At 38.6% G+C, this 101,960-nt stretch overlaps 4 protein-coding genes across 8 annotated transcripts; all 4 read left to right on the top strand.

Annotated features, from left to right (window-relative positions):
• The first annotated feature begins 5,348 nt into the window (after window positions 1-5,348).
• Window positions 5,349-15,877, top strand: slc35e4 (solute carrier family 35 member E4). Of its 3 annotated transcripts, none has more exons than XM_053476184.1 (4): window positions 5,349-5,511; window positions 6,123-6,232; window positions 7,481-8,088; window positions 14,364-15,877. In XM_053476184.1, the coding sequence occupies exons 2-4, from the start codon at window positions 6,213-6,215 to the stop codon at window positions 15,836-15,838; spliced, it is 2,103 nt and encodes a 700-aa protein (XP_053332159.1). In that variant the 5' UTR covers window positions 5,349-5,511; window positions 6,123-6,212; the 3' UTR covers window positions 15,839-15,877. The 3 variants fall into 3 exon arrangements, with proteins under 3 accessions (XP_053332159.1, XP_053332160.1, XP_053332161.1); XM_053476186.1 differs by lacking the exon at window positions 5,349-5,511 and adding an exon at window positions 6,982-7,069 and having other exon boundaries at window positions 6,125-6,232; XM_053476185.1 differs by lacking the exon at window positions 6,123-6,232.
• Window positions 15,878-26,051: 10,174 nt separating this feature from the next.
• smtna (smoothelin a) lies at window positions 26,052-36,635 on the top strand. 2 transcript variants are annotated; one of them, XM_053515704.1, is made up of 10 exons: window positions 26,052-26,242; window positions 26,938-27,000; window positions 30,350-30,456; window positions 30,676-30,751; window positions 31,224-31,334; window positions 31,697-31,760; window positions 32,567-32,690; window positions 32,955-33,106; window positions 33,440-33,622; window positions 35,734-36,635. In XM_053515704.1, the coding sequence occupies exons 3-9, from the start codon at window positions 30,379-30,381 to the stop codon at window positions 33,588-33,590; spliced, it is 756 nt and encodes a 251-aa protein (XP_053371679.1). In that variant the 5' UTR covers window positions 26,052-26,242; window positions 26,938-27,000; window positions 30,350-30,378; the 3' UTR covers window positions 33,591-33,622; window positions 35,734-36,635. The 2 variants fall into 2 exon arrangements, with proteins under 2 accessions (XP_053371679.1, XP_053371680.1); XM_053515705.1 differs by lacking the exon at window positions 26,938-27,000.
• Window positions 36,636-38,713: 2,078 nt separating this feature from the next.
• LOC128545823 (inositol polyphosphate 5-phosphatase K) lies at window positions 38,714-68,907 on the top strand. 2 transcript variants are annotated; one of them, XM_053516494.1, is made up of 13 exons: window positions 38,714-38,827; window positions 47,165-47,835; window positions 51,406-51,513; window positions 51,786-51,894; window positions 52,946-53,062; window positions 57,168-57,343; window positions 57,839-57,950; window positions 59,771-59,880; window positions 59,965-60,175; window positions 60,257-60,394; window positions 66,005-66,070; window positions 66,213-66,317; window positions 67,219-68,907. In XM_053516494.1, the coding sequence occupies exons 2-13, from the start codon at window positions 47,207-47,209 to the stop codon at window positions 67,633-67,635; spliced, it is 2,298 nt and encodes a 765-aa protein (XP_053372469.1). In that variant the 5' UTR covers window positions 38,714-38,827; window positions 47,165-47,206; the 3' UTR covers window positions 67,636-68,907. The 2 variants fall into 2 exon arrangements, with proteins under 2 accessions (XP_053372469.1, XP_053372467.1); XM_053516492.1 differs by having other exon boundaries at window positions 38,728-38,864.
• A 14,499-nt stretch (window positions 68,908-83,406) lies between these two features.
• mat2aa (methionine adenosyltransferase II, alpha a) lies at window positions 83,407-90,573 on the top strand. The gene is made up of 9 exons (XM_053515581.1): window positions 83,407-83,609; window positions 86,149-86,226; window positions 86,448-86,570; window positions 86,952-87,064; window positions 87,212-87,355; window positions 87,714-87,932; window positions 88,018-88,200; window positions 88,292-88,425; window positions 88,787-90,573. Exons 1-9 carry the CDS (start codon window positions 83,534-83,536, stop codon window positions 88,887-88,889), a joined length of 1,173 nt encoding a protein of 390 aa, XP_053371556.1. The 5' UTR covers window positions 83,407-83,533; the 3' UTR covers window positions 88,890-90,573.
• The last annotated feature ends 11,387 nt before the right edge of the window (window positions 90,574-101,960 follow it).

Below are 101,960 nucleotides of genomic sequence, written 5' to 3'. Positions count from 1 at the left end.
TGAATCATGATCAAGTTTTACAGAAATAATTATTAACAAAAAGGTTGTTGTGCTTTAATCAATGTGAACCCTATGTTTTTCACTTTTTGCTCATGATTATCATTAGGTTGTAGTGGGTGGGAGGTGACTGTCAGTGTGTTTTGCATCTTTAAAGAATTCAGAAGCTTAAAAAAAAGTGCAATTTATCATGCAAATACACTGAATATTCACGCAGTGTATAGAGACAAAGTTTTAATTATGTAATAGACCTACACGTTTTACTGATTACTATACTGTGTAGTATTCGCTTACCTTAAATAGGCATGTAGACATGAATAAACTTAATGTTGTTTATTAAACACACTTATTACCAGTTTAAAATAGACAGATTTACAGTCCAAAACCTGCCTCCAGTCTTCATGGGTCAGTTGGTAAGGACGGCCAGGGAACCAGGGAAGGGTGGTACATGCTTTCTGTAAGATCACAATAAGTTATTCTGGCTCAGATCAAGCGGAGAAAAACTCATATTACACACGTATACACTGCCTGTGTTAAACAAAAAAAATCAGTGGTAGACATATGAACACCTTTAACTTTAATCATGGCGCACTATGTGGTAAACCCACTTTTTAGCATTGTAAAGGTACCCTATTAGATGACACTGATATGCTTATGTAAAACCTAAATTGTAATCAACTAAATATGGTCCCAATATGATGTCAAGTAAGCTATAATCACCAATATAAAATAAATGTTAAGTATTTACGGATTCAGTCGGCGGATTAAAAGTTGGAGGTGGAGCTGATACATGCAAATATACTTGTACTTTGTACTTATCCATACACATCTCGTTCCCATGGTGCAACTGGTTCACTTTTTATGTGCATATTGTAATGTTTTGCCCTGTTTATAATACACATTGTAGTTACTGTAAGCACAAACACTAACATACACACACGTGTTTATAAGAGTACCACACTTTCTAGAGTGCTTACCACCAACATCTAAACGAACCAAGACACAGCTCTAAGAAGACAGTCCCAAAAGTCAGCAGTATTTAAGTCAATTCATATTTTAAAAAATTATAAAATTTACAAACAGTTACAACACTTCAGCATTCTTGGTATCTTATTAAGACAATCAAGTGAGGAGAACAGTTTTAATTTCAATGTTTTTTTAAATTCATTATTTAATTGCAGTAGCATCTTACCTCCAGGGGTGAGGGTTCGATTCCCGCCTCGAGTCTGTGTGCATGGAGTTTGCATGCTTTCCTCATGCTCGTGGGTTTCCTCCGGGTATTCTGGTTTCCACCCACAGTCCAAAGACATGAAGATTAGGCTTACTGGTGTTCCCCAATGAACCATAGTGTGTGAATGTGTGTGTGCCCTGTGATGGATTGGTACTCTGTCCAGGATGTACCCATTGTCTGCTGGGATAGGCTTCAGGCCTCCTCCTGGAGAAGTGATATAGAATTAGATATAGAATATATATATTTCATTATAGCACCATGCAGGTTTTAAAGCACGTCCTTACAAAAAAAGCAAAGGATTTACATCGGAAAACTGCCGAGAGCTCTTGAGAGCACACTCCAGCCACATGAGAGAAGAAATCAAAGCTTTAAAAAGGAAATACAAGTATTAATGTAATGCACACACCTGCAGGAATATAAACAAAAACCTTGGTCAAGGCCAGACTTTGGTGCTACAAGTGTCCATGGTGAGACATGACATCCATTGCATTCATCACTAACTCCGAGATCTTAATAAATCCGCGTCTATTATTAAGTGAAGTGATGTTTATTCTTCCTGAAAGTGTAGTGTCTTGAATATTTCACCACCAACCCTCCAATGTGGGAGTATTCTCACAAATTAATACTCTTGCTATATACAAGATTATTCCAGCCAAGGCAGGTTTGTGATGTAATAAGCAGGTGAGAATTATTGTATAATCGCTTTTTTGATTGACCTACACCTCAGCTAAGCCATATAATGCAATCTGTAAGGTATTTTAATCTGTACTGCCTGATCCTCATTGGTATTCAGTATACAGAGTGTTCCCTAGACCTGAGTCCCAATGTGTATTGTCTATTTGTTTTGCAGATCCTGTCTATTATGTATACATATTCTGTTCCAAATTAAATATCATGTACTGTACATAAAAAAGTGAAGTGAGAATCTCTTCTAACAAGGTTGCTGCCTTTATTTTGGTGCCTTTATGTTATTAGGAATAAAGTGGCCAATTTGCAGGGTTTTTAAATCCGAAAAAGAGAGGCTGTTGCAAATTTGTAACTTTACTTCAATTCCTTAAATAATGATGCAGCAGCTACTAGCGATGAGCCTCAAGAGCAGTAAAAACAGCAACAATATAGTATAATATAAGTTAAAGCCTCCCATGCTTAATGGGTTTCCTCCGGGTACTCCGGTTTCTTCCTACAGTCCAAAGACATGCCGATTAGGTTAATTGGCGTTCCCAAATTGCCTGCAGCGTGTAAATGAGTGTGCGATGAGTGAGTGAGTGAGTTAAAGTCTGCTGGGAACGTTGTTAGATGGTGTTAAATGACGTCAAGAACTAGTTTGCATATTGATTATGTCATCATGCAGTATTTGCATAGCAACTCGCAGCAGACCAAGAAGGTGGTGTGCATGGAAACATAACAGCAGGAACTGACATCTTGCAATTTTTGCCTATATTCAGCTCAGGCCTGGTATTGGGCCTGGTGCCATATTGGTGTACACAAAGTAAAGAGCTGCTATTAGCTGTTCTTCAAGATCCAATGTGTGTAAACCTTGACAGAAAGCTGTTTAATCCAGCAGTAATGTTCCTGTAAACCTTTCATATAAAATGTACAGCACCAAAAGTCAAAAGTTTGGACACAAGTTTGGATTTATTTTCTACATTCTAGAATAAAACTGGAAATGTCAAAACTATGAAATAACTGTGATGTTTTATGTCTTGGCCAAGACTTAAGGCTTCCCTTCAGAGAGCGCGGTCTTCTCTTTGGAGAACGTGCAAAGTCCACCCACAAGGACTTGAAGTGGGACTCAAACCCTCGACCCTGGAGAGGCAGTATAGGACAAAAGGATTTGGCCAAACCTGCAATGACATTGTATCCAAATACATATATTAGAGTTGGTCCCACTTTTGCAGCTATAACAGCTTCCGCTCTTCTTGGAAGGCTGTCCACAAGATTTTTTGAGTGTTTCTGAATTTTGGAATTCGTGTCCAATAATTTTGTCGAGCATTTATGAGGTCAGGCACTGATGTTGGACGAGAAGGCCTGGCTCGCGATATCCGTTCCAGTTCATCCCAAAGGTGCTCAATGGGTTGAGGTCAGGGCTCTGTGCGGGCCAGTCAAGTTTTTCCACAGCAAACTCATCAAACCGTCTTTTTGTGCACTGAGCACAGTCATATTGGGAAAGAATAGGGGCTCCCCCTACCCATATAGTGGGCAAAAATTGCCCATATGTGTGGTGGAAAATTTACATTGACCATCACCCTGAACACACACCATCCTCACTGCGAAACATGGTGGTGGCAGCATTATGTTGTGGTGAAGCTTTTCTTCAGACGGGCAGGGAAGCTGGTCAGAGATGATGGTAAGTTGGATGGAGCGATCTTAGAAGAAAACCTCTTAAAGTCTGTGAAATAAAATAAAGGTTCACTTTCAAGCAGGACAATTACACAAAGGTGGACTCTGTTTACTAATCAAGTGTCTTCTGAAGGCAATTGATTCCACTGAGTTTTAGTTAGGAGTATCAGAGAAAAGGGGTCTGAATACAAATGCAAAGCACATTTTTCAGATTTTTATTTGTGACGAAAAATCTTTTTTTGAAACCATTTTTAATTCTCCTTTCACGTTACAATTATGTGCCAGTTTGTGTTGGCCTATCACATAAAATCTTAATAAAAAATTTACGTCTGTGGTTATAACGTGACGAAATAGGGAAAAGTTGACGGGGCATGAATACACCTGTATAATATTAGTAGTGTATTATGCTGTTGGAAGGCCATTTGATCTGTCGTTGTGAGTAACGCTTTCTCAAGTGTGGGTAAATCTATTGAGAAGGGCGCTGTTTTGTAGCGATGGGTCGTTCATAAACGATTTGTTCTTTTTGAATGAATCTTTAACATGACTCAGATCAACGAGTTGTCTCGGAGAGTGATTCGTTCGTTTTCTATTGGGCGCGCATGCGCAAATCATCACAAAACGACGGTGGCCCTGAAGTGCAAAACAAATTAACAAAACAGAAAACAAAATAACAAAACCAAATAACAAATTCAAAATCAAATTAACAAAACGGAAAACAAATTAACTAACATCTGACTAGCCGAGAAGTGCAATACAAATTTACAAAACGGAAAACAAATTAAAAAACAAATAACAAAACCCAAACTTTTTTTTTTTTTGAAGGGGGGGAGTTTTGTTGTTTTGTTTTTGGTTTTGTTATTTTGTTTTCGGATTTGTTAATTTGGTTTTGAATTTGTTAATTTGTTTTCCGTTTTGTTAATTTGTATTGCACTTCTCGGCCAGTCCGATACAAACCGGAAAAGGTAGGTATAGATTGTGAATGAAATGCTTACCGCTAATTGGACGAGACATCTGTCACTCAAGATATACAGGAAGTACTGTAGTAGCGGTAGATTTGTGTGTGTATGATTGTGCAAACATTATTGTGGTTTCAAATATGGCGTTCTTACGGTGGCCCTGAAGTTAGTTTTGTTAATTTTTTTGCACTTCACGGCCATCATAGTTTAAAGTGAAGCAGAACACACAAGAAACAAAGAGAAAGAAACAAGTTCCTTCTTCCTGTATATCTTGAGTGACAGACGTCTCGTCCAATCAGCGGTAAGCACTTCATTCGCTAACTATACCTACCTTTTCCGGTTTGTATCGGATGGCCGAGAAGTGCAATACAAATTAACAAAACGGAAAACAAATTAACAATTTCAAAACCAAATTAACAAATCCGAAAACAAAATAACAAAACTCCCCCCTCCAAAAAAAATAGTTTGGGTTTTGTTATTTGGTTTTTAATTTGTTTTCCGTTTTGTTAATTTGTATTGCACTTCTCGGCCAGTCAGATATTAGTTATTTTGTTTTCCGTTTTGTTAATTTGGTTTTGAATTTGTTATTTTGTTTTGGGTTTTGTTATTTTGTTTTCCGTTTTGTTAATTTGTTTGGCACTTCAGGGCCACCGTACAAAACCTCTGTATGTTATATACAGAAATGAGTAGTTACCTTTAAACCTTTTCGGTCCTGAGTCGTACGTTCCTTTGTCACGTGACTCCCAACAAACGACTCAGATAATATATTGCTAAAACTGCGCAGAAGTTAGAGTCAGCTGTTGTTTGGAACACACCAGAAGCAGCGGGCAGTTCCAGTCAGGATTAAAAGTGCGCAGGCTGGGCGTCAGCTGTAGCTTTGTAACACACCACGCAGCTGCTTTGACAATAACAGGCTCGGTGTCTCTCCATCACCGCGCCGGCAGGGACACCGGACACTCGTCCCGCTTCCACAGAGCCGCACACGGGGTAAGGTTATAGACAGACATCTCGCTCGGGTTCATCGGGTCAGAACGAGGTGATTATAAGCTCGTGTAAATGGAGGTTTTGCTGTTTTCTTAAAGCTGCGCAGCCTAAAAAGGGCTGAGTGTTGTAATGTAGATTATTAACGTTAACGCTCAAAGTCGCACTGTCATGTTCGTATGTAGGGTTTGTTGTTTATTAATAATGATACGAACGTGTTATTACACTACAGGGTTTGTATAATGAGATCTTCATTGTGATGAGGTGCTTTTCCCCTATCCGGGATCATAACACAGAGCGCCAAGCGTATATAATTACAATAACACATCATGATAATGGGTTTTAGCGTTTATTTTATTTAAAATCAATATACATTATACATTTATTTGTATAAACAGATTTATCTTGCTGATTTTAATCCCCGTTCTCTCTCCGCGGTGAGTGTGTGTATTAATATGGACCTGAGATGGTACAGTCCAGTGTAGGGGTGTGAGGAGAGTTTAATGTTTATTGTGTGTTTACTGGTCACAGGCCAGGCAAAATCTTTTATTTTCCTAGTGATAGTCTGGTATTGGTCGTTGTGTGAACGTTAGAACAGATTTATGTATTTAATTTAGGACGTTTGAAGTGTTTTATTGAGAGCTGACCCCCCCCCGCACGGAGGAAGTAGAGTGGTATGTTCTGCGGTCAGGCTGTAGGGGGCGTGAATGAGTCCTCCTGACTGCAGGTATATCCTAATGCTTTGTGTTAAAGCCTTCTTATTATCTATCTATGATCAGCCATAATATTATGACCACCTGCCTAATATTGAGTAGGTCACTTATTAACCTTTCCTAGCTATCCTCAGTCTGATCCACACTAGCACCTCTAATGGATCGGACTACGCGGGCCAGCCTTCGCTTCCCCCATGACACTGTCGCCAGTCCTTCCTTGGATCATTTTAATATGACCTGACCTCTGTAGCCTGAACACGTCCCACAAGACCTAGAGTTTTGGACTTGCTCTGACCTGAGTCCTCTAGCCATCACAGTTTGTCTGTTCTCACAGTAGCTACATTTTCATTATCTCGTTATAATGGTGGCTGGGATATATTAGGCAGGATTTTTCCCTGAAGTTGATGTGTTGGAAGCAGACAGAATGGACCAGAGTAAGGATTTGATTGACTTGACTGGCTAGAGGACTGGGTCTGAGCAAGTCCAAAACTGCAACTCTTGTGGCATGTTCCTGGACTGCAGAAAGATCAGGGTATATCAATTTTAATTGAGTGGCGACTGGGTCATTCATGAGTGGCCAAGGCTTACTGATGCACATGGGGAGCGAATGCTGGCCCGTGTAGTCCGATCCAATAGAGGCGCTGGCGAAGATCAGACTGAAGGAAAGGTTAATGTTGGTTCATTACTGTTACGGTGCCAAAAGCAGCCCTAGTTAATATTAAGTGGGTGGTCATATGGTTTGTGACTTTGTGTGTTTGTACAGGTAGCTCCATCACAGGAGTGTCACAGGTGCTCCTCATTCAATATAACAGTAGGCAGCATCATCAGCACCTCTTATTTCAAACTCTGAGGTAATAATATATCAGCAAAAACATTAGATCAGCGTGAGGTAATTGTAGCATGTAGGTGTCAGGATTTGCACTAAATGTACTGGTATGTCTAGACAGATGTTTCCTTTCACTTTGCAATATCAAGAAACACGGAGTTGATTGGTTGTAACTTGAGCTGGAGCTCAGTTTAAGAGAATTGAATTGGCTTACACATTGGTCCTACACATTTTAGTGTTTTTCATGTCTCTATAGACACCAGATTCAATTATCACCTAATTAACAGTCCACACTTGTTAAAAGATGCATGTCAGAGCTTGGGACACACTTAAGTCGTATGAGACAAAAGGTATTCCCAAGACCAGGGAACCTGTGCCTTAAAAAATGAACATTATGATTTTCCCTCACAAATTCAAGGTGTGTTTTCATCAACAGAGCCGAAGATGACGCGAACATGATCAGTGCCGATGATGGCCTTTCCAAAAACCAGGAGACCCGGGACACCGGGTGGAGGAAGATGCGTCCGTCCGAAACGCTGCACCTTCTGTCAGCCGTGGTGGTGTGGCTGGTCACGGGAACCACCATCTCCAGCCTGAACAAATGGATCTTTGTGGTGTACAACTTCAGATACCCGCTCCTCCTGTCGGCTCTGCACATGCTCACGGCTATAGTCGTAGGAGTCATAAAGTACTGGTTTGTCCAAAACCATGGCGTGGCAGAGCAGGACCTGACCCCCAGTGCCAAATGTAAAGTGTTCCTGCTGAGCCTGACCTTCTGCGCCAGCATCGCCTTTGGAAACATCGGTCTCAACTACGTACAGCTGTCCTTCGCGCAGATGATCTACACCACCACGCCGATCTTCACTCTGGCGATCTCGTCTCTGGTGCTTGGCGAGCAGCACCACGTCCTCAAATACACCGCCATGATGCCCATATGCCTCGGGGCTTCGTTCAGCATCATGGGCGAGGTTCAGTTTGATCAGAAGGGTTGTCTGTTCGTGCTTGCTGCCACAATGCTCCGGGGTGTCAAGAGCATCCAGCAGAGTGAGTATGAAAACCTTAATGAGTCAATGTTTGAGAATGTAACGAAATTACCTTCGCAACAAGAGGTTTAGAGTGTTTTAGGTTTGGCACATGTTCCATGCTCTATTGATCTGTATTCTTAGAAATTAGGCAAAATTCAGGAATACAGTATATTTAAGCAAATACTTTTTCACTGCAGCACTGTAGCTGAAAACATTACATCTTCAGGATTTGCATAAAGATGTCATAAGTGTTTATTTAGGATGTGGTTGTAGCAAAGATGTACACACAGACACACCCACCCACCTACACACACACACACACACACACACACAATATGCCGTCATTGCTCATGTGAGCGCCATATTTACTTCAGCGAGGCTTCCTGCCTGAAGCGCTGTTATTTTTTAAACCCAGCTCTCAGTGTAAAGTTTCTTACTGGACGTTCTTTTCTGGGACACGCCTTGTCCAGGAACGGAAGGTGACTCACACCAGGAGCTAATTTTTTCCCTTTCCAAAAGAATAAAACCACATTTTCGTGGTCGTGACGTCCCAGACATGTGTTTAAGGTGCTCGTGGAATCTTTTATCCAGAGACACAGGGCATAGCACATCTGGATTTAGACTAAGGGAGTCATAGAGTCGCGCCGTGTGACGGATAGATTCATTCATGGAAGACGTGTCTACGTTGTGGTCGAGTATGCAAACACACTGAGTCATCGATCTGATGACTAAAACAGATCCAGTGTGTGAAAAAGAAACACACATAGATAAATAACGTGGATCCAAACCAGAAACCAGGAAGAGTAGTGCTTACAGAAATATCCCAGTTCAAAAGGTAAACAAGAAGGAAAAAAACAACTGGTAAACTTGTAAACAAATAATCGAAGTTGCTTCCTTTTGCTAAGGAATTTTTATGTAGTGTTATAGCCACGCCCAATATTTTTAACAAACTCGTGTTTATGGACCATGCAAGTCAGTCAGTACTTAAGTGCTCACAAAACATGACATCACAGCACTTGTGGATTCTTGCTTCTGATTGGTCAGGAGGTGTTGGCTAAAAAATCAAACCAATTTTCCTAGCACGTGATTGTTTCGTAGACACTCCACAGAAACAGAATAAAAGTCCCTCTAAGGAATTGCCAAGGAGGAGACCAAGTTTAGATTTAGACCTTTCCCGGAACAACTTCTGTAACTTAAGCGATAAGAGGAACTAACATGCTTCATGGACATTCCATATCATTCCACATTGCTATAAATGGATGAAAGGTTGTTTGAGGCACATACAGTTCGAGAGAGTTACAGTATATACCAGAGACAGATTGCTTTCAGCTGAACTTCATGATGTTAAGTGGTCCTCAAGAATGTAATTAAACCAGTGTTTTACACACACACACACACACACACACACACACACACACACACACACATATATTTAAAAAGCCGAGGGCGACAGTGGCGAGGAAAAACTCCCTGAGATGGTAATGGTCAACAAACCTGAGTGATAAATGAGAGTAGGGAAGACAAAATTAAATTTACAAAATTGCTTGATTAAATAAATAGTTTTTTAGCCTGGACTTAAACACTGAGACACTGAGAGTCCCGAACACTATTTAGAAGGCTATTCCATTACTTTGGGATTTGTCAGAAAAAGCTCCGCCCCCTGCTGTAGTTTTCATAATAAGTGGTACTGACAAGCAGCCTGCATCCTTTCATCGAAGTAGGCGTGGCGGATCATAATACACTAGCAGTTTACTCAGATACTGCCGCGCAAGACCATTTAATGCTTTATACGTCAAAAGTAGTACTTTTAAATCGATGTGAAATTTCACAGGGAGTCAATGCAGCGTGGATAACATAGGGGTGATGTGCTCATATCTTCTGGTTCGAGTGAGGACTCTCGCTGCTGCATTCTGGACTAACTGAAGCTTGTTTATGCACCTAGTTGAACAACCAAACAGTAACGTTACAATAGTCCAACCTAGAGGTGATAAAAGCATGAACTAGTTTTTCTGCATCATTTAGTGACTATATATTTCTTATCTTGGCAATATTTCTGAGGTAAAAGAATGCTATCCTGGAAATATTATCTACATGAGCTTCAAATGAAAGACAGGGATCTATATTCACACCGAGGTCTTTCACTGTTGCACTTAATAGAACAGAAAGGCCATTTAAAGTTAGTGTGATCTAAAATCTTGCTTCTAGCTGCATGCGGTCCTATGACTAGAACTTCTGTCTTATCAGGATTAAGCAGAAGGAAGTTAATTAGCATCCAGTCTCTAATATCCTTTACACATTGTCCAACTTTAGCATGCACATCTGAAACACGTCTATTCACACACTGCATGTTACAGAAAAAGGCGAGCTTGAAAACATCATGTTTTAAAAGGAGGAGTAAAGACACATGGGATTTTTCTTTGCATTGATCTAATTAACCCAGAACCTCAGGCTTTAGAGTTGACTTTTAGGTTACAAGAAAGAAAGTAGAATTAGATCAGACCATGCTTTTGTTTATTTATTTTTTTAATGCAAAACTCTTAGAATTTTCCTTTGATCTTTAAGTATTGAAGTAGTGAGACGATCAGACTTAAATAAGCTATTTTTTAAATTTGCAGAATAATATTTAGGTGTTTATTAAGTTTAAATATCTTAAAGGCTGACAAAAGGGCTGTGTGTTTGTGGGTGTTTGGGAAACACCCAGTGACATCATCAGAGCGGGCGACGGCCAAAATGACTAACGTTAATGAATAAACATTAATTAATTGAATTAAAAAATTTAACTTGTTATGGACCGATGTTTGTTTTGAACCATATTTTTCTGTAGCTCTCATATCTGTTAACTTGCACACCACAAGAGGGCGCACTTACAGTTTAAGCAATGCACGATATTGGACGTTGTATTTTTTAGGAGCTGAGGATAGAGATCAAGCTGTATCTGATAGCCTTATTGCTTTTTAAAATATTTATGCTTTTTAAACTATTTTGCTTCCTGAATGTAGTCCTTATAACTCGCGTGTTGGGATTGTGCCACTAGAACTGTAAAAAAGAAAAGAATAGCAGTTTGTTACCATTACTCAATAATGATTAATTCATTATAAATTGACATGTTCAACTATTGGTTAAGAAAAATGTGTGAAATTTGCAACCCTAGTGTCTATATACGGATGTGCAGGGTTTCAGCAGAAATATCTTTTTTTTTTTTTTTTTTAAATATAAAAAAAATATCCCACACACCGACTGTTGTTTTTGCTGCAGGTGTTTTGATTGTGTTTACTGGTGTTTTAGCTACAGTATTGTGGTAATTAATATTTGTGAACCTTAATCAATATTAATAAGAGTAGTAATAGAGAAAAAGATCATTTTTGAATGTTATGTCAAGGTAAAAGTTTAATATGAACATTTCAAATTCAAATTCAAAATCTTTTTTTATTTGTCACATACACAACCAAACAAGTATGATATGCGGCAAAATGCTTATACAGTACTGTACGACTGTCCTGTGACCTCAGATGGAAAGATAGGATAGAACAGAAGGATTCCACTCCAATCCAAAATGCACTAGAAAATAGAATTAAACTAAAGATAAAATTTCTAAAATTTTAATAAAAAAAATTAATTAAAGGAAAAAAATACATTTTTAAAACATAATTTTGACAGAGTTCGTAAATTTTTTTTGTTCAAAGGCTATTTTTAACATTTAAACGTAAAAATGTGAGTGATGTAATCTAAAAGGGCAAATTTTTTGTTTACAAGTAACATTAAAGTTACACGGCCTGGTATGAGCGGGACATTCAGTCGGTTGGGTGGGGGAGTGTCAGGGCACTTTGACACCAAGATTTACCACACAGGTGCAGTCGCAGTAGCAGCTCAGTATGGTAAACCTTAGAGATACTGATCGGAAGGTCAGCAGTTTAAGCCCCAGCTCCACCTTTACCCGTTTAACCCTGTCTGCTTCGGGTGACCCTGAGCTCTGACTGTAGCCTCGTAACAAACCTGGGATATGTGAAGAACAATTTCAGTTCTAGTGACGCCACTTTATATATGATTCCATAATGATTTGCTAATGAGTAGCGAGTATGTGATGATTTTTTTTACAATTTAAACTGTAGTGCCAGAATAAACAAGCAAGGTACTAGCCGTAGCTTATTAAATGCTTTATAATAAAACTGACAAAGAGCTGATTATTAACAATGCTGTTTATCCAAACTCTGTACATTTCCTCATCTAGTGTAATAATATTTTCATAGACTGAGATATAAGGAAGATAACGGTCTGCTTTTTAACAAGCTTGGTTAAGCTGCAGGTCCAATCTCTTCCTGAAGCATGCGTTCAGCTGAGTAAACGTTAACACATTTCATCTGGGTCGACGTGGTAGTGTCACCTTTCAGTGGGTTATTTTTGCAGGCTTGTTGACGGTCTGTATGTTGTACCCTGAGGTCACTGTGGAGTTTCTGTTTATTTCCGATTTCCTTCACTAAATATATGTACCCACTGCACAGATGGTACTGTGTGGATTATAAGTCACACCAGAGCATTTTTTTTACCAAAACATGGCTGAATTCTCATGTTTAATTGGTCAGAAGATGTGTAATATTTTTATGTTTTAGGTGTAGGTTTGTATTAACGTGGTCTTTTTAATACATAGTAACATCTCATACACAGTATTTGTATTTACATTTATGGCATTTAGCAAACACTCTTATCTCTAGAGTAATTTACATTTCATCTCATTACTTTTTCAAGGGCCTAACAATGGCAGCCTTATGGTGCTGGAACCTTCTGATCTGTAGTCCAGTGCCTTAATCACTGAGCTACCCGTGCCCATGGTATGGCGGATGCTCTGCTCTTTTGATTCATGCACATTCTAATTACTCTTAAAGTAATAAATAATGAATTATAATAAACTAATAGGGCTGCACAGTGGCTTAATGGTTAGCACTGTCACATGGAGTTTTCATGTTCTCCTCGTGCTTGCTGGGTTTCCTCCCACAGTTCAAAGACATGCAGATTAGGCTAATTGGCGTTCCCAAATTGCTCCTAGTGTGTGATTGTTGATTGGAGTCCTACCACAGTCGTACAAAATGGGAATAAATACAATTGTCCCCATTGGACTCCTGTGATCACCATTGGTTTCCATGGTCCCTAGTTGAACTACAGAGGTTTTTAGATGGATGGATGGAATAAACTAATAGTATGTGAGTTCTTCATTAAGTCTTTAAAACAGAGGAGTTTATGCATGCAAGAGTATGCTGGTGAGGAAATGACTGTTATGACTAGCTACTATAACTTAAACACCAATCAGCCATAACCTTAACAGATTAACACTGATCAACAACTATACACTAGCAAATTGTTGACAGGATCAAAGAAACCCAAATCTCACCCATTCCTGCGGAAACCAAAGGCCAGACCGTTCAGTTCAATCCCACTATAAAGCCAGTGAAGCACAAATTGCTGGCGAAAGTAAATGCTGGCTATGACACCAGAACACCCAATTCACCGCAGCCCACTGTGCACAGGGAACAGTAGGCAAAGAGCCCAAAGCTGCTGCCCTAGCCTTTAAACTTCCCAGATCCCAATCTGATTAAGTACTCCTGGGATGCACTGGACAAACTAGTCCGATCAACAGAGGCCCTATTCTGCAAACCACAGCACCTAGAGTATCTGCTACCAACATCCTGGTGCCAGAGCTGCCATTGTGGCCCAAAGTGGTTATAATGCTAATGTTTTTACTGTCAGAGCTGATTGTTGTATGTTATATCAGGAAGTAACTTGGGTCACAGACCGAATTATATTCATTGATGGGGTTTCTGTAAATTGGTCAGCAATAATGTCTCTACTAGACCTGGTCTACTCATTGGCAAGGCAAAAATAAGCTGGTATCAGCAAGAGTATAACATAAACTAGATCTATGGCCAAATGTAGTGGATGTGGACACCTGCCCGTCACTGTGGTGGAAGAACTTGAGGGTCATGCACAAAGCCCTGCCCAAAATTCCATTGAACACCTTGAACTGGAAATGAAACAGGAGCCTCCTCAACATCAGTGCCTGGTCTCATTAGTACTCTTGTATGATTCTCAATTATTACAAATCCCCACAGCCACACACATGCTCCGAAGTCTAGCGGAAAACTTTCCCAGTAGAGTGGAGGTTATTATAACATGTAAAGGGGGACTAAATAAAGAACAGGAATGTTCAACAAGTAGATGAGCGTGACAGTCAAATGTCCACATAGTTTTGGCCATACATTGCATCTGTATCCTTGTTAACCAGTGTGTTCCTTATATTTTCAGGCATTCTGCTCCAGGAGGAGAAGATCAACTCTGTCTTCCTGCTCTACCTGATGGCCATCCCCAGTTTTTGCATCCTGGCTGTGGCAGCTCTGGTCCTGGAGAACCTGGCTGCTCTTCAGTCGCCCCACCACTACAACAGCCATCTTTGGGGCTTCATTGTGCTCAGCTGCCTGGGCTCTGTGCTCTATAACCTGGCGAGCAGCTCCGTGATCAGCCTGACATCTGCTGTCACACTGCACATCCTGGGCAACCTGAGCGTGGTGGGAAACCTGCTGCTCTCCCAACTGCTCTTCGGTAGCCAGCTTTCAGCACTCAGCTGTGTCGGGGCTGTGCTCACACTCTCTGGCATGATGATTTACCAGAACTCGGACTTCATTGTTGCATACATGGACTCACGACGTTCAAAAACCTCAAATGGTAAGATCTGCAACAGTGAGGCAGAACATTATTTAGGATGCACCTATGAAAGGTCTTCAAGCCTGGATCTGTCCCAGGAGCCATCTTCTTCCTCTGAAATTTGCCATTCTCCTGATCCATCTTTAGAACAGTATGATGATTTTGAACCATGGGAAGAACTCGATCCTGTTCTAGAATCATCCCCAGAACTGTGCCATGACCTAGAACCACCTTCAGAATTTAAAGGTCTAGAACCCCCCTTAGAACTAGACCATGGTTCAGAACCGTCCTTAAGACATGTGCAAGACCCAAAAACATCCACAAAACTAAACCCAGATTTAAAACTAACCCTAGAACTAGTCTATGACCAAGAACCATCTTCACAAGACTACAAGCTAGAACCAACCTCAGAACTAGTACATCTCCTAGACTTATTTTTAGAACCAGTTCATGACCTACAACCATCCATAGGACTAGTCTGTGATTTACAACCATCAGTAGATTTAGTCCATGACCTTCAACCATCTTCAGAACTAAGCCAGGACCTAGAACAATCTTCAGACTTAGTCCAGGACGTAGAACCATCTTCAGAACTACTCCATGACCTAGAACCTTTATCACAACAAGACCATGGTCTTGAACCATTTTCAGAACTAAACCATGAGCTAGAACCAACCTTGGAATTATTTCATCGCCCAGTCCTGAAGCTAGAACAATCCTCAGAACTAGCTCATAACCTAGAACCATTGCCAGAAATACTTCATGACCTAGAACCATCATCACGACAAGATTATGGTCTAGAATCCTTTTCAGAACTAGACCATGACCATTTAAACCAACCTCCAGCACTGAACAATGACAGAGAACCATCCTCACTACTCAACCATGATTTAGAACCACCTCTAGCACTAGACCATGCTCATGACTTTGTCCATGAACCGCATGAGTCACCATCTCGAGAACCCACTTTTGAAGGCCAAAGGGACACTGAACCAACAGCAAATGTAGAGCTGCCTTCAGAACTAGCTCTAAGACCTGACACGAGGACAGAGGCGAGGTTCCACCAAAAAATGGACTGAAGACAGAAGGACACACTGCTTACACAAGTGATTGTCCTTTCTCACATGGCGCTTCAATGAATCTTATCTGGACACATACAGTAGACACTCCTTTTTGCACAAACATGGTGCTGGTGTTTGTTCAGGAATTTTCCCAGGTTTGGAAACCTTTATGAGTGCGTGACATAGAAATAACCATTGTGGGTCATGTGCTGCTTTTGTTGTCGTCATGATGACAACATGACCTCCATATTCATGCTACTTAATGCAGCTTTTGGTTATATTCAGCCAGCTGGCGACTTGGTGAAAAGGAAAAAAGGAAGCACAGAACGGTTCCATTAGCACCAGCACAAGTTTGCTTGGATAAGTGCTACAGTACGTTTTGAACCACAGTACCGATACTTTCTCACTGTGCCAATACGTTTCAATTAACTCCAAGCTCTCAACGCTCTGAGAATTTTTGTATTACCTCAATTTCGGTTAAATACACACCGTTTGGCACAACACTCCTGCGGGAATGCTGATCTTTATCTCCTCCACTGTGAAGCCTCAACCCAGGTGTCTAAAGGATTCTGGGTGCCACCGCCATTCAGCAGGTTCAGCTGTGGACCGCTCATGCACTTTTTTTTTTTTGGTTTTTCTTTCTTGTCAAAACAAAACTTAGTTGATAAAAATGAAGAAACGATCACATTGGTGGTTTCGATGTAATGTTTGTTTCGCTCTGATCATCCGGAAGGCAGCTCTCGTATGTCAGGTGTTTGTTGCTGGGTATTTTTACCTTACGATTACGTTTACATAAAATGCACACTGGTGAAATCATCTCCATTTTTGTTTAGTTTACTGTAATGACATGGACATATAGGAAAACTGACAAGTCTCATTTGTGTGTGCAAAAGAAAAAAAAAACTTAGATAAAATTAATTGACTTAATGGAAGTCTATTTCAATTACTAAATTGTCTTACACTCACTTCAGATGATTTAGTACGTCCATAATTTTCCTAAAACAGCTTGTTTTTGTTTATATACCACAATTAATCATTTGTCAAGGGATAACAATTATTTATTAAACTTTTAGAGACAACTTTTGTTTTTATATATATATGTTTTTTTAGATTTCATGTTGTGGAACCTTCATGGGACAAGTCTGTTCCTGTTAACGCGTGATTGTAACATTATCCGTTACTGTATGATGTCCTGAAGACTCTCCTGTGACAGAAAACTTATAAAACTGACATTGGAGACTCCTTCTTTAAAAGGATAAATGAACATCTCCTTATAGAAAACTTAACTACGTTTACTATAGGAGTTCCTGCGATCAAGCGTAAAAATCATATTGGAAAAGCGCCCATTTATTTTAACTTGATCTGACCCTGATGCAAATCACTACTGTCTGAAATGCTGTTTTAGAGAAATTATCGACACGTCATGACCAATCAGATTCGAGAATTCAATAATGATGCTGTATGGGCTAAAATAGCAGACGCATTTAACAAAGTTAAATTGCAAATTGAAATGAAACCATACTATTAACAGCTTTGCACTCGTGGCAAGGGGCGGGGCTAAGAGGGGCGTGTCCTCAGCAATAAGTGGCATGATTTTATTTTTAAACGATGTTTTGAATTCTGTTTTGAAATTTTAAAAGTATCCAAACAAACAACAAACAACCGTCCTCTAAACCTAAAAAAGTGATTGTTAAAGACGGCTGTGTGACCTTCATGACTGCATCAGCAAGTCTGAGTGAGATCACTGAAGAACAGGAAGTGGTTAGAGACTGAAGTGAAATGTTCAGTGTAAGAAGAAAATACTTGGTGTGAAATAGACTTCCATTATGGCAAAGCTATAGAACTGACTGCTGATGTCGTTACTCGCTATAGAAGAGGTGGAGCATGTTATATAATCCTCATCATGAGGTTTTATTATTAGATCTGTCCTGGGTCTCGGAGGACACGCACATGTCTTTAGCACAGCCAGAATGGACACCAGAGTCACAGAAATGGCTCAGTGTCATCCCTCAAAAGTTGTTTTGTTTGTGATTTTTATTTTTTTTTTGTCATGCTTTACCTTGTTGTACATGTGTGTGTGTGTGTGTGTGTGTGTGTGTGTGTGTTACTCAGTATTACTGCTGATGTTTTCTGGGATTTTTCCTTCTGTATTTGATACTCAGAGAGCAACACCAGTAGAGGTCATATAATCGAATCAGAGTTCACTGTACAGTTACACACTCACTGCTGCACATATGTCGTCCTCTGCTGGACGGAAAGTAGAAGTTATTTTTATTTATTTTGGCATTTTATTTAATGTAAATTTAAATTTTCATTACAGGTTAAAACCACATCGAATTAGTTACATTATGTGATGTGCCAATCGTTTGTTATAACGTATGAAGAGTTTCATTCCAAAATAGTGTATTCATTTTTTTGGTGGTGATTATTAATTTTAAAATTAATCTACTGGAAAAGTATTCCATATCATGAGCATGTGTAAGGACGTGTATACATCTACGTTATGATATCTAAACAAATGGATTTTGCCAAACTGAAATATATCAGAAACAATAATGCAGTGTGCATGCAGGCTAGCCCTCAGGGTCTTTAAACCTCAAGTCTCTTTAAGGGGTTTCTGGCACATCTTCAATACAATTAGTTAAAGAAATTGGTCCTGAAGACGTCTGGGGTGTGAACTCCTTTAAGGCTTTATGGACGTCCCCGAGAGGTTGTTAGTCCTAAGGACGTTCTGCGTTCTGCGCCTGCTGGGAAGGAGTAAAGATATCTGCTGGACTTTTACAGAAAATAAATAATCAGTAATAATGAGAAATCTGGTATTTATTTTTAGATCATTATGTGCATTACGGTTTATACGGAATAGTCTGCAGTATCAGTGAGGTTGGGATAGGATCATGCGTTCCACTCGCTGAATGTTCACGGGAACACATGATCCTTGAAAATTGACAGATTTATGTTTTATCATATTGATTTATGTTTTTTTTTCATTCATTTAATTTTTTAAATATTTTCTTTTTAGAAAGATTTTGTTACAATTCTAAACAAACGTAGCAAATACTAACTTTGCTTGTACCACACAGGATGTTGTGCTGCCTGCCAATGTATGCATAGTTTAGAGGGCACCTGACATATACAGTCAAACCTTGGATTGCGAGCATAATTAATTGTTGTACATTAAAGCACTCATATATCAAAGCAGTCAAAGCGTACATATACTACAGTACTTGTATGGCAAGGCCGCACACGTTTAACATGTTAAATTTTATATTTTTATTTTCCTCATCTTGCAAAACTTGCAGACCAAGTAACTTGCAGTCCAAGGTTCCACTGTATACAATGAGTCCCTGACGTACAAACAATCGAGTTACGAACGGACTGCGGATCTACGAACATTCGTAGATGCAAATAAATTGCGGCAGTAGCTCACGTGTATTGTACAAAACAATACACACTGCAGTGCACCAGATTTAAATATTTACAATTATATACAATATTTTTAGTGTGTAAGTGAATGTACAAAATGTTTAAAATCCAGTATATTGTATGTGTGCGTGTGTTCGATTTCATAGAAAATGCCTGTCCTTTAAAGCTGTCCCGAGCTGTAAAGTGCTCGCCCTTTCTTCCGGAGATTGCAAGTTCGATTCCCGGATGATGCTGTAACCTCTCGCAGCCGGAGGTCAAGAGAGAGCTGATTGGCCGATCTCTTTCAGAGGTGATGAGAGGTAGTTAGTGCTCTTCAGGAGCATCTGTAAGCTCACGCAAGCGGAAGGTGCAGATAGCGCTGTCCTCTGAGCGTGCCTCCGAGTGTGCTACGTGTGCTACGCCCAATGCGTTAGAAAAGATGCAGTCGGCTGGCGTCACTTGGTTCGAAGGAAACACGTGATAGTCTTTCTGACTAAGTGGAAAATCCTTAACGAAACAGAATTCACAGTCTGTAACAGCTCTGAGACCAGCTCTGAGACTGTTCAAGCATGCAGTAAACTCGTTGTCCTTCTCCGGACATCTCTCTGGGCTCCATTTTAATGAGGTCAGCTAACAGGATTCCCCTCGTGATTTATAGGCGCAGTATCATAAGAGTATAATGAGTGTAATAATGCAAAACAAAACCCTAAACCTGTGCGTTTATTTTTCAATTTTCATGCTTTACATTGTATATTTGTGTCAAAGGTGTATAAGACTCACTTTGTTGGATGATGATTGAACGAATCCGACTTACGAACATGCTCCTGGAACAGAACTCGTTCATAAGTCGGGGACTTATTGTAAATGAAATATTAATTTTAAATAAAAGAACAGCTTTTGGAGACATTGTGGAGATAAATGAATCGGCACACAAAAGAATAAGAAATCCTTGAAAAACAGGAGCTTTGTGTCTAGTCACATTTTCTTAAAAAAACAAAAAAAACATAGTGGTGCCTGGCAACCGTCCGCTCATGTCTCTGACTCAGTGTTTACACCTCCTCAGCTAAACGTGACTTTATTGTGGATTTGCTGTGAGTGATTAGTTTAGAGAGAAATACCTCATTATTATTATTATTATTATTAATATTTTACATAATAAAGCATTCTCAGTCACACGGTCACAAATAAACAGCCTACCAATAAAAAAGCAATAGTACAAGCCGTCATGAGAATGAATGATAATTAGTTTCTTATTTTTTCATCAGTGGATTGTTGTCCTTTCTTTTTATCAGCCCTTGATTTTTTTCTTGTTCAATAGCACACTGTTGATCCTGCTTGTCTCTACAGCTTCATCTGTCTGTCACTTGTAACTCTTTTTCGTTAACAGATCATCGATTGTCTTTTTTTTTTGTTTTGTTGACTAAGTTTAGTGACACAGACTGCCTGTGTTTAGTGTGTAGAAAAAGAGCACGATGTGGATTAGAGTAGAGTTTCTCAATCCAGAATGTCCTCTTTCAGCTACACACACACACACACACACACACACACACACAAACTGCTACAAGGGTTGGCAGAAGTTTTTTTTTTTTTTTAATAGCCCCACTTCCACCAGGGTTCACATGTCCAGAACATGTCCTTTTAAGGAACCAGAAGGGTTCCACCAGTGGTTTTCAGGAAAGGAAGTTACAGAACACTTCTTAGGACTGAATGTCTCTTGAACTGTTTCGAACAGTTCTGGATCTTTTCCAAAAAACCTTTTAGTTCAGGAACCAAATATGTCTGAAACTTTGCAATACCTAAAAAATTTCTGAAGTTTTTTTTTTCAGGAATGGAAGTGTTCTTGAACATTTCATTTTTACAAACTGAAGACCTTCAGATCTTTCTTTTGAGAAATCTCAAAACATTTTGTTTAGGAACTGAAGAATATTGAAACTTTTTTCACCAATCTGGAACGCATTTCGGAAACAAACGCTCAATTTCTGCAATTATTTTGCAGAACATTGTTTCAGAAAAAGAGAGGAATTTAGGAAACCTTTTTAGGACCTGAAACGTTTTTGGAATGTAGGAGTTCTGCACTTTTGTTTTTCAGGAAATGAAAATTCAGAACCAGTAATCCTGAACCATTTTCTGTACCCAAAGAGTTTTGTAATCTTTTATTTCAGTTTTTCCAATGTAAGAGTACCAGAATATTTTTTAGGAGTTGAGTTCTGGAACCTTTTTCAGGAGCTGATGCATTACAGAAATCAGAATAACAAGACTTTTTTTTTTTTTTTTAGGAATGGAATAGTTCCATTTTTTTCAGACTCTGAAGTGTCCCAGAATGTATTTTAGAATGTATTTCTGAATCATTCTGACGTCATTTACAGAACATGTTACAGAAAAAAAATTATTTCAGAATTGTCCTGTTCAAGAACTCCCCAGTTCCTGAATTAGTTTCTTAATGAGGCTGTTTTTTTTTGTTTTTTTTGGCTGTTGTGTAAATATGATGTTAACACACTAACACTCCAGTCTCCCTTCAAACATTCTACATTCTTGCTCTTGTAGACTCTTTATTTGAGGAAAATTAAGTGACCATGTCCATTGATAAAAACTCTAGAGAAATAAAACAGAATTGAATTATGCTGATGGGCGAAGTTGTGAAATTGATCAGTCAGTGAATGTGAATATGATAAACTCCACGCACCAACATTTTGTTTTTTAAAAACACTGTTTTAACATCAGTCCTGTTTCCTCTCGTGGACATGCACCTGAAGCCCACGTGTTCCTAACGAGCGAATGTTAATGGAAATGTGGACATGTGGACACGTGGACTGGATTGAGAAACTCTCTGCACAATATTGCACCTAGTGACTTTAAGACAAGCTGTCTCCTCTGTGAGTGTACTACAGCTGCTGTGTGTACTACGTTTCTCCTGTCACTAAAATTGTAAAATGTAAATAATTTTTATGATATTTTATGTGTTTTACAATCCTGGAAAGGCTGACTAAATAAACATGGTTATTTAAGGATATCACAAGTCTCTTGTCATACTTTCTCATATCTTTGTTCTTCCATTTATGGTCTTTGGCACATGCCCTTATCCTTAGCCAGAGCTGCGTTTATCTCATTTACACAGCTGAGCAGTTGAGGGCCTTGCTCAGGGGTGCAGCACTTGTGCCATGGCAGTGCTGCGATTTGGGCTTACAACCTCCCTATCAGTCCAACATCGAAATTCTGAGCTACCACTTTTTTTTTTTAATATAAACTGACTGTTTTTTTTTCACACATAAGCACTAGTTATTATAGTTATAGTACAAATAGTTATTAGCTATTTTATTGGAATTACATCATGGTAAACACACAGACTTCTTTAAAAAGAGATGCTTCTTGCATAGATCCATGATGGATTTAATGTACATTTGTTTCCCTAATCAGCAGAGACTCTCTTTCATTCTTGTTTTTCTAGAGTAACATACAATTTACATCTCAATATCATTAAACGATTCAAAACTGTCAGTGAGTAAACTGCGATATTATTTAAAGCTGTTTGACTTTCTCTGCTTTAAAACAAGTGATTTATCCAATCAGATAATTAATAACCTTCACTGAACTTGACTGAATTAAGTGTGTTAGTGTAGGAAAACATGAGACAGTGGCAGAGCATCATTACTAGAGGTAAAATGTATTAAATGCTTTTTAAGAGCTTTGTAGGGCAGCATGCTGGTGTAGTGGTTCGCACTGCGACCTTGCACTTCCAGGTTCTGGGTTTGATTCCCGCTTTGGTTCTATGTTCTTTGAGTTTGCATGTTCTCCCCGTGTTTGGTGGGTTTCCTCTGGCTACTCCAGTTTTCTACTGCAAAGACATGCAGATCAGGCTAGTCTGCGTCCCCAAATTGCCCGACCCCCCCACCCCCCATAACCCTGTATACAGGAGTGCTACAGTATAGACAATAAATGAATAAAAGCTTGCTTATTTTGTTGTAATGACTGCATTTTAACAGAAGATGGCACTAAAGGCACCCTGATCCATAACCAGCACCTGAATGTGCTTTAAACTGGACATCGGGTCAAGTCAAATTTATTTATATAGCACTTAAAGCAACTTTATTTGACCAGAGGTGGCATAAAGAGATGAAGCCAATGCTTGAAACATTGTGAATATATGGGACATACTTGGCCATCATTTTGGGAGGACGGTGTGTGTGTGTGTTTTTTTTGTGTGTGTTTAAGACTTCTGTCTCCAGAAGTGAAAAGGATGTAGCCTGTGTAAACAGCAGCAACCAAGCCAGGCAACATTTTTCCCTGTTGTGCCTTAATAAGGCAGTGTTTTGCTCTGTGGAGTCACACAGCAGCCTCCTTACACAATCATTTACATCTATTCACTGGGCAGAAACTTTTATCCAAACCAACTTACTTAAGATTGACTGAATCCAGTCTGAGTACAGAGCTGAGAAGTACAGAGTCTCATGAGCTCATAATTTACAAGGCATAAAACCAATTGACACTTAAGTAACAACATCAGTAAAACATCTGAATTGTGCAAACATTTTAAAGAAGGCCGTACGTCCGCGAATGAATCCCGGCCGAGGTGGCTCGGAGCACACTGCAGTAGTTCCTGTGAACATTTAGCAAGTGGAACACCTGATCCTTAAAAATTGATGCATAACTTGTTGCCAATTTTCTTGAAGAGAAAAATCTGTCTGTAAGGACTGTACACACAATCATTCACCAAGACCACTTGTACATTACAGGAACTCAGCTGGGAGTTATTGCCACGTCCCCCGAACAGTCCTGACCTCACTCCAAGCTATTTCCACATGTTTGGTCCATTAAAGGAGTTCCTGGGAGGCCAGTGTTTCAGACGTGAGACAGTCTGATCATCAACTTTCTACCTTGATTTTTTTCAAGCACTAGTGAAATACTGGAATAAGTTTATAGTGTAGCAGAGGATTCTACAGAGAAATAAAGAGAGTTTTTACTCTCATAAATGTTTTCTGTTATTCCATACAATCAAAAGTCCCAGTTTGATTTGAGCACCTTTTGTACATTTATAAACGTGATGGCTCAAGTGGTTAAGGCTCTGGTTTAGTGATCAGAAGGTCAGAAGGTCAGGGATTTTAGTACTGTCCAACACTGTTAAGCGGTCACTGTTGGGCCCTTGAGCAATGCCCATAACCCTCAAGACCGAAGGCTAAGTTGGGTTTAAATATATTTTGAAATGACTATTTTTGTGTTTTGAAAAAAAAAAAAGAAACCCTTCATCATAACTAATCATAACTCATATTTTAAGTAGGACTAAAATAATTGAGCCCTGTGGGAAGTATAATACACTGCCCAGCCTTTTGCTTTGATTACAACCATGGCATCGTTTCAATAAGCTTACGTAATGTCACAACATTTACACAAGACACCAGAGTCGCATTCATTTCTCTCCAAGGTTTTCTATTGATGATGGTAGAGTCTGTGTAAATCGCTGTGTAAAGCATTCTTCACCACCAACCAAAGATTGTCAATCCCATGTGTGAAAATGATGTCTCATGCTCCCTAAACCACTATTTTACAATTTGAGCCTAAAGAATCCTGGCATCATCATCTTGGAGCATGTCATTCTTTTTCCAGTTAACCTCACTGATAAGTGGGTTTTCTTCACTACACAGCTGTTTAGTCCCAGTCCCTTGAGTTCTCTTCCCATTGTGTGTGTGGAAATGCTCTTACTTTCACAACTAAACATAGCCATGGATTCTACTGCTTTTGTTTTTTTTATGATTTGATTTCACCCAAACATTTAATTGATCTCCTATCACATTCATTCAAGATGTTTTTCCAACCACATTTTTTCCTTGAATTCTTTCCACCACGATCCTTCCAGATTTAAATAATGTGTTTTTCATTTCTTTACTCAATTTATTGTAGTTTCAGCAATGGGCCTAGTTGTTCTCAAATCAAATTCAAATTTTATTTGTCACATACACAGTCATACACAGTACGATATGCAGTGAAATGCTTGTACGACCGCCAGTGACCTTAAAAAGAAAATAAAAACTATAAATAAGGAATAAATATTAATAAAAAGAAATACGAAAGAAAATACATTTAACTAGTAAAATAAACTGTAAAATAAGGGCATAATAAAAATATTACAAAATATTGAAATATAGGAATATGGGCGGGGGGGGGGGGGGGATATATAAATTTTAACATTTTTCTCTTTGCTTGATGCAGGACAATAGCTTGACCCTTCTTTAACAGAGTAACATTTTTGCCAGGACTGCAGGATATGTCTTCTGACATGGTTATTTAAGTAATGAGAATCTACTGTCTGCACCACTTAGGGTTAAATACCTTGTTTCCAGCTGAACCATATTAATCACAGCAGTAATTATCCAGTGGAAGACTCTTAACTGTTTGCTTGGTTAAATCCAGGTGGTGACGTTTTTTATCTATGAGTAAGCAGTAGTGTGATCTGGGAATATGATATATTTTTAATGCTATGCTACACTAGTTTATACCATAGCACTATTAAAGGGTTAATTCTTATTGGTCTGAAGATGTCCTTTCTATAAGAGCAGCACTGGCAGCAGTGCCAACGACAAACTGTTTAAGTGAATTTGAGAAAAGAGTGAACCAGTTGAATCCTCTTTCAGCCTATTTTTAAACCATATTCCAGTACATTCAACAAATCACTGCTGTGTTAAATCAATTACTAATGTCATCATCTTTGGAAATGTCAAGCTTCAAGCTGCATTGAAAACCGAGCCGAGCCAATCCAAACCAGCTCCTCTTTTCTTGCGCTCATATATATCTTCCCCATCATCCTCATCATTCTCATTGCTTCTTCTCGGCTATTTCCTGGCCCTCGGCCCATGTTCAGCCTGGGAGGTGTCTCAGGAGAACTCAAACAGCCCGACTCAAAGTTCAGTTTGGCTGATCTGAGGGGGAGTGTGTACACAGTAGTTTCCACAGCTGGGCTTCGCAGACCTTCCCAACATCTTCAGCAGCCTCATCCTGCTGTCCCCAAAGAAGCCAGGGGAGAAGAATCAGGTGAGAGTCATTGCCTGTCATTGATTTGATCATGTTCTGAAGTAGTATGTAGTTATTCCGCTGATAAATGTTATTCAAGGCCAACATGCTATTTCGGATTTTAGTTTGTGGGAAAAAATTCAGTTTAACAAATTTCCTCTTATGGCAAATCAAGTGTAGTTGAATAGCCGAGACATGTTTGGTCCACTGGTAAGTAACTGGAGTCAATCCAACTCAAACATTTTCTATTGAAAAATATACATCAGAGTTTTCATATACTATGCACTCCTATTTTTTTTTATAAATAGTTTGGCAAAAAAAGAAAGAAATTCTTTCTTCACAGAGTTAAATTTAAAATGGAACTGCATGATCATCTGCTCCTGCTAAGCCTTCAGACTTTGACGATTCATGATCATCCCTAAACAACCTTCCTCAGTGAAACACAATGAAAAACTGTTTAGCGTGCTACAGATTAAACCTTTTTTTGTAACACTGTATTCTGTCTTGACCACTTGTCAGTGTTGTGGATTTAAATGCTTATCCAGACTGATAATAGGAGTAAAGAATGCACCAATGCACATTTTTCGATTACAGTAGGTCCCATTGTGTCCTTAACCACATCAGCGCGTCTGGGTGACATCACTGAAGAACTGCATGTGGTTTGAGGCAGAAATTAAAAGGTTTTGGGTGAGACAGCCTTCCATTACTCCTTTCAGGCAATTGTGAGAAAGAAGCAGACGTCAGACACCAAACATCTAGGCTTTTCGACTAACACTGGGGTAAGGGGAAATTAGTTTTTTTTCTTCTTTATAAACTATTTGGTTAAGCAATGCCATTATTTCTATTAGACGCAAGAGTGTGTGTATAATGTGATCTCAGTTATCCATAGTTTTGTATTATTTAGATGACACACACCCTGTCTGTTTACACTATAGAGTGACGTGACTCTCAGATCACCCACTTTTTCTCACAATGATTCAGACTGTGTATGCGTATGTCTGTATGTGTGTGTGTTTGTGAGTGTACACTGTATGTGTGGAATATGGCCAGTCGCCTTTACACAACACGTGAGGCGCAGACATGTATTCCTCAGCTGCCGTTTTATTTCAGCACAGACTAGCACACTCAGTGTTTATGCTGAGATCAGCCTGCTGATAACAGATGGCTTTGTCCATTTAAGTTCAATTTTAATTCTACTTTCCTTTGAATTAAAATATATAGAATGGCATGTTAAATCTTGCCATATACACTATATGGACAAAAGTATTTGGCCAAACCTGTTAATTATTGGATTCACGTGCTTCAATCAGGCCCCTTATCCCCAGTGAAAAGCAATCTTAATGCTTCAGCATACCAAGACATCTTGGACAATGCTATGCTTTCAACTTTGTGGCAACAGGTTGGGGGAGGACTTTTCTATTCCAACAAGATTGTGCAAGGTTTGAGACATGGTTTGATGAGTTCGTTGTGGAAGAACTTGACTGGGCCAAACACAGAGCCCTGACCTCAACCCCACTGAGTACCTTTGGGATAAACTGGAGCGGAGATTGTGAGCCAGGTCTTCTCTTCCAACACCAGTGTCTGAGCTCATTAATGCTCTACAGAATAAATGGGCACGAATTCCCATAGAAACACGCAAAAATCTTGTGGACAGCCTTCTAAGAAGAGTGGAAGCTGTTCTGATGCTATTATCAGAACAGCTGATGCTATGTTCAAGTATGATTGAATGTGTACTGTGTTTCTGTAATGCTTTACCATAAAACACTTCACGTGTGATATTTAAGAAAATGATCAAAAAAATCATTTCACATACAACAAATGTTATCTCTTAGAGATCAAGGAAGACGTGCATGTAGACTGTTTTCTGTTCTGGCACCTAGGTGATGGAATAAACTAACTCTAGATGTCCACACAGCTGAATCTCTGGCAAACTTCAAACGACGATTTAAGACTTATTTGTTCCTTCGATGTTTGGGTTAATCCCCCCAAACTTAAACAAGAAGAAAAAAAAACCCTTTGCACCAGTGTTTGACTGATGGTACATAGTTAGTAACCAAGTGTGTGAAGGATCTTCAACAGAAACTTCAAAATACTTTTGTAAGTTGTTCTTGATGAGATAAGAGCGTCTGCCAAATAAATGTAGAATAAAAATATATGTAGAATAAAAATAAATGTAAATATTTCTTAGTACGATCGGAACCTGTGTTGATGTATGTTGAGTGTTTTTTCAATCTTCTAAGAAAAATTTTAATTTTTCTGAAAGTTATGTCCTATTTTTACTGCCATTGTAGCCTTAAATGCTACGTGTTAAACTAGCAAGGTAAACCGTTAGATTCATTAATCCTTAGCGTTAATGCAATGTTGTCATTTCCAAAAGGCATCCAATGTTACTTTTTTCTCAGTCAATTTATCTAAGAAATCCAAAAAAAATTTGTTTTCAAATCCATCAGTGTAAATACTTTTAGTATTTTTAGTCATGTTAGTAATTTTAATCCTATCGAGTGTCTTCTAGTGGCCCCTGTGGCTTTACATAGCATGTTTTTTAAACTTTAACGTCAATGCTAAGTGTAATAACTGTGCTAATTTAGCTGTAGTCTTTCATTTATCAACTGAATTTATCAATGTATCTGAGGTAAATGTTGCTATTCCTGACAATTTTATCACTTACAGTCTCATATCTATCAATATTATCTATATATAATCTCAGCTGGCACTGCTAGTCTAATTACAGTAAATATTTCTCATATTTAGTGTTTTCTTAGTAATTTATCAACACATCTGAGGGAAATGTTGATATTCCTAAAAAGTTTGTCTTATTGTGGTCATTTTTTTTAGTCAGCATTATAGTCAGCTAGGTCTTTTAAAACTAGTTCATAACTACTATATTCTAAGAAATATGTTGGTGTACCACTGTAAATCATCTACAGTAACTGATATTAAGTGTAACAACTGGGTCAATTAAGTCCTATTAGTTCCTCCGAAGTAATTTGCCAATATACTTTCACCATCTATGAGGGTAAGTAAAAATTTTTAAGAAACTTTTTTAGAGTATCGGTCAGATTTTTTTTTTAAGATATCCAAACACTTCTGTTTATGCTGTTCTGTAAGTCCCTCATACCACAATAATCTAATCACTGCATGTGGGCTATGGATTTCTTGTGTGACTGGGGACAATAGTTGTTACTGGGGATAATACAAAGCACGTACAAGCTTATAAATGATCTTCTGTCATATGCCTGTTTATTCTCAGGGTCTGTATTACCTAATTTCTCCAGTCAGTTACTGTAGCTACAGTACAGTGGGGCATCAAATACAGTGGGGCAAAAAAGTATTCAATCAGCCACCAATTGTGCAAGTTCTCCCACTTTAAAAGATGAGAGAGGCCTGTTATTTTCATCATAGGTATACCTCAACTATGAGAGACAAAATAAAATCTAGAAAATCACATTGTAGGATTTTTTATGAATTAATTGGTAAATTCCTCTGTAAAATAAGTATTTGGTCAGCTACAAAGAAGCAAGATTTCTGGCTCTCACAGACCTGTAACTTCCTCTTTAAGAAGCTCCGCTGTCCTCCACTCGTTACCTTTATTAATGGCATCAGTATAAAAGACACCTGTCCACAACCTCAACTAGGGGGACCGAGTAAATGACCTGCAGAGAGCTGGGACCAAAGTAACAAAGGCTACCATCAGTAACACACTGCGCCGCCAGGGACTCAGATCCTGCAGTGCCAGACGTGTCCCCCTGCTTAAGCCAGTACGTGTCCAGGCCCGTCTGAAGTTTGCTAGAGATTTGGATGATCCAGAAGAGGATTGGGAGAATGTCATATGGTCAGATGAAACCAAAATAGAACTTTTTGGTAAAAACTTAACTTGTCGTGTTTGGAGGAGAAAGAATCCCGAGTTGCATCCACAGAACACCATACCTACTGTGAAGCATGGGGGTGGAAACATCATGCTTTGTGGTTGTTTTTCTGCAAAGGGACCAGGACGACTGATCCGTGTAAAGGAAAGAATGAATGGGGCCATGTATCGTGAGATTTTCTGTGAAAACCTCCTTCCATCAGCAAGGGCATTGAAGATGTCCCCTTATCTTTATTATCTTCTCTGTTCTCTCCTTTTTCCAGAAAAGTAGGGAAATCCAGAGAATAAAGCAATGGCTGAAGTCAGTGCAGGTCCAGTAACAGAGGAGCAGCTTGCAGCCATCCAGGATGAGCAAGTGCTGAACGACATGGTGAGATGAGCAGCTAGCAGACATACTGTACACATGGCTCTGGATTTCCTTATATTTAAACTGTTTAAATCTCTTTAACTGCAATGTTTGAGTTCTATAAATAATATGCAACTTTAAAAATCTGTGTGGTCAAATGAGCTCAGCGACTCGGATCCACCTCAAAGAACCCCTATATGGTTCAACATTTCTTCTTTTCTCCCTGTGTGTGTTATTCAATAGCTGGACAAGGCTACAGATTTCGAGGAAAGAAAAATGATCCGTGCCGCCATGAGAGAACTGCTGAAGAAAAAGCGGGGTGAGGTGCAGGTCACATCCCTACAGTGCCATAAACTCTGACCAAATGTGGCAAAGTTCTCAAGCCGTGTTTTTATAGCATCTTAACATCTCTTTGTAGGGTGCGAGTCGGGGCTGTTGGCATGATTACCGTCATTAAAGTCATACTTTGGCAGAAAATAGAATGTACACAATTTTATGTAATTGATCAACCAAACCATATTCAGTATCTAAGCTTTGTTTTGTAAAGTTGGCTAACAATAGAGTTAAAGTTATCACTATCTGTATGTAGCTTTTTTAAAAAAAGTTAAACTCGATTAACAAACTTGTCTTTGTGGATCAAGTACATTTCACGGACAATTAAGCATGGGATAAACAGAATTAAGCTTTGCGATCTGTGCAATTGATTTGTTTATTGAAAACGAATTACGAAATGGTGTGTTGTGACTCATTGTTTGTCTCTCTTCCTGTTGTTAATCCGGCTGCATCCTCAGAGCAGAGGGACAGAGAGCGTGCAGAGCGGCAGGAGAATCTGCGCCAGCAGGGTGTGTGCGCAGGGAAGAAACCACCCAATGGCCCCACTAATGTTCAACAACACACACACAGTAAGTTTGTCTCTTATAACACACACACATACATCCTACACCTTTATCATAGTGAAATGGGTATGGCTTCTGTGTGCATCAGTTACAGTATAGGGGTGCAGCTATTGTATTTGTCAGTCAAGTCAACAAGGGTATCGCCTCTATACTAATCAGTCACTGGGAAGAGGGTGTGGTCTTTCGATCCTTTTGTCAAAGGGAGGGACTTCTGATAGCCAGTAAGGTTTCATTATTGGACTTCAAATGCACTCGTTTTTCTTTTTTTTTTTTGTTGTAAAATGACAGTAAACTACATTAGTAGTTTTTGTGCTTTATTCTGTATTTTATAGCCCTCCTACATTGGTGATTTTGTTGTGGTTTTGCAGAAACACCTCAAATGAAGTCTTCAAGTCCAGCACCCGCAGGCCTACTTCCTAAAACTTCAGGGAGGTGAGAATATAATAAAAAAAAAATTTTAAAGATTTTTTTTATCAGGTTCAATACGAGTTTGCTGGAGTCTATTAGAGGGAGCTCAGGGCACAATCACGCACTCACTTACACACCCAATCAGCCTACAATGCTGAAGGCCAGAGAGGAATCCCACAAAGCTCAGGGAGAACTCAAGCTCCATGCGTACAGCTTCCGAGATCAGACAAGAACGAAGGTTCTCAGAATGGTATGGCAGTAAGACATTGAAACTTTATATTAAAACATTTTTACACCAATTATTTAGTTTATTCTAATATCAAAATGGATGCCAGATGCAGAACATTTGGCTCTGGAGATGTTAACAAAGTAAACATGAAAATAAAATATTGCGTTAAGCTTGCAACTTATTAATGTTTAGTAAACGTTAAACTTTTTGTCGCATTTTCACATACTTAAGTATTTGTATAGACAGAAGATTTTAAGTTTGGAGTGTAGGGATAATTCTAAGTGATAGTTGTTGAGTCTAAAAGAACATGAGTTGGGTTGAAGTATGTGAATAGCAAGCTAACAGCTTTTTTGCACACCAGCCAGGTAGTTTGTACCTGACACGAGAAATGAGGACACTTTAAACACATTATGGATAACGAGTTCACCTGGCACTTTATTTCATTACACGAAAATGCAATTTCTCTGTATTAAAATTTGACGTATGCTTGCAGTGCATTGTGGGTATTACTCCTAAAAATAAAGTACCCATTTTCTCACCATAGCTGACTTCATGAACTAGCCCGAGTGAAAGTCTGTTCTTGTCTTTTTCCTGGACACAGTGCGGTTTGTCCTCCAGCTGCTGGAGTCAGAGTACCCCGAGGCTCGGCACTCGGTGGCCCAAACACCAAAGACGTGAAACAGATGCTGCTGGACTGGTGCAGAGCCAAGACTGAACCATATGAGGTCAGCGCAGGGAGGAGGTTGGGAGTCTGACATTTTACATGGAAATGTGGAAGAGTTTAGCTTTTTTTCTTCTATTTTTTTGTTATATATATGTTAGCATTTTCTTTTTGAAAATATGTTTTCTAGTAATTTTAGCTACAACCTTACCTACCTGTACATACAACATGGGTTTAAATATAAAAAGCTACCTTCAAGGAGATGATCACAAAAATCCTTTTTCTAATGAACGTATGAGATCTGACCTATTTGTTTGTTTGTTTGTAGGGTGTAAATATACAAAACTTCTCGTCGAGTTGGGCAGATGGTCTTGCGTTCTGCGCTCTGGTGCACCGATTTTTCCCTGAAGGGTTTGAGTACTGCACCCTGGATCCGTACGATCGCAAAGCCAACTTTGAGAAAGCCTTCCGAACCGCAGAGTGAGTCGCAGATCTAATCATCTGTGTATGTTACCAGCTACTACTGGTTTTAGTAGCTATTGTATCTAATACAAACAGTATTTCTTAAAGAGGATGAAAATTTTGATTATAATATATAATAATGCAATGTTTTAGTGAAATGTCATGTTTAGGTGCATGTTAGGTCTTTTTGTTTAAGTTGATGCTTCACTATCACGCCAACTGCAGTGCATGATGACTCAGCATTTCCTGTTTGTGTTGGGGAGGTGAAGTGATTGGTTATTTTTTAACACAGGTGCTCGGTGTGCTACATTGTGTGTGTGTGTGTGTGTGTGTGCTTTTGTATGTATGCAGGACGTTGGGCGGCTGTCCTCGGCTGCTAGACGTCGATGACTTGCTGCGGATGCGGGAGCCAGACTGGAAGTGTGTGTACACGTATGTCCAGGAGTTTTATCGCTGTTTAGTGGAGAAAGGACTTGTCAAGACCAAAAAGAAGACCCCTTAACAACATACACGCATGCACAGACAGTGCCAAAGGTGAGTCACCCATAAAATATGTAAACTGTCACACACTCTTGATTCCTTACAGTCCTACAGCTGTGCTGTATTTCATGCATAGAAGTATGACATATTTTCTGGACTACAACCAGCATATATTTTTGGTTGTTCTTGCACAGTACATTTAAAAATGTAGAAGGTTTTTAGTAAAAAAAAAAAAATCACAAAGCAGAAAGACACTGCCTAAATTCTTTCTCAGTCTTTTAGTATTAATTAATAACTTTTTGTTCATTTTACCATATTGAAAAATGTGTTTTTATTAACCTGATGGAGCCATCTCCACCCCTTGGTTGAGGAACGCTATGGTGAAAGGAATCCACTGGATATCACTGCATCTTCAAAATGAAGTGATGTCTAATGCACACAAACATTTACAGTATGCTGTTGTGCCAAGACTCAAAACTTTTTGACTATTTGGCATTAGTTAATGCCATTTATTATGAAGTGACATCTCAAGAAGGAATTGGATACGACTAAATTAGAGGGAAAATCTGAAAAAATTCCTCCCCAAAAATTAATGTGATGAAATTAACCTGATGGACCCATCTCGACTGTTTGGTTGACATATACTGTACTATGGTAAAAAAAAGAAATACATTGTCTTTGCGATCTCACTTCTACTGCGTCTTTAAAAAGAAATAACATTTATTTAATGCACACCAACATACTCAAAATCTGGCACCACAACTCAAAATGTAGTATTTTGTATGATTTTTTTTGGCATTAGTAACTTTATTTATACTCTTACCATAAAGTGACCTCTCAACCATTTGGAAGAGGCCCTACTGTATATTGTCTGTATAAAAATAAACTTTGTTTTTGTATTTATTGCACCAAAGCATTCTGATTGAAGATATTAAATGGTTAAAGGACACAAACAGGATATTTATTGTTGTGAATGAAGAACTTCTAGTAAAAAAAAAAAAATGTGTTTATAAGAAAAATCGAAAAATATTCTGGTCAACTAAATGGTCAGAAAACAACCTTAGTGCTTCTTTTTTGTAAATCATATATTCACTTCACTAATTTATTCGCCTTCATCAGTAGTTTTTAGATTCCCTTGACACTACTTTACTAAAAAGAGGTGTCAAGGGAATCTTAGGGCTATGTTGCTATGCTAATGAAGGTGAATGTGAGTGGCTTCTTTATCACTACAGTAACAAACTAACACCACATTTCAGGTGTTTTATAATTTTTCTAAACAATTGGTTATAAAAAATACATAGACTAGACTTTAAAAAGTGCTGGGTTGTCTACAGTTCACGATAAGCTGCTCAGTTCATGATAAGCTGTGGCTCAAGTTTAGCTCCTGGCTACATAATTTTGCTTTGTAGTTGACAGCACTGTAAGAGTCTCATGTCTTCTGAACTGTAAAATACGATGTGCGTGTATGTGTGTGTGAGAGAGAAAGAAGGTTTTGCCTCACAATTGTACATTCCACAGAGGTTACATATCTATATTAATCTTATTCAGGGCAGGCACCATTATTGTGTGTGTGTACGTGTGTACGTGCCTGGATGACTTTTTATGGTGCTGTTGCTGTGTTATGGAGGCAAAAAGTCACACTGCTCATTAAGGACATTGGAGCGGAACCCAAAATTATATTTATCTGAAGTATTAAAATATCTCGAGCACACACTAGTTTTTATAAGAGCTGAAGAAATACATCATCTAAAGTGTCCTCTTATCCTGCTGAAGTGGGAGGATATTTTAGAGTTTATAGATTTTTCCATGAATAGGTGTAGTGATGCAGGACGAGGGATGTGTGCCTCTCCATCTGTGTCGAGATGGTGCACAGTGTCATATGAATAATAATCTGGAAAAAAATAAGGTTGGTTTCCAGGGGTTGGAAACTATTGGGACTGACATAGACCACACCCCCTTTACTGGGACTGACAGACCCATAGACCACACCCCTTTACTGTTACTCAGAGACACATAGGCCAAACCTCCTTCACTGGGACTGACAGACACATAGGCCACACCCACTTCACTTAACCTTAGACACACGGGTCACACCTGCTTTACTGGGACGGGCAGAAGCTGTCTTCATTCTCTTGTTCTTTCTGTTTTTCCTGTGTCCTATCCAGGTCAACATTTTTATGGAAGTGATGTGGCAGAGATCCAAATCAGATACAAAGGCCAACACACACACACACACACACACACACACACAAACAAACATGTGCTTACTCAGGAACAGAGACCCGCCTCTTTATGTCCTGCAGCAGAACTCCAGCACCAGATAAACCAGGCACCATCCTGCAGATGCTGTAAAAACTGCAACCTGCATATGACCACTAGGTGGCAAACCTTAATCTATGATTTTTTTTTATTATTATTTTTTTTCACCAAGTTGAATTAAAAAATGCACAGTCACAGGTCCTCAACTTTGGTCATGGGTTTTGGTCACATTTTAGTGTTTTCCTTGCTCTAACACACACACACACACACACACACACACTTTAGTGATTAGTTGGGTCAGGTGAGTTGGGAGCAAGAAACACTAAAATGTGCATGAAGGACATTTGTTTTTGGACCAGGACCAGGGTTGAGAAGCTGTGCACTATGTTGTATCTGTTGCTGCCTTTAAAGCTTCCTGTAAAGTTTGTGTGTACGAGTGGGGAGGTTGTGATTATAATTGGGTGTAAGTGTAGATAGTTTGGTCTAAAAAAATAGAAAAGGATGCATGATAATACAATTTTGTTCTTAAATAACTTTTGTTTTTTATTTCTTTTTGTATCATCAAGTCTATTTTGCCTTCCTAAAAGAAAATGAAGAGTTGAACAGTTTAATCGTACCATGTTCTGTAAGTTTATAGAATAATATAAATTCCTGGAGTGTAATTTACAGCACTGTGAAAGCATTCACATCTGCTCACCTCATACCATATTTCAGACAGGATTCAATAGCAGTAGAGTATACAGTATGTCACTATTGCAATGTTTCTGTTGTTGTTGCTATTTTAATAAAGTATTGCTGTTTGTCACAATGTGGTTGTCAGCTCTCTTGACTTCAGATTCAGTTCTTCCATGATAAAAAAAAATCCATCCAAAAATGAAAATTACACAGTGTTGTCTGTTTGTTTTTGCACTGGAGCGACAAGCTAGTGTAATTATTAATGAGTAATGGAAGCTTATAGCCACTTGTTTGGAATTGTACATAGCTGTCAGCTTCTCAAATACTATTTTTGGCTCAGTAATACTTTGTATACCTAAACAGAGTTTTACAATAATCAAATATACAAACCACACTGGAACCAGTCACAAACCCACAGTACCCGACTTACAATCCTTCAACTTTGGATTGTACAATGCCGTGAAAGGGACACGCATTTGTTAGAAACCCTACATCAAATTTTGTTTTAGGTCTTTTCTCAGGGTAAGGATGCGTGGTGTGATACTCTCTCATGATGATGGGCAAAGCCACATGGTCACGAGGGTAAATAACTGATGCTTTCCACTGTACTGTCTTGCCAGTGTTTTTCTTTTGATTCATTTATTTAGGAAGGCTTTAAAAGGCTTACATTAGACTAGGCTATGATATAATATTCAGCAAGTTAGGTGTACAGTAAGAAATGCATTTTCAACTTGTTATATTTTCAATGTATGCTGGGTTTAGCAGGACTTAATGCCACTGCGAGTCAGTCACAGTCTGTATTACCATCTGATTTACTTCTGATGCTCAATACCATGTTCAGCTGCCTGACTGAGTTCGATGCTGAGAAACAAATTGACTTACTTTCTTGATGGTGACTGTTTTGCACAATGTTATGTTTACAGCTATTAGCTTTAATTACTCGTCAATGCCAGTACTTATTAAAGATATATGCCAGTCTCTTTTTCTTTTTAGCTTTGTGTCATCTGTGTCAAATGTGACAGTGAGTCCTACACAAAAAAATCCAACTAAATAAATTTTGAATGAATTAATACAAAAACACATTGCTGTTTAGTTGACACAACTTTTGTTAGGTCAGCAAATTTCTCTAAAAAAATAAGTAAACTTAAAAAAGCTGTGCAACTTGTTACTAAGCTTTTTACGTTGAGGCAGTCTGAGGCAGATTTTTTTTTTTTTACAGATGACCAGAAACACTGCTTGTCAACAGGCAAGACATGCAACTGCTTGGGGCCCCAGGGCAAACCTATTTATTATTTATAAGATAATGATGATGATGGCTGGTTGAAGAAGCCCCCTGCAAACTGTCTCGCTTGGCACCAACAGACTGTAGCATCTGTAAGGACCCAAAAGTCAGCATCTCAGATATTTGAAGTTCGACATTGGAGACTTATAGAGTCGCACTGTAATTAGCTAATAAACTGAAAACACTAATACATTGTTAATAAAGCCGCTGTAGTAATTCATGCAAAGGAGCCCAGACCAAGTATTGAGTGCTGTTCATACTTTTTAGTAATCCAACATTTAAAAATGTTTTTTTTATTGGTCTTAAGTAACATTAAAATGTTTTACCATACTGATTTTTGGGTTTTCATTAGCTGTAAGCAATAATCATCAAAATAAATGTAAATAATCACATTGCAAATATGTCAGTCTGTGTGTAAAAAATCTATATAACATGAGTTTCACTTTTTGAATTGAATTACTATAATAAATCGACCTTTCGATGATATTCTAATGTATTGCAGTGAACATGTGCCATTATTCCTTTGTTTTTGTTATTTTGTGCTTATTTTTACTTAACTTTCCCCCCTCCCCCCTCCCTCGCGTTTATTCGGCTTCTTTCTCGCGCGCGCTCCCTGAGGGACTCAGTGACCCTGCGGGGGCGGCAGCTAGGTGTCACTCGCGCGTGCGTGCGCACGAGCGCGAGGACATTTTAATTCCGCCGCACGCGCTTTCTTCCCTTTCTTTTTCAGCGGTCGCAGGATCGCAAAACGCTCCGTGACGTCATTAACGCCTCTCGGTTTGACAACAACAGATGTTGGATGAGATGTGACAGAGCCCGGTCACACACACACACACACACACACACAGCATCTCACTCGCTCACCTACACACACAGCATCTCTCTCTCTCTCTCTCTCTCTCTCTCACACACACACACACACGCACACAAGGCTGTCCGGTAAGGTGCTGCGTGCAGGTTCTGTCCTATGCAGGGATAAAACGCATTCAGCACCAAGGACAGAGGACAGGACAGGGGACGACAAGAGACAGGACAGAGGACAGGTGAGGACTTCACCGCATCCGTCATCGCAGCATACAGGTCCGTACTTTGTACACGTGCATGGGTGCGCGCGCGATGTGTTTATTCATGTTAATAACGGTTTTGTGAGTTTTTGGCCATGTGACCTCTCCGTCCTCACGCGCGTCTCAGATACGGTAAACTGATGTACTGGGTTAATTAATCACAGTGTTAGTCCTGACTCTGTACGCTAAGCTACATTACTACATTACACAGTACATTTATTTTTCCTATATGAGGATCATTTATCCTCCATGAGCAGAGTGTAACCCTGAGACGCACTGTAGAGGTTAGGGGTCAGGGCGCAACAAAATCTGTTTAACTTTGTCTTATGTCCAGTGCGCATGTGCAGTTGCTGGGTAACCTGGTAAGGCTTTAACATTTTTTTTTTTGTTGTTGTTAAAAAAGGATTTCTGTTAATTAAACTCCTCTCTCACATAGTCTTATTAATCTTCTAGAAACATAAATTCAGTTTATATAGATATTTTTTTGAATAACGTAAAACTTTTTAAACGTTTTAAAAACGTGTATATTTTTTGCATAAATCTATTTGCAACTTCTACACTTATCATAATAAAACTATAGACCTGACCTTATATATGTGTTATTTTCTGCTTTAATTTAACAAATGTGACATCTTACCAAGTTAAACATTCTTGAATCTAGGCAAACCTATCTATAATTTCTCAAAATACGTTTTCATTAAACCAAAAGTAAGCTTATTAACAAGAAAAGCTTGTTATTTCCAGTAAAATGTTATTAAATTTCAAGAGCAAAATGTCTTGTTCTCTTGCCAGATTATTTTGATTCTTTCAAGAAATAAATTCCAAAAACCTAGCAAAATTATCTGCCATTTTTTTCACTTAATATAATAATCTTATATTTGTTTTGTTGTAAAGTTATTTTAAGAAATTATAGATAGAGTTGGATAGATTAAATATATTCAATTTATCACTTGCTAAGATGATGTCATTTTTTGCAGTGTAGTCATGTGACTAGGACTGTTTATAATATTTGAGAAGGAAACATGGCTGACACAGAGTGGTAAAGACAGTAAGCTGTTAATTTATTGCCTTGAAAAATAAATCAGCACTAAAAATAAGGAAAGTGGCACAATGGCTTAGGGGTTAGCACTGTGGCTTTGTGGGTTCGATTCCCACCTCAGGTCTGTGTGCGTGGAGTTTGCATGTTCTCCCTGTGCTTGGTGGGTTTCCCCTGGGTACTCCAGTTTCTTCCCACAGTCCAAAGACATGCAGCTAATTAACTAATTGGCATTTTCACATCCCCTGCAGTGTGTAAATGAGTGTGTGTGTGTGTGTCTCGTGATGGATTGATGTACGCTTTGTGGCCTAAGACTCCTGGAATTGAATCCAGGCCCCATGCAACCCTGCATACAGAATAAAGCATAATAGATGATGAGTGTGTGAGATTAGTTCTAGCAAAATGTTACTAAAATTTAAAATAAAAAATGACTTGTTCTGTTTTTTCTTGTTTAATCATTTTAATTATTTTAAGAAAAAAATCCTAAAAATTCGGAAAAATCATCTGCAAATAGAAGAAGTGTTTTTTTTTTTTGTTTAAATTTTAGTAACATTTGACTAGAAATACTGTACTGTATATTTATTCTGTATAAGAATATTATATTTGATGTGTTGCAAACTTATTTTTCAGCAATGATTGATAGGTTTGAATAGATTCAAGAATATTTCACTTTGCAGAGTTGTTAAGAAAGACATGTGACCAGTAAAAGAAAAAAAAAAAAAACAGCACTGAAAATAAGGAAATATTTTTCTATTTCAAAAATCTAACCAGTGGAAAACTTTTATTTGAATTGTTTTTATTATAATATCAATTATATCTCACAGAAAAGTATATTATAAAAAAAAAGATCACGATATCTGAATTACATCATCAGATCTACTATTTCCTGGTAATGTTTCATGTGGTTATATACAGTAGTAATATCCTGATCTAAAACCGTGGCATGCAAGTTTGTTTTTTAGGGTGTTTACTGTTTATTACATGGATCTGAAAAATAATTATTCTCTGCAGAGAGAAGATCAGCTGAGGTGGCACGACTGAATTTTATGTGATCACATTTGGTTGATTAAAATGGCGATGTGTTTGGGATAAATGCTGCATAAGGGCTGCTGTGTGGAGTGTGCTCAGAGTGCAGCATGTGTCTGGACTTTTATTTACACCGGTGTCTTGCTGCACTGGCTGTTCTGTTGTTGGATGTATACCTTCTGGTCTTATTCATTTTATAGCATGTTGTTCAGCAGCTGACCAGAATTATTTACTGCTTGAAGCTTTTATCATTCATTCCGTGGGCTTATAAAGTTTACTAAGAGTGTAGGTGACTTCTTTGGCCTTACACTTCTTCACTTCACTATTGCCATAGCAACAAGCTGCAATGCAAACAGAGATGCCGTTAATGGGATGTCTATCACTGTCGATGTTTCTCACCAATCCTTTCCGTTCTGATCGTACAGAGAAGCTCAGTCAAACTGGGAGCTCGGGCTTTTGGATCCTCCTGCAGGAAAGACAAGGAACAATTCCAAATGTGGATGGAGATAAAATATTATGATTAATTGGGTGTGAATTGATTGGCTGTGTAAATGATCGCATATGACAGTAGAGCCAGTATAATCTGACAGATTCTTTTGTTTCTCTCCTGACATACAGGTGTTTTTACTCTCGTCTGTTGATGCTTTGTAGGTTGTTTAATATATTCATGAACAGCACAGAGCATTAAGGAAGAGCTCTAAATGAGAATAAAGCTGTACGGCAGATGTAAATAGAGTAAGCAGCAAAAAGAGGTTTAGGTTCAGTTTGTGCTCCTGCTTGTGGTACTGCATGTTCACGAAAGATTACATTTTCTGCATTTTCAGAAATAAAGGTACCACACTGTAACATTAAGGGTGAATCTTTTGTATCTTTAGTGATTGTTTTTTACTATGATAATTTTTAGATGAAAGCGTGAGATACTTTATTGTCATCAGATCATAGTTATAATTAAATTAAAATATATTGCTATAAAAGTTAATAAATAGAAAATTAAGAAATTGTGTTTCCTGGGATTGGTGCAGAGTAGCGAGAACACAGTGATGGTCAGCTTGAGTCAGGTCTCAAAACACGTTTGTGGTACTTGGGGGACTTGGGCTTGTTTCAGTCTTATACGCAAAGTTTGAACAGAAGAACTTCCTTCTTCTAGAAAACAGCCTTGTCACTGGTGCAACACATAAATCAAGCCAACCAGTTGAGGTACACACTTGGCCTCAAAAGGAGTTTTTAAGTCTCAGGCTGCTTTCACATTAGGTACGATTGATTCATACTGTGCCTGGGTACGATCGCGCCCTCCTCCCCTCTTCCTAGCTAGCCAGCTTTCACATTAGTAAGATTGTTTTATATTGGGGAATCTTTACATATTTACGCACTCTGATGCAGTAGGTCGACAGTAAACCCAAGTGTACAAGGGGAACCTTTGCACTATGCCTAATATTATTGATATTTTGTGAAAAAGTCATGAACAAGCTTTTCATGTTCCTTCTTCATAAACTTCATCAGCCATGGCCGTATAGTTTAGAGGATGAGATTGGACGGTTCACTTTCGCATTCAGGTAAAGCTAGTTTTTATATTTTACTTGAGCCGTGCCTGTACAAGCTATTTCAAATAGACTTAACAACGGTACGCTGATCCTCGCCCAGGCACGATATGGTGTGTTCACATTAGGCAAATGTATAAAACTTTGGGATCACCTGTATTAGAATTAGAGGTAGAGCCTCAGTGTTGACTTTAATTTGCACACAATCTTGATTAGACATCGACCCACTTGAGTCTGTGAAAGATCAAAAGCCAACGACAGGGAAAATCAGACTTTAGAACTTTCGTTTGTGAGAATGCAGGTACTAGATACTGAGGGTTCCCCCCCCCCCCCCACATAAATATAATTATATGCAATTAAGAATCTTTTATCGAGAAAATGACACTGCAGGAAGCGTGAATTATTAATAGTAATCATCATGCTCTTTTGCTCTTTATGTCCAGTGTTAAATAATTATTTGACCACGAATGGCTGGAATTTATGACTGAAATAAAGCTGCCATGCGCTTCCACTTAATAAAAGGCAGCGTTTATTTATTGAGTATATATTTGTGCTGTGTCATTTTTCTGGGGTACTGATGTTACATTTGTCTGTTTTGCAAAAGTTGACCCTTTTTGTGATCCGAGTATATTCAGACTGAAATAAAGCTGCTCACATCGGCGACGTTTTGATCAAACGGGAGATGAAAGCGCGCATGCTGCGATATGAACAGCTTTATTTCAGTCTTATACACTCTTACTTTGAGGAGTTTGGATCACTGTATGTAAGAATAAGCTAATTTAAAGCGGATATTTCACCACTCCTGACTAGCAACAGTCAGTAAATGGATGAGACGTCTGTTTTTTATTTTTTTATCCTGATGCACAGAGACTAAGCGGATACCGGCAGATCCCCAAAGCCGTGATCCAGAATCTAGTAGAAGCCTTTCTAGAGGAGGCGAGGTTATTATAACAACAATAACAAAAGGGAAAACACCTGGAACCGCTTGTTTATTAAATACATATGGATGTCAAGAACAATGTTATTTCTCTAAGCTTAACAGATAAATGGAAATTCTAATGTAAAGAGTTTTGACACTCTGTAGTTAATCTTTGCTATCTTCAGTCAAATAATTTAGATAAATGCACGTGATTGCTCCGGCTGCTGTATATGGTGTAAGGATGCAGTGCAGGGTGTGAGGTGTGCAATAAAGTACTTCCCTTAGTGAGTCAATAAAAAGTGTTTAATCATTCAGCAGGGAAAAAAACACACAGCCAACGGTTTTATCTCAGTTGCCTAGAATCAGTGGTGAAAAAACTTTCATACCTGCATATATCGCTGCTCTTATTAACACTGTTTTTTCATAATTGCCTTTTTATTTATTTTAAATATTAGTCATAAACTATTCTTATTATGTTAACATGCATAACTTTATATTAAGCACCATTAAAAATAAAATGAGATGACAGAGCTGTACATCAGTCTCCTGACTAAGATTGCATCGAATGATTAGAATAAGAAGAATGTCAAGAGTTAATTTGATATTTCAAAGAGGTCACTAAGCTTTCTGTGCGAACCAGACACCAGGATGATTGTTCATCATAATCACATTTATTTTTCCATTTTCCATTCTTAATCTGATATTGGGATCAGAGCTCTAAGCAGCGACATCTGAGATTGAGCTGATATCTAATACCATGATGACTTCATAAATGTCCCATAATTTGCTATTTTATTTGCAATCAATCTACAAACCTCCAGAGAACAGCAGAAATTCTGGGGGAGGGTTTCCCTCATATGAGGTCACATTAGAGGGGAAACAACTACTAGGCTTGTTTATGTCCCGGCCAATAAAAAACAACCACATAAAGATCGATCTGAATGTCTGAAAATGAACTAAAAAAATTAATTTTGCATAATAAGACACCCATTTTCTGGTTGTGGGCGTAATGGAGAACTGGCATCTTAATCCTGTGTGAAAGATTGATGTTGCGCCAATCATCACGCAAAGCACAACGGAGCAGATTGAGGATGTCACACGAGATCCGAAACTAATCCAGCATTTTAATATTGGCCCTGATGCTGATATTCGTACGAGTATATGTACATAACATTGGTACAGTCAGCTCCATAAACTCAGGCATTATTAATCAACATGAGCAAAACTGAATATATTACAATAATAACGCATGCAGTGGGTGATGATGGCTCCTTTATAACTGAGAATTAATGCTGCTTATGATTAGTATTTTTAGTGGGTGCAAATTCTTCTCTGTTTTTATTATTATTATCATAATTATTATTATTATTATGTTTATATTGAGTATATCTCTGTATATGTTGTTTTTCTGCTCCAGCATATTGCTCTATGAAAGACTTCTATTAGTTATCTCTTTAGCTATCTGTTGGAGAGGATAAAACAGCACTGCGATTTCTTCCACACTTGACTTCACACCATTTTTTCCCCCTCATCAAACACTGCAGTACATGTGATCTCACCCGGTCTGTTTGTGGAAGCTCTGTCCCAAGATGCCACTGCGCAAACTCGCCGATCTGTCCACGTCGAGCAGATGGAGTCAGAGCCAGGCATTATCTCAAACAATCTCGGACACTTTTCTGGATGCGGATCGAGTCCAGTGTTGGAGCAAATTACAGTCAGGAAGCAAAGTGAGGATCGGTAAATGGTTTGATTATTTTTTTTTGTACACGTTTAATTATTTCAATCTGACCTTTTCAACGATTGGTCAGTGAGCATCACTCAGTCAGCGCTAGGCAACAAAGTAAAAGTGTGCCGTCTTTAATGAGGAATTATGGGATTGCAAAATTCCATCAAAGGTTGTTGGGCCGTGGAGCTGGTTGCCAGGCAACATGAAAGTGGAGCAGGATGAATGCAGGGAGCGAACGAGGGAACGTCTGTCAACGGCAGGAAGGAAGATGATCCTGACTGAGTGATAGTTCTGAAAGCCTGCTGATGTCAGCTGTGACGCTCCGAACAGGACAGAGACGGGACATGAAAGCCAAAACCTTCTCTCTCTTCTTTCTCTCCTCTCTCACACCCCTCCCCTCTTTCTCTAACACACACACACACACACACACACACGCACACTGACACACAGTCCTGCAGACAGCATCAGACAGAGGAGGGAGGAGGTGTGGAGAGCATACTAACTCAGCTTGCCCTCATTTCACCCTTCACACTTTCATCACGTATTCTGCATCAAACAAAAAATATGTATATTTTAATTACATCTAGCATTTCATTATGCTCGTTCTGACATAACGATAATAAAACATTAAGGAGAGCATTAAAGGGGACCTAATATGAAAATTCACTTTTTGATCATGACATCTTGTAGAGTTTGATAGCTGTGTGTGTGTGTGTGTGTGTGTGTGTGTCTATAAGTGCAAAAATGTCTCCTTTAAATTTGCATGTTTTCTTAAGATTTCTTCAGAATCGTCATTATTTTTACAATATTCCTGAGGTAAAGAGATGACAAGACCCTCCTCTGGCCCGGGGCCCACCTCTGTCCAGCCCTTAACATTAATTTTTTTCCCCTAATGGAATGAAGCATCAGTGGCTATCATTGATGTATGTAAATGTTTTGTCAGGTATACTGAAAGTTGTATGTACAGTATGTGTGTGTTAAACTTTTCATATCACACTGCTTTCTCAGTGAGGAACAATTCTGAGCTGGTCTTGTGAAAATCATAAATACCACACTTATGTGCAGAGGTGGAAGGTAACTAAGTACATTTACTCCCTTACTGTATTTTAGTACGTATTTCATGTATCTGTACTTTAGTTGAGTAATTCTGTTAGTTGAATCCTTTTTGACTTTTACTCCACTACATCCTACTACAAATATCTGTACTTTTACTTCATTTGACCACCCCTGCCCATGTGTGGATCTACTCCTACTTCAGCTCCTGGAGCTGTATGCATTACTACTTTATTGTTTGTTACTGTAAGTTCCAGTGTTGAATTAAGTATTCTAAATATGATCTATAATATGTCTATAATATCTATAATATTAAGATACCTTGTATTAAATTGGTGCGACACTTTTTAGGCCAATTTCATAGGCTTTTAGAAACAACAGATCCATTGTGTGTGGGTATAGGTGTGTCAATTCAATATGATATCCTTAATTTTGACCTGTTTGGTGATATCAAAATTGCATATAGTGGCTAAATGCTAATGGCTAATGTAGCATTCTTCAGCTGTTAGCTCTGTCTTAACTTTCGTATAGTTGAACATTGAGAAAGTCATTGTAAATAAAAACTCTTAAACAAACACACAGAAATCTGTTTGTACTATGTAACCTTTTTTTGCTTGTTTTGTTTGTTTGGAAATACTTAAAAAATGGGTGAGAAATCCTTTATTATGTCCTGAATATGAGTAGGTTAAAAAAGGCATTTTCCCCAGCCTTTTTTTCCCTAGTTACTGGAAAATGCACTTCAACAAAGGCGGGTTTATTAAAATTAAAGTAATGTGCTTAAAAAATGAGTAAAAGGCAACAACATTCAGGAATTCCAGAATGTGTTACGGGAAATTATGGAGATTTTTAAGTATTATATGACCTGGTTTATATATACGTATAATATGTCAGCTTTAATTAAGAAAAAGAGAAGTAAAGACTGATTACATTAAATTGTAGCTGTCTTCCTCATGCTTTTAGCCTCCTTTTATATTTTATGGTTGAAAACAAGTTTTTTTTTTATGTGTTCTTTCTGAAGATAAAGGGATCCAGCGCAGACCAGCCAAAGCTGTCGTTCCCGATGCAATCCACAGGAGCACCAAGGCTTAGCCCATCTTCAGTTCCCATCCTGCCTCCTCCGGCTTCAGTCTGCCCTACTACAAAGCCATTAAACCTTCCGACACTCAGCACTGCCAAGACATCAGAGACATCACTGCGGGAACGTGGAGGCTCGGCATCCACCTCCTCAACATCTGCTACTGTTAGCATCAGCCGACCCAGGCCTACTACCAGATCGGGGGTAAAGTCCCCCAGAACTGTGGACCCTCCTTCCATTTTACCCATCATTCCAGCAACAAGCTCCACGTCTCAAACCCCCGCAGAGCCACTTCAAGGACGCCGGAGCCCACAAAGCTTGCAAAATGCTCAGCTCAGCCCCAAAGATGCTCAGCGCAGTCTTACTCAAGTTCACATCCAGCTTAGTCCTAGCACCAAGCCCAACCCTTTAACGTTCCCCAGCCCTCCTGTACAACCTGGTCACAATGCAAATACACACACAAATCTTTTCCCTAAACCAAACCTTAGCACTTCCTCCATCCCTATTCTGCAAACCCGTGTTCAGAGCCAGTCTCCAGAGCCGATCATCATAAGTCCTGGCACTGCAGAAAAAGCACGTCAAAAGAAGCCCTTCAACAGGGATGGAGACTTTAGGTAAGAGTACCTCTTTTTACAACTTATTAAGATATATTAGTACTTGGACAGCTTTGGCTTTGCTTTGGTAAAGGTGTTGCCATAGCAATTATACAGCAGCTTTTTTCCTTGAAGGAAAGCATTAGGTCTTAACAAAAATATTAAGGGTGAGCATTACTCACCCTTCTCATCTCCTAAGGTAAATCACAAGCATTCATTTTAAAATGTTAAACCTAATTGGAGACTGTGAGGCTTGGGACAAGGCTGTTTTGGGACACTCTCTCCCTCAAGACTGCGACTCCACAGAGGGTAAAACAATTAGAGCGGAGACTGTCTGATGTCCCTGATCTGTGACTTCGTCATGGTTTTTAGGCTGTGAGTGACAGAATGGGTTCAGCGAGCTGCACTGGCCACGTTCCCGCTCACAGATATCACACAGCAGCTTGTGCCACATAATCATGAGCGGCTCTGCCAGGGACATCATGACAAAACATGACAAAACATTTCTAGTAGTAAGTTGTACCCTGCTAAATATTCCAGAACTGAGCTGGCATGACGGAAGATGGGAAGAGTTTCTAGTTTATTACTATTAGTGCAACAACGTAAACAGGTTTTTTTTAAGGCAACAACACTCTAGTAAAGACGTTTAGCAAATCTCGTTCTCATTTCTTAATTAAGTATTTATGCAGATGAAAAACAACTTACCGGCTGGTCAGAACAATGATAGGGCATTGTAGGGCCTTCATCAGCGTGGTAAAGTTCTATATGCTTAATGCACGTGATGCAAGCCATATAAGGAAAATAATAGAAAATGTGCTTTACCTATAATGATATTTCTCTTAGGTTTTGCAGTCATGCTTAAAATACATTTCCATTACTCCTCGGCAACCATGCAGGGATTAACACGATTAACACTTTATTAACTAAGGAGTACTAGTTAAATAGTCAGTAGTAATAATAAGTGTGTTTTATGTGTGTGTTATTAATAATACACACAAAACATAATTTCCACTGCATGCATCTCATGGGCTCAACTCATCACGAGGTCAGATATTTTGGGTCATTTGCAAAACGCATATTTATGACATCAGCACTACTAAATACACACACTATACACACATACTACACAAACACGCACAAATACTACACACACACACACATCCTACACACATACATAACCTACTGTACACACACTACACATTCTAAACAAACAGTGAACGACCCAAGCACCTGCACCATTACCCGGCCCAGTGATGAGTGACATCAGCAACCAGAGCTTTTTTGAGTGCCGGGGTGGCGATGGCACAGGTGCTTGGGCCCGCTCATCGTTGCTTGCAACTATATTTTATTCCTACATTTCTTACAAGTTAGACTCTTTTAGAAAACTTTTACATAATCCAATACATATATAATAAATTAATTAATATATACAATATATATGCAATATATATATACATACACATATTGGAAAAAAGTACATGCCCAGAAATCACAAAGATCACCATTGCAAAATAAATGATTAGATGATTATATTAACCTTTTATGTATTAAATCCATCTTTTCTTATTTGTTGGCTTAATATTCCAGAGCACGTAGCATTTCTGTAACACTACAGACAGTTTTGTGCTTTGGCTCGGTTTGTGCCTCGTGGCTCAGTTTCTCACCTTGTGTTGAACAAATAAAAAAAGAAAAAAATGAAAAAAAAAATAAAACACAGTATGATTGCTTTATATTATGCATTCTGGGTCAGTTTAGAGTGAAATCACTTTCTCACCACAATTAAACTGTGCTAGATTGAGAACGCTTCTCTATGACCCTTATTTCCAAACCCACTTTAGGTTTTAGACTCAGTACACTCAGTAGTGAACACTTTTCAGTACTGTATTAGGTCACAGTGTGATTCGGAGTCTGTGGAATGAAAGTGCAAGACAATTTAGCCAAATGTTACAGGAACACATATGTACTGTATATAAGTATGATTGTGGTTTGTTGCCCAGACTGTTGGTAATAGGAGAAAATATTAGGCACCACTAAAAGCCCATTAGTACGTCCATGCATGGCATCATTGCTGCCAGTATGCGTCTTTCTACGACTTTATTTTGATCCGTAGCCATATCGATGTTTCCCCTTGCTCTGTCCTAATTCATTTACGCAACATGCTGTAGTACTGATGGACTGTAATGGCTTGCTTCTTTCATTACTTATTCATTACTTTATCGATTTGCTCATTTATTATTAAATAGGAAAGCCCTACAGAGACTAGAGTCTCATTTTCAGAGAGACCCCAAATGTTGATAACAAGGTAATAAAAACTTCCTTCCGTTAGTCATTGGTCCTGGTGTGGATTTAATGTATGGTCTGAAAATAATCAAATTTCCGATTTCATTCCTTTTTTTTTTTTTGCCTTAACCAGCTTCAGACTTACATTTTGTTCTAAATTTTATTCCACTGCCAAGGCCCAAAAAATTTATTTCCCATGTTGTTCATTTTGCATTTACATTCATGATCTTTGGCAGACGCCCTTATTCAGAGCGAGTGACTTTTTCTTCATCTCATTATTCGTCTGAGCAGTTGAGGGTTAAGGGCCTTGCTCAAGGGCCCAACAGTGGCAACTTGGTGGTGTTTGGGTTTGACCCGTGGACCACTGATCCACCCCTGTAGGGGTTCATTAATCTCTTTAAATGCCATTGATTACTAATTAACAGACTGGTTCTCTATCAGTGGCATTGTTGATATGGATCCCCATTAACAATGTACAGAAGTTCTCTATTAATAACACTGTTTTCTAATTTGGTTCTCCATTAATGGAATTTGTCAGAATTCGCTCTTTTGTTTAGCTTATTTAGTCCATGCTCTCAGCATGCTTTCGTTCTTCAGTTCTCAGAACTCTGCTATTGTCTGTGTTTGTGAAATCTGGAGATTTTATGTCATGTCATGTTGATCAAGTTTTTTTTAGTTCATGTTTGCGGAGAAGAGACTGTGCCAAGTTATACCAGCCTGTGCGGATTATCCCAGACACGTTTATTTTTAAAACCGTATTTGGAACTGATACAAGCCTGTAAATAAATTCCTTTTTTTTCTCTTTTAACAGCTCGTCATGGTTGTGCGTTCGGGTCCAAGCTCTAAGTGTTTACAGAATTGTTTTCTAAGTGATGATGCGTTTCCCCAGTAATTTAAGTGTTCTCTAATTAACAACACAGTCTTCAATGGCATTGTTCTCCACTTAAGGACTTTCTTCTCCATTAATGGCATTGTTCACTGTTCTCATTGTTCTAAAGGGTATAGGTTCTCCATTAACAGTGTGGTTCTCTATAAACAGAGTGGTTCTGCATTAATGTAATTTAAGGCATTAAAGGCATTTCTCTTTCTCCACATGATTTTGTCATTATTTAACACAATTATATGGTTTTTCATTTTATTAAAAGATTATTTTGTGGTTCTACTCTTCAATTTGTGGTTCTCTCAGTAATTACTTCATAGCTTTTAACCAGACATCTTCATGTTGTGGTTCTCACTTATGTATATGGAATAAATTATTTGTAAATGACATCAAAATTGTAGATAAATGGTTTGTCATTTTTGCATTTGTAGGGTTCACATCGTCACATGGAACGTCGGCTCAGCGATGCCACCTGATGACATCAGCGGTCTGTTCGGCCCGGGAGTCAGCGATGGGAGCACGGACATGTTTATCGTCGGGTGAGACAGCTTGTTATTCTCCACCATGTCCTGCTACGTGTCCAAACCTGCAACTGGATATTTTCCATTTGATTCAGTGCCAGCGCTAATCCGACACACTTCTAAAATATAAAACACATCCAAATTGGTGGGCGCAGGTGCATTAGCCTGAAGGGTTGGAAAGAAATTCTCCAGGGTGGTGAAGTCCTGCAGGATCAGGGTTTGTTGACTGTCTATCTAATTGTCTTTCTTTTTCACGCCCTGTCTCTGTGTGTGTGTGTGCCCTTCGTCAGGCTGCAAGAGGTGAACTGTATGATCAACAAGAGGCTAAAGGATGCACTGTTCATAGACCAGTGGAGTGAGCTGTGCATGGACACGCTCGGCCGCTTCAGTTACGTGCTGGTCAGTAAATGTCTTCGCCCAGTTATAAGAACTGTCTAATACACAATTTTTTGTTTTTAAATATAGAGACGGAAATCAGTATGAAACTGAAACTGAGATATATTAATGAAATTTTGAAGGATTTTTTTTTATGACTAACACCTGACTAGCAAAGCCTTCTGTATTAATTATCATCATCCCTATGATTGGGTTTAAATTAGTGAACAATTAGTAATATAATCATGTCTGAGAAATATAACTTGGCAAAATGTTGAAATAGCTTTGGAATAAATATTGATTAATTAAAATCAAAAGCATTAATTAAAAGCAGTGAATATGTGCCATGATTGACAATTGTGCAGAAGTTAATCCAAGCAACCGCTGCACTCGATTTCCTCCACATAAGACACGAGGAATTGTGTCCAAATAGTCCAACAATAGTTATTTTATCTGTCCCAAGGCTTTTTCTTCATGTGGTTCGAGTGTCCTTCAGGTGCTTTTTTGGCAAACTCTCAGCGGCTGCAGTTCACGGAACAAAACACTTCAAACACCTGTTTTTATTGTGTGTAGAATGATAAGAAAAGTCTATTTTAAGATGTACTGTACTTGAAACATAACAGAATGTGCAAAACTTGAAGAGGTCTGAAAAACCTTTCATCTGCATGTATGTGTGTTTATTGCTCATCCAAATTATATGTATATATAAAGCTCCTAAAAAAAAAAACAATATGAAAACTGGAGGCTCGGTGGTTAAGGTGCCGGAGCAGGAGGTGCTCGGTTCGAGCCGGTTGGCCCCCTTGAGCAAGGTCTTTCACCCCCAAGTGCTCGTATACAATCAGGCATTGAGCTGGCAACCTGACCCTGTAGATAACTTAACCCCAGGTCATAAGATCCTATGATGACTTTAGCTACAGTAGCTAATTGTAACATTTAAAGCACTAAAGAAGAGTACAGTGTACATGCACAAGTCAACTTCCTACTATCAAGTCCTTTACAAGATTGTAAGAACAATCAATTCTGCACAGACGCATAATGTGTGAGATCTGAGTGCAGCTCCTGTTTTTGCCCGTAGGTGGCGTCTCAGAGGATGCAAGGCGTTTTGCTGCTGGTTTTCTCCAAGTTTTGCCACTTGCCGTTCCTCCGTGGGATTCAGACCCAAAGGACACGAACTGGCCTGGGCGGGTGCTGGGTGAGTCCTGACACACGGGCATGATCCTATTAAAATTTATTTACGTACATTGTAGGTCAGTGTTGGTTTACAGTCTGATTGATTGGTGACCTTCAAGCGTCTACGTTTTCGCAGTCAGTGTAAAGTAGGCGGGGCTAATATTGGGTAAAGCTTGTGACCTCTGATGTTAAAAGGAAGAATCATTGCAAATCAGTAGAGGTCTTGTGAGCGATCATGTTTATTCTATAATGTGGTGTTTATATCATGTGGGCGTGGCTTCTTCCAGGAAGACTCCGCCCCAGTTCAGGGCTCAATGAATGGTATGATGAGAATAATACAAGTCATATCCTATGGGATTACCATACCTAAAAAAAATAAAGTATGATTATTTTTTTTCATAAATGAGAATGCCTTAGAATTTTTTACAAACGTGATTGTGTAGAACGTGTTTCTCTAGATGATGAAGAGCTCTGTTTCTCACTCCAATACAGTTCCAGAGACATGAAGAATCTGTGCCAAGGAGCACGAATGCCGCTCTGGCAGCTCACCATAGCCTGAAACCGCACTAACACACTACATGTTGACTTTCTTGAATGTCCATGTTTCTGCAATATGATCGTGCTTATGTTCAGCCACTATGGCGGTTCTGCTCCTCGTGATATACGCTTCGATCTTTAACAGCAGAAATGTGTTTAAGGCTTTGACCTTGATGCTTAGGTGGATCTTTAATGATCAGTGCTACCCAGAGAGAGTGAGAGGGTAAGCTGGGTGTGTGTTTATCTGCGTGCGTGTGTGTGTAGACGTCACAGGGCTTGTGTATTGATGACGTCATGGCTCCAAGGTTGTGCTGCAGTCTCCTTTACGCCGTGTGCAATAGGACACAGCAGCTCATCTATATACACACACACAGACACACACACACACACAGACACACTAACACAGGCAGTATTTTATCACCTTGTGTATTTAACCGAGAGTGAACGCAGTAAATGACGCAGTAGATGATCACTTTTCAGCATGTTTAGTCAGTCAAGTCCAAAACGTCTGCGTCACTACTAACAAACGTTAATGTTTACTTAGTAAAGACAACAGCGTTTTACTCAACTGATGATTATTATTCAAAAATCTGTCATGGGAAAATTAAATCGAGTTTTTAGCTCGAAGAGAAACTTTCCTCTGTAACTGAAATCTGATTATAATTACTGGCTGTGAGTGGTGTGTGATTGATGTCCCTCGGGCAATACAGCTGTCCTCTGTCCTGTCCCAGTCCATTAGTGCTGCGTCACACACAGATCATCACATCACATTACAACCCACAGCTCGTGATAATTAGCAACAACCCCATTACAGGCTAATGCATGTTAAACCTTGTTGATGCACATTTTTGAACAGGAATTATTAAGCCGTCTGTGTGACACAAAAGCTCTTCAGGAAGAGCGGAAGCATCACTGTTTTACAGATCTCTCAACGAGGCATCCACCCCCACAGCTACTGTACAGTAGTGACATATAAATGAGGCAGAAATATGAAACAACAGTGACAGATCTCATGGTTTAATGGTTACACTCAAGGCTGTTGTTCATCCAGTATGACGCCATGACGATACACACGAGACACCAGGTGTTAGTGATCGTGTAAACTGAATGCTTTTGTGATGTGGATGCAATGTGATGGGAGAAGTTAGGTCCTTCATCTAAAGGCACATAAGATTCATAGAGTGGAGGTGTTGAGAACAATGGACAGGGAAAAGTTATTCGATGGTAAATACTTCAGGTTAGTGTTGTCAAGGTGGAGTTTCAGATCCGGGAAGAGAGACGTCAGAAAATCAGACTGATATCTTCTAATAGAGGGAAAGAATCAAAAAGCTATGCCTCATCAGCATGACAGCATAATCAGTCCTGATCATTAAGTATACACAACAAAGATTTACATCTTAGGGAGTGACATATTCTTTAATCTAGCCAAACATATCTATATTTTCTTAAAATAACTTTATAACAAATCAAATATAAGATTACTAAGCTTCAAATGTTAATAGAATTCCAAGTAAAAAACGTCTTGTATTGGTAGATCATTTTGCTTCGTTCAAAATGATCTGCCAATACAACATCATGTACAAATAAAAGACATTTTCGATTATTAATTGGTAACAGTTGACTAGAAATAAGCTTAATAATATTATAATATTTGTGTGCTTGGTGGGGCTACACAAAAAAACAACATTGGACCAAGTACTGAACCTATAAGCAGGTTTCTAGACAAACATAGGCCTTTAGGAACATTTGGCTCCTAAACCCAAAATATTTAGGAACCAAATCTAATTTTAAAATAAAAATTTTTCATAAAAAAAAAAACATATGAACTCGTGCTGATTTGAATTGGAGTTGTTAGCATGAAATGAAGTTAGCATTTGCACTGCTAGCATTACCTGATAATTCGACTGGGATGAACTTTCACTGGTTCTCCTCCGTCTCTTTGATTTAAAGGAGGCAGTGAGCTAAAAGGTAAGTTGTTATAATTTGTCATTTTTACTTTGTCCATTTACTGTTCTCGTCAGTTGTCAATTTCTTTGGCTAGGTAGCCAGCTAAGCTACGTCATGCCTGTTAGTTAGCACAGCGCTGGACAGAGATAAAAAAAAGAAAAAGGAAATGCTCAACATCATTAAAATAAACTTAACATCGATCAGACAATACTAAAAAAATAAGTCTTAAATTAATCTTGTGCTATTTTTTGCGATTCACTAAACCAGCTGCTTGTCGACACATGCATCCAAGTCCTTCCACTGTGGACAAAGTATAAGAGTACAGGAGTATGAACGCAGCCTTTCTGTACCATCATATGCACTCTTGTACTCTTGACGAAGGAAGGCAGACGGAGCTGAGCAGAGAGTCTATAACAGGATTAAGAGATTGCTGCATTTTTTGTGGGGGCGGTACGTTGGCAGCTGTCGCAAAATGAAAAGGCAAATTTAAGGCCATTTCGATCACCATCGGGACCCCTGTCTAAGGGCTTGAACATTTACTTTTAAGACGGGCTGCTCAGTAAAAATCAAGACATGTCATTGCTAGGTTTGTCCACAAAATGGCCGACAGGAACTACTTGTAGTCCCCGACTTATGAACTTTCGAGTTACGAATGTCCGCAGATACGAACGACCTGGGTTTACTTTTTGTTCAGCTCACATGTATTGTACAAAAAATAGACACTGCAGTGCACCAGATACCAATATTTACAATTATATACAATATTTAAGCGTGTAAGTGATATAACGGAAATGGTCCGGTATATTGTATGTGTGTGTGCGTGTGGGAGTGCAGGAGAAATGAGTCGGCTTCATCGCTTTCAATGAATCAGTCCGAGAGCACGATGATGGATGAGAGAAAATGTCTGTCCTGTAAATCTGTCCTAATGGTGAATAATCCTAATTTAAGAAAATCCTCAACAAAACAGAGAGTTCACAGTCCAATACAGTGGAAAACAGCTGAGTGTTTGGGATTCCGCAGACGCAGAGACAACACTTCCCTGTGAGATTACGGTTTTTGGCCACACGGAGGCAGTGTGGGGAAATATATACACTGTATATTGTACTGTATATTCGTGTCCAAGGCTTACTGTATAAGATTCGGACTTAAAAACAAATCTGACTTGCGAATGTGGCGGGGACAACCTATACACTTATCATCAGCCCTAGGACATTACGTGTCTTAGCAGCCTCAGTCACAGATTACTCACAAGTGTTTTGTATTTCACTTATAAGTAACCCTACTTCAGCTTTAGTTTTACTGCGGTTAGTTGTTAATATTTGTTATGTTATGGTTATGGTTCTGGTTCACCTTGGTTATGCTGGGTCTTAAGTCTGTGTTATAACATGTTGTGCTTTCAGTAATAAAGTGTTATGTTGCTTAGATAAAATTCCTCAATATACACTTTCTTAGTTGAAGTGCTTTTTAAAAGAGAAAAACCTTGCTTTGATCAGTTACTGTTTAAAAACAAAATTAAATCCCATAAATCACTCTATCGATGATTAAATCTCTGAGTTCATCAGGAATCAGGCTTTCTTTCTCTGTGAATTTGAGAATGATGCTCTCTCTCTCTCTCTCTCTCTCTCTTTTTCTGTCTCCTCTAGGGGAATAAGGGTGGAGTAAGTGTCAGAATGATGATGTTCGGTCACTCCGTGTGCTTTCTAAACTGCCACCTGCCGGCTCACATGCGGAACCTGGAGCAGCGAATCGAGGACTTCGAGAGCATCCTGCAGCAGCAGCAGTTCGAAGCCGGCGCTGCTGTGGGCGTCCTGGACCACGAGTGGGTGGGGTCAGGGCTGTAGTGAAGATATAGATTTCAGTTATTTTAGGTTTATCCATAGCGTTTTAGCAGCAGCAGCAGCCAAATATCTGTCTAACTCTCAGGACACTGACAAGTGAAATAGCCACAAAAAAAAAAAAATTTACATTAGCAATGAATTTGGGATTTTTATTTTCCATCTCTGCCCGCACACCTTATAGGTTTGGTTTCACTGAACAATTTAGACAGGATGGTTTTACATGAACCACACTATAATAACCCAAAATAAAAATAAAATATATGGCAGAATGAAAGGTAATACTGAAATGTGTTTTTTTTTGGATTTTTATACTAGAGTGTAGTTCAGTTCAGTTGCAGTTAACTTTTATTAGGCATAATTTAACCACATAAATGCGCATTCATATAAAAAGCGAATAACACATCACAGTAAAATGATGCTACAGTATGATTGATTTCTAACATCCAGCTCACCGCGTGTTTCCTCTTTCTCCACAGTGTCGTGTTCTGGTTCGGCGACCTGAACTTCCGCATCGACGACTACGATATCCACGTGGTGAAAAGTGCCATAGAGAACAATAAACTGTCTGTGCTCTGGGAGAAAGATCAGGTGAGGCCCCCTGGAAACTCTCTCGGGTTGCTGGTACGACAGGTTTCAGTCAGTTGTGACAGTGTAAAGTTACACAGGTTTCTTTGTATACAGAAGACATGTAATACTCTTCTGGAGCTCATCAGTGAGATGTGGAAATATCGGATTTAACCCATAAAATAATAATATTTGGTGTAATAATCATGATAAAATATACTTGGTGGCTGGCACTGTCGCCTTGGACTCCAGGGTCGAGGGTTCGATTACTGCCCCAGGGTCTGTGTCGTCCCCACGACCCTGTATACAGGATAAAGAGGTATAGACGGTGGGTGAGTGAGTGAGTGAGTGAGTGATTGCGGATAATAATCCTCTTTGTAACGGATGTTAAAGTTTACTGCAGTTTCTTTTACCGCCACAAGAGTCTGCCTCATCACCAGATTTCTGACGGCACACAGAGCCAAGGAGAAGAGCTGCTGTGTCGCTGTGTTCACTGTAGAAAGTGCAGTTGTAGCCAGCCAGAGCGTTTAGAACAGTATCAGTGGAAATAGTCATTATAAATTGGCACAAGTTGCTTGTAAAGTGTTGCCGTGCTCACAGAAATGAAGTGCTCTCACACCCAACAGTTGGTCCAATACTTTTTAAGAACTTTAAAATCAATACTGTATTTCTACTCCCTCACAAAATAAGGCTGAGCCGCGAGCCATGAATGCACCTTTGTCTTCATTTCTTAATCAGAAATCTGCTCGTAGGGCTGCTTTCAGGGAACCAAACAAGAGAAAGACCAACAGCGCAAGATCAGGACTATAGGGGGGACGCTTTAACACCTCAAAACAAAAAGTTTCTGCAGTGTGGGCAGAAGTGTGCAGACGTGCATCCTCATGCGATTTCCGAAGTTTAGGCTTCAGCTCTTCAATAAGAGCTTCAATAAGCGCACTGTTGATTGTTGAACCTTTTTTCCCCTGATAATGTTCCAATACTTCTGGCCCTTGAAAATTCCAGAAAACTGTGAGCGTTGATGAATTTTCCGGCAGATGGTGAACTTTTGAATGTTTCCGTTCCAGACTCTGCCGTTTACTTTCGGGCTTGTAGTGATGAATCCGTGTCTCGTCACCAGTAACGATGGTCTTTAAGAAACTTTTATCTTCCTAAAAGTATCGCTCCAAATTTGGTTTGCAAATATAGAAAAGGCTTCTGTTTATGCTCTTTCATGAGTTGTTTCAGTTGCACAATCTTGCACAAATCACTGATCGCTGCACGCTGCTCTTTTTTCGTGGGACAAGTGAGACATCCATGTTTGCTCGCACTGCAGTTACAAATGAACTGATGTAACACGTCTACACCTTCTCAGCAGTTACTGGGGAGACAGGAGCCTTGAACAGAAAGTGCTGATGAGACCATCAAAAGTTTTAATGTAACTGGAGTGCGGATCATTTTTGACTCTCCCTCTCCCATTTTTGACTCTCTAAATTGTTTCTAAACAATTTAGAAAATGAATTATGAGTTTAAAAAAAATTAAGATAAAATAGAAATTTATTACTTAGTTATTTAGGTAGGCGGCACGGTGGTTAGCACTGTCGCCTTGCACCTCCAGGGGCCGGGTTCGATTCCCAGCCAGGCTCTGTGTAGTTTGCATGCTCTCCCCGTGCTTGGTGGGTTTCCTCCGGGTACTCTGGTTTTCTCCCACAGTCCAAAGACATGTGAGTGTGGTTAACTGGTGTTCTTAAATTGAATTATTTAGGTGCCATGTGCTTGTTTTCCAGTTGCCTAGCAACAGCATTGAGTGTGAGCATTTTATACCATATTTTTTACATACAATTTTCAATTTTGTTTCTGTCTTTCAGCTCAACATAGCGAAAAAGCGCGAGTCTGTGATGGATGAGTTCGTCGAAGGCCCTTTAAGTTTCCCACCGACCTACAAGTTTGATGTGGGAACACACACGTATGACACAAGGTGTGTGTATTTCTGTAAGAAATCAAAAATAAAATCGTTTTATTGCCGTTGTCATTATTTTTTTTCTTTTTGTCTGTCTGTCAGCGCTAAGAAAAGGAAACCTGCTTGGACAGACAGAATCCTGTGGCGTCTCCGCAGGACGGGTTCCCCCGTCCCGTCCCACAATGCTGCACTGCAGCGCGGTCTCACCTCGTGGCTTGGTGGGGCGACACAAGTCACGCCGCTCTTTTACCGCAGCCACATGGGATATACCGTTAGCGACCACAAACCTGTCTCAGCTCTTTTTTCACTGCAGGTCAGACAAAACAAAGATGTTGATGTTTACACAGATGCCAGACGTCTTTAGTGCTGCTTTAAAACATTCCTGTCTCTGCAGTTTCCCTTTAAACTGGATCTGCCTTTAGTCGAGCTGGAGGTAGAGAAGGAGTGGACCAAAGTGTCGGATGCGACAGCCAGGTTTACTACAGCGTCTGGTTTCCAGAGGAGCTCCTGGGATTGGGTGGGATTGTACAAGGTAAGAATGAATGCAGTTCAAATGCAGTTCATGAGTAAACACCGGACTTTAAATAAACCTTGGTAGCAATTTAAACAGAAACCGTCATCACTTCTGCATGTTCCGCAGGTGTGTGATATTTTAGCAGCAAAAGTAGCAGTAGTACCGTTACATCCTTGAGTTGAGTTCCTTTCACTTTCATAAAAAAAAAAAATGTAGATTTATCTCTCTGGAGAACAGGAAGGGTTAAAGTGTTGAAAAAAATCACATGCTTGATTGCCCCGCTATCTGTGACCCGGAGTCAGGAGAGCAAAAGTGGCTGTGTTATTTCTCTCTCTTTCTCTTTCTTTTTCTCTCTCGGAGTCTGTCAATTTATGTTTGCAGAAGAGGGCATTTGGCATCATTCATTCATTCATTCATTCATTCATTCGTTCATCGTCTACAGGTTGCAAGGGGCCTGGAGACTATCCCAGGAGACTTAGAGACGTAGGCACACACGTACACACACACTACGGGCAATTTGGTATCGCCAATAAGCCTAATCTGCATGTCTTTGAACTGTTGGAGGAAACCAGGGTACCTGGAGGAAACCCACCAAGCACAGGGAGAAGAAGCAAATGGCACGCACACAGACCTGAGGCGGGAATCGAACCCTCGAGATCCAAGGCAACAGTGCTCACCGCTACGCCACTGCACCGCCTAAGGGTTTTGTTTTTTTTTACCACCAATTTAGATTAGATTTTCTCAGCACTTGTACATTGTTGTCAGACAGGCAGAATGGTTTATAAGATTTCCCCCAATGGGACTGTGCCTGCTCTTCTACATTTGAAGTCTACTCATATTTCTCATCCCACTTTGGTGATGTATCCATAACCAGGGTCACCGGCAGCTGTAATCCTGTATGCACTGTGCAAATCTTTTTTTTTTTCTTTTTTAGATTTTAGTCAGTTTTTAAGTCAGCAGGCGTCAATGGCGGTCAATGCACCTTTCTGGCTCTTTTTTTCTTCTTCTTTTTTTAACATTTAGCTTATCTTGCGTGTTAGTAGGGAAATAAGTACTTCGGAAATAAGCCAAAGAAATCAACTGAATGTTTTTGAAAATAGAAAGCGGTAGGTAATGATGCCGGTTTATAACACGTCATCAGCAGCTGTGCACAGACTCACTCACAGCTGTAATGAATACGAACAAGGTGGGTCATTTTCTACATCATTCTAATTTCCTTTTTTTTATATAAATACAGTTAAGAAACTAAACATTAGTTTACACACACACAGACAGTCGTGTTTTGTTGTTTGATTGACAGGGTTATGTTTGTTTTGCGGTTATGAGCATTATTATTATATTATTATTATTATTATTATTGTAGATGTTAAACACATTATGAAAACTTAAATATAAAAAGGATAAATTGCTAATGCAGACCCTTATCTGCCTTTATGTATGTGTGTGTGTGTGTGTGTGTGTGTGTGTGTACTTTGCCACAATATTATTCTTGTTATGCTATAATACTGTACAATGCTCAACAATAATAGCTCCATTGTTATAAGATAAAGATCTTAGGCGTAGCTTTCTTTCCACTTGTTGTCACATAAATATATTAAGTCTTATTATCATCCTTGATACTTTACATTCCAAATCCTAAGAGTTATTATTCAGGACCTACAGTAATTGAAGAACAGTATAAGATAATTAAGCCTATACATGTATTTGGCTGAAAGCTGTGTGTGTTACCTGAACTGCCTTTGAGTTATTCTAAACATGTAACAGACATCCTTCTGTAACAAAGGCTTACGTGCCAAGAAAGTGCTTGTTAAAGCTCATGTCTATTGTAAAGGTATTTTTGCTTTCAAGACAGGAAATAGTTGATGGTTTATTGCCAAGCAGCTGAGCAATGTGAATGCCAAAAACTCGTCACTGTTAGATACGAAGGTAACGATTAAGCCACGTGGCACATAAATGTAGGTACTGATTATTGACACTGATTACGTTAGTTTGTGAGGTTATGATTCGATTAAAATGAAATTTTAATACAAGAAGTGCGTAAAGTACTGTATAAGGCATCATGTATACTACTATTATTAAGACACTACAATCAGATCATTTTCATTTGATTAATGTTATTCAAGTGGTTTAGTAGCTAGAACTGTCACCTTGCACTTCCAGGGCCCGGGTTCGAATCCCGCCTTGGGTCTGTTCAAATGTTCTCCCCGTGCTTGGTGGGTTGGTGGGTTTCCTCATGCAGAGTGGGTTAACTGGCGTTCTCAAATCACCCTTAGTGTGTAAATGAGCATGTGAGTGTGTGTACAGCATGTGTGGGTCCTGTGATGGATTGACACCCCATCCAGGGTGTACCTCGACTTTTGCCCTAAGTCTCCTGGGATAGGCTCTAGGCCCCCCGCGACCCTGTATACAGGATAAAGCGGTAATGATGATGAGTGAGTGAAGAAGTGAGTTATATTAATCAACTGTCAACAATCCTTTAAGCCTTAACTGATGCTTTGAGTAGCTTTTAATTTCTTAAACTCCTATGTCAGAAGACGTGTCCCGTCATTGTGGGGAAATATATATTTTTTTTTCAGAAGGTAAGAATTTTAAAGCCTTCATCAAGCAAAACAAACAACTATGATTACAGATTACTGGAAGTAATAAAAGTATGTTAAGAACTGTCTAATTCCCTACAACCTGGAAGGATAGTGCTAACCCATCAACTTCACTGAAGAAATCTGGTTGGGGTAAAAATAAACATTATTCATGAATGACCATGATCAGAGATGACGTAAACTCTTGGTGAAGTTTTAAAAATCGACATTAGAAATCACAGCCCTGTGTAATAATATAATAGCGAAAGTAACAGCACTTCCACACACAATGTGATGAGAACTCACAGGATTGGGACTAAACAGCTGTGTGGCCTTAAGAAAACCACTTCTAAGTGAGACTAATCGGGGAAAAAAGGCTTCAGGTTGCTAGGGGGCATAACGATTGGACTGTGGATCAATGGAAAAAGCTCATGTGGTCTGATGAGGCAGTAAGGCAGTGCTATAATCTGGAGTTGCTCCAGTTACTCAGGTCAATAAAATAAAGTCAACTGACAACCTGAATGTACCGAATGACCTGGTCATCACAGCTATGGAGTTTTTCCTCCCTGATGATACAGGTACATCACCGTTAAAAGTATTTGAGATGTGCTGGAGAAGAGGACTTTACAGTCTCCCGTCATCAACCCAATACAGTTTTTTTTGTTTTGTCCTTTCATGTTGAAGAAGATTGGAAGAATTGTTTAAGAAAGTCCACCCTAATATTAAAGGTTTGTTCAGCATTTATGCATATCATGATTCATGAGCATGGAGGAAGAAGAGGCAAATACATACTGTAGCATTGTGAGCACTTACAAGTGTAAAGGGGTCTGTTGCAGAAGAGCAGATTTACACTTTTTGACAAAATGTCTTCCAAAAGCTCTCTTGAGTTTTATCTGTGGAGGCACATGAAAGCACATGAACATGGTATGGTGTACTACAATGAAGATCATTTAAAGCACAAAGATAATTTAAAGGAAAGCATACTAAGTACAATTACAAGCAAACACCAGACATGTTAACACGTGCTCATCATGAGAAGGAGCGGTGACACTGTGCTTTTTTTTTTTTTTTTACAAAGAAATGCCAAACATGCCAAATGCCAAATATAGGTGGAGACATACTTTAGTACTCTCTGTTACTCGCTTGACCCCAAAACGCCACCTTGCTTGTGCTGATCATATTGTTACAGTGGGCCGAGGGTGAGCAGGTGCTTCCTTTTAACACTGAATTTAGAAAAGGAAACTGAAGTCATTGTCAAACTTAACAAGAGCCAACCAAATACAGTTTATAATCAGGACTAATACAGCATATAACTGATGAACATTTTCATAAAAACTCATTCATCATTCATTCATCATCTATATTGCTTATCCTGTACAGTCTATCCCAGGGAACTTCAGGTACAAGGCGGGGTACATCCTGGACAGGGGGCAATAGACGGACACGGTGCCAATCTATTGCAGGGCACACAGGCAGACATTCACACACTACAGGCAATTTGAGAACACCAATCAGCACTAATCTGTTTGTTGTTGGACTGTGGGAGGGAACCCACCAAACACAGGGAGGGAGAACCTGCAAACTCCAAGCACACAGACCCCAAGGCAGGAATGGAACCCTGACAGTACTGTATGTCATACTGGGATGACAATATCCACAATGTTATTCAGTTAGGTCCAAACTAGTAATGAGATGAAGTCTTTAACGTGACTCAGGAGAATGAGTAGTCTCAGAGAGTGATTTGTTCATTTTCTACTGGGCGTGCATGCACAACACATTACAAAACCTCTATAGATTATGTACAGGAAACAGAAATGAGTAGTTAACTTTGAGTCTTGGTCCAAATCGTTAATTCTTTTGTCACGTGACTTCCATAGACGCTATGCAGTCTCAATACACAATAAACAGAATTGAGCTTTTTTTTTAAGAATCCTCTAGTCCGAATTATTTGTTCTTTTGTCACGTGACTCTCATGGAAGCTAATAGCTTAAAAGAATGAACAATTTGGACCAGAAGATATGAGAGGTGAGCTGCTCATTCTGTTTATCACAATATGTCCTTAGCTGCATTGTAATATTTTCCTACCTGGAACTAGAGCCAAATTTTGTTTATGTAGACGTGTTAGGGGTCTGTTTGTTGTAACATTTTCTGATCAAAAAAACTAAATGAACTAAATGACTCAAAAAAAGATTTGTTCATTTTGATGAACGAGATTCAAAGAAACAAGTCACTAAAATGATCCAAACTTCCTATCACTAGTTCACATTAATGGTCTCAAAGCTGCAAATATATTAGTTTTTCAATGTTTTTATTCTGATGTGTATTGGTATATTACTTCTTGTATTTGTAGTAGTATTGCATTCGTAAATTACTGTCAATTCAAAGATAGTTATTTTCTTTTTATTTACAGGTAATACATAGTAAAATTTCGCATCTTTTCATCTGTAATTTGTTCATTAAGGATATTGCTTTTTTAATTTAACACATATTAAATAATGCCGGCACAGAGTTTTTGTGTTCTTCTCATACTGTAATACGTTTAATAATGATCGGTTGCCTAGCAACAGTTCTTTTACAAATATAACCAGGTAAATGATCTGTAGTTGGTGTCTTCCAACTAAGTCAGTAAGATTTCAATCAGATGCACCATTTTGACCTTGTTGATGCTGAGCAAAAGCAGTGAAATTAATTTCTACAAGAGTATCGAATGACTTAACTTACTGTAAGCTTTTAACTGTTGGTAGCTTCTTCATGTCTTTCAGATGTGTTGGTAAATTATTGAGAAAGACTCAATCCAAGACGCTGCAATTATGCTTATCTAATCCATTTTCCAGGAGTTGCACCATATTGAGAAATGTCAGCGTTGTGTCACAACTTGAACTCTGAGCTATCAGAAAAATTGCCTTGCGAAAAAGTGTGAACGAACATATTAAATAATTCTCATAAACACAGTTAATTAATTACCTCTGATTAAACTTTGCACTTTACTACAAATGCATCATGTGAGTTTTAATGCTGCTTTATATGTTTTCTGTTTCCCTCCTTCTGCCAGGTTGGATTTAAACACCACAAGGACTATGCAGCCTATGTCTGGGCCAAATCAGACCATTCCACTCAGGTAGTTTAACTTAATGTGCACCGTAAGCCTGAAAAGCCCTCAGATAATCTGCTTAGTTCGTGAGATTACTCTAAAGACCTTACGATGGTCGAACCAGCAAAAATATCTGATTTCTGTACTCAAGTTCTCGTATTGCTTTCAGGTGACCTTTCCAGAAGAGGATTTGCCCAGAGATGCAGGAGAATACGTGCTGGGTTACTACAGCCATAACATGAACAGCATTGTCGGGATCACAGAGCCGTTCCAGGTTGAGTCAAATTCACCAATACAGTCACCTGGTGTTTAGTCTTAGCACAAAGATTGGCATTAGTTTGGCTGTAAACCAGCTGGTCATAAGTTCTTTGCTCCTTTGGGAGACATGGGGGACAACAGGGGAAAAAATACGATGGAAGAAAAAAAACACATTGGTGGGGAAAAAAAACTGTTGAAGGAAGGAAAAAAAATAATTGGGACATGGGACACACAAAAAAAAATCTGCAGAAGGATAAAAAAATCTGGACATGGGGCAGGAAGAAAAAAAAACAGAAAGCGCAAGTACATATGGAGTATCTTGTAGACTAATATTTAAATCATATATATATTTATATATATATTCTCATTTCTTTTGACCTTAAGAATGTTTCTGGGTTCCTGTCCATTGCAGCCAGTGGACAGCGCTAACTTTACTTTAACACTAAAATGCCCTTTCCGCATTTTGCCGCTGGAAGACTGACCCAGAACTATGAGTCACTTATTTCTTTTCTCTTCCCTAATTTTGATAATTTTTTCATTCCACAGATTTTTTATCCCTTTAACAGATTTTTTTTTCTTCAACAGATTTTTTCCCCCGACCCATTTTTTCCCCTCACTCAGGTCCAACATTGAGATGAAATAACTGTCCAATAACTCAAGAGCAAGGATGTAATTAAGACAATGTTAAAAGCCTAAAAGCATAATTTTACAATTATCATCTGTATATAAGAGCACCCCTTATAGTTCCTTATTGGCTTTGGTTTTATACTGTATATAATATGATGAAAAATATTTACAGCTAGACAAAGTTACTTTCATCTTTTAAAAGTCGCTTCATATCGATGCTTTATTTTCCTTTCTTTTTTTTTGTCTCTCTTCAACGTTTTTTCCTTTCCACACCACTCTTTCACCTCCAGGTTCAGTTACCTGTCTGTTCCCCTCCCGCTCCTCCATATCCATCCCGCTCCGACAGTTCAGACGAGAGTTCGGAAGATGACAGCACTTTGGTCCTACTGGCGCCCAGCTCACGGAGTCCGAGTCCGAGGACGCGCTCCAATAAACGGCAGCAGCGGCACCATCGCAGTCGCAGCCCGGCCGTGCCCGCCCTGCAGTCCCTCAGTCTGAAACCCAGAGACCCGCCTGTTTCGCCTCGCCACGCCGCAAACACCAAGAAGGAGCGCCTGTTTTCCCCTGAGTCGTCCTCACCCTCTCTTAGTCCTTTGAGTCCGGCCAACGGCATCAGCGTCCCCGAAGCACTCGTCGCCGCCATCCTGGGGGAACACAGACCACCTCAAGGCCAGATCCTAGCCAAGAGCCCGGACTCTAACCGATGACCGCACATTTGCTGTCCAAGACTTGTAGAATGCTAATGCTACACATCTGAGATTCATGTTTTATTTTATTTTATTTACTTTCATGTTGTTTTACCTCACACTACAGTCTAATTCCTGCAAATTCATATTTAAAATCAGTCCTGATTCAATCTGTCCTTAAAACCATCAGCTGTGCTTTTGAGCTTTTTGACTATGAATCAATATGTAGCTTGTTTAATGTTATCTTGCTAACGTCTGGTGAACAGTACCAGACTTTTATAATAAGAACTACCCTGCTAACATATCATTAAATTGATTAGCTAGCTAGCTAGCTAGCTGTTGAGAATCAAACTCGTCTGCTCTGTCTTCAGCTACAGCAGCTTGCTACTTTGCTAGCTACTGTTTTGATGACCGAGCTAGTGTTAGCGTCCACTCTTCAGACACTCTCAGTGCTAAATTAAGCAGCTAATACAGAGTGCTTTCACATGTTTAGCAAAAGCAGAGCGCTTTCAGATGTCTCTTTGTAGCTAGTGGACTGCGTGGAGGTCTATGGGGTTTGTCTTAGCAAATTGTTATATTGATCAGAGTGTGCCAGTTGGTGTAGCACAGTTTTAGGCTGTTTATCTTTAAATGTCTGCTCACTGGGATGATCAACATGCATTTCGTTCTTTTTGTCAAGCATTAACGTGTTCTCTCTTCAGCAGATGAGCTTTATTAACTAAAAAAAGATCGCCTGTACATGAGCACACATATAGCTCGGAGTGAATTAGCCTACAGAAGTTTCTACAGCTCTAATTCTTCACATACATTTCCGAAGTGCATCATTATAATATCTGAGGAAGAGGTTAAGAAGAAAGAGTCGTTAGTAGTGGCACACTGTTTAATCAAAGTAGAATTCACACGAGAAAGCAGGTTAAAACACACCACACGTTCTAGAAATTTGCATCAATTGGCATAAATTCATTTTGCCAATATTTCCAGTTTCTTGAAGAGCTGAAATGTGCATGCAAATTCATAAGAAAAAATAATAATAATAAATCTGAGTCAAAGTATTGGATGAAACAAGCCAAATATATCTTTAGTACAGTCGCATGGAACAGTAGATCTAATAGTCAAGGTCTGGGGATACACATTTTTTTAATCTGAAGTGAACTTTTCTGCCACTGTTCATTCATTCATTTATTCATCTTCTTTACCACTTATCCTGTACCGGGTTACCCAGGCTATCCCAGGAGACTTTGGGCATGAGGCAGGGTACATCCTGGACAGGGTGCCAATCCATCACAGGGCACACACACGCACATAAACACACACTATAGGCTTTTTGAAAACGCCAATTCATCTAATCTGCATGTCTTTGGACTTGGCAGTTTTTGAGTTCATGCTTGCTTCAGAAGGAGTCTCTTTCTTTTTATTCACTTATTCAGATAAGCATTTTAATTAAGCATCAATGCCATAGACATAAACTTAATAAGTTGTGTCTAAAACTAAAATGTTTTTTAAACTCGAAATTGAAAGTGCAACACTGGAAGAAATGGCTTAGTGGTTAGCACTGTCACTTTTTACGTCCAGGGTGTGTATGAGTGCGTGTGTGTGTGAAGTTTGCATGTTATCCCCGTGCTTGGTGGGTTTCCTCCAGGTACTTCCAGGTTTCCTCCCACAGTCCAAAGACATGCAGATTAGGTTAATTGGCGTTCCCAAATTGGTCATAGTAAATGAATGTGTGTGATGTGTGTACCCTGCAATGGATTGGGATTGGTATACCCTATCCCATGACCAAAGTGTCCTGGGATTGGCTCCAGGCTCTCGCGCCCCTGTACACAGGATAAGCCGTAGAGAAGTTGAATGAATGAATATATGAATTTTATTTTAGATCATAACAGCAAAAAGATCAAGCATGTGCATTGTGTCATTTCATGGCAAAGTGTTTTATTTATAGAGATTCAGAACAATGATAACTTATTCAGTGTCCCACAGCCTTGTGGTTTTTAAGTTTTTATAGAGCCGTGTTATAATTATATCTGGCCCAAAAGTTTTTTCTGATGGATATCATGCATGTTTTTTTTCTAACACTGTTATTATTTACCTAGCAGTGCTGCGGATTGGATAAGCTAACGCTAGCTGTTTATGGATGAGAAAAAAAAATCAGATACTTATCGATGTTACAGTTTAATGTGATCATGCGAAAGTCTGGTTCATGAGGAGCCTTTTCTCAGTCAACTGCTAGAGCGAGGCTTTATTATATTCTGCTTTATACACTAATCTAGTTTCTGTGTGTAGGACGGGCACTGCGACAAATTCTCTCTTAACGCTCATAAGTGTTTGTGTGTGTGTGTGTCTGGCTTCCATGCTGTGAGCTTTATTCGTTCTCGCTCTATGACTTGTGATATGCAAACAAGATGTCTTGTGATTTCTTTTTAATCTGTTTAATGGAAGAGAATCTTAAAGAACATTCACATCATGATTGTATAGAAAAAAGAACAAAAACAAAAGCCATAATTCACAGGATCTTTAGCCTTATTGATCAAAGCAGCTCCGAACACACAGGATGAGCTTGTCAAAATTAATGGTTGGACTTTATGTATGTAATAGCTAGAACGACATCATTTTAAGAAAATAAAACATTCAATTCAGACAAGCTGGAAGACAATTCACCAGCCCCAAAAGAGATCTACCAGTTTGACCAGCTCAGCTCTTGTTTTGTTTGCTGGTCAGATTAAACTGGATTTTTCAGCAAGAAGGTCTGTCCGTGTGAACGGGATCCAGCTGTTATTGAGGTGTGATGAGTGCAATAATTTGCATAGATTTGTAGATATTCCTTCATTATCACATGTAAGAAAAAGAAATATTTTTCTTTTAAAGCCATGAATAAGACAAATGGGTGTGAACTTTTGAGGTAAAAAAAACATGAATTCTGACACTCAGTTGCTGTAATGTTTAGATTTTCTACTAGAAAAAAACGATTATTGTGATATGCAAACGTCTATTAGAGTAAAAGTATATTTTGTTTAACCGAGAAACCAAAGCAGGTGGGGGTGCAAACTTTTGCACTTTACTGTAGCTTCTCACCACTTTACAGCCAGACCCAAAAATAAATAAATTAATAAAATTAATATAAGACTTTAGACTACGACTACACACTGATTTTTTCAACAAATTACGTTTTGTCAAATGTTAACAGCTAGCTAACTTAGCTAACCTATCAAGCTAACATTAAGTGTAAAAAAAAAATCATATTGCATAATGTAAAGCGTAAGATATATGGAAATTTATTTCGCACTTACTGTACTTCTGTTCCATTTTTGCTCATAGACACTGGGGAATATTTGTGGTTTTTTTTTCTTTTTTTGTGCTTTTTTGTTACGAATTATCTCCAGTGTCTAAAGCGGTGGTCTAACTTTCAGGGAGGGATAAAATGCACATGAAATAAATCAACCTGCCTGATTTTCTGCAGCATTTAGTTATTGTGAGTCACATAAAGATGGAGTGAGAGCTTTTTTTGTAGATTGAATGCTTAAATACATTAATTGTGCAAAATAAAAAATAATAAATAAATGAGAAGCCTGTGTTTTTATTTATAAAAGTAGCAAATTTAATGTTCAGGAAAATCAGCTTCGTGGATATTCATTAAACACTTAGAGTTTCTTCTTTTTCCCACCTTAAATTTAGTCAATTTCAATTAGAATATCTATTTCGTCCAGGCTGGAATTAAACCAAAAGTCCAGTCTAAAACACATTTGTTATTATTATTTATAAAAATATTTATATCAAAGAATCTGAGATGTAATTATTTATTGATGTCACATGGGGACACTTGTAATATTAATAGTTATTTCATCTTTTTTTTTAAGGCAAAGATTAAGGCGGAGACGAAGCAATGGTTAAGTTCCACTGTATCACTATAAACAGGTAGTCAAACACCATGCGAACTCCACAGAGAAAGACATACAAACCCGTTGTGATGAATTTTATGCTGTTGAAGATTGTGTGTCAATTATTCTGATTTATGGGCAGATCATTAAAAATTGAGATTTCCTGTCATTTCACTTTCTTGCTCCCAGACAATGAGTTATAAATAAATAAATAAATAAATATATATATATATATATATATATATATATATATATAATAAATATTATAAATAAATACATTAAATTAAAGTATGACTTTAGCCTATGATTATGTGTACACACTGATTTTGATCCATAATAGTTAATAAATATTTAGTTTTTTTCCAGCAGACCACGTTTCCGTCAAATGCTAACAGCTTGGTAACGTTTCCAGCTAACATTAAGTGGAATCAAAATTATATTGTATTTTGTAAAGCATAAAAGATTTGAAATTTTATTTTACAATCACTTCTACAGGATCTGCAGAGCTGTCACTAAAGTCTATTGTTTTTTTGCTCATAGACACAATGGATTATTTATTATTTTATATATATATATATATATATATATATATATATATATATTTTTTTTTTTTTTTTCTCTCTCTCTATATTGTCTGTAGTGTCAAGTGCACAAGAAGATCGTGCAAGAGCTGAACGTTTTTGCAGATTGAACGCTTAAATACATTGATTGTGCAAAATATGGCATTTATTAACCAGCCTTATGCCATAACATTGTCATTTAAGAAAGAATGTGAATCGTGATACAGAGTACATTGACTGTGTTTTGGTTGAAAAACAGAGCATGTTTCTTAATATATAGTTGTTTGGTGCTTGGGGATATAGAATAATATTTGTGCCAAAAAGATTTTACTGTATAATTTAAACATGCATAACAAGTGCGGAAGATGTTAAAGATGTAAATTGAAAATGTTCTTTGCACAAAGTATTTTGCAAGGTTCCAATCTTTTCTTTATGTTCTTTCTTTATGCATAAAAAATAAAAGCATTTGTAAAGCATACAAACTCCTTGGTTAGCTGAAGAAAGTTTTAGCTAGCCGAACATGTCTATTATGGGCAAAGTCTCAGTAAGAATGCGACCTCGCTACTGTATGTGATGTTACCTCGTCACAAGTTGTCAGTGTAATTTAGGTGAGTTTTAGAGTTTTTAGAGCAATTTAAATGAGGCACTTTAGCTAAACTCGCAGGCTAAACTGGTTTGATTCTTAGTAAGCGTGCCAACATTACTAATATGATAGCTACTGTACAGCTACTGTAAAGCTAAAATGTAATGGACACTACAAAGGAGGAGTTACAGCTACATTTTTTATCTGTCAAGACTCCATTTTTTGTTGAAAAGGGACAAACCAGAGAGCTGCTTGTGGAGAAAAAGCAAGTCATTATAATCCCAAAAATCAGCCTTGCTTGTTCAAAACTTTCATAGGAAAATTTATCTTAAGGATTCAGCCTGTCGTTAGACACATAATTAATCTCTTGCATAAATCAGGGAGCATATCAGACTCTTTCCTGTCACTGTGTGCATGAAGTTTGCATGTTCTCCCCGCGCTTGGTGGGTTTCCTCCGGGTACTCCGGTTTCCTCCCACAGTCCATAGATATGCAGGTTAGGCTAATTGTCTTTCCCAAATTGCCCGTGGTGTATGAATGTGAGTGTGTGTATATGTGTGTGTGTGCCCTGCGATGGATTGGCACCTTGTCCAGAGTGTACCCCGCCTCGTGCCCTAAGTCTTCTGGGCCCCCGCGACCCTGAATACAGGATGAAGCGGTATAGATAATGAGTGAGAGTGAGTGAGGAAGCATATCTTCTTAAAAAGACTTAAACCACTGCTCTTTTTTAGTAGAGTTAACCTGAAAACAAGAATTGAGACTATGGCACAGAGTGTAAAAAAATTGGTGTGACTTCTTCAATTTGGCAAATCAAAAAAAAAAAAAAAAGGGAAGCAGACAAGGACAAAGAATCATGGAGGACGTCAGCTTACACCAGCCCTAACCGAAAGATTGGGATAAGAGCGATAGATACTGAGCAAAAGAATAATGCCTTGGGGGATACATGTGTGCTTAACTAAGTTCCCATCCACCCCATCCTAACCTGGATCACCTGTACATCCAGTCCAGGGTCAACCCTGCAAGGCTCAGTCAACGAGCTCCACCTCAACAGGACACAACAAGAAATACCTGTGCGTGAAGTCAAGAACTCTTGGAAAGGAATGACTTCAGGTGGGTGAAGACTTGTGAAAAGAGCAACAACAGCGGGAGAGGCAACATGAGGAACAGGTTCAGCTAAAGAAGGCCAATGTTATTCTTACAAAAAAAGGTCTGTTTAGCACTACAGATGTTTCAGGAAACCAATACTGATTAGTTTTTTATTTAAATTGAAATTTGTTTAAGCTCATCTTAAGAACATCACATTTTCAGAAGTGCATCAAGTGGCCACTGTTGGGCCCTTGAGCAAGACCCTTAACCCTCAATAATGTAGGTCACTCTGGATAGTACGTCCGCCTAATGTTGTAAAAGTGATGTTCAATTTCAATTCCTAATGAACAGAAGTTTAAAACACCCTCAGTGATTATTTATAATGGATGTTTATTCTATATTAGACAATTGATCTAGCTAGCAATGGTAAGTTTAGCAACAGAAAGCTAAAGGAAAGGTCTTACATTTTGGTTCGTTCGGAGCTACACAAATTCTCCAAAGCCTCCTTCCATTTGTAAAGCAGCCAGCTGTAACAATAAAGACAGTGTTTAATCTTGGCACAGCATTTATTCCATGGCAGGCTGCTGTTTCTGCAAATCCACCAAATCCACAACATAAATCTACGATACCTGAACTGAGCATTAAAGTCCATAGTTCTAAACATGCTGTGCCATTTCACCTAATTATGAATAATTCCAATAATATAAAAATCTCTAAGCTGCTAAGCTATAACTATTAGCATGTGATATCGAGAAAGAGTTTAATGAAACAGATCAGATTTAGCCACAAGTCAGATTTACCCATTTTCTCTTTTTAAATGTACTCAATTGATGGAGATGTGTCTGGTATCCAGTATTTGCTTTTTTATTAGTGTTATGCTTGAACTATACTGTAAGTTTGTGCCTATGTGGATAACATTTCAGTTTTCCGAATATTCTTGCATTTAAAGTCAAAATTTTGTAAATGCAGGCATTTTTAGAAGCGCATAGAGGATAGAAGATTTATTACAGACTTCAGTACATGCATATTCAACAAGAAGCAGTGCAACAGATCCTCTTTGTCATGCACATCCACATACCTACGGGCACTGGGGGCTAAACGGTTGAGGCTTTGGATTACTGATCAGAAGATTAGGAGTTGGAGCCGCAGCATTGCCAAGCTAGTGCTAGTGTTGAGACCTTTAACAAGGCCCTTTATTCTGACCCCAGCTTCACAACATGCTGGGAAAGGAACCATTTTGACTGTAATATTATATATATTACAGTACCTGTGCATTTTGACAAGTATTAAAAGCTAAAGGAAATCATGTATTGCCAGCTGACCCTCTCTATCATGAGATTATTTTTTCCTTCTAATGAAATTTGAGTCCATTTGATCAACTTATAGTGGACGTTCGACTTGAGAAATCACATGAGGAGGATGAGAAGCATCACATCCATTGCTAGTTAGCTACATTATTCTCAGTGCAAAACTACATTACTGAACCATCCAGTCCAGCTGCCAAAACACAGCTGGAACAGGTGGAGTATCTTCAGGTGAACCTAGAGCAACTTTTACAAGGGTGAGTCAAAAATGATGCTCTGTTGGCCACAATGTCTCATCAGCGCTTTTCATTCAAGACTACTGTCTCCCCAGTCACTGCTGTGCAGGTGTGAACATCATCGGTTTATTTGTAACTGCGGTAAGAGCAAAAATTAACGCCCCACTTGTGATTTGCATGGTAGTAGAAAAGCGTGCAGTGATTCGTTTTTTTGTGGTCTGAGGGTGTACCCGGTGCCGTTTTTTATTAAAGACTTTGTTGTATAGTATTTTAGACTGATAATCTCATAAAGGTGAAAGTTTCTTAAAAAGAATCATTACTGGTGACGAGACACAGATTCATCACTACGAGCCTGAGAGGAAACGGCAGAGTACGGAACAGAAACATCCTCAAGCACAGACCGAGAAAAAGTTCAAAAGTCAACCATCAGCTGGAAAATTCATCAACACTTACAGTTTTCTGGGATTCTCAAGGGCCAGAAGTATTGGAACATCATCAGGAAAAAAAGGTTCACAATCAACAGTGCTCATTACAGCGAGACGCTTATTGAATTTTGGATAAAACGCGAAAAATTGCTATCCAAAGGCGTTGTCATCTTGCATGATGATACATGTACACACACTTCTGTCCATACTGTCGACACTCTGCAAAAACTTTGTTTTGAGGTGTTAAAGCTCCTCCCCCCTGTAGTCCTGATCCCACTCCATCAGACTTTTATTTGTTTGATGCCCTGAAAGCAGCCCTACGAGGATGAAGATTCACTTCTGATGAAGAAGTGAGACAGCAGTGCATTTATGGCTCGCTGTTCAGCAAGGAAATAAAAAAGCTTGTGACAGATGGACAAAATTTATTAAAAGGCAAAAAGATTATGTCAAAACATTTATATATACATATTTTGTTTTCTAAAAGTTCAATAAAATAAATTCTACAGTCAGAGTGCGGATAATTTCTGACTCACCCTTGTACTTTCTGGCCTGATAAAGAAAATACACTTTTTTTTCTTTCTGAGTCATTTTATATGGAAGTGCACTGCATTCACAAAATAAACTAAAAGAAATAAAATATAAATGCTTTTTATTTTTTAGGATTTTTCATAATAATGATTTACTAGTTATGGAATAATACGTCATAATTGCTGTATATGATAGTATGTCTTAACTATGATATAGTAAGTCATCATTATGAGATACACAGTCATGATTATAAGTTTTTTCTTTCCAAAAGGGACTTTAATTATTTTAGACAATGAAAGTAACTGATACAAATACATGAATTTATTCCTGTGAGATATTCACGCAAGACATACAGTATACATAAAATGTACATTACTATTGTAACTATTATAGATGTCCATGAAAATGCATTTGCAAACTGTCCCATTCCCAGAGTGTCCCCTGATTTGGATAAGAGTCTGTTAAATATTACCTGAAAATTCTCATGGGTATAAACTGGGGCTCTGTTGCTTTGCCAAAATTCAGTATCAGTAGTTAAGGAGACCATCAGATAAAAAATAAGTAGCCTTCAAATAAGTAGTTCACCAACATGGTTTCTTTTAAAGTCAACAACTTTTCTGAGAAACAGGACATTTCGGAGAAAAGTCCCTCCTGTGCTGAGGGAAATGCTTCTGAAATCTGAAAGTGGAACTTCCAATCAGAACAGTGTAGAAGCACTAGCTCTTATCTTTACATAGTTGAAATCAACAATTTGTTTGTCCAAAAGCTGTTTGACATTTTTTTTTCCAGGACGAAACACATATCGAAGGTTCTTGGGTTTTACTGTATATGCAAAAACTGAAGCAAGCGAAAACTTCAGGCACGTTTAAGTGCAAACGCTTTAAACAAGGCTGCACTTCTCTCGTTCGCGTTAACATTCAGAGAGTGGAACGCCTGATCATTGGAAATCAACGGATAACTTGTCACCAACTTCCTGGGAGTTATTGCCCCATCCCTCGTACAGTCCTGGGAAATCTAAGCCATTTCTACATGTTTGGGCCTTAAAGGAGTTCCTGGGAGGCCGGCGTTTTGGACAGCATGGTTCATGTTAGCTAGGAGAGCCTTAAACTACAATAAGTGGAGCGAGGAAAAGTGATATAACTGAAACAACATTTAGGCAGCTTTAGTATCTCAGTCATTTATTTCTTATTCTAATGAAGCAATAACAAAAACCCCTGATGTATGCATGATTGAGTGCAATTTGGTGAAGGGGAACATTGTGTGAATTAGATCTCTTTGCCAAATCATTCCTTCTGATGCAAGCTTTGGCAGTCCTAACCTTTGGACTAGAGAGGTGTGTTACAATTATAACTCCTTATATCATCACTATCTAACCTCGTGCTTGGTGTTTACAGTAGTGTGTGTGTGTGTGTGTGTGTTTTCTGGTCGCTCCCAGAGGTGTTGCCAAGTCTGGATTGGCGGAGCTGGAACACACCCACGGTGTTGTGTAAGTTACGCGAGGCATCTACTCCGTGTGTGTGAGACCAGAGCGAGGCTGATTGGGTGTCGGTAAAGACCACGTGAGAGGCTGCTGGGAAAGTTGCCTAAAAATACAGGCCGCTCTGATCGGAGCTGAAAGCTGAGAGACTCATCGTGGCTGCATGACTGCACCCTTTTAGTGAACTTTTGTGAAGCTTTTTTATGCCAGAAAATTACAATACAGTGCTACAAAAACACTGTGATAAAATACTTCGACTTGTCCCGTCTAATTACAAAAACACATGAAGTGATGAATTTGAATCTGAAAGGGAAGCAGAGAGAGCTCTCATTAAGAGATAAGAAAAGGTAAAGGTTGTAAGATCCTACAATGAGGTTTTTGCTAAACGTTATGGTTCAGTGCTGCTGGGTAATTTGGGGTCTTAAAAAAAAGGCGAACTGAAATGAACTCCTTTTGGAAGGAGAGTTGTATAATCCTACTTAAAAAACTTTGCAGTTCCCCCAGTAACAGCCCTGAAAACTTTCTCCAGCGTATAAAACCTGATTCTAAGTATGATATCAGCAGAACATATAACCTGCAGTTTCAATGGCTTACAAGCATATTCCTTCATTGTGAAGGTGTTCGAAGATTAAAAATTTATAGATGTTCCTTTTTTTTATAGTAATTTAATGATTAAATCTATATCAATAAAAAAAAACAGGTTTGGTCTGTATATTAAACAGAACTTGCATTTTCAGTGATATGCTCATGTTTCATACATTGGACGACCTGAAACCAGTCTCTGAAAATGCTATGTCTGTATGTCTGTATGTCCGTCCAGCCAGATTTGATCACAGCATCACGCGAAACAGTACTTAGATCTCTGCCTGAAGTTTAATCTGCACCATAAGTGAAATCGAAATGTTAGGTAAAGGCGATGTTATGAACAGGTGTGTCCCAGATTTAATAATCTACTTTAAAATAAGATACTAATAATATACCTGCTCATTGTACACAAACACCTGCACCAATAGATATTAATCAGGAAAGCGAAACTGAATATGTTAAAAAGTTGTATAAGTGAATTTTAACACACTGGAGTCGTTTTAAGACAAAACTTTGGTTGAGATTTTGTTGATGATTGATGACGTTGATGATTCACAAGTTGTAAGATACTCAACCTCACAACATTTTATTTCTTTGTATTAATAAGTTAGACAGAGAGACAGAGAGACAGACAGACGTGTACGTGGGCTTTAACCTGAAATAATAATATCACTGATTACATTAAAGCATCAGATTATTTTAAGCTTTAATCTTTTAACTATTTCTACAAATTCTCTAAAAAGAAAAAGTGCATAATATATTTAATGGATATCTTTAACCCTAACCCGAACCCGAACCCTACTTAAACCCTTCACTTCATAGCTGTATTTCTGAATCAGATAAAAGTGTCTGTTAAATAAGAATATCACCTTACACCTCTACAGTAATGTGTATAAACCGTGGGTCTGTTGCTTAGACTAAATTGCCAAATCATTAGTTAAAGCGTGTGTAGTCAGGGGATAAAACTTATACTGTAGTTCTGTTAAAACAAAAGAAAAAAAAGAAACAGTCTTCGAATAAGTAGCTTACCAACATGGCTTCTGAGAAACAGGACATTTTGGATAAAAGCTCCCCCTCCACTGGGAAAATCCTACTGAAAATCGGAAAGTGTAACTTTCAGAACTATCAGAACAGTGTCTCTTATCTCTTATCTTCACGTCCCTGAAATCCACAATATTTCAATATTGACAAACAGTGCTTGTTCATGCAGTGCCATGTGCAATGTGCCAGACTGCAAAACAGGAGTTACAGTAAATGAAGAGGTTTTGAATGAATGAGACAGACAGGAGGTAAACAGCTCTGTTGTCATTATATCTGTATCTTACATTAGATTATCTGTAAGTAATGAAAGCGGAGGCGTGGCTCAGTGGTTGGCACTGTCGCCTTGCACCTCCACGTTCCGGGTTCAATACTCGCCTCGGGGGTCTGTGTGTGTGGAGTTTGTGTGTTCTCCCTGTGCTTGGTGGGTTTCCTCCAGGTTCTCCGGTTTCCTCCTACATTCCAAAAGACATGCAGATTAGGCTAATTGGTGTTCCCAAATTGTCCGTAATGTGTGAATGAGCGTGTGTGTGTGTGTGTGTGTGTGTGTTTGTGTCCTGCAAAGGATTGGCACCCTGTCTCCGCCTCTCCTGGGACAGGCTCCAGGCCCCACGCGACCCTGTTCACAGGATTAAACGGTATAGATGATGAATGAGTAAGTGAGTGAAAGTAATGAAATGGTCTGTTATACTCTTATGACAGGCTCACTTTATACAATATTATTGCAGTTTCTCCCTTTGTTCTTTTATAAACAATTCACACACAAATATACTTGGATAGCCAAGACTATTTTTATGCATTAATATTTACTTCTTTATTATGAGAAAATGAGAAAAAGAGAGAGTAAGAGAGTACACAAAAAGTGTATGAAATTCTTTTTCAACATGCTTAACAGGACGCTGTCACACTGTTCTGCACCATCGCCATGGCAACTCTTTACTGTGAGACACACTGCGTAAACAAAGCAATGCCACTAACACACAGGTGTACGCTGATTTGTGAAATGATCCACTCCTTTTTTAAAAAGGATTTTTCCCTTCGTTCATATCCAGTGCCCGACCACACCCCCACTGCCACAATAACACACATGGACCTCTTCTGTACATTGTACCTTTAAATCCATTCGTAATTACAATTAAATATGTGGAATACCCATATGAATAGGAAACATACCACAAAGTAAATCGATTAAATAATTTTAAATAATATGATTTTTTTTTAATGCAACCAGCTGAATGTTGAGGAAAAATTATTATAGAGCAATAATTTAGTAATTTGCATGAAAACAAATACGAGTCAAACGCCTAAAAATGCAAATTAGGTTGCAGTTAAAACAGACTGCTTGCAGACCAAGACGAGCCGTTTAAGCTCGCCGTGTTGAAAGGAAACAAGAGAGTTAACATGCAACTGAAGTAAAATAATGCATCATAAAACCTCCTCAAGAAGGAATTCCAACATGTAACTGGTTAGTTTTTCCCTGACAGCTGTGTTTAAAATATACTGTAAGAATAAACAAAAGATTATAAAGTAAAACATACAAGAATAGACCAAGGAAGATGCAGAAGTGTCAGAAAGACAAAGTTAACACAATTTGCCTTAAAAATAGATAATGCACAACAAAACAAATAAACAAACGAGAGGAAACATGAGTTGATGATTGTAACAGAACTGTTCGGGAATCGGCTGAATGAAATGGGATTTATGTATCGAAAAGATAAACAAAAACCAACACTGACATGTAACCTAAATTACATTGAGTTATGATATGGCGTTGCATGTCAGGTAAAGGACCAGGGGGAATGGCAGTTACTGCCTCAAGAGTCAGTGCACAGCTATACTTTGTATGAGGGGTGTTCAAGTTAAACAGAGACTTTTAAATCTGCAGAATAACAGATTAACAGTTATGAGAGTAAATATTCCTTTATTTCTTGATATAATTCGCTGCTACACTAATGCACTTATCCCAGTGTTTGAAACTCTGGCCTCCCAGGAACTTCTTTAATTTCCCAAACATGTGGAAATTTCTTGAAGTGAGGTCATGACTGCCTGGGGGATGTGGCAGTGACTCCCAGCAGAGTTCCTGTAATGTGCAAGTGGTATTGGTGAATAATGTGTTCATTTCCTACGGACTGATGAATATCTTTTCATGGATCAAACGTTCCCCTTATGAATGTTTACGAGCGAGACGTGCGGCCTGCTTTAAAGCACTTGCTCCACTCAGATGTTTTACTGCGGCTTAGAGTCTCATCACCATACTGTGATTAAGTTTTATGTGTATGTCAGTTGGATGTACGGCTTTATTCAGTAGAAACTTGACTTATACGCTTGAATTAGACTTAAATGTATAAGCTTTCGTTCAACTCACTTAAATGGCCAGAAAACATTCAGGATCTCAATCTGATTAATTTTGTTTTTAATGGTCCATGAGTAGACTCCACTCTGCAAAACTGATCTCTCAACTGTTGTCTGAAATTCATTCATTCATCAGGCTATAGAGGAGCAACAGAGTACTAATAGAGATTTTTTAAAAATGTTTGTTACATTTGATTCTTTGGGTCCAGTGAGCAAAATTTTGTCATGTTAATACTTCCACCTAAGTGTTGCTTGTTCGTACGTGGTCCACCCCTGGACATGAGCAGCGCTGGAGGTCCAGAGTTCACCTGGACATTTCCTGCTTGAACTGCTGATGAACCTGAGTTTTATAATGTGTGTGTGTGTGTGTGTGTGTGTGTGTGTGTAATCAACAATTTGTGGTGAACTTTGCACATACATGATAACAGATTGCATAATCGGTGACAGCTTTATTTCTGAGCTGATCTGAAACAAGGGTTATTTTTCCATTTTCCAAGCAAATTCCATATTCCAGAACCAAATAATCCACTTGAGATGTAATCTCACTATCCGATTTGCATATACCTTTATTTAATCTAAGAACGGTCAAAACTACAGTATTAGGAATAAACATATAAAAGAAACATTTTGTCTGTACATTAGTCAGAACTCCCTCTGTCAGTGATATCCTAATATTTCATACATTGAAGGATCTGAAACCAGTCTCAGGAATTTTTCTGTCTGTCTGTTCATGCAGATTTTGTCACAGCGTCACACAAAACTGGCAGGACAGAATTTAATGAAACTTTGCCAGTTCTTTGGTCTCTGCCTGAAGTTAAGCCTGCATCATAATTGAAATCAAAATGTTGAGTAGACGTTAAGTTAAGCGCAATTTTTTGGCAGATTTTGAACCGCAAGTTTTGACAGCGTACTGTGCATGCGTCGAACTGTGGGCGCGTCTTAAATTCATTAAATTTAATGAAACTTATTGCAGTACTTAGATATCTGCCTGAAGTTTATCCTGCACCACAAGTGAAATCAAAATGTTGAGTAAAAGTGATGTTTATAAACAGTTGTGCGGTGGATTTATGCTGTAAAAATTAAAAATAAATAATAATAAAGCTATTTAAAAATTAATTTACAAATTTTTAATAATAAGCTACCGATAGATATTAAAAGGAACAGCTAAACTGCATATTTTTACAGAAATAGTATTATTATAATAGTATACTAAAGTGAATTTTAACATGCTAGAGTCGTTTTAAGGCAAAAATTTATTTTTACAGATTACAGAGTGTGCGCTTTGACTGACGACGGAATAAATACAACTGAGAGTAAACAAGGCGTCAGACACTCAACCGTACAAAATGTGATGTGAGAGTTTTGCTGTACAAAAAGACAGAGATACAGACATGTACGTGGGCTTCAGCCTAAAATTATATCACTGATTACATTAAAGCTCATTAGATTATCTTTAGCTTTAATCTTTTTATTATTTCTACAAACGCTTTAACCGTCTTTAAACCCTTTACCAACGCTAATACTGTTAGACCGTCTAATACTGTTAGACTGTGTGTTAATATCAAGGATGCTATGAATTACAGTATTTGCATCTCCGTTTGGACGCCGTTAAATCTTGATCTTGAACATGATTGGCTGGTGAAAATAGTCGACGTCTCTTTTAACCAATCAGATACGGGCGGTCGGCCCACGGACGAGGAATATAAGCGACCGCTCAGCCACTAGCCGCTTCATTCATTCAGGGTGCAGTCTATCGACAGGGTGTGTTTGATTTTAACAACAATTTTATTTTAAGGGCCAGGCAAACAGCTAAGTAGCCAGCTAGCCATTCTACTAGAGTATTAGCTAATTTCACAAGTATATTCATCAGAAACATGAACGGCCACGATAACTCCATCATTGATGACTGCTTCCTGTTCACTTCCGAGTCAGTCGGTGAAGGACACCCTGGTATGTATATATATAATGAAAATTATTGGCATCATGTTTTTATGGTACAGATAAGCTTCAATTGTAGATGTTTTGGGCCATAAAGACGAGCAGGTTGAGCTAATTGAAACTGTCTCGCGCGATACCTGGGCGCAGTTAGCATGTTAGCAAACAATAGCTTCTTTAATTGTCAATTTTCTTTTTCTTTTTTTTTTTTTTTTTAGCGCGCATTTCTTTCTAAAGTTTAACGATTGAAGACACCACGTGTATTTATATAATTTCAATCTTGGATTCTAGAAATCTTAAATATGTTGTACTTGTATTAGGTTTATAGGCGGCTTGTTTGCCGGGTAATCCTGAGCACGCGCGTTTATCAGGCCGAATCAGGGCAAGCGCGAGCTACAGGCCAAAAAAATAAATTGTATATACATTATAAATAAAGTGTGTGTGTATATATAGAAAATGGCTGTAGAGGTTAATTTTTGCTAGTATGTTTTGTTAAATACACCTAAAACGAAAAATGTAATTTCTGTGGAGTGATGGAGAAACATCGCGCATGCGCACGACGCAAGCGTAAACATGTGGCCATTCTAAAGCTTGAAGGATGATCTAATTTTTCTTTGCCTAGATGTCCATGATAATTAATATTTTAATTATTTACACAGTTTGTCGACACAGTTTTATTTTCTATGCATTCTACTAACATCTTTTTAAAAGTCCTGTATCAGTTTTGTTTAAATTGAATTTTTTTAACAATGTTAAAAAAAGAATTTCTTTGATCATTCTTTTTATGTTCTTTAACAAAACCAAAGAGCAGAGATAGAAAATATATTTATATAGAGGGAGAGGAAATGATGTTTGTTAGGAAGGTGTTACTCAATCCGCAGTCTTATTGTATGCTTTTGTGTCTCCACGTGTTTGCGGTCTTGCATCAGCCTCCATCCAGGTTGCCAGATTTTTCTTCTCATTTCCCCACCTTGCAACCAAAGTAAAGTTATGGTTATGATCAAAGTCCTAAATATGTTTATTAAATTCACTTTTTATTATTTTTTTTTTGTAAAATATATTGTGTAAGTGAGTATTGTTTTGCTTTTAAATCTGTGTGCTCTTATCAGGTCAATCAAGGCTTTCAGTTTAGTCTCTGTGCCACGTGTGATTTTACGCGTGTGTGTGTATGTGTATATATATATATATTAATTTTGTGATCATTTTTGAGCAAGTGCCAGATTATTCTCTTGTATAGGGTGTTAATATGAATGTACTGTCAGTGTAGGCAGAAACCCGAGATTATACATGTATATAGAGATTTCCATACCTGAGATTAATGTACTTGGATTTTTTTTTTTCTTAAAATCGAAATTGTGCTCATCCACATGAATGTTTTAAAGATGTTCATGCGGACAAGAGGTTCTTACTAGAAAGTGTAGTACTACCCAAACTGGCAACCCTTGCATCGGAGGGAAAATCTTTCAGTTGCATTTTAGATTCAAGCCCATGTAATTACAAAAATCACAATGTTTAAATTTAATACTTTGTGCCATTAAGTTTTCTTGTGCAATATGCAAGCACATGCTGTTTTCCTCAAATTTTTTATATAGATATATTTTTTTTAATTAATAAATGTGATGTACTCACTAGTGTGCTCCTGCATAAAGCAGTGTGGGACAGGCTGATGCATGGGTGCCTCAAATCCTGGCTGTGTTGTAGCCGATTTAAACTTCTTATCTCTGCTCTAAATATAGAGTCCCTCTGCAGGCTGCAGGGTAGTAACCCAACTCAATCATAACCCAGCTGTTGAGTTCAGCGCATGCTCTGGTTCATGCTCGGGGATTAGTAGAAAGCAGCAAGCATTTGGCAAAAAAAAAAAAAATGTTAAAGGCATCTTCTTAATGCAAATTTGTTCCCATGTTGTGGTGCTAAATGGAAAATGTTAGCTGCTGCTTGTTTGTTTAAAAAAAAAAAAAAAAAAAAGGCATGGGCAATTTGTGATGTCACCGTTGTTTAATTTTTCTGCATTCAGGGTTATGGAATAACCATCGTCGTGGTTTAATTAGTAGAGTTTAACTTGCCATTGTTTCTACCATTATGTTGCAATACATGTTTGTGATTGCATGCATTATTTGTGTTTTTAAAACAGTTGTAAACTCTATGGAGATGGGATGAGCATTTTGTACAGAATTTAAATTGAACATTTTTTAAGCCTACTGAGTTAGTCCCTTTGATGATGCTAATATGATTGAAGACTTAAAGCACTGATGTATGCGGTGTGATAAAGCATGTAATGTCTGTGTACCCCTGCGTACAGATGTCTCAATCAGCCAGTAAAATGACCTGCTCATATGTTACAGTAGATTCAGTAGAAGCTGCTTTGGCTGCGGTTCGCTTCGTTGATCTCGAGGGGTTGATTACATTCGAATCAGACCTGATCATCTTTAAACATTAATAAAGCTTAGTTTTACATCATGAATCAGAAATTTCTGCTTTATATTTATATTATATTGCAGTAATATGACGGCGTTTTATACCTTTGATGTGAATGTGTCGTATTTTACCCCCCCAGATAAGATTTGCGACCAGATCAGCGATGCCGTATTGGACGCTCATCTCAAGCAGGACCCCAACGCTAAGGTCGCCTGTGGTACGTGTTGTTACAACTATAATAGTATCACTGCTAAACTTGAGGCTCTGTAAATGAGGATGCACGTTAACTGAACATCGTGTGTGGCTATATAATGCATAAACAGAAAATAATCACTAGCGATTTCGTTACATATGTTTCAGTTTAAGATTTTATATATAGAAATTTTCCTTGGATTTTATTCTTTCTTATGATCTTGCTGCAATCTTGTCTCCTTCCAGAAACTGTGGCTAAGACCGGAATGATCTTGCTTGCCGGGGAGATCACCTCCTCTGCCAATGTCGATTACCAGAGGGTTGTTAGAGAAGCCATAAAGCAAATTGGCTATGATGACTCCTCCAAAGGTGGGGCTTTAACATCGAACCGGCTGTGCAAATAAAGTTTATTTGATTTGGGTCAGATGTGTCTTTTGGCCGTTGTTGTGTCTTGAGTATAGGTTTGTGGGTCTATAGGATTGTTTCATATTTTTGATAGCTAGATATCCATATCCCAATGTTTGTTAGTGAGCATGAAAGTAGGATATTTGGCTTTAATTTAATTCTAGAATGCTGTATTAAGTGTTTATTTTGTGGTCATGTTGTAGTTTGTAGTGTGTGTTTATTTATTTTGTAATGTCTGTATTGTGACTTGCATTTTTGTGGCTCCCTCATTTTGCTTCTGTGGCTCAAACCCCCCTTTTTAAATGTTTTTTTTTTTTTATTTTTATTTTTTTATAAATTGCACAGGGTTCGACTACAAGACCTGCAACGTCCTTGTGGCCCTGGAGCAGCAGTCCCCTGATATCGCGCAGGGCGTCCACCTGGACCGCAACGAGGAAGACATCGGTGCTGGAGACCAGGTGAGCATGTTGATAAATCTCTCGTCTTTAGAATATGGTGTGGACCGAATGCTGGGGACCGGCGGGTATTTACACAAGGCTTCATCGTGAGTTGGGATGACTGTAGCATGTGAAGTAACACTGAGACCTACTTTTTGCGGTTTTCAGGGTTTGATGTTTGGCTACGCCACTGACGAGACGGAGGAGTGTATGCCCCTGACCATCATCCTGGCACACAAGCTGAACGCTAAAATGGCTGAGCTGCGTCGCAACGGATCTCTGCCATGGCTGAGGCCGGACTCCAAAACTCAGGTGAGTGTAGATGTAGATTTTATGCCCTTTTTTAAAAATTATTATTATTTTTTAAATAGATTTAGATTTCAGCGAAAGAGTGGATTTTTGAGGAAGGAGGGGGAAGCAATAAAAGATGTATCATGGAAAGTGATGTGTTTTGCTTCGGGTAATTTTTTTTTTGTGGAAACGTAATCAGTAAAAGTTCAGCTGTTAATTTTCTCCTTTGCTCTCCTTAGTCCCATCTGTAAGTAAATGTCATGTTGCGTATAAAGCTTCAGTCCAGCTGTCCTGATTTTTCTAAACATCGGTCAACCTCTATTCCAGAGATTTATTACCTCGTCCAAAGTTAAATTCCAGCTCTTTGTCTTCCGTGCAGGTCACTGTGCAGTACCGTCAGGACCGCGGCACCATGATCCCCTTGCGTGTGCACACTGTGGTGGTGTCTGTGCAGCACGATGAGTTCATTAACCTGGACGAGATGCGTGACGCACTAAAGGAGAAGGTCGTTAAGGCAGTGGTGCCCAGTCAGTACCTGGACGACGACACTATTTATCACATGCAGCCCAGTGGGCGCTTCGTCATTGGAGGACCACAGGTGAGGGCGGGGGGAGCATGCAGCGTGACGGGACGTGTGTGTGCCTTAACTGGATTACAGTATTGAGTTGTTAATTGTGATGTAGGGTGACGCTGGTCTGACCGGACGTAAGATCATCGTGGACACGTATGGAGGCTGGGGAGCTCACGGGGGTGGCGCGTTCTCCGGGAAGGACTACACTAAAGTGGACCGCTCCGCCGCCTACGCTGCCCGCTGGGTCGCCAAGTCTCTGGTGAAGGCGGGCCTTTGCAAACGCGTCCTTGTGCAGGTGAGGATTCAATCGAGGATCTTTTTCAATCGAGGATCACAGTATAGTTTAAAATGGATTTACCTTACCGTTTGTTTTTTTTAACTCTCAGCTATCTTATGCCATCGGCGTGGCGCATCCTCTCTCCGTGTCCATCTTCCACTACGGCACCTCCGAGAAGAGTGAGAAGGAACTGCTGGAAATAGTGAGGAAGAACTTTGACCTCCGGCCTGGGGTCATTGTCAGGTAAAGTAGGCGTGTCTGTCTGTAATAGTCTTAGTGTAACTCTATGTTGTAAATTGTATAAACTGTGCCTTAAACATTTTCTTAGACTAAACCTCATGGTTTAAAAGCATCAAGGCTTAAATGAATCACATTTGTGTCTAGTTACCTGTCTATGAAAGGCAAACAGTAACCGGGTATAAAGGAGTTTATAATTAGTTTGTACACAAATTATAAGATGCAACACTTGTCAGTTTCACGTGGCTTAGATGGTTGTATGTAAAATATTTCACTCACGAGTTTCCTGAAGCAGCTATTTATGCTGAAAATGTTTTGGTAAAAGTTTCCGATGGCGTTTTCATCTCGTTCTCCTGTGTTCCTCCAGAGACCTGGACCTGAAGAAGCCGATCTATCAGCGCACCGCCGTGTACGGCCACTTCGGCCGCGATTCCTTCTCGTGGGAGGTGCCGAAGAAGCTTCACTACTAAACCTGTAACGGCTTCTCCTTTCGGTCAGCAGGTGTACACTACAGAGAAACCTTGCTGCTTTGAGGAGAAGGATGTATCCTCATGCCTAACCTTAGACCCCCTTCCTTAAAATCAAATTATCCCAAAGATAGATGAATGAATACGTCCTCCCTCCTTTCGCTTGCACCCGCTTTCAACACTTGTTGACCACCTTAGGAAGGTCCGTCTCGTGACCGCTTGCATATATACTTTTTTTTTTTTTTTTTTTTTTTTACCCTTTCTGTCCCATACTTCTCCTCCTTTCCTCTCCTGCATCCTGCTGAAGTTATAATGGTACAAATTGATATTTTAAATGCAGATTGCTATGCATTTCCACATGAAGCACTGAAGCCAATCACATCTTGTTTTTGTTTTTCTTCCCCCCTGCAAGTACCATTTGTGACAGCATTTTTTTTTTCTTAAGCGACGCATTTCAGTCAATATCGTGCTAAAAACTTGATCAGTGAAATGTTGAACAATCTGAATGCCAGCTTTGGGTGGAATCAAAGTATAACTCTAAAAGACCTGGTTCGATTAGAGAACATGCATAATATATATTTTATTACGTGACACGGTGTTATTTTTTTCAGAAATCTGTTGACTTCTCAGTCCTTGCAGGCCATATTTATTCTGGTGTGTTACAGAGAAGCCAGAAGCTGCTACCAACTGTGGCTCTGAAGGACTGTGAGATTCTTAACTCCGCCCTCTTCTGCTTATTTCTAAGATTATTTTTATAAAGTTAAATTTTATCTCGGTAGCTCTGTTGGCAGTTTATTTTTTTATTATTATTATTTTTTTCCTAGACCAAGGTGAAGTCACTGCACTTCCCCCTCTGCGCGCGGTCGATAGTCGGCGTAGTTACAGAGAAGCTGATCTCCCTCGCCGCCACAGAGGGGTCGACTTCACCACTTGAATTGCACCAGTTTTCAAGCCCTGCTGTCCGTACGGAAGTAGTCAGGGAGCCGTAGAGCACTGGAAAGTTGTTCCTTTTTGTATGGGGGAAACTTTTTAAAGGATGATCCTGCGCGGCAGTGTAGCTGGACGCCCCAGTGTCTCACCCTGCGGCATCCTCATGGCATCGTACAGAAAAGCTCTGAGGCTCTGACGCCGGGTGGCTCTGGAAGCTGTGACCATTGTTGCCTGTCTTATCTTATTAGATTTACTTGATTGACTGCAAATGAAGAGGGATTAACCATACTGTACACGCACACAAAGTATTTTATTACATATTGGATGACCTGCCCTGCACCCGAGGCGGAAGCAAGAGTTTGGCCAGTGTTGTACAGAGAAACTGGCCTTGTTTACGTTGCTCTGCTCGGGAGCGGTCAGAGTCCTTTACATTTTTTTTTTTTATTATTATTTAAATTCCAGCCATAGGTGCACCAGACTGGTTACTGGAAGAGCAAAAGTGCCTTTTTCTGGTCTGTTTTTTCTTCCCCTCTCTCTCCATCCATGCCCCACTCCTTTTTTTTTTTTTTTTTTTTTTTCCCCCCCCTTCCATCTGCTCTGTCCACCAGAATTTCTCCCTCTGAGATGTATGCACCTGCAGCTATTCCTAAATTTGTTTTTTTTTTTTTTTATTCCATCCCCCCACCATCCCTACTTTTCCCAAATGTTGATACTGTCTCCTGATTGATTAAATAAAACGTCTGCTCCCATGTCCTGAGGTTTCTTTTGAGTCTTGTGTGACGTTTCTGATCTGGTATTCCAAAAATTTATTTGCAGATTGACATTATTACATGTTCTGATTTTGGCTTATTTTTAGGGTCTTTATTTATTTTTTTAAAGAATGTCTTCCTCCAGTCTCAGGTTTTATGTATTTACACTGTATGCCCTGCAGTGGATTGGTACCCTGTACTGAGTCCCGTGGAATCGGCTATATTCCTTTTCTGTAGAGGTAGTGAGTATTTTAAAGTATGATGAAAAATCTTTGTAATAGTCTCAGTGATGCGTTCACTGGAAGCACTGACTGATTTGACTGAGCCCAATTAATAAAGTTGAGAGTGTGAGGTCATGTCCGTTAAAATGTATTTTGGATTTGGTTTATGTTCAGATAATTTTATTTATTTAAAAAAAAAAAAAAAACTTTTAAGATTTGTACATTAACATAAAACACGACCTGTAGAATTAATGCATAAATGTAATACAACATACTAATTAAATTGGGCTTAAAATGTCAGAATATCCATGACTTGCATAAAGGTCGTTAGCTGACTTCACTTTATGGCCATGTAACGTTGCTGAGCCTAGACCTAAGTAATCAGACTCCAGATTATAACGCTGTCCTCAGAGGCTTGGACAGTGTCGACTATGCATGATGGATGCATCGCTTCATGCACGTCCCTTCTTACCCTGACACACCCATCACTCAGGAATAAACTCGATCAAGACTCATCAGACCACATCACCTTTTTCCGTCAATCCAAAGTCAAATCTTTATACGCCCTAGCAAACTAGTCTCACTACCAAGTCGTTTTTTTATGGACGCAGCTGTTAGTCCCAATCATCTGAGTTCTTATCACATTGTGTGCAAGTGCTCTTTTATTTTTACTATTAAACATAGCTATTTTTATTTAAAACCATCAGCAAGTGTTTAAATAAACTTCATCCATTCATGGTTTTGTCAGTCCTATTTCAACAACATCGTTGGTTCCTCACTGTCCTTCCAGGTGTTGATAATGTGTTCAAGGATTCTTAACACACATCCAGTAATTTAAAATCTTTTTGACTGTTCAGAAATGGCAACTTTTATTTACAACCCAAAGTGTGTGACAGAGGACAGCTTGGAAATGGTCTAAAAAAATTTATATGTTGAAAGACAATTTTACTTTTAGTGTTTTGTTTTAGTGGATTTCTAATTTTTTACATTTTTTTTAATGATTAGAATCATAGTTTAAATTTTCATCTATAAAGATAATACACTTACTCCAGTTCTTTGAGGTGAAGTATAAGTCAAATGCATCTTTAAAAACAATGAGTGTGCCCTTAAATTACTGGTCAAGACAGTAGCCGTTTAAAAAAATATATATTTTTAATACATTTAAAAACATTATTGTCTAACTTCTTAAACAATTAGGAATGGCTGGATTATTAATGTATACAATTTATCGATTTAAATATTTTTCTTTTATTTAAAACAAATCACAAGTGCTGCAAGGGCGTTTGCCTGATTTTGACATTAGCAGAACATGAATACAAATGCCATCAAATGTAGATTCAAATAAGGGAGACATTTAAAAAACTTTATTTCTACACTTCGTATCGTCGGTGTAACCATTGTACAAAGTCATGCATGTTTTGAAATCACAGTGTTGTGGATTAGTTGGTCAGAGGTCAAAGTTCAAACCACTGAGCAGCCTTTTCAACAGCACCGGTGGTTTGTTTTTTTGTTTTGTTTTTCTCTCTCCATATGCGATCAGTTCTGTTGTTTTTCTTGTGGTGTTGTTTTTCTTGTGGTGTTGGAGTTATGACTACCTAATTTTTTACTAAGTAAGAAAAAGATGTTAATTTGTGTCTAGAAGTGAATTAGTACCAGACTGGGATGTGGTTTCCTGTCCAGAGCGTTTTTGTTTTCCATTTTACGTTACATAAAGAAGAAAGTTTGGAATGAAAGTTTCACTGAATGACCCAGGAGTTCTTTGAGTAATAATGGAGACGCCTAGAACAGAAAACCTTAATATCTTAAATGAAAGGTGTCAGATTTTTATTTATCATGATTTAAATTGTTTAATTGTGATATATATATATTTGATATAATAATGAATGTGATGTAATAAGATGCACTGCCTTAACAGATTTGGCTGAATCGATTTCTGACACAGCGGTTGTGTTACTGTTGGGAAAAAAAAATTTGCACAATAATGGTGTGCTGTTATTGGGACTTTAATCAGTGATAGGGTGGCGTGATACAACCTGACCTGGTGGTGTGATAAGCATGTGATTCTTCATCACCGCCACAACCCCCTTATCTCTGTCTCTCATTCTCATTTAATATCAACTTTAGCCATGTTGCTGAGAAACTAAATCTATAGAGTAAAAATTAAACAGTAATAATGGCTAACATTTATTTTTTAATAATAATAATAATAATAATAATAATAATAATAAAACAGTGATATAGTGGCTAGCACTGTGACCTTCTACCTCCATGTTCGAGGGTTCGATTCCCTTCTCAGGTCTGTCTGTGTGTGTAGTTGTGTTCTCGTGACTGACAATTTAGGAAACAGCGTACCAGTTTAAGTTCATGCTAAATTTATTCACCTCCAATTTATATTGAGTTATATAGTGTAAAATCTGCAGTATTCTCATTTTCTTATAGCTCTACTGTAAATGCAGATGTGATGGTGTTGATGCAACAAACAAGACAAGATAAGATGCTATTTAGAGCATTTGAACACAACGTAAATGCTCATATTTAAGATTTTCTTAGATAAACTTGATTCAGTGATGGATTTCTCACGTCATTTTGAAAACGGTACACAACTGGGCAGATTAGGGTAAACGTTTAAATGTCAAAAAGTGTCACTGTGACACTGACCTCGCTTTCTGCAGTACAGGTCGATCCTGTTGAGCGGACGTTTTGTCCTCAGTGGAGCTTTCTCATGCGCTGTGAGATCTTTCAACCTTAAGTTAAAAAAAATAAAAATAAAATCCTTGCACAAGACGATAGTTTGAAGGTGTGTCATATACAGTACCCAAAACAGTTAAATGTTAAATAACATGCATTTAGTCATTGTTACAAATCAGATTTTGTTTCTAGGCTAAATACATGTGTACTGCACTTACTTAATGTGAACTGAAATGCTTTTGTAAACCTGGAACAGCCACAATGATGTTATGATCATTTTACACCACATCAGTCACTACGTGTTGCTTTTTAATTCCAGTTCCTTAGGGATGTGTACTGTTTTAAAAACCTGATTTTCTGTACACACACTTCAGGATTTTGTGCTTTCCTAAAAAAAAAAAAAAAAAAAACCTGCATAAAGCTGATCAGGGAGTAAACATCATTGTAAATAGAAAAAGAAAAATCATTAGGGGTCCAAGCACTACTCTGTGCACTACTCTTGGACCCCTAATGATGATGATAAATTATTTTTTATAATTTTTTTACATTTTTTATCAGGAGAGACACTTTTAGTATCTGTCTACTAGGGGTGGAGTTAAATCTAATTACTTTATTCAGCAAAACACAAATAGGGTTTTTTGTAATTGATATATATATTTCGAACAAATATTTTTCAAATTTGATTTGATTTTGGAACCAAAAACACATGAAATAGTTGGTCTGTGAGCATGGTGTGTGTTTGTGCTGTCTTCTGTGACAGCAAGACAAAAAGAGATTAGATAGAGATTCGGATTAGGCAGAGACTCAACATATAAATCCATCCATTTAAGAAACTCTGTAGTCCAACTAGGCACCATGGAGGCCAATGGTGGTTACCATGGTATTTATTCCCATTTTTACGACCTTGGTAGGACCTCCGGTCAACATTCACACGCCCAATTCACGATACCATTCAGTGAGTCTAATCTGCATGTCCTTGGGCTGTGGTAGGAAACCAGAAACCCATCAAGAACGGAAAGAACCTGCAAACTCGCAGGGTGCTCACAGACCCTGAGGCGGGAATCGAACCCGCACCCTGAAGGTGCCGCTACATATATATTGTGTATATATACAACACAACACATAAATATTACCTCAAAATTAATTACAGCGTTAAAGACTTTATGAATTTGATACTCATATCCAGTTGTATATTGTTCAGTATGTCTGAGGAACCTCATGAGTAAGACGCAGTTGCCTGGCAATGAGTAGCTGAAATAATAATAACTCCTATAGCGCCTTACACCCGAGACCCTTTCACAGCCACAGCCTTATGGTGTAGGTTTACCATGACCTATATGGTGTGAAACGGTACCTCGAGACAGGAGAACCCCAGCTGTGGACTCCTATTTTAGAAGTAACACATGGTAAACTTTTTTATTAGCTGTACTGGACCAATACTGAATCTCAGCCATGCATTTGGTTTTATGGTCCCATAAAAGCTTATTCTGGTCTAAATCATTGTGGTGTTATCGGCACATAGTTTTAAAAGTGATCTAGTCAGTTCTGTTTTTTTATTAAAAACTAATTAGTAGCCTAATTGAAACCACTGGAACCTTGACCAGGCAGTGACTAAGGATGAATAAATAAATTTTATTATTTATTATATTAATAATTAAATAATTTACACTTATTAGTATGCTTTAAAAGGAATACTGAATACTTAACTAGGATTTTTTTTTTTAGGAGATGATGTTCAAGTCAGCACAGACCCCCAAAGAAATGGCTCGATCTGTGTCAGTTAGTATCATCTTCTAAGAATTGCTTGGAGACGTAGACATCAAAAGAAAAAAATTAACCAAAAAAAATAAAACCCATACATCTCGGAATTTTTTTGACATTTGACTTTAGGCGACACCAACTGACCTGAAGCTTGCGTGGTTTGCATTCTTTAAGCATATTGGAGATTTCTTTGCACTATATGTCATTTAGTTTTTTGTAGACAATAGACGGCATTCTGTGAATAACTTGAATGCTTTTGATATTCGTCCAGCCTTTGCTTTGAACATTACATTTAAAGAGATCCTCTAGAGCGTTGTTTAAAAAACTGGTTTTATGGCACATTTTTGTGAAGTAATAACCTACGAATTTTTCATTCTTTACTTCACCTTGTCACAGGTAAGTTGAAAATAGATTGTAATAATATTAATAATAGTTCAATTTTATTCAATTTTATTTGTATAGCGCTTTTAACAATTGACATTGTCGCAAAGCAGCTTTACACAATCAAAAGAATTATTCAAGTTTGTATGTAATGTGAATGTGTATGAATCAAAACGATAAGACCGTCCCTGATGAGCAAGCCGAGGACGACGGCGACAGTGGCAAGGAAAAACTCCCTGAGATGGTAATAGGAAGAATCCTTAAGAGGAACCAGACTCAACAGGGAACCCATCCTCATGGGTGAAACGGATAGCAGGGATTGATCTGATTCATACTGTGTGAGACTGGAAGTTCAGTATAACAGGAGATGTGTTAAAGTTAAAATGAAGTCCAGTTCGTTCTCGGAGGCTCAGGTAGACTGTAGGAAACTCCAGTCCTGAAATATCGAGCGACTGAAGTCAACAGGTCCTCAGAGAACAGCTGTCTGCATCAGCCGAGGACAGGACCGTCTTCGTGGAAAAGTGGAACCGTCCCCAGTCACAACACGCAGCTTAGGCAGACCACACGGGCATCCATGCGATGAGATCTCCAACCAGAAGCAGGACACCAGGACAAGTCAGACAGTTCCAGAGGGCAGAGGGGGTCTGGATCACTGGCAGCTCAGAAGTGACATGTATATATTGACAGAGACACAGGTAGAGGGAAAGAGAATGGGAGAGAAATAGAAGAAGAGAGAGAAGAGGAGAGAGCAGAAGAGAAGGAGAAGTGGCAGTTAGGTATGGTCACAGTCAAACAATGTATAATGTGATTGTACAATATATTCAGTGCAGAGTGCAAGCAGGGACTCCGGCAGGACTAACTATAACAGCCTAACTAAAAGGGAGAGCCAGAAGGAAACACCTGAGAAAATCCTGAGATGTAAAGCAACCAATCACCGTCAACAAATATGAGTGATCAATGAGAGTGAGAAAGACAGCATCTAAACATACCAGTTTACCATAATACTCTACGTCCATGAGTCCCCCAGATCTGCACTTTTACCTAAGGGAAATCTATTTACAAAAATGCTTGGCTGAATAAATAGGTTTTTAGCCTAGACTTAAACACTGAGACTGTGTCTGAATCCCGAACATTGATTGGAAGACTATTCCATAACTTTTGGACTTTGTACGAAAAAGCTCTGCCCCCTGCTGCCTGCATCCTTTGATTGAAGTAGGCGTGGCGGATCGTAAGACACAAGCAGTTCAAACAGATACTGCGGTGCAAGACCATTTAATGATTTTTTTTTTTTTTTAAGAGATGATGTTTAAGTCAGCACAGACCCCCAAAGAAAGGGCTTGATCTGAGTCAGTTAGTATCATCTTCAGAGAATTGCTTGGAGCTGTAGACATCAGAAGAAAAAACTCAGAATTTTTCTGAAATTTGACTTTAGGCAAAACTAACTGACCAGCAGACCTGAAGCCTGCGAGGTTTGCATTCTTTGAGCATATTAGAGATTTCTTTGCATCATATGCCCTTTAGTTTTTTGTAGACAATAGAATAGGCATTCTGTGAATAACTTGAATGCCTTCGATATTTGTCCAGCCTTTGCTTTGAACATTACATTTAAAGAGATCCTTTATACGTCAAGAATATTATTTTAAAATTGATGCGAAATTTCACAGGGAGCTAATGCATTGTGGACAAGATAGGGGTGACGTGCTCGTACTGTATTTTCTGGTTCTACTGAGGTCTCTCGCTGCTGCATTCTGGACTAACTGAAGCTTGTTTATGCACCTAGTTGAACAACCAGACAGTAAGTCGTTACAATAGTCCAACCTAGAGGTGATAAAAGCATGAACTAGTTTTTTTGCATTGTTTAGTGACAATAGATTTCTTATCTTGGCAATATTTCTGAGGTGAAAAAATGCTATTCTGGTGATATTATCTACATGAGCTTTTAATGAAAGACTGGGATCTATATTCACACCGAGGTCTTTCACTGTTGCGCTTGATAGAACAGAAAGGCTATTTGAAGTTAGTGTGTGATCAGAAAGCTTACTTCTAGCTGCATGCGGTCCTATGACTAGAACTTATATTGATGATATCTGTCTTATCACTATTAAGCAGAAGGAAGTTAATGAACATCCAATCTCTTATGTCCTGCACACATTTCTCAACTTTAGTAAGCTGGTTTTTCTTATCTGGTTTTGCTGACACGTATATAACAATGAAAACTAATACAATGCTTACGAACTATGTTGCCCAGAGGAAGCATGTAAAGAGAAAAAAGCTGTGGGCCTAAAACTGAACCCTGTGGAACACCAAAGTCCACTTTAGAACATGCCGAATGGTCACCATTTAAATCTACAAACTGATAACGATCAGTCAAATAGGATCTGAGCCACAAGAGGGCTGTTCCCTTAATTCCTACTACATTTTTTAATCTGTTAAGGAGAATACTATGATCAATAGTGTCAAAAGCTGCACTGACATTGAGTAACACAAGTATAGTGACGCAACCCTGATCAGAGGCCAATAGGAGGTCATTTCATACTTTAACAAGTGCTGTCTCTGTGCTTTGATGAGGCCTAAATCCTGACTGATACAGTTCGTTTATGCCATTCCTATGTAGACATGAACATAGTTGCCGTGCTACTATCTTTTCCAAAATCTTAGAGATGAAGGGGAGCTGACAGGGGTCAAAGTCAGGTTTCTTAATTAGAATAATTAATAATTAACTAATTAACTAATAATTTAATAACTGCTAATATAAAGGATTTGGGAACATACTCACTGCTGAGTGAAAAGTTATTATTTTTAACAGGTGTTCTGTTATTGCTGGTACCATCTGCTTGAGAAAATGTGTCGGTATAGAATCTAATACACAGATTGACGATTTTGAAGGAAACATGAGTGAAATTAGGTCACTCTCTAAATGGGAGTAAAGTGTTCTAGGTTCTGATGTGGTTTGATTAGTTGATCAGCTATATAACTTAAATTGTCTGGTTTCAAAGCCTAAATGTTTTGCTTAATATTTATGATTTTGTTTCATGAAGAGTTCCGAAAAAGTGCGAAAAACGGAAAAAGGCAAAAGTCCAGTTGTATTAGAACATAAAACTAGTTAATATTGTTATTAAGCATAAACGGAAGGCAGTGTAATTCAAACGCTGAAACAAACAAACGAGGAACTTTCGCAGTAACAATAAGAAGATTAATATGAGAGGCCATATCTATGATTTAAAATCCCTAGAAATATTATTGCAGACCAAATGAAGTTTGGCAGACAGAAACCTTTGTTCTCTTTCTGTCTAAATGTGCAGACGTGTTAGATTATTTTTCTTATGGGGTCCTCAAGATGGTTAAGCAGCGAATACACTCTATTTTAATAAAGTTGCTGATTAAACTAATACATTAAATTGGTTTGTATCAAAATCAGAAGTCCAACCCATGAATAGGATCCATGGGAATAATACTGCTGGTTTCTGCCATGTGGGTTGTTTATGATTGTTACGGTCCTTGACTGTTTGCTGAGAAATTCACATGTTTCATGTCAGAACTTAAACTGCTCTGGGCTTACTTTTACTTTCAGTTACATTTCCAGGAAATAACTTGATTCACCGTTTTTATTCTCAGAAAAAAAAAAAAAAAACTAAGTAACGTGTCTGAAATAATTTGCGACAGTCTGAGATCCAGGTAATATGAAATAAAAATAATAAACTTCTTGACTGGATACATCTACTGTAAATGTGAAGACAGGAAGCATGGAGGGAGATTCCAACCTGAACCATTACATGGCCACACTTGGAACATCTTTCACACATTTCTTTTTGTTCATAATTATACCAACATGCCAACATCACCATCAGGCCAAGTCAAAATGATGCAAACCTCTTTAGTACACAAGTCACTTATATCACTGACTGTGCACCTGTGCAGTATCCTTTGACCAAGACTTGCGTACATGTCAGCTTGGTGCTAAGTATTTGTAATAATAATAACTTCTATGCTGTCTTGCTTACACCCAAGATTCTCTCACAACTCTGTCCTTCAGTCATATGGTGTCATGTTTCCCTGACCTATAGGATGAGAAACGGAGTAACCAGAGAAGAGAGCACCCCGGCTTCTATTTTAAAAGTTCTGTATTTGTGCTGGTCCACATGGCAGACATGTAGATGTTTCCTAGTATGCAGATGACGAGGACTCTTGGCCGTGCATTTAGTTTACAAAACATATAGAAAGGATAATTTTTTACTTTCAGTATTAGGAAAATTGAAAGTGAGAGAATCATTGAGGCGCTGGAGAAGGTTACGCAAGATATGTCGTGTCACAGCATGTATGGTAGAAGCTGGACTACCGACTTGACTTGTCACAGTCGGTGCACATAATAAACATTTGTGAAGCTTTGTGAAATCGGTTATATATAACTATAGTTTGAATGTGTTGTTGGGATTTTAATAAATATATATATATTTTTTAACATAAAGCCTATTTAATTTTGTTTGCCTAGGACATGTAGTTACTCAGATATTCATATTTTACTTACTCACTTTATCCTGTATACAGGGTCGAGGGGGGCCTGGAGCCTATCCCAGGGCACAAGGTGGGATACACCCTGGACAGGGTGCCAACACACATATACACAAACTCACAAACTAGAGGCAATTTAAGAACCAATCAGCCTAATCTGCAGGTCTTTGGACTGTGTGAGGAAACCGGAGTACCCGGAGGAAACCCACCAAGCAATGGGAGAACATGCAAACTCCATGCACACAGAGACAGCAATCGAACCTAGCTGGGAATTCAACCCGAACCCTGGAGGTGCAAGGCAACATTGCTAACCACTACACCGCCTATTCATATTTCAAATGATTTTGGGACACCCTGTACATCTGACTGAATTGCACAGGGTATGTTTAAGTCACCCTGACTTGGAAGCAGCTTTATGTCATCTTGGGTGCAAATTGATTTAAACTATTTCTACTCATCATTCAACGGACAATACTCCACAATGCCAAAGTAAAAACGTGCTTTTATTAAAAAAAAAAGACTGAAATATCCCATGTACATAAAATATTCAGACCCTTTCTTTATTATCATTGGTCCAGGAGATGCTTCTACATCTTGATTAGAGATCACCAGTGCCTAACTGAATTCATTAGACAAAATTAGGGAAGGCAGGCACCTGTAGACAGTGGACATGTGAGACAAGATTGTGTCAAGACACAGATCTGGGAAAAGGCACAAGAAAAATTTTGAAAGTGCCCAAGTGCCTAGTGTAGTCTCTATCATTCTCAAACGGAAAACAACCATCAGTCTTCCCAGATCTGGTACCTAGCCAAACTGAGAAATTTGGTCAGAGAGTTAACCAAGAACCCAAGGGTCACTATAAATGAGATCCCGAGTTCCCTTTTGGAGACAGCAGAACCTTCCAGAAGGACATCCATCATTGCAGCACTCACCAATCAGGCCTCTTTAGTAAAGCGTCCAGACAGAAGCCGTTACTCACTTACAGCCTTCTGGGGGGTCTGTCATAAAGCACATAAATGACTCTCAGGCTATGAGAAACAAAATCTTCTGGTCTGATGACAAAAAGATTGAACTATAGGAGATCCAGAAATTAGGTGCTGTGCATCACCTCATTAAAACACGGTGGTGGCAGCATCATGCTGTGGGGACAGGGAGATTAGTTAGTATGGAGGGGAAAATGGATGCAAAAAAATAGAAAGATATCCTGATTAAAAACCTTCTACAGAGTGCTTATTTATGTATTGTTTATAGGATTATGAAAAAAATCTATTTAATTTATTTTAAGATGAGTGTAAAGAGTATCAAAATGTTTAAAAAAAACAAAACTCTAAAGGGTGTAAAATCACTGGAAATTTTCAAGTTTTTAATTGTAGTCAAGTTAAATTTTATTTGTACAGCGATTTTAACAGTGGTCATTATTGCAAGGAAGCTTTGCATATAATTCTGGGTTTTTGGTCTTCAATGCACTGTAAATCATGCACAATTGGGATGCACATGAGGTCAATTTGGAGTGGCTTTGTCAAGGGTTTGAAGACTGATCTATATAAGAGGGTTTAGTTTGGTGTTTGTGATGGAATGACGCCAGCTGTCTGCTATGAAACTTGCTGATTTCTTTATCCGGCAACATCTGTTAACATCTGCCCACAGTGCCAAAACTACCACTAAGTGGTTTGCCAACCATGATATTACAGTGCTAGATTGTCCAGAGAGGAGGATGAGAAACACCCAGCCCAACAATACAGATGAGCTGAAGGCTGTTATCAAAGCAACCTGGTCTAGACTTTTCATTTTTTATGTGTTCCAAGATACGGATGTGTTTCTATACACACGAGAAA

Source organism: Clarias gariepinus, chromosome 17 (assembly GCF_024256425.1).
Source record: "Clarias gariepinus isolate MV-2021 ecotype Netherlands chromosome 17, CGAR_prim_01v2, whole genome shotgun sequence".
Classification (NCBI taxonomy): domain Eukaryota; kingdom Metazoa; phylum Chordata; class Actinopteri; order Siluriformes; family Clariidae; genus Clarias; species Clarias gariepinus.
Note: the sequence above shows the minus strand (reverse complement) of the source record. Positions and strands in the feature narration are given on the sequence as shown.

Coding starts and splice junctions, on each gene's coding strand:
- LOC128545823 (XM_053516494.1), top strand. CDS start 47,207: ATGCAATCCACAGGAGCACCAAGGCTTAGCCCATCTTCAGTTCCCATC. Junction 57,951..59,770: donor TGCTCTGGGAGAAAGATCAG/GTGAGGCCCCCT, acceptor TCTGTCTTTCAG/CTCAACATAGCGAAAAAGCG. Junction 60,176..60,256: donor CAGCTCTTTTTTCACTGCAG/GTCAGACAAAAC, acceptor CTGTCTCTGCAG/TTTCCCTTTAAACTGGATCT.
- slc35e4 (XM_053476184.1), top strand. CDS start 6,213: ATGAGTCCTCCTGACTGCAG. Junction 6,233..7,480: donor ATGAGTCCTCCTGACTGCAG/GTATATCCTAAT, acceptor TTTCATCAACAG/AGCCGAAGATGACGCGAACA. Junction 8,089..14,363: donor TGTCAAGAGCATCCAGCAGA/GTGAGTATGAAA, acceptor TTATATTTTCAG/GCATTCTGCTCCAGGAGGAG.
- mat2aa (XM_053515581.1), top strand. CDS start 83,534: ATGAACGGCCACGATAACTCCATCATTGATGACTGCTTCCTGTTCACT. Junction 86,227..86,447: donor CAACGCTAAGGTCGCCTGTG/GTACGTGTTGTT, acceptor GTCTCCTTCCAG/AAACTGTGGCTAAGACCGGA. Junction 88,201..88,291: donor GCAAACGCGTCCTTGTGCAG/GTGAGGATTCAA, acceptor TTTAACTCTCAG/CTATCTTATGCCATCGGCGT.
- smtna (XM_053515705.1), top strand. CDS start 30,379: ATGGCTGAAGTCAGTGCAGGTCCAGTAACAGAGGAGCAGCTTGCAGCC. Junction 30,457..30,675: donor AGCAAGTGCTGAACGACATG/GTGAGATGAGCA, acceptor GTTATTCAATAG/CTGGACAAGGCTACAGATTT. Junction 30,752..31,223: donor ACTGCTGAAGAAAAAGCGGG/GTGAGGTGCAGG, acceptor CTGCATCCTCAG/AGCAGAGGGACAGAGAGCGT.